General features: G+C 43.0%; 3 protein-coding genes and 2 pseudogenes across 8 annotated transcripts; 3 read left to right on the plus strand and 2 right to left on the minus strand.

The window, feature by feature from the left end:
• The first annotated feature begins 5250 nt into the window (after window positions 1-5250).
• DYNC2LI1 (dynein cytoplasmic 2 light intermediate chain 1) lies at window positions 5251-42993 on the plus strand. 6 transcript variants are annotated; one of them, XM_066624512.1, is made up of 13 exons: window positions 5251-5319; window positions 7272-7389; window positions 10452-10486; window positions 12943-13012; window positions 14477-14565; window positions 15983-16169; window positions 18231-18299; window positions 21629-21706; window positions 25934-26010; window positions 27824-27894; window positions 29146-29243; window positions 32387-32479; window positions 42110-42993. In XM_066624512.1, the coding sequence occupies exons 1-13, from the start codon at window positions 5306-5308 to the stop codon at window positions 42170-42172; spliced, it is 1062 nt and encodes a 353-aa protein (XP_066480609.1). In that variant the 5' UTR covers window positions 5251-5305; the 3' UTR covers window positions 42173-42993. The 6 variants fall into 6 exon arrangements, 5 of the variants coding, with proteins under 5 accessions (XP_066480609.1, XP_066480601.1, XP_066480626.1 ...); XR_010794333.1 differs by lacking the exons at window positions 5251-5319; window positions 42110-42993 and adding exons at window positions 9150-9277; window positions 31905-32026 and having other exon boundaries at window positions 7276-7389; window positions 32387-32474; XM_066624504.1 differs by lacking the exon at window positions 5251-5319 and adding an exon at window positions 9150-9277 and having other exon boundaries at window positions 7276-7389.
• Window positions 8230-8346, plus strand: LOC136638121 (5S ribosomal RNA; annotated as a pseudogene).
• Window positions 42994-47757: 4764 nt separating the features above from the next.
• ABCG5 (ATP binding cassette subfamily G member 5) lies at window positions 47758-67397 on the minus strand. The gene is made up of 13 exons (XM_066623491.1): window positions 67297-67397; window positions 65803-65924; window positions 63818-63954; window positions 63541-63639; window positions 60565-60697; window positions 57893-58032; window positions 57408-57537; window positions 56481-56697; window positions 53902-54107; window positions 49523-49661; window positions 48834-49019; window positions 48366-48478; window positions 47758-47954 (listed from the first exon to the last, which is right to left on the minus strand). The coding sequence occupies exons 1-13, from the start codon at window positions 67395-67397 to the stop codon at window positions 47758-47760; spliced, it is 1920 nt and encodes a 639-aa protein (XP_066479588.1).
• A 346-nt stretch (window positions 67398-67743) lies between these two features.
• On the plus strand, window positions 67744-92192 carry ABCG8 (ATP binding cassette subfamily G member 8). Its single transcript, XM_066623504.1, is given in 13 exon segments — window positions 67744-67809; window positions 69526-69630; window positions 71301-71457; window positions 73041-73279; window positions 75558-75690; window positions 78561-78830; window positions 80195-80406; window positions 80539-80576; window positions 86047-86246; window positions 87117-87193; window positions 87282-87549; window positions 88182-88309; window positions 92055-92192. Coding segments are annotated over 13 exon segments (2031 nt in total).
• Window positions 92193-96708: 4516 nt separating this feature from the next.
• Window positions 96709-96825, minus strand: LOC136637983 (5S ribosomal RNA; annotated as a pseudogene).
• Window positions 96826-117152: the final 20327 nt, after the last annotated feature.

The following is a 117152-nucleotide window of genomic DNA, read 5'->3' on the forward strand; positions in this document are numbered from 1 at the left end:
CAAGACACTCAGGGCTAAAAATAGTTCTAAAGACCCACTACTGGTCCTGTGGAGGTTCTTCCCAGCAGCGCTATACCACATTCAGCCCCTAGATGGGGCTGAATGTAGTTGAATACTGTAATTTCATTCCATTAGATCAGTGTTTCTCAAACTGTGGGTCAGGACCCACTAAATGGGTTGCAAACCAATTTCAGGTGGGTCCCCATTCATTTCAATATTTTATTTTTAATATATTAGACTTGATGCTACCATTATATGAGACTGTATTTGGGGAAATGTTACTGATCTGTACTTTTAACAGGGTTCTATGTATATGCTTTTAACAATGATAATCAATGGGACTTACTCCTGGGTATGTGTGGGTAGGATCGCAGCCTACAATTGTTAAAAATTTAAGTGCTTTATGATGTCAATTCTGGTCATGACATCACTTCCGGTGGGTCCTTACAGATTCTCATTCTAAAAAGTGGGTCCCAATGCTAAAAATGTGAGAACCACTGCATTATAGCAATGCTGGGAGAGAGGAACCTGTGTGTGGCCAGAAGTGGGTCTTTAGAGCTATTTTTAGCCCTGAGAGCCTTGGAAATGGCCTGGTTTCACTGCTCCAAGGTAGGAACACTGATTTTGGTAGTTTGTTTTTAAATACATTTACACTGGGATCCCAGTATCCACTGGTTTCCATGGTAAGTCAAATATGTGACTGCAGAATCCAAAGATGCTGAATCGGTGAATACCGGGGTCCCACTGTATGTCCCACCGGGTTCAATATGATTTATTTTATTATTACAGTATTTTTACCCTGAGTTTCTCCCTGAAGGGACCAAGATGTATTTACTCCCATACATTTGACGAAATGGAGTGTTCTATGAGTCTCTCTTGTGGAACAATATTTGTTAAAAAACCCATTGAAAAATGGATTTTATGATCAGCCTGCTATGTAAACTGTTGACTCTATGAGAAAGGCAAAATATAAATACTGTAATAAATAAATACATACATACATACATACAGCGCTTGTGTTGTGGCTAAGAAACTCAACTGCAAATCACAACTTCCCTGGTTTGGAATTTTGCCTCTTCCATGAATTGTCACTCGGTGGCCTTGGGCAAGACTCTGCTTTTCAGCCTCAGCTGCAAAATGAGGATAAAAATTGAATCTTTGCAGGGTGGTAAAAACAGGAGTGAAACATTTGAAGCACTTCACACACTCAAAAAATGCTATATAAGTGGTGGTGTTCTGTATTAGAATTTTAACCTTAAGAGTCCATAACGTGGAATTAATATTCATTTATGGTACCATTTTAACTTACAGTAGTAGGTTATTCTATCATACATGACCTCAACCATAAATACTCTTACCTTCATCCAGCAAAGGACATCCGTGCACACATCACTTACTGGATTAGGAACTGCAAGAGCCAATTGAATGTCAATTGAATACATATCCAAATATGCAGATACTGCCCTTGCTTTTAATGGAGGGCACCAGGATGCAGGTCTCTTGTTGTCTTGTGTGCTCCCTGAAGCATTTGATGGGCCAGGAAGCTGGACTAGATGGGCCTATGGCCTGATCCAGCTGTTCTTATGGATGCACACCCCATCTACATTCTGGTATGACTAGTCACATGTGAATATCTTTACATACAACTGGACCTGGATAGGGAGGTCTGTATTGACTAAGAATGTAGGATAATAATGATGACAGGAGAACTGTTAAGTTGTATGGGTCTGAATCTGTGTAATCTAAAAATGATAAATCTCTGAAAAATAATTGCAGCTTGTTTAATAAACTTAATTAATGGAATCTGTACTTCAAAAATATTAAGTATAGGACATTAATTTATGTATAGAGAATTTGTATTTATTTTGTGGATATTTAGCAAATTTTTGTATAAAGTATTTTTATTTACTGTAAAACATTCTAACAAATAAAGACATTATTTTAAAAGGCTGTAGATTGCGTCACAAAACATTCAGCTATATGAAGGCATCTAACATTTCACAGCATTATTGTAGTCAGCTTATACCTCTCTTTTTGTGTCCAATAAACACATGCTTCCAGTATACATATTAATGTAGAATATTTTAATAAAATAAGAGTCTTGACAAAACAGAACAGGCTTCACCACAACTTATTATATCTCACTCCCAACCTATCATATCTTACTACACTCCTGTCTGTGACCTTTTGCGCTTCCAGCTCCACCACCTTCCATCATCTCTCTCAACTCAGTTCTTTCTTCCTTGCTGCCACTCCCTTGGAACCACTTTCTGAAATCCTGCAGGATGTTTTCTCAACTCCTTCAAATCCTGTCTTAAAACTCATCTTTCCATGAATCCTTTGGCATCATGTTGCAGGGCCTAGTCCTATCCAGCTCTCCAGCACTGATGCAGGCCATAATCCTATCCACACTTATCTGGGAGTAAGCCCCATTGACTATAATAGGACTTACTTCTGAGTAGACATGCACAGAATTGGGTGGGCTGTCATGCCAATGGAGCATGCACTGCTTCCTGTGGGGTGGGGGGTCAGGCAGGCAAAGAGGCTTCCTCAAGGTAAGGGAACATTTGTTCCGTTTGGGGCTGTATCAGTGCTGGAAAGCTGGATAGGATTGAGAACATGTTCCTATGTTCTTATGACTTCAGTGCTTATCCCCACACTAAGCTCAAGTACATGTAACTGAAACAATCATTCATGCTTCTCTTAAAAACAAAAGAACAGCCCCACTGGATCAGACCATAGGCCCATCTAGTCCAGCTTCCTGTATCTCACAGTAGCCCCACCAAATGCCCCTGGGAGCACACCAGATAACAAGAGACTTGCATCCTGGTGTCCTCCCTTGCATTGGCATTCTGACATAGCCCATTTCTAAAATCAGAAGGTTGCACATACACATCATGGCTTGTAACCTGTAATGGATTTTTCCTCCAGAAACTTGTCCAATCCCCTTTTAAAGGCATCCAGGCCAGATGCCATCACCACATCCTGTTCCACAGACCACCCACACGCTGAGTAAAGAAACATTTTCTTTTGTCTGTCCTAACCCTCCCAACACTCAATTTTAGTGGATGTTCCCTGGTTCTGGTGTTATTTTTGTTAACAAATATTTCTTATTTGTCCCTGCAGCTGTTTCCTCTTCCCTTCTCTCCTTTGTGTTATCTAGAATGAGCATAATACATGAGGGCAGGGACCTGTCTTCTCACATAGTGTTAAAAGTGCCATGTCCACTGATGGTGCTATATAAATTAGGGCTCAATCCTAACCAACTTTCCAGCGCCAAGGTAAGAGGAATGCAGCTCCAAGGTAAGGGAGCAAACATTCTATTACCTTGAGGAGGCCTCCATGACTGCCACTCAACTGCAGGATGCAGCACATGCCCTATTGGCACAGCTGTGTTAGGGATGGAAAGTTGGTTAGGATTTGCGTCTTTATTTAAACAAACTGCAATTCCAGTTGAACCAATTAAGGGCCCAATCCTATCCAATTTTCCAGTGCCTGTGCAGGCATGCCAATGGGGCATGCGCTGTATCCTGTGGTGGGGAGGCAGTCACAGAGGCCTCCTCAAGATAAGGGAACGTTTGGTCCCTTTCCTTGGGGGCTGCATTGCAGCTACACTGGTGCTGGAAAGTTGGATAGGATTGGACCCTAAGGCAGCCACCTCCAATGCCCAACTTAAACAATCAGGTCTTGATTGTCTCCCTTGAAGCTGAAAAGACCAGGTCAGGGGTGTCAAACTCTTTCATAAATGCAGCTGAATGGCATTTATGAGGCCTGCTGAGGGCCAGAAGTCATGTCATTAAACAGGTCATAACCAGAAATAAGCACTTTTTCTCACTTAGGAACACATTAGCTGTAAATGACAAAAAAATCTTGATCATATTTCAAGATATGGGAGAGCCCAATTATCAGGTGGGCCACCCTTTCAGCAGTAATACTTCAACACTACTCAGCAGCTGAGAGCCTGAGGGCTGGAAAAAAGCTTCCACAGCCACATTTGGCCCCCAGGCCTTATGTTTGACACCCTGGACCAGGTCTAAGAAGTCTCAGGATGAGGAGAAAGGATTACCTGCTAAAGCACCAAAATGTTAAGGCTGCAATCTTATCCACACTTTCTCAAGAGAAGGGATGTGTGGTGGGTGGGGAGGCAGGCGAGGCAGAACCTCCCCAGTGGAGTCCTTGGGAAAGTGGCACCACTTCAGAGAGTGGCTCGCTCTGCATGTGGGTTGTAGGTGCTTGGGCACCTCACACAGTGGTGACACTTTCTGAAGGACTCCAGTGGGGAGGCTTTGCCTCACCTGCCTCCCCACCTGTTCTGCCAAATCCCAATCCACTGGGCCTTGTGTCCACTTAAGGCTGATTAGTTACCCTTGTGAAACTCACCAGTGCAGCAAGCAAAAGTCAGAGTCCATTTCCAATCCACAGATTCCAAGTAAACCAGTCCAATCAATGAGAGTTGCCAAATCAGTCCAGAGCCAATAAGCCGAGTTAGAGTCTGAGGTCAGGTTCCAGGTAAGTCAGTCAGGGTATCCAAGTCACAGTCCAATTCAAAGTTAATAAGCCCAGTCAGTCTCCTCTCCAACCTGCACTCCTTCTACAACCCACCCCACTAGTTTCTCCAGGTGCTGTTTATATGCTCCCAGGTTCACTTTAGCCTCTAATGGCTGCAGGTGTGCAGCACCCCTCCAGCTACCATCTGGGCTTTAACCCTGCATTTACTTAGAGCAAGGGGCACTGTGGACACCACACCCTATCTCCTCTTAATATCTGGGGCAATTCCAATACACCACCCACCGCACATCCCTGCCTGAGAAGCCGCAACAAACACAATGGGCCTACTCCTGAGTAAGGTAACATTCAAACACCTCTGTGCAAGGATGGCAGCCTCAGTCCAGTTGGGGGGGAAGTGCTTTTCCAGCCCCCCTTGAGGTAAAAAGGCACCTTAGCACCAGCACTCCCAGAGCCCAAGCCTAAGCATGTCTACTCAGAGGTAAACCCCATTGCAGTCAATGGGGCTTACTCCCAGGAAAGTGTGGGTAGGATTGTTCTGCCAGCCAGGAAGGTCTGCACGCGCAGCTGCAGCTGAGGAGGTCCCCCAGGTGGTGAAGCACAAGCGCCGCGCGCTCCCTTCGCTGGAACTTGAAGGCAAAGCCTGATGCCCTGCACAGTACTGTGCTCCATCGTTAAAGAACTACAGTTCCCAGGGTGCTCCTCTCCGCCCTGTGATGGCGTGGGCGTTGTTGCTATGGTAACCGGGAATCGCCCAAGGCCTAGAACCAGAGCGTCGGTTTGGAGCGGCAGAGGAGCCATGCCTGGAAGCAGGTACCGGGGGCTCCAAGTGCTCACCGCCACTACGTTGGCTGTGCCGTCCACGCCTTCAGTGGCCGTTTGCTGGGGGAGGGATAAAGAGGTCTGTCTCCCCCTGCATGGACGATCCCATATAAAGTATGGGCTGACTCAGAGCCCAAGTCTAGGCATGTCTACTCAGAAGTAAGTCCCACTGTAGCCAATGGGGATTACTCCCAGGTAAATGTGGACAGGATTGCAGCCTCATAGCCCAATCCTAGGCATGTCTACTCAAAAGTAAATCCCATTGCAGTCAATGGGCATTACTCCCAGGTAAGTGTGGCCAGGGTTGCAACCTCACAGCCTATGCATGTCTACTCAGAAGTAAATCCCATTGTAGCCAATGGGCAATACTCCCAGGTAAGTGTGGATAAGATCAGGCTGTTAGGCTGCCATCGTATCCACACTTACCTGGGAGTAAGTCCTATTGACTATAATGGGACTTACTTCTGAGTAGCCATGCATAGGATTGGGCTCTCAAGTAGTTGCCTCTGACCAGGGATTGCCCTGGTTTGTGCCCTGAAGTGCTAATGCCAGGGGACCATTTTAAGGCGTCCTCCCTGGTTCCAAACTGGCACATCTGTGGCTTTCTGGATGTCAAGCTGAAGGCTCACTATTCATGGCCCCCCCTCTCTATTTCTAACTGGAAAGTCCCAAAATTGAACTCCTTACTGTGCGATATGTAGTCTCACAACAGAGCTGTGGTGGGAAGGTTAAGAAGATCATTGTGTTCATTTGAACGTCTGCATAGAATCTATATGCATTGGGCCAGCTCCTCACAATCAGGAACGCTGGGAGCTTTTTCCAATCACACAAAGCAAGGTCAGTGTGCTTCTATTGTTTATAAGAACCTAAATTCCATGCACACAAAGTTCTGTTCAAACAATATGATTCTGGTTACTCACATAGGAAGAGAATGGGACTGCATCAGTTTGCCATGGCCACAGCAGTGGTTTTCAATCTTTTTTCATCTCAGGGCACACCATCAGTGTGCCATCAGAAGGTGCTAAAATGATCAAGGCACACCATCACTTTTTGACAATTGACAAGGCATACTGTACTGCCTGTTAGTGGCTCACATCCCCAATGACTCTTAATATATGACCCTCCCCCAAACTCCCATGGCACACCTGCAGACCATTAGTGGCACCCCAGTGTTCCAGGGTACAGTGGTTGAAAATTCATGGGCTAGAGAGCCCCAGAATATGCTGTGGGGCCATGCTTGTCTGCAGAGATAAACACTGAACCAGACTTTTTACCACGTTCTGGAACCCTGAGGGCTTCTGCAAATCAGCTCAGGACATAGCAGGAGCAGGAAGCCTGGACATGGAGCATGGCAGTATGGAGGGATGTAGTTACGCATATTTGGTGCATTCCTGTTTTCCCTCTACCTGGCAACTAAAAGATTTTATTTTAGCCAAAAAGATCTGGGTTCAGGTCCCTGCATGTCATGAAGTTCAAAGCTGAGCAAGTTGCTTTCTCTCTACTCGATCTACCCCCAAGCGTACTGTGAGGATAAGAGGAAAACAACCATACATGTCACCATGTTCCAATAAGGTGTGAACTAGTATCTCCTGTGGAAAAAAGAGAGAAGTGAGTGCTGCCCTAGATTTACTTCAAGTTTCCCAGATCCAAGCCTCTATCTGTTCCTGCCCACACAGTTATTTTCTTTGCACTTAATGAGCACATTTGCAAATGATGAGAAGTCAATCATTCAACCCAATATTTATCTCTAGTTGGTGTGAAAAGAATGCTTAGAAAAAATGTTGCAAGTGGAGTTCACTAGCTTTGTCTGCTATACAGTATCCTTCCGATTAGCCTGCTGTGACTTACCATCACCAAGCACAATTATTTTCAGTGAACACAGATGCACATACTCTTAACTGGTAATATTGTATGAGGACGTTTTTGTTTTGTTTCTCTGCTAGTGACACCTTATGGGATATTGCTAAGGCTGAAGTTGAAAAAAGAGAAAACCATGAAGGTGACAGAGACGGACTCGAATGTTGGGAAAGATCACTGTTTTTTATAGGAAACAAAAATGGGGTAAAAAATCACTGTTTTATTACGCAATGTTCTTGCTGATAAAATGAAATATTTATTTTTTTAAGTATTTAACTTAAAAGTATTTAACTGCTTTGTTTCCCTAGATCTTTCCTATCCTGCGCATGTGTAGAAGTGTGATATTTATTTCTAAGTGTAATATTCATAATATTGTCTAAAACAGCCAAACCTTAAATCAGGCTTTCTCTAACTTGAGTGGTGGTCAGGTGTGTAATTTCGTTTATCAAAACTCACCAGGCAAATATTTTGTTTTAATTACCAGGCAACCCACTTAAGTTTCAAGACTCATAGGAAACCAGTTAATTACCTGGAATTTTACTGGAATTTGAAAAGAGCCTACTTTCCAAGCATGTATGTGTGAACATACTGTACCTCATCAATTGGGAGAGAGCACAAAGATTGAACTGTTGGAGAGATTTAAATTGGAAAGTGACTGTTAAGTTGCTTAATTACCTACCACATTACTATGAATTGCTGTTATCATGTAATATGGCTTATTGATATACAAGATAGATTTTCTCCATTTAATTTTAAAATAATTATTCACTAGTGGTTTTTATAAGAACTGATTCTGTGTGCTCAGTGGATCTGAAATATACATGCTTTGGGTTTGGCAAATAGTAGCAGAAGGAAAATTAAGACTCCAGGCATCTGATACCCACCAGAAAGAAACAACTGGTAAGGGCTCCTTGAACAGTGCACCTATATAACAGAAACTGACATATTTATCTGTACCTAGAAGTGTTTGAAAGTATTTTTTTTACTCAAAAGTAAGTCCATTGTGTTCATTAAGGCTTAAACTGTAATCCTATCTTACTCACTCCCAGCAACTGTTACCTTGCACATGCCTGATCTCATCTGATCTCAGAAGCTAAGCAGGGTCAGACCTGGTTAGTACTTGGATGGGAGACCACTTGGGAATACCAGGTGCTGTAGGCTTATACCATAGTCTTTCGAGACTGAAGGTTGCCAATCATCTTACTCACTGGAAACAAACATCTCTATACCTCAGTATGGATAGAGAATGTCAGCCTGCAAAGCTCTGATTGGCATTCCAATTCTGCTTAATTAAGGAATTTTTTGCTTAAATAAGGCTGTTACCCTATAATCTGGGAGTAAGTCCTCTTGAACCCTCTTGGATTTATTTCTGAACAAAACATGCATCAGTGTTGGCATCCTTCAGTCTCGGAAGACTATGGTGTCACGCTCTGAATGGTGGTTCTGGAACAGAGTGTCCTCTCCAGTGCGCGAAGCCTGGGTAAAGTAGGTATGGAGGATAGGCTGTTACCCATGCAGCAAATCCCCCCTCTCCACGTCGCTGAAATGGTCCAATGGAAAGGCAGAGGCCAATACGGTTGGTTCCAGCGGCGTCGCAGGAGTTGCCAGAACGTGACTGTATTCAGCCATGAACTGCCTCAGGGACTCCGGCTCCAGATTTTGCCTCGAGGTTGACTCCTGAAGCCTTTTCCATAACTGGATGTAACCACAAGGCAGTGGAGGTTTGGGATCAGAGTTTTCCTTCTCTCAGATGAGCTGCCTTCCCAGGCTGACAGGTCCCATCTACCCAATGGCTGTTTAGTCACCTCTTACGACAAGTACAGCCAAACTGAGGGCCTATTCTTATCCCCAGCCCCCGGGGGGGGGGGGGAAACATGCATAGAATTGAAATTATTCATGTACCTAGGGTTGCTGTGTTAGAAATGTTGATAATTCATGTTCTAAAAAATTGTATCCACCTATAGGCCATAGTAAGATTAAGGAAATGTCTTACAGCCCAATCCTAACCAATATTCCAGCACCAATGGAGCTGTACCAACAGGGCGTGAGTTGCATCCTCTGGTGGTGGTGCAGTCATGCAGACCTCCTCAAGGTATGGGAATGTTTGTTTCCTTTCCTCGGGGTTGCATTGTGGCTGCGTCAGCACTGGAAAGTTGGTTAAGATTGAGCTGTTAGTTTTCTCTTGGTAACAACAGCGGCCATTAATTTTAATTTTTAAATACATTTTTTCTTAGTAAGCTGCCTTGCTTGGCACCTGAATCTTTATGCATACCAGTATTAATTTGTATATTGTATGGTCTGTATATTTCATGCAGTCTTTTTAGTTCCATTTCATTAAAGCAATTCCAGTAGAAGCAATTCATTAGATTAATCTGTTATTTACAATTACCAGTGAGTTCCTAGATGAATACAGCTAGCTTGCTTGTGTTGTCTGTATTTTTGGGTACACTGTTGCTATTTCTATGTTACCTCTAATAGTTTATTTTTATAACAATAATAGCAGTGTAGTTACACCCTGATAGAAAGTTGGCAGCTAACTTTCCAGTAATTAGATTACAAATAATTGCCTAAGAGCCCAGTCCTGAGCTTGGCACTCCGGCTTTCTGCTGAAGCACACTGTCGCAAACTGTGCCTAAAGGCACGTCTGTGAGGCTTACCACTGGGCCAGCGCCCATGCTAGCCCAGCACTGGGCTAGTGCTGGGTGGGCGCCCATTCTCCACTGCTTGGCGGTCTCGCGGACTGCTGAGCTGCAGCACAGTAAGCAGAGGCAGGGAGGAGCGTTCCAGGGAGGGGGGATGCAGGCGGAGGGCGGAGAGAGGGTGGGCGGGAGGCATGCCAGGTGTAGGGAGGGAGGCGGGTCCCATGGAGCTCTGCTCCACCAGATGCAAGACGTTTGTGTGGGGCTCGGCGCCTTACATGAATGCCTTTTCGGTGGTAAAGTGATTAGCCCCATTGCAGGGCTGCTTCCCTTACCTGGGAGAAAGGGACAAAAGTCCCCTTTTCCCAAGGTGCCACCTGCAGCAGACTGAGGTGTGCAGGATGTGGCAGGAGCTGTTCTCAGCGCTGCTGCAGCTGCACACCCCGGGCAGCTCAGGATTAGGCTGCCTGTTTGTAATTTTCAGATATTTTGGGAGAAATGATTAGAATTTATTACAATATTAAGAATAATATAATATTTATGCTTTAATGACATTACAATTACATTACATGTACATGACATGTACATTACATGACATTACAATGTGTTCTTTGTTTTAATTGCTAGGGAAAGACTACTATTATACTGAGGTGTCTTGACAGGTATGTGTTTAAGTTTTAAGAGGTATTTTATAGTTTCTGGGTACTCAAAATTCACAATTCTAATCAGTGTTTCTATAGCAATGTAGAAACTAACAGCCTGGTCCTGTTGGTGCCTAGCACCGCAAAAGGCTACATACTGGACCATGCAGCCTAGTGGCCGCCGCAAATGACGAGCAGCCAGCTCCATATGCCAGCGGACTCCGGATGCTCACCAGTTCCAGTGAATATATGTAGAGGCTGGGAGGCAGGGTAGTGGTGGAACAGGGCAGTGATGGGGGCAGGGAGGAGAGTGGATCCAGGGTGGGGGTGGGTTTGGCAGTGACAGCATCCACTAAATCCAAAGCCCAGTCTTGATCTCCAGAACCTGGTCCACCCAGACTTGTGCCAGCTTTAGACCTGGCACAAGTCTGAGTGGATCTGGTGGTCCAGCATGGGTTTACTTATCTTGGGGCAAAGGAACAAATGTTCCCTTATCCCAGAGGCCTCCAGAAGCTGACACCCCCCCCCCCCACATCATGGAATACAGTGGCACCGGGTTGATGCTGCTGCATTGCTGCATGGGGAGTTAGGATTAGCTGTGTCTTCAAATAGCAGAAATGTGTTATCTGAAAAACTTGTACCAAAACACTACTAACAATGACATGTTAATGCCAATGTTGTAATAGTACTGTCTTTGTGAGCTCTTTTGGGTGGCTTATCAGCTGCGATCACTGATGCAGAGTTTGATAACCTGTCCCCTAATTACAGTGGTATACTAGCAGCCCAATCCTGTGCATGTCTACTCAGAAATAAGTTATGTTGTGTTCCATGGGAATTACTCTGAGGAAAGTGTGTACAGGATTGCAGCCGAAACCTATGATCCAGGATCCTTGTTAGGACAACAGATTAAAAGCATCACGGTGTTGATTGTAGACATTTTCACATCTGAAATGAAAACCCAAAGTGATCTCTTTTTTCCCCCTCTGCTCTGGTCTGATCTGAGGCTTATTTTGATACACTGAGATTGAAAAATTGTACCCCTCTGAAAACTGCCTTCCAATTTTAGATTTATTTTTTTTTTCATTTTTATCACCACATGGTGATCAGAGTCACCATGTGCTTCCCCTCTGACCCTGGCATACAGATTGCTTTTCCCCCTCATAGGTCTCTTAATAATGTATATTAACAATTTAGGTAACTAGGGCTGAAATCTTATACATACTTACCTGGAAGTAAGTCCTATTGAATACAGTGGAAATTATTTCTGAATAAATGTGTAGGATTGCAGTGCACAGACATCTTCTGTATAAAGAGACATTTCTGGTAGCTAAATTATGAAATTTCTTTCTATAAAATCTCTTGACAACTTATAACACTTATGTGCCTTGGACTGTAACAATTGAAGGGTAGTTTAGCACAACACTTTATATTCGAGGAAGTTTGTGTATGGCTTTTATTTAAAGCATTGGTGCATGCAATGTATTCTGAGGCAAATTAAAAATTCAGGCAAATTAAGGGCAGCCCAATACTAAGCCTGGCAGCACCTAGGGCTCCAGGGGTGCTAGAATGGCTACCACTGAATCCTATGGGTGCTATATTAGCGCCGTGAGTCGTCTCAGGGTAAAGGAGCATTTGCTTACCCTGGGTAACACAGCCATGGCGCCAGTGGGTCTCCATGGACCTGTGCCTGCTTTTGAGGAGTCACAGACCTGAGGGAGCCCGAGTTGGGCTGCCCAGACCAGGAGGGAGTTAGGATTCTGCAGCAAAGGCTGCCACCATCTCTGCCCCCTCCTGGGCCCAATCCCACCCTCCCCACCTCCCCCGTGCCCCAAGAAGTCTCACTGCTGGCCAGTGCTGGAGAAGTGCCATCCATCCGTCCACATGGCATTGAGGCCCAGCACCAACAAGCCCTCCTCTCCAGGTGCTGCAAACATGCCTTACGGTATGTTTGTGACATCCAGCACCAGCACAGCGGCTCAGTGCTGGCCCTAGGGCTGGTTAGCATTGGGCCCTAAGTGTCTGTCAGTAAATATGCAGGTATTAAAAAGATTTCCAGTAATTGGTGGAATTTTCAATGTGTCTACATTACATGCAAGCAAATAATTTTCTACTCTTCTCTGCCTTTGGTACTCTAGGGTCACTTTGCTAGATTTGCCCCTCTTTGAAGGCCCAGATAAGAGACATCAGTATGCATGTTGAACCTTTTTTCTGGGCTTAGATCTCTGTTCTGCATTACCAGATTCTAATTACAGTTTGATTCTCAGAAATGGCCACTAAGATTCATGAAACTTGCTCCTTTTTCAGTTTTGCTCTCATGTCAGCACGTTTGAAAAAGGTCCAGTACAGAAACGTTTTTGGTCTAGTTTATCCCTCTTTTTAGATAATAAATAATTTGATATTGGGTCAAGAGTAATTTTACTCCAAATCATTACAATATAATTTGACACATTTCTTTTTTGTGGATCTTCATTTATTAGGGATGAAATTCCAAAACCAACATTGGCTTTGGAGTATACTTTTGGAAGAAGAGCAAAAGGGCACAATACTGTAAGTATGTTGACAGATAATTATAATATGTACCTTGTAGATCATTTGTGGTATTAGGATATTATCAGAGATATGAGGGGCACTATCAGTCCATGCCTATGAAACTTATTCAGTCACATTCCAAACAGCACTTCAATCTGCAGTAACTCACGACCAGCCCAATCCTGAGCTGCCTGGCACCCAGGGCTGCAATGGCGCCAAAATGGCTGCCACTGCACCCCGTGGATGCCGGGCAGCTGGCAGCAGCTCCCAACGTCTCCTCAGGGGAAGGAAACATTCATCTCCTTCTCCCAGGTAAGGTAAAAAGCCCCACTATTTAGCCAGCAAAGAGTAAAGCAGCCCTGTGTCAGGCCAGGAAACCTGACGTGGGGCTATAGACCTGGTGGAGCAGAGCACTGCTGGTTCCACCTTTCACCCACCCAACTCTCTCCCCCCACCACACCTTCTCCCTACTCCCTCATCCCAACTTACCCACCCGCCATCCGGTGGTCGTCGACTTACCCGTCCACTGCCCGGTGGTTGTCGCTTCTCTGCCTGGCACTTGCTCAGCATGGGCTCAAGCTGAGCCAGTGCCCATGCTGATCTAGTAGTAAGCATCATGACGTCCTTTACAGCACGTTTGTGATGCTCAGCGCTGGCACTGGGCCAGCGCTGATATTATCAGGCCCTTAGATTATTTAATATTGCATTATACTTTGAGTGCTGGGAACTGTTGTGGAATAAATCAATTTGTCTGTGAAGACTTGTAGAAGAAGGGTTATTTTCTTATTATATTATATAATTTTTTTTACTGGTCAGTATTGGAAATTGCAAGCACCACTCAGAGCTTCTAGTTTTCTTTGTAAGAACAAGTTTTTCCTGCCAGGAAAAACTGTGCCAGGCACAGTGGGTTCTAAATTTTGACAGTGCAATACTAGAAACCTCCAGCATCACCAGGAGCTTCACATTTTTGCTAGTCAGAACTAGTAATGATGGATTTTGCATTTTTCTACTAAACTGCTTCACCCTTTATTTGGCAGCTCAGGAACACAAGTGTGAAGAAGAGGGATGTTTCTCCACACACATAGTCAACATAAAATAGGGAAATTTCTTGGTTTTTGTCCAGCATAGGTGTACTGTGTTTGGATACATGAGTCTCCCATTTTTATTTTCCTTGTTTTTTTATTGCAACCAATGCTGGTGTGCCTGCACAGTGCCACATAAAGTATGAAATGACCTTCAGAAGACTTATGGGCAAACTTTTATACTTACTCAGGCTTCTCCTGAAAGTCCTAATTTCCATCTCCCACTAAGCAAAGTCTGTTGTTCACATCTTTATCAGCGACTACTAAAACTCCTGAGCTTCTCTAGTAGTCTGTTATCTCTCATCTAAAATGCATATTGACCTTGTCAATGAGAGGATGTGTTTTTGGTGCATCAGAGTACTGTACAAATTACTAATGTCAAAAAAACACTGTTTTACAGCCTAAAGACATTGCTCATTTTTGGGAACTGGGTGGTGGAACTTCATTACTGGACTTGATTCCTATACCAATAACTTCAGCTAACATAAGGTAATAAATGAAGAACTTGGCAGTTTAAAAATCAGTTTCTTTGTATAAAAACTAAGTCCTTTCCACTGTGGAGAATCTTTCTGAGTTTTGAAATGTCCACTAGTCTTTCCTTCCACTTGTCTTTTGAACATCTGCTTTGTGAAAGTTGTACTGTAAAGATTTTTCCTATACATTTGGCATCTGGAATTGAATAGTGGTGATTGATTTAGTCAGTGGAAGCGTCACTGGCAAATAGTCAATTCTGCTTGCAGCTGACACAGCTTTTCAGGTTCACTTTATTCAGAGGTTCAAAATTCAGAGGGAATTTTGACAGGTGCAACTCAACATGGAAGGGTTTAAAAAGCTATGCCTGTCAAAATTCTCTCATCTATACAATAGTTAAAGGTATAAGCACTCTGTCCTCCATTGTATCTGGTCACCCTATGTAAGCACTAAATCCACCTCTAACTTATCCAGCAGTAAGATTAAAAAAACAACAAAAACTCAGGTTCTCTCAGTTCTGTTAACCAAACAATAGGGCTATCACTCCTCACAGAGGAGGCAAATAGGGAGCTGCCTCTTCCAGCAGCGTTGTGGTTTATTTGCAATATCATCTTCCAATGTCCCTAAAGCTCCCTTTCCCCCTGTCTGTTAAAACACTAAGGAAAGGCTGCTTCAGACAACTTTGTTTATCACTCACTAAAAGTGCTATCTGAAGTAAAGGTTTGCATGTATGGAACAGCCATCCAAATAACACAGACCAAACTTCCACACCACTTCAAACACAATGTTTTTCCAACAGAAGCAGTTCACATCATTCTCTTGTTAGGATTGAACCATAAGGATCTTTCTTCCTTCTGCATAGCAGAAGTCTTCTTTCTGCGTTGTTGAGCAAACAATAGACTCTCAGCTGAATTGATGCTGTTTCCAGCCTGAAAATTTTTTAGCAGTTGTAGTCTAGAATCTAGAGAAATATCTCACCAGAGATACACAACATTCCTAGTGTTATCTCAGATCAATCACCCACTGCTATTCTGCTGGTACAGGCTAAGAATTCAGTCAGAAAAGAGAGTTTGATACATCTACAGCAAAGTCTTTGGTATCTGAAAGAGCAGTATCTATACAGGTGTCTGTCGCTTAGCAACATTCTGCCTAATGACCAACCACCTATATGACACTACAGATTGTGTATTACATGCGAGTAAATTTCATTCAGTTCATTCACTTACAGGCTATGTAAGCTACAGATGCTCTACCACATTCAGCCACTAGATGGGACTGAATGTCTATATAACTATGGAATCACTTAAAAGGGATGGAGAATACATCCTCGTCGTTAAGCAACACACACTTGAATTTCCTGTATATGTGACCTATATTATGTGCATAAAGCATCTTAGATATTAAAAAATTTAAGGGTCTTTTCATCTTTTTATAGGACATTTGCTGTTGTACTTGTTTTGGATCTTTCAAAACCAAATGAACTCTGGCCAACCATGGAGAGTCTTCTGCAAGTCACCAGGAAGCACGTAGACAAAGTTATAACAAAACTGGGACAAACCAACCCTAAAGTAGCGACTGAAATGAAACAGAAAATATGGAATAGTTTGCCAAAGGATCATCCGGTAAGAACTAGTATTTTCTCCAGATGCCACAGGCTCAGACACAGTTAAAGATAATCGTTGTAAAAATCATAAACAACTCCTTTGGATTTTTATGCATGACTGAAAATTTGATGTCGAAGAGCTTGTGCAGTGGAAAATTATAGCAATTTAATGAAAATTTAGTAGGAGCAGAAACAAGGAAAGAAGGTTTCTTATATATTCTTGTTAGACATCTAATGTGATTGTTATGGCATGTTACAACAATCAAAAGAAACAGAGTTTTAGAGAAGCGATTTGATATTGATTTTATAATCTTCTTTTGAAATGAAGGTGAAAACTAGAACGTACAGAAGTCATCTGGCAAAGCAACTCGATGAAGCTACAGATTTAAGGAAAGGGTGTAGTTATAACAGCCTCCAGCACAACTCTATACTTTGCATTTATTCAAGTGTCTATCACAAACTCAGTGCCTTTTGATAATGTGACAACTAATTAAATTATAAAATTTCAGGGATGTTAACATCAGCCCTTGAAATTCAATTGCTAATGTGCTCTCTGGAAAGAAGTAAAATAGATTGCAGAAGATGCAATTTGAAAAGGGGCCTGGCATCATGCATTCATCTTGTACAAATGTTGTGCATATGCAATGTCTAAACAACGTATATATATTCTATAGTGCACAATCCAAGGATGTAAAATCATACTATAAAGTACATGTTAAATTAGCAAAAAAATGAAAGTGAAGAAGCACTGTGCATGTTGTCTTGCTGTCTGTATTTCTGTAGGCCAATTCATTGTATACTAATTGAAGACTGTCAGTGTTTAACAGAGATCCTTCCCACCTTTCCCAAGATTGACTTGACTTTTCATATGAATGCCAGTCCACCTATTACTCTCTGGGCTGGGAGAAAGCACTGTTCTGGCTACGCATTATGAATGGGTGGCTTGGTGCCTTGGCTTGAATGAGATTGTTTACTTCTCCACACTGGGCAACTTGCTCAAGTTCTCATTATTGCAGCCTCTGCAGATGCAGAGCCTGCTGCTCTTCACATTCTTAGGGCCACCACTTCAGTTGGGCTTTTCTGGTTGATGGATAAATGGGAAACTCCCCCCCCCCCATGCTGCACCTAAACGTAGCTGCTTTTGTATACACACTGCCTGGTTTGTGAAAGCTGTTCACATACATGTGAAAGGAGTTCATACTGCAGGGTCCACTGACTCAGACTGCTTCTTTGCACAAGGCAAAATTAACATAGTAAACCATCAGTGTAGCCAATGTATCTTCTTATTCCTCTGACCCAGCGGTTTTCAAACTCTCTAGGAGAGTTTGCACCGCTGTAAGTCCTTGTGGGGCAGGGGGAGGCAGCGACATGATCCCCAGGATTGCACTGCTCAGGAGGGCTGCCGGGACTGGGATGCACTCACCAGTCCCTGAAGCAGCCTGTTGGGGGTGTGGGGAGCCCTGCACGAGCGCCTGAAGGGCTCCCCAGCCTGCAGAAAGTGGAGTGATCGCGCTCCACTTCCGCAAAACCGGAAGCAGAGTGCGATCGCTCCACTTTCACTTCTAACGAGCTAGGGTGCCTTGCAGGCGTTCGCACAGGGCTCCCCGCACTCCTGACATGCTGCTGCAGGAACTAGTGCATGCATCCCAGTCACTGCAGCCCTCCTGAGCGGCACAATCCTGGGGATCGCATCACTGCCTCCCCCCTGCCTCCCCCCTGCCCCTTCCCCTGCCCCTTAAGGGGAAAGAGGCCAGGGCCTTCAGGCTGGGGTGCCACGACACCCCAGTCTGAAATCCACTTCTCTGGCCCAGTTACATTTCAGCTGTGCCCACCCAGCTGTAGGTGGGACTTGGGTCGGAGAAATGTCAGTTCAACCTGTTTATGACATGGTGAGTTTCTTGTGCTTTCCACCTACTTGTAACAGTTTCACTGCTGTATAATTCTAAATACCAAATTCTTCTATGGTTTTGCTAATTCATATTGAATATTTTGTGCATTTAACCTGCTTAGCATGTTGTCTTTTAGCAGCATAATTTTGTGGCCTACAAAAATATTATAAGTATTGCCACTTAATTAACAGGATCGTGAGATGATTGACCCATTTCCTGTTCCACTGGTTATAATTGGAAGCAAATATGATACATTTCATGTAAGTAATATGTACTTTTGTTAAGCTCCTTTCTTCTCTCTGTTATCTGTGGTTTCAATTAACTGTGGGGGGGGGGGGGGGGTTCCAAAATGGAATCCCTGTGGATGCCGGGACATGCCTTTGCCATCTCAAACTGCATGTGAAGCTCATATTTCTGAATGTTCCCATTTGTGTAAAAAGAAAAAAAAAATCCTGTAAGTAGAAAAGTAGCACAGAAAAGACACAGATGCAGCAGAATCATTCTCCCTAATGTATTTGCATGGAGTTTTGTTTTTTGTTTTTTTTAAACATGAGGAATTTTAATACAAGAATTCTCCTTGACCTACAGTCTGAAGTGGCATAGTCCATTCTATCACTTCATTTTGTTGCATGCATTGATAAAGCCACAGACATACTGATTTCTTTCCGAGTTGGATGTAAATGTATTTCTATGATATGATTTAAAATGCCTGTCAAACGAGTCCTTTTTATTATTATTATTATTATTATTATTATTATTATTATTATTATTATTATTATTATTATTATAAAAACAAAATGTCATCTTAAGTTCCATACAGTGCTAGAGAACCCACAGGCAGAATAGAGTATCTTTTCAGGGAAGTTTTCATTCTTGATCCCCTAGGTGGCAGCAAAGTACATTACTGCCAAGTCAGCAGTCAGTAATGCATAATTTCTCCTAGTGCAAGCCTAGGATTACAATTTGTTTGCTTACATCAGGGGTGCCCAAACCCCGGCCCGGGGGCCACTTGCGGCCCTCAAGGCCTCTCAATGCGGCCCTCAGGGAGCCCCCAGTCTCCAATGAGCCTCTGGCCCTCCGGAGATTTGTTGAAGCCCACACTGGCCCAACGCAACTTCTCTCAGTGTGAGGGCGACTGTTTGACCTCTCGTGTGAGCTGTGGGATGAGAGCTCCCTCCACTGCTTGCTCTTTCACAACTGTGATGCAGCAGCGGCAGCTAAGGAAAGGTCAGCCTTGCTTTTTGCAAGGCCTCTTATAGGCATTGAGCTATTGCAAGACCTTGATTCATTTATATAAGTTCATCTTCAATATATTCATTTATGTAAACTTATGTAAATTTATTCAAATTTGAAATGTAAATTAATTATTTATTTCCCCGGCCCCCGACACAGTGTCAGAAACTTTGGACACTCCTGGCTTACATTATAAAGTAGACAAACTTTTTGTTGTTTTTAATTGACTTTTCCAAGAGAGTGCAGTCACATTAGTATAAAGTAGAATAAATGGTCATTTGTGAATCAGGAAATGTTTCTCTTTAGAAAACATGTGTATACATGCAGGTGTAGTATCAGGGATTGACTAAATTGGGCACTAGCCAAGGGCTCACTAGGCCAGGCCAGCCCCAGATCCTCAGTACAGCAAGCGGTAATAGTGCCCAGGGTGAGCAAGGGAGTCATTGTGTAGCCTAGTGCATGGCTTTGCCCAGAGCCCCCAGTAACCTGGTGCCAACACTGCATACATGGTAGAAAGGGTCAAACCATCATTTAATATTCTGGTTTGTAGCTTAAATCACAGCTTCTTAGTTGCACATCACAGAAACCTGTGGTTTAGCAAACAAAGAAACTTTTCTTTTAGTTGGGTACGTGAACAGAGGAGGCAAAGGGGGTACATATGAGTAGTTCAAATAGTACACTGCTCAAAACAATAAAGGGAACACTTAAACAACACAATGTCACTCCAAGTCAATCACACTTCTGTGAAATCAAACTGTCCACCTAGGAAGCCACACGGATTGACAATCAAGTTCACATGCTGTTGCACAAATGGAGTAGACAACAGGTGGAAATCATAGGCAAGTAACAAGACACCCCCAATAAAGGAGTGGTTCTGCAGGTGGTGACCACAGACCACTTTGCAGTCCCTATGCTTTCGGGCTGATGTTTGGGTGACCTTTGAATGCTGGCAGTGCTGTCACTCTAATGGCAGCATGAGGCGGAGTCTGCAACCCACACAAGTGGGTCAGGTAGTGCAGCTCATCCAGGATGGCACATCAATGCGAGCTGTGGCAAGAAGGTTTGCTGTGTCTGTCAGTGTAGTGTCCAGAGCATGGAGGCAGTACCAGGAGACAGGCCAGTACACCAGGAGACATGGAGGAGGCCGTAGGAGGGCAACAACCCAGCATCAGGACCGCTACCTCCGCCTTCGTGCTAGGAGGAACAGGAGGAGCACTGCCAGAGCCCTGCAAAATGACCTCCAGCAGGCCACAAATGTGCATGTGTCTGCTCAAACAGTCAGAAACAGACTCCATGAGGGTGGTATGAGGGCCCGACGTCCACAGGTGGGGGTTGTGCTGACAGCCCGACACCGTGCAGGACGTTTGGCATTTGCCAGAGAACACCAAGATTGGCAGCCTCACCACTGGCGCCTTGTGCTCTTCACAGATGAAAGCAGGTTCACACTGAGCACATGTGACAGACATGACAGAGTCTGGAGACGGCAGGGAGAACGTTCTGCTGCCTGCAACATCCTCCAGCATGACCGGTTTGGCAGTGGGTCAGTAATGGTGTGGGGTGGCATTTCTTTGGGGGGCTGCACAGCCCTCCATGTGCTCGCCAGAGGTAGCCTGACTGCCACTAGGTACCGAGATGAGATCCTCGGACCCCTTGTGAGACCGTATGCTGGCGCGGTTGGCCCTGGGTTCCTCCTAATGCAGGACAATGCTAGACCTCATGTGGCTGGAGTGTGTCAGCAGTTCCTGCAAGATGAAGGCATTGATGCTATGGACTGGCCCGCCCGTTCCCCAGACCTGAATCCAATTGAGCACATCTGGAACATCATGTCTCGCTCCATCCACCAGCGCCACGTTGCACCACAGACTGCCCAGGACTTGGCAGATGCTTTAGTCCAGGTCTGGGAGGCGATCCCTCAGGAGACTATCCGCCATCTCATCAGGAGCATGCCCAGGCATTGTAGGGAGGTCATACAGGCACGTGGAGGCCACACACACTACTGAGCCTCATTTTGACTTGCTTTATGGACATTACATCGAAGTTGGATCAGCCTGTAGTGTGTTTTTCCACTTCAATTTTGAGTATGACACCAAACCCAGACCTCCATGGGTTGATAAATGTGATTTCCATTGATGATTGTTGTGTGATTTTGTTGTCAGCACATTCAACTATGTCAGGAACAAAGTATTTAATAGGCATATTTCGTTCATTCAGATCTCGGATGTGTTGTTTGAGTGTTCCCTTTATTGTTTTGAGCAGTGTATATTAGATACGTTTGAGTTCTTGGGTATATATTATGTTACATTGTGGAAAAACTAGAAAATTATTAATTAAAAGAACTTTCCTTTCCTTTTTTTAGGAATTTGACTCTGAGATTAAAAAAGTAATATATAAGACACTTCGATTTGTTTCTCATTATTATGGAGCATCCTTAGTGGTATGTATATTATTATAACCCAATAGGCACATCAGAGTTCAGCATTTTGAAGCACAATTGATTTCACTGAAAATGTCAGCTCAATCTGCAGCAGGAGTGAAAGAAAAATTCCTCATTACGAAAGGGTTTGATAATAAAATACCTGCAAACCATTCCTAATCTGTGGCTCTTCAGAGTAAGGGGATATTTTTCCCCTTATTGTTAGTAACACCCTAGCCTATCCTTTGGTGCTACTTGGATCTCTGCCAGCTACTGTAGATACTATAAGGAGAGAAATTTCTACCAATAAATCAAGCGTAGATCATCTCCTTGTCTTTTAATACTTTATAGTGGTTATATGACAGCATCGCAACGTCTGCACCAGCGTTTCGCCAAGATAGGATTACACTGTCGATGTCATATTGGTATTGGCAACCTTCAGTCTCGAAAGACTATGGTATCGCGCTCTGAAAGGTGGTTCTGGCACAGCGTCTAGTGTGGCTGAAAAGGCCAATCCGGGAGTGACAATCCCTTCCACACCGGCAGGAAGTGCAGTCTGTCCCTGGTCTGTCTCCCTGGCTATGGGCCTTCCTTCTTTGCCTCTTAGCCTCAGACTGTTGGCAAAGTGTCTCTTCAAACTGGGAAAGGCCATGCTGCACAGCCTGCCTCCAAGCGGGCCGCTCAGAGGCCAGGGTTTCCCACTTGTTGAGGTCCATCCCTAAGGCCTTCAGATCCCTCTTGCAGATGTCCTTGTATCGCAGCTGTGGTCTACCTGTAGGGCGCTTTCCTTGCACGAGTTCTCCATAGAGGAGATCCTTTGGGATCCGACCATCATCCATTCTCACGACATGACCAAGCCAACGCAGGCGTCTCTGTTTCAGCAGTGAATACATGCTAGGGATTCCAGCACGTTCCAGGACTGGAACGCTGTCCAGGACGATGTCATAACGCTTTTGTATAAAACAGTGGTGTGGCTACGTTTGGAATACTGTTCTGGTTGCTCAGTCTCAAGAGATATTGTAGAAGAACATTAAGGAAAGGTCAAGCAAAATTATCAAGGGACTGGAGCAACTCTCCTACAAAAGCATGATGAAATATTTGGGTTGCTTTTGTTTATACAGTAAAAAAAAAGACACCAAAGGAGGGCATGAGAAAAGTTGTTTCTTTTTTTGTTCCTCATCCTGTTTCCCCCTTTTCTCTTTTACTTGCTTCTTCTCAGCTTCCTCTCCCCTCCTCAGTTCTTTAGCTTGTCTTTGCTTTGTTCCATATTCCTTCCATCATTTGCCTCCTTGTCTGTGTGCAGCCTTTCGCATTTCAGGTGCATATTTCTGCCCCTCCTTTCAGTCAGAACAGCTGAGTTGGCTTTGCTCTTTTCCATTGCACTGAGCAAACAGTCAGCCATAGGACAGATAAACCAGCCTGCAGACTGTAGTCTGGAGACCCCTTGCTTAGACTGAGAGGTAATCCAACGTCAGTGATCTTTATAGATCAGTGAGAACTGGAACCCAGTTCTCTTTGCTTCAGGTTCAGCACTTTTATCTACACCGCACTGGCTCTTTCTAGACAGAGCATTTTTAATGTATGCAGTACAGAAATGTGGGAATAGGAAAAAGTGCTTTTAGTATTGTGAGTTCTGCTTGGAGGCAGGCTGTGCAGCATGGCCTTTCCCAGTTTGAAGAGACACTTTGCCAACAGACTGAGGCAAAGAGGCAAAGAAGGAAGGCCCATAGCCAGGGAGACAGACCAGGGACACACTATACTTGCTCCCATTGTGGAAAGGATTGTCACTCCCGAATCGGCCTTTTCGGCCACACTAGACGCTGTTCCAGAACCACCATTCAGAGCGTGATACCATAGTCTTCCGAGACTGAAGGTTGCCAACAAGTATTGTGAGTGAATAAACAACCCTGTATGGTATGTAAACCTCAGATTTATCACCTGAAGAACTTCGTAAATTTTTTTTTTCAATTTATCTAGTTTTTGAACAAAGCATATAGATACTATTTATACTGTTATATCTGTTATGATTCGAATGGGTAATAGCTAGCTGTTGCAGGAGAATTGGTTCAATGCATCCAGCCACTTGGGCATGACAGAAATTGGGGATTTGTATTCAGAGCAATGTTGTCACCTTAATGATTCACTGTGAACAGACATCTCCAAGGTGACTCATTCAAAAGGGGCAATAAAGGATATGAGCAGAGTAATCCTGTTTCTGACATGCCAATATAATGTGCACTCTTGAAAAGTATCCTAGCTGTAGCCATTTCTCAGCACTCGCTTTTCATATGCAATGTATGCATAACCTGTATATAAAGGGCTGCTGTATGGTGGCTAAACAGGGAGAGGCTAAGAAAGGCATGAAAAACAATTTAGCCTGGATAATCATATAAAAGAACACTGTAAATGTGTAGATTATGTATAAGTCTCCATTCTGGAAGTACTGTGCATGAGGGAAAAAAATTTCAATAGATGTCACATAAATCAACATAGGAGCATTGTTTTGGGGAGGGGGGGTTCTGTTTTTTGATCTGTTTTGTATGGCTTATACTTTTGTGCAATTGTCACTACAATGTGACATTATTTTTTAAAAACTCAGTGATTGTATTTTTCATTTGTACCTTGTACCTTTAGACTTTTCTGCTCCTGACACGACAGCTGCATTTTAACATATTGCTTCAATTAAAATTTGAAGATAACACATTTATATATATATTTTTGCTACTTTATAGTTTCATCTTTTTGGATTATTTTTAATGTTGCTCTGAAGGCTTGTTTCTGGTTTGAAGGCAAATTAATTTGTGCAAGTCAGTTTGCCTTATATGGAGAAAATGCAAACCATGGTTCACTACAAGCAAGAAACAAAGCTTCTAATCTCTCCTTACACACAAAGGAAGAGGGATGTAGGAGCATGCAAGTTGAGGCTTGTTGACTTTTGTTCTTACAACATACCATAATTTGTTGTGCAGGAGGTCTGGTCTAGAGCAGGGGTGTCCAAACTTTTTGGCAGGAGGGCCACATCATCTCTCTGACACTATGTCAGGGGCCGGGGAAAAAATAATTAATTAACATTTCAAATTTGAATAAATTTACGTAAATGAATATATTAGAGATGGAACTTTTATGAATGAATGAATGGTCTTGCAATAGCTCAAGGCCTATAAAAGGCCTTGCACAAAGCAAGGCTGGTCTTTCCTTTGCTTCCACTGCTGCATCACAAATGAGAAACAGCAAGTAGTGGAAGGAACCCTCATCCCACAGCTCATGTGAGCAGTTGAACAGTCACCCTCATGCTGAGAGCACTTGCGTTGGGCAAGCATGGGCTCCAGCAAGTCTCTGGAGGGACAGAGTCTCATTGGAGACTGGGGGCTCCCCGCGGGCCGCATTAGGAGTCCCCGAGGGCCACAAGTGGCCCCAGGCTGGGGTTTGGGCGCCCCTGGTCTAGAGGGTAGAGCCTCCGTTAACCCAAAGATAACATCTGAAGGTTGCCAGTTTGAGACTACCAGCACCTCAAATGGCGAGACCTTGAAGCAGCTGACAAGCCAAGCTGAGTGATTCCACCTGCTTTTGGTGTGAGCAAGAAGCGTCTTGGCTGCCCTCCATGTGAGAGATGGAGCTGCTTGTCAGCCTGCGTGGGAGAACTGGAGGCCAGAAATGAGACCAAACCAGGAAGATCCATTCTGAAATGTTGTTGGTTCTTGAAAGAGAGAACCTCTATGATTGTAAAAATCCCCTTGAGGGATTTAGGAACGCCTGCCTGTGTAAACCGCCTTGAATAAAGTCAGAGGAGTAATCCGATGACCAGAAAGGCAGCATATAAATTCCTTGTTGTTGTTGTTGTTGTTAGATTCAACAATATGGTAGAATCTCCTACTTTTGACTTGGTTGTCATCTTCTAGTCAGCCTTTAGATACCTACCTCCAGTCCCTTTGAAGGAGTGGAGGAGAGCAGTTTAGGAAAATGGGAGTTGTAGAGAAAAATTGTCAACAGGGATAGTTTCTTCTCTGTCATGTCTGTACTGAAAATCTGCATACTTCTCAGCAAAGAGCTGAACCATTGGATTTTTTCTTACATGCGGTTGCAAATAACGTATAATTTCACCTTTAACTACAGAGAAGTACCTGATCACTTCAACTGGGAAAGTCAGAACCAGACATAATGCTTCAGAGTTTTGTGTTAGGAATTACTTGGTAATGGTTTACAATGGAAGAGCTAAAAGTAGTTTTTTTGTGTCGTTTTATTTCCTAGTTCACCAGCAAATCTGAAGCTCTACTGCTGAAGGCACGTGCTTTCATTAACCACTTAGCATTTGGTTTTGATAGAAGGTAAGCTCCCGCATTTCCCACTGACAGCTTCTCTTTGAGTCCTCTGAGTAGCAAGCATAGGTAATTCCAGAAAGTATGTCAGCTTACTTTTGGATACTACAGTAGTGAAACTCTTCACTTGGTTAAAGTTTTGAATGGCAAAAGACGCTTTGTTGGTCAGGGTATATGATTTTCACTTTGGATGCAAGGTGTTAAATCCTGGATAAGATTTTGCTATTGCTTTAGCCCCCATGAGAATTAACCTTCATCTGTATTTACTAATCTGGTATTAAATATACCCAAAGTAATTTATATATCTGTTTATTTCTTATTTCCATCCTACCTTTAAAGCTAAAATCACAAGGTGGTAAACATCACAAAAGTAACAATGATACAATAAAAGACAAATGAGAGCTAGCCTTGTCACCAGCTGCAAAGAGAAAAACCAGCTCTTCATTAAGAATTTTCCTTTGGCAGGACCAGGAAGGAATAGTGTGAGCTGCAGACTGGTACAGTGAGTTGGTGGGCAAGGAAGCAAGGCTGTGTGGCAAAGTGATGGCCACTGGTGTCATCAACTGTTGCCCGTTCTCAGCTGTCAGCAGGACTGACTGACAAGCTGCACCTTTCCAAAGAAGGCTGGGGCTGGTTTCAGCCTTTTAGAAGCTCCCTGCATCAGAGTAAATGGGTCTAGGAAGCAAGGGCTGAAAGAGGAAAGTGAGAGGAAGATAGATTTGGAGACATCAAAAAGTAAATGACAGAGATGGGGAAAAAAGAGAGACAGATTTGGGATAACAGATGCAAAAGGCCAATACTGGATGCTGGAGGAGGGTAAGAAGGAAAGGGAGGAGACAAGGGAATCCCCAAACATGGAGGAAGGAGGGTGGAAGGAGGAAAGGGGATGAGAAAAACCGATCCCAGCCTAGAAGAGAGGCAGAGGAGCCTGGGAGAAGAAAGAGAAAATTGCTGCCGAAACCTGGCAGCCAGCTGGGGAAGTAATGGGAGACAGACCCCATTCTGGCCAGACACCATTCTACCCAGGAGCAAGTGATGAGCAGAACTGAAGGGGTTCCAAAACCTATGCTCACCAAGACCTGGGGACAATAATAAGCCAAAAGGTGTTGTGGAGCTTCAGGTATCCCTGAAGGCCTTACCCAGGGCTTTCCTTCTGATGAAGAGCCTCCACTTAAAGCCACCAGTCATATTCCCTAAAAGGGCAGAGTGGGAAAAGGGTGGAATTAACTCCACGAGAAGAGGCACAACCCTTTCCTTTTCTGAACTGTATATTGTTCAGTGGGTCAATATAAAGACTGAAAGTGCCTTCCTACAACTCATTTGTTCACAACATTCAGAAATCCCCTGGTGCTACAACTTCCCCACCCATCCAGGAGGAAGAGGTGAAGATGACAAACAACAACAATCGGAATGAAAATAGTAATATTTGTGTATGTACCAATACTTCTGTATAACAGATAATAGCCAGTTTCAGTTTCCCAGTCAATTCAATCAGTGTATAAAATGACCCTGTCACAGTCAGAGCATACACTTCTATTTATAAAAATTAAAAGCGAAAGAATGGTGAAATACTACAGGGCTGTTGACATTGTCAAGACTGAAGAATACAGATGATATGAATTGAGAAGATTGAAATCAAAATTTATCTTTTTTAAAAAAAAATTTTCTGAGTTAATTTGTTCCCACTATTTAGCTAACAGATTTGAGCTCTTACTGTGCACTGATGTTGGTGGGGCATAATTGTGTTTTGCTATCTTGGATTGTGTCCTTGGTCAAAGTTGGTATTTCATTAATTTATTTTATTATGTCTGTATTTTTGAAGCAAATCCATGTCAGTGGATCAAAATAAACCACTCTTTATCCCAGCAGGATTGGACTCTCTTAGTCAAATAGGTCAGTGATTTACTTGTACAATATATAGTTATTGCTTAGATCACTTTTATAAATTTGAGAATGCAGTGTTTTTAAGTGAGGGGAAAAAATGGAACTCCAGGTTCTGACACATCTACAAAACTTCTCTGCATGTTATAATAGTCAGGCAAAACTGATCAGAAAATTTTGCATTCTAATTTGCATTCTAATTGCATTTAATTTTGCAAAATTCTAATTATGCAAATTTGTATAACAAGTTTTGTGCTTTAACTGATGCCTTGCTTCAGTTCAGGAATCTTTGCTTCCATGTTCTTAACTCAATGAAAACCATTTTTTTAATCACTATGAGGCCTCCCTGCGGGGGGGGGGAGGGGAGGGGACTGGCCCACCTGGCCTTTCTGAGGTGGACCCCCTTGTGGAGGCCTCAGAATAGTTCACCAGAAGAAAGGGGGGTTGTGTCACCCGGCTCCCCCTCTTTGGGTTGGCAGCATTTGCCAGAGTCAGGAGCAGGGGCTGCTGTCAGCAGATCCTACTGCCTCCTCTCGCAACTCCCAACTGCTTTGTCATCCCTGGCCTCTGGGTTTATGGAGGGCAGGCCCCTCCCCTTCGGCCCCTCCCCTTCCCTCACAGAGATGGTACAAAAAGGGTGTGTCTCTGGGACTGCCCTCCCCTTCTTCTCTCTGTCTCCCTCCCACCCCCTCTCACCTGGAGCTGCCAGGGTTGTTCCTGAGATGGCTGGGGAGGCTGCTGCCTCTGCTCTGGTCTCTACCTTTGGGGGGTGGGCTTGCCCTGCCCACCTGGGTCCTGTAGCTCTGCAGGCAACATCGGGAGGTCCAGCTGTGGGCTCCCGACGTCATAGCCAGGTGCCCTGCCTAGCAAGGCAGGTCCTGGCTGGCTAGGCGGGGGAGTGCTCCCCTTCTCCCCCAAGATGGGGGAGGGGTGGCTGCCCAGCAGCTGAACGGCCTGCGATCTGTCTCCCCCCTCCCTCCTCCAAGGCGGAGGGGGAAGCGGGGGGTTCGGCGTGCAGTGTTCCTCCGCTGTGCTTTGCTACCCACAGGAGTGCCCAGGCAGCGTATGGGGAGGTGGCCCCATGTTCCACAGGCTCCCTCCCTGATCCTCTGGCCCAGAAGTCTTCTCCCTGGGTAAGCTGGGGACGTATAGGAGGAGGGGAACCCCGACAATCACATTGGTTAAATTGTTGAACTATTTAACATTATTAAATTAACCTCTATATTGTGATGGAAATATGTTGACAATTTTGAAAATTACTAGGGCCTCCCCCTGCTGCTGAAAGTGACATTGGAAAATTGCATGCACAGACACCTATGGAACTGTGGAAAAAGGTATTTCAGAAAGCTTTTCCACCAAAGGTATGCATAGACTTCTGTTCCTTTGCAACTGCTCATTCTTGTTGTTCAGTGGTTAAGTTGTGTCCGACTCTTTGTGACTCCATGGACCACAGCACGCCAGGTCCCTTATCTACCACTAATAGAGCTTGTCCAAATTCATGTTTGTTGCCTCCGTGACACTATCTAACCATCTCATCCTCTGCTTTCCCCTTCTCCTTTTGCCTTCAATTTTTCCCAGCATCAGGGTCTTTTCTAAAGAGTCCTCCCTTTTCATGAGATGACAAAAAATTTTAAGCTTCAGCACCTGTCCTTCAGAGTTTGACTGATTTGATCTCCTTGCAGTCCAGGAGACTCTCAAAAGTCTTCTTCAACACCATAATTTGAAAGCATCTATTCTTCAGCGCTCAGTCCTCCTTATGGTCTAGCTTTCACAGCCATATATTACTACTGGGAAAACCATAGCTTTGACTATACGGGCCTTTGCCAACAAGGTGATGTCTCAGCTTTTCATTAAGTTGTCTAGGTTTACCATAGCTTTCCTCCCAAGAAGCAAGCACCTTTTAATTTCATGGTTGCAATATCTGTCTGCATTGATCTTGGAGCCCAAGAAGATAAACTCTGTCATGGTTTCCATTTCTTCCCCTTCTATTTGCCGTGAGAGGATGGGACCGGATGCCATGATCTTAGTTTTTTTAATGTTAAGTTTCAAGCCATATTTTGCACTTTCCTCTTTCACCGTCATCAAGAGGTTCTCCTCACTTTCTGCCATTACAGTGGTATCATCTGCATATCCAGATATGCTTTGATGCAGTCTTATGTTGCTATAGCCATAGCTATTCTTTTGTATACAATTGTTTACAATTACATCAGTGGTTTAAGTTTTCTTTTTTTCTGTGAGACTGAACTAACAGACCGATCTCATCTTTAACCTCCCACTGGCACAGCCATACCAAAAATGGATGCAGTATATCCAGCAGCAGTGAGGGCAGATTGGGAGGCTTCCAAAGAGATTTAAATCCCATTATCCTTCTGTAAGCTTCCCACTACACAATGGATCTCCTCGGATTTGCACCAGCTATTTCTCTGGCACAAGTCTGAGGAGAGAAAAGGGCAGGGAGGCTGCTGCTGGAGGGGACAGAATCTGACATGTGCCATTGCTGCTGAATGCATCCCTTCTTGCAGCCTCCCTGCCCCAATCTGCCCTCCTCCTCCTCCACTTTCTTACCTGTTCCAATGGATAGCCAGTTATTCCCCAACCACATGGGAAGGCTCTGGCCTTCATACCAATGCTCGGGTAGTGTGCTACCCTGTACACTGCCAGAGCATCCTTCACAGCTGCTTTATACATTCTGCTGCCAACATGGCCCAGTAGGACTGGGCCTAAAGTGTTTGTGCAACCTTATAAAAATATCATCTGCTGTTTTCTTTTGCCAGTATTTTCATGTTATCTTGCACAAAGTTACTGTGTTATAGGGCAGCGTTTCTCAAACTGTGGGTTATGACCCACTTGGTGGGTTGTGGCCTTATTGTTGGTGGCTCGCATAGCTGAAACTGACAAACTGATAGGAAACGAGCAAAATGTATTGAGCCCTATGGAAAGTGAAACCGAGTCACACCATGTGTTTACTCACGAGTAGGCTCTGGTTCATTGCAAAGGCCAGGCTGAGAGGAATCCAACACCACCAGAATGGTCTTGATCCGATGAACACAGCCCCCCAAAAACACCCAAGGAGGAAGTCCCTCCCTCCAAACTCTTGAATGTATTGAGCCCTATGGAAAGCATAACTAAGGGCACAATCCTATGCGTGCCTACTCAGAAGTAAGTCCTATTGTGTTCAATGGGACTTAATCCCAGGAAAGTGTGGATAGGATTGCAGCCTAAGCTACACAGTCGTGTTTACTCACAAGTAAGCAACTGTGCCAGCTCCTGATGAAGATTAGGCAAAAGCTGGTAACACTTTTTTTTTTTATAGCTAGGTCAGTCCTGGTGGTGTGTAATTTTAAAAAGAGGGTTCCAGTGCTAAAAGATTTAGGAACCTCTGCTTTATTTTCTTTTACAGACCCCCTCCCCCAGTGAAGCCTCATTTCCTCTCCTCATCATTCTGTGGTTTTAATGCTGTTTAGAGGGAAGCTTTGAATCTCAATCCAGCCCAAAACAAAATATATTGTATGTTGGATTTAAAATTGATTTTGTCTCAGATCACGCTAAACTGGCTTAAATATAAGAAAATTGAACTGAGCACTGTGTAGGGCTTAAAACTTACTGATTTCTTTTGGGGGGGGGGCTTGAGGTTTTTGCAGTCAGTCTACAGAGATAATTCACTTGGTGGCTAACTTCCTCATCTCATCCCCCTTTATTGTTTTACTTTATTTTTAATTATCCATTTTAATTTATATAATTATTTATAACTCACCGATCTAGGGAAAATGGTACAATTTTAGTGCTTGCCATGGGCAATTTCAATGCTTGCTGCATTCTCAGGAAAGCACTTTCTACTTGATGGTGTCTCTTATGGCCGTAACATCACTTCAAGGTAAATGGCCTCCCTTCCAGTCTCAGACAGATTGTCATTCTGAAAAGTGGGTCCTGGTGCTAAAAGTTTGAGAACCACCGTTAGAGGCAATTAAGGCAGACAAATAGGCAGTTCATACAATCTCTTAGACTAATTTTTGGTTTGGTAGGTCAAACCCAAACTGAGAGAACCTTTGTGAAATGAAGGGACCATGTGGTGATGCCATACTGTTGCCTCTAAAAAACATGAGGGCATGCTGGTGGACTTGTGATGTGACCAGGATTGTGTGAGGTGAGGATGTGCGTTAGTATCTTCACCCGTGGATGCAACTATTCCAATACCGAGCACCTTTGTGTAATCTCAGCTGAGTTGCAGGCTCACCAGTTGTTTCTAAGTAAATGGGGGAAGCAGTATGAACCAGCCTCTGTGACCAACACAGGTTGATGTCTTGAAAGTATTGTAAGGAAGAAGTGTAAATATAGTAAAACTAAAGAGATATTGTAAGACAGGTCTAACTCTACAATCCCAAGCACAGCTACAGGAGAGTAAGTTCAACTGAACATAATGGAACTTCGGAGTAAACATGTATAGGCTTTCACTGTTAAGAAAAATAAAAAATGACAATTTATATTGTATCTTCTCTAAATTCAGAATATTGGTGTCTTCAGAGAAGTCAAGGACCCAGCTCAGGATCCACAATATGCTGAATATGAAGTTGATGCAATGCGAACTCAGAAGAATCAGGTATGTCACTGTCTTCCTTTCATGTATATTGCTTGTCATAAAACTTGAGAACCTTATAAATATTTCTCAACTACTGCAGAGGTGTTCAAACAATGAACCTTTGAGCCTTTCTGTGACCAAGCGCCTTTCAGCCATAAAGTTCACTCAGTGGCCTTGGACAAATAATCATCTTTCAGTCTAACCATGATGTACAAGGTTATTCCAGACATAAATCAGATAAGTACAGCAAAGTCCTCTGTATGCTGCAAAATGCTCAATGAAAATGATCAATGTTCATTGTGGAGAAATAAATTATTTCCTTCTTTTAACACGGCTTGCAAGCCATTAAATCATGATAGCCACCCCTGGTTTTAGGAAACCTTCTGTGTTTGATGCATACTTGTAACTGAAAGTACAGGAATCCAGGACTTAGTAGACCACAATGGTAAATATTTGGCTTATAACTCACCAAATTGGAAGCAGACTACGAGTTGAGCAGGCATCCCTTGTATTACAGTCTATGTTCATCTCTACTGTTGCGTGGACTCCTCCTTCAGCTGTGTAGTTTTGCGACTATATCTCAACACCATCTCTGGACATTTGGCGATTATGGCATGCATTATTGCTGAAGTTCAAGTCACTGAGCTCTGTGCTGCTTGGAGCTGTGCGGCCACAAGGCCGCACTGCTTACAGGGACACTGATTACAGTGCTATTCTCTTCTTGCCATTTTAATGTGGGAAATCATCCCCAATCTCCAGTTATTTGGTTCTGTTCAAAGTAACTGTGTGTGTGTGTGTGCATGTCATGAACACACACTTGTGAGTACCTCCAATCCAGCAAGAGGCAACATATTTAGCAAGAAGCATAGCTCATGGTGTTGGTTGTGTGTGCCTCTCAGTGTGTAACCAATGTGAACCCAGCCGCTGCTTGGTGAGCTGGATGTCATGGTGAAATGCACCAATGTCATAGCAATGCACTGATGTTGCAGTGATGATGCGCCAACATCATGCTGATGATGCGCTGATGTCTGGATGCTGCATCATGGATAATGGGCTGTGTTATTGCCTCCATGGGCACTGGGGGTATTACTAGGAAGGACTGTGCCAGCATTGCTTTAGGACCGGCTTGGCATTTGGCCCGTCTTGCTCCAGCACAAGTGTGGCATTGCCAAGATATGCTGGAAGTTGTACTGGCAGCTGTGTGCCATTAGCACAGCATCCAAATCGAATTGGCCTGGAAGGGATTTACTTCGGAGTAGACATGCCTAGGACTTTGCAGTAATTTTCTTTTTGGGAGACTAGCTAGAAGTAGTCACAAATTCTGGTTATTGCCATGTGACCTGCTTATTTATTGTTGCCTTTAATCAGGTTTATAAGCCTGAAGAGTAATTTTTTAAAAAAGACAAAAATGCATATTTTATTGTAAGAATCCATTATGTTTCATAATTAATACCATACTTTAACTCTCAAAGCAATTAGAACTGCTGAGGCCTATTTTGTAAAGCAAACTGTTCCAGCCAGGCTGAGTCAACAATGGTTTAAAATTGTAGACATGAAGGACTTCTGATTAAACATGACCATGGCAAGCAAAGTCTAGGAAAATGTATTGGATTTGTTCTTCTTAAGAGCAAAGAGGGTAGCTTGGTAAAATGCCACAGTGCAGTTCTAAACTAAAGTAACCCCAAACATACTTCACCAGCTAGATGCTGTACACTGAGGGTTACTTCAGTTCTGTTGAAGCACAGTTCAGTAACCATGCCATGTAATACCAAGCCAAATTATTATCTTATTGATGTCATAGTTTTATAGTATTTATTTACGGGCATAAAATAATCTACAGTTAAACATATATACACACAAGACTACTTCCAATTGGAGGTCAATTTACTTAAGATGACAGGTTTATTCCAGGTCATCGATCTATAGTCATCTCACCAAGTATTTTCCTTTTAAATCATGAATGTAAAATTAATCTGAGTTTAAATTATTTCTTATGGACTACACAAACTTCCTCGTGGCATATAATTAATGACTAATGCAGTCCTCAGATTTTATTGGATTTATTTTAATGCATGTCTCAAAATAGAATGTTCTTTTTAATTGCCTGCTGCATACATTTTTGCTTTACTGTTCTGCTAAGCTTGTGATTGTGGATGGCATTTTTATTAACCGAACTAGGCTACTGGGAAGAGTTGATTAAATCATATTGAAAATTAATCTTTTCTCAGGTTTGTCTTGTTTCGGTGCTTTTTTTTTTATAATGATTTTTATCTCTATTGATGCCATTGGAAGTTGGTATAGCTTTTGTTGCTGGTAGTATTAGTGGGGGGAAAAACTTGATAATAGACGAGTTGCTGTTGAAGGAAAATTATCTGCAGCTATTTCCCTAAAATTTCCATCTTGAAGTTATTATGAGATTATTGTAACATTTGAACCTGCTTTTGTGAAAACATTTTGGGATTTTTGTATTTCATTTGATCTTAAGAACTGTAAGATAACCCTACATGCATCTATGAGAAAACAATTCCCTGGCTAGATTTGTTTTTTTAACTGCATTAGGATTTCCCATAATTATATGAAAATGGAGAGTGAAACATTCCCTATCTTAAGAATAAATATTACATGCTTATGAAGGCTAATCTTTCTTTTTTTGTAGTCCTTTGTTGCCTACATTCTTCTAAAGATAAAGCATTTATATAGAGAGGAACATTTATATTAAAAGGTACAGCATCAGACATAATGCTTTGTATTTCTGTTTCTCAGAGGTATTCATGCATGGCAGCTTTTTATTCCAGTTGAAAAGTAGACTTTGCACATTTTTTGCTGATAATTTTATGTTGCTCTTTGGACTCCGAATGACTATCTGTAGTCTTTCATACACTTCTCATGACTTTTGTGATATTGCTGCTGACATGAGGGACCCATACATCAGGAAACAGTAAGAAGATACTCAATTTTTAGCCAAGTGTAGCTCATAAAAGCTACACTTAAGTGTAGCTCATAAAAGAAATGCCTCCCTGGCATGAGTTTGTACATCAGTGTTTATTTTATACCATTTCTAGTAAACTGCAACAGATGAATAGCTCATTTCCTCAAGGTCTTTTACTCTTTTATCATCACTCCTAGAATATACCAAAGGCTATAATCTGTCTACTGTATGTATTTCTCTGGACCCAACAACTGACTCATACTGCAGTGATAATCCTCAGGCACTTGAAGCCACTATCATGCTGCTTTCTATGTTTTTACAGTATTCAAAACTTGATCATCCAGAGATTGGGGTGACGGAATGTAATTTATTCGTTAACTAACCCCACCTTTCAGCACTCACATAAATAACATAAAATATATAGTACAGGCATGCCACAGTATCTGCAGGGATAGGTTTCTCTCCCCCTATGAATAAAGGAAACCAGGGATACGGGGTATACCTGCCTCCACAGCCGCTCCTCCCACCCACTAACTTGTTTAGGGACTTACCTAAACAAAAATGCCTTGCTTCACCAGGTCAATATAAGCTTACAAGCTCATGGTGACCTTCAGGCTGCCTCCCAGCAGCTGATCACTTGAAACAAAACAATTAGATGGAGGTTCTAGATGGAGGTTAACAGGAAACTGTTAGCTTCAACTTCCTGTTAAACTTGCTTTAGTTCCCCCCCCCCCCAAACATCCAGGCTGTCGGAAAGCAACCTGAAGGTCTCTATGATCTTATAAGCTTATAGTGACCTTGCGAAGTAAGACTTTTTTACTTAGGTCCCAAAATAAGCTAATGGGTACGCAGGAGGCACATCCACAAATAAGTGAAACTGCAGATACAGGATCTGCAGGTACGCCCCCCCCCCCATATAATATATCAATCAATATTCCAGTAAGAGCAAAAAGATAGAAACTAAGGTAAATTACAGTGTATGTATCATAAGCAGTAACAATTCTTTAATACTATATTAAAAGCGTAATACAGTGTCATGTAGAATCATTCCATAAAACTAGCACCGCCATCTTCAACTTGGAGGCCAACTGTATATCTCTCTACTGTTTAAATAAAATTAGCTGGCCACATAATGGAATTTACTATTAGCTTTGTAGGAGAAATTTATTTGTGCACTATATCCACCATCCAATCTACTTTTTATAGTTTATTGCATGTGCAGGGCAATCCTATCTTGCGCTGTTACAGGCAAGCCAAGAGGCTTGTGATGTATCCAACACAAGATAGGGCTGCAAAGTGGCTCTGCTGAAGATAAGGGGAAACTCTTCCCTTTATCCCTGGGTAAGCCACCACAACCCCATGGGTCTCCTCAGACTTTCGCCCTTTCCTAAGGTGGCACAAGTCCGAGGAGAGTGGAGCAGCTTGAAGCTGCTCCGTGCGCCTTGCATATGGGAGCTAGGATCTGGCATAACAGCCAGATCCCAGCCCCACCTCCTGCTCCCCACCCACTCCTGGGACTGCTCTCCCTACCCCGGAATGCCTCCTTCCCGCCTCCTCCCCATCCACCCCAGAGCCTTGCGTCGGCCGAGCTCAGCTGATGCAAGCCTCGCTCCCTCCGTCGGCACAGAGGCTGAATTAGCCTCTGTGGCCTGGCGCAACTCTGCATGCTGGCCTAGCCAACTCTTGAGGAGGTGCAGACTTGCTTTAAGGCACATTTGCAACCCTCTTGCGCTGGCAGAAGGGACTTGTGCTGGCAGAAGGGCGTGTTAGGATTGTGCCCTTACTTAATTTATCTGAGTTCCATTGTCTGGTTGCCCACTGATATAATTTTCCTGCCCTGTGTGTGACTTGGGTTCAGTGTGAGAAAGGGAAAGGAATTTAATTTACTGCTTCATTTTAGTACAAAAGCTATGAAGACCTAAAGACACTGTAATTCCATTGTTGGGGTTAATAACTATACATTATGAAGTCGGATACCAGGCATAGTAAAGGCCAAAGTACACACTTTGAAGTCTGTGTGCTTAGCTACCTTCCATTGTAATCACTTGAAATTTAAAAGTCTTACCTAGGTGGATCGTGTCCTGTGTTTCGAGCAGCTCAATCCTAACTTGCACTGAAGCAGGCAGGCTGAAAACGGCTCAGCCTGGGGCAAGGAGAACTGCTTCCCCTTACCCTGAGTAAAGTGGCACCAGCCCCAATGGGGCTACTCGGATCTGTACCACCTGAAGACGTGACGCAGATCTGAGCAGTGCAGCTCTGAGCAGCCCAGAGCTGTCCCAGGTTGACCAGGACCAGGGTTAAGATCCTGGCCCCGCCCCCTCACCTGCTGCCCACCCACTGCCCACCCTCCTTGAAACACCTCCTACCTGCTCTCCCACGCGCCTCCCCAAACCCTTCTACTGGCCTGACTTGGCTGGCACAGGCTTATCTGATCCAACGCCCCAACAGGGCCTGGACTGGCCTCCCTCCTCAGAAGGTGGCGCAAAAGTGCATTGTGGTACTTTTGCGACTCTCTTCAGCTGGTGCAAGGGACTTGTGTTGGGCAAGGGCACACAATGGATTGTCTCCTAAATGTGCTGCTTGTCTTTCTTTTTCACCCAATCAGTATGGCATTATGAAAACTACTGAAATTGGTCATCTACATAGCACAGTGAATTGGATATTCTTTTGCTGAAATTAATACTTAACATTGAATATTAGGACATCCCATGTCCAATCCTGCCCATACTGAATTGAGTTTAAGTCCTTTTCAACTGAGTGGATCTCCAAGGAAATATCTGTAGGATTGGGCTGCCCGTTTTTAATTACAGCCCAATCCTAAAGGCCATTTATGCTGCTGGAATGAGTGTTCCAGCAATTTAAACAGCTTTATGGCTGTTGCACACACTACAGTGTCAACAAGCATGGTCTGGCTGCCACTCCAGGCAGTGAGTGGCTGGGTCTGCATGATGATGGACAGTGGACTCCCACTGCCACTGGTAAGTTTGCACAGGGGTAGGGAGGGAGGTAGGAAGGGGGTGGAATAGGGCGGGGGGAAGGCAGAAAGGGGAAGCAACGGGGATGGAGAGGAGAGTGGATCGGTCCAAAGAAGGGAGCTGCTTCAGCGGCAGCAGCACCTGTCAAATCCTAGTCCTGTTCCTGGGCTTGATCTATCTTCCCAAACCAACACAGACTTGGACCAGCTCTATAAGTCCAAGTTGACCCATGGCGGCTGTTTAGACTTACCCTGGGGTAAGGAAACAAATGTTTCCTTCCCCCAAGGAGGGGGTCTAGCATGGTTTCTTTGCACTGCAGCTTCAACCCGTTGGGTGAGTTGCTCAGTCTTTACCTGGTCACTTTTTACTTGTTCTTTTATCCTGTTCACCTCTTTCTGATTTCTATTGACCTTTTTACATGTCTCTTTTTCCGTCTCATCCATCTCTTTCAATTTAATTGATAATTGATCTTATCTAAATCAGAAATCTGGGTCTGCATCTGCCTTGTCTCTTCACGAAAATCTTTAAGAAAATCTATAATTCCTGCTTGGTCATCTTTCTTTCTTGAGTCTTCTCCCACCTGGGATTTTTCTTGTCTTTAAAATGTTCTCTCTGTCATCATTTATTTAAACATACATATATACCCCGCCTTTCCTCTGCCGGAGCAGATGCCCAAGGCGACTTACAATTTAAGACTTTAAACAAAAATACAACAATACATACCAGCAGTCTTCAGACTGGAAACCACTCTGTCCCGAAAAGCCCTCCCTGTCATGAGTGGCGCTTCTGCCATTCTGCCGCAGAGCTCTGTTTTGTTCAAGCTGATGTGGGCACGGGGCTGTAGAATGGTAAGCACAATTCACGGGGAGTGGGGGCTTTTTCCAAACACTGGATCCAACCTGCGGGCCAGGGTTTGGAGAGCCTTGATATAATCAACAATAGTAAGAAAATGAATAAAAACAAAATAAGGGCATACAGAGTCACAGGGGGCAGACAAAGGACACATAACACACACACACACACACACACGACTAAACAAATGTTTTGAGCCCTTGCCAAAAAGTCATGAGGGAAGGGGTAGTTCTTAATTGCCCTGAAAGGGAATTCTGTAGTTACGGTGCTACTGCAGAGAAGACTCACCCTCTTGCCACTATCCCTCTAACTTAGGATAAAAATGGCATTTAAAGGAGAGCCCCTGCCGGTTCCAATCCACATTTTTTCTTCCAGAGAACCTTTTCTAACCAGTGTCATAGACTTCCTGCTAATGAAGTAGTGAAAAATCTCAGCACACTGTTACATGCTATATTACAGGGGTGTAAAACTTGTTTCAAACCAAGGGCTAAATAGCATTCATGATGCCTGCTGAGGGCCGGAAGTGATGTCATTAAACAGGTCATAACCAAAAAATAAGCACTTTTTCTTACTTAGGAACTCATTAGCTGCAAATGACAGAAGAGAAAATATGCAAATCATATTTCAAAATATGGGAGAGCCCAATTTTCACATGGGCTGCCCTTTCAGAAGTAACACCTCAGCACTACTCAGCAGATGAGAGCCTGAGGGCCAGATAAAAAGCTTCCGCGGGCCGCATCCAGCCCCCGGGCCTTATGTTTGACACCCCTGCTCTATTACTTTCCATTCCTCATTTTAATGAAATGAAAGTACATTAACTGGGAGTATATGGTGCTGAGTTTAATACAGGAACTCTGACAGAATAAACCTTCCAGATTAATATCATATACCTTATAGACAACAATACACACTCATTGACTGGAGTGTTTATTGACTTATTTGTGCCATCATCAAACTCATGGCAACTGATGTTTACTTTTGCTAACTTAAAAGCTACACGTTTTAAAGTCCTTCAGCATTCTTTTTTCACTGAGTATTGATGTAGTACAGCCTCATTCCACACCAAGTTATTTCTTCACTGCAGAGAGAAATAACTTTTGGACCCTAAAACCTCTGTAGAATGCTGCCACCAGGAAGGAAATTTGCACCCCAAATCTAGGGTAAGCTTCCTCGCCCCAACTCTCATCTAAGGTAAATCCCAAGAGACAGAGTTCTCTTAGCGTGGAAGTTGGATTCTAAAGGAGCAAGCCAACTGACGAGGCTAATCCTTACCCCTCTGCGCCCACACTTGCCCTGGTCTTCAGGGACAGAGGGAGATGGGTCCTGAACAGACAAACTGGGCACACAGGATGTAAATATAACGAGTTTATTTAAAATAAGCTTTTATGGAAAGGGGGAGGTAAATCTATTAAAAATAGAAATGGTAAAATACATGCAAATGGATAAAAACAGGTCTTAGAGTTAAGACATATGAAAACAATCAAGTCAAGGTGTCACTATCTTGACATAACCTTTCCTAGAAGCATTTACATCATTGCAGGTTCTTCACTTTCATGTCTCTCCCAGCCTAGAAGTTGGGCTGGGTACTGCGATACACAGGTTGTCTCCTGTGAATGTTTCAAACAGCAGCAGCTCTGAGTAGCTTGGTGTTTACAGACATACTGCCCCTGTACAGTGAAGTTCCATTTAGCAGATTGTATTGGCTGATGACTTGGACTAGTTACAGTTCTGTACTATACTTGAAAGCATGTTAACCTGTTTTCTTCATACAATAGGATCTTGGTAATTGGTCTTTGAAACTACAGGTTGTAGATAACAGATATGAATATGGTTTGAATAACTCAGTAATTTTGAAATCTTGTTTCTTGAGCATATAAAGCCAAATATCTAAAGCAGTAAATCTTAGTATTAGAATGTCATACAGTACACTTACAGAATGAAATTAAAAACAACAACTACTGTTTGGTATTATAAAAGGCATATATGATAGCTAATGGTGTGTGTTGTTGCAGCCTGGACTTCTTTTACATCACATTGCTAATTTAGATTTGAAGATATTGCTGATACACTCCAGGCAATGGTTTTCCGCTAGGCTTTTGGATTTATCGTGCATATGCTATTTCTAAAATGCCGTGGTTTATGTTCTCCAGTTCATTCTTACGTTCACTGGTTGACAAACCATACTGTGATGTACATACTAGTTGTTGGCTACAATCAGTTGATTCCTGTGGACTTGAAAGCTCTATGTGGTAGATTCTGGTCATTGTATGTGCAACATACCATTCATATGGATAATGTACCACAGACTGAATAGGCAACAAAATAATAATAAAAGATGCATTATGTATCAAACCTATTTTCTGATTCTTTTTTGGCAAGTTTAATTTATTTTTAATATTTGTATACCTTAGTTTGCAAGGACTGTTGCTAGAGGACTAGAATCCTCAAGGCAAATCATGAGTCATGGTAGTTGGAATCAGAGGAGCCACTTCTAGTATCTGATCTCAGATACATTACTTTGGCTGAATGCAGAAAGGAAGTTTGTTCAATAGCTTTTTCCAAGAAAAATTTCATATACACAGTTCAGTTAGGAACATTATGAGCTCAAAGAGCACTGCCACAATATTCCAGTCCCCCTGCCACAGTTCTTCCCTCTTGCACACCCTGCACCCTAAGCAGGAGTCCCCTACAATCAAGCCCCATCCCCTGCTGGCATTTCTTCTACATTCAGAGAGAGCGTAGACGGAATTCAAGAAGGTTGCACATTCCTAATGGTGTGCATAGGGGAGAATTGGATCCAGTGTTTGTGGTGTCATACAGAATAGAACACAATCTTCTCAGATTAAAAAGCTGTGTTATAAGTGTTAATGTTCAATATATATGTTTACATTTTAGGAACTAGAACAGTACAAAAGGAACGCCTCTAAAACTTGGAAAGAAATAAAATTTGATTCTTGACAGAGAAGAATATCCTCCATCGGATTTCAGCTTTGAAATGCTGTATCTTGTACAAGTAAATTGATTCATGTAAGTTTTGTACAGTTGGAAAAGTGTATAATAAAGAGTTCATTATTACTGTGCTTGTTTAATGACAAATACGGTGGATTATGTTTGAATCACTTAACTTAGTTGGACTTACTGAGAAGAAACTAATATGTTGCCAAAACATCTGAGATAGAAAAACTGATACAAATCATGTCATTTGAACATTGGATAACTGGTAAGAAATTTTGGCGGAGTTCAGAGAATATTCTGAAAAATAATATGAATAAGAGTTTGATGAACTGAGCCATAACTTTACTTGTGCAGTGATGCACTTGCACAGCTGTTATACACATAGGCTGTCCCTTTAATTTCAGAGAAGTTAGTGTAAAGAAAAGTAAATATAGATATGTGCTCCCTACATTACAATGAATAGTAGAATGTGTGCTTTGGAACTTCTCTTCCTTTAAAGCAGGGGTGTCCAAACTTTTTGGCACTTCTCTTGGTAATTGGGTAAGAGGCACTTTTTCATGTGGGTGCTCCTTTTTTTTTTAGCAGGGGAAGAGTAACTGGCCCACCTAACCCCAGCAGTGTCTGTTCTAGTGGCTGTCTACTGGTGTTCTTTTTGCATCTTTTAGATTGTGAGCCCTTTTGGGACAGGGAGCCATTAGTTTGATTTTTTTCTGTAAACCGCTTTGTGAACTTTTAGTTGAAAAGCAGTATATAAATATTGTTGTTAATCATCATCATCATCATCTCTTTGACACTGTGTCCAGGGCCTGGAAAAAAAGAATCAATTTACATTTCAAATTTGAAGAACTTTACATAAATTTACATAAATAATAATAATAATAATAATAATAATAATAATAATAATAATAAAACTTTATTTTTATCCCGCCCTTCTCCCTAACGGGACCCAGGGCGGCTAACAACATATTAAAAACAATAGAATTTAAAAAACATTAATACAAACAGATAAAAACATTTAAAAACACACTACAGGGCCATAAAAACAGTAGTCAGATTAAAAGAGTAAAAGAGCAGATCACCGAGGAATCAAGCCTGTAAAACTAAAAGATGTATAAAAAGTTAAGAAGGCCAGAAATCAGAAGGCTTGTTTAAACAACAGTGTTTTCAGGCCTCGCCGAAAGCTCTCAAGAGAGGGAGCCATTCTCAAGTCAAGGGGAAGGGAGTTCCATAATGTTGGTGCCACTACCGAGAAGGCCCTATTTCTTGCAGCCACCCCCCAGACCTCCTTGGGTGGCGGCACTTGCAAAAAGGCCTTCTCTGATGACCTGAGATGGCGAGCCGGATTGTACGGGAGTAGGTGGTCTCTAAGATATCCTGGCCCAGAGCAGTATAGGGCTTTAAAGGTCAAAACCAGCACCTTGAATTGGGCCCGGAAACGAATGGGCAGCCAATGCAGCCCCCGGAGAAGCGGGCTGACAGAGTCAAACCGCCTGGCTCCGGTGACCACACGGGCCGCCGCATTCTGTACTAATTGTAGTTTCCGAACCGTCTTCAGGGGCAGCCCCACATAGAGCGCGTTACAGTAATCTAACCTCGATGTCACCGTGGCATGGATCACCGTGGCCAGGTCTGCACGATCCAAGTACGGTCGCAGCTGGCGCACCAGCCGAAGCTGAGCAAAGGCCCCCCTAGCCACAGCCGCCACCTGGGAATCCAGGAGCAGCTGCGAATCCAGGAGGACCCCCAAGCTGCGAACCTGCTCCTTCAGAGGGAGTGCAACCCCATTCAGAGCAAGTTGATAATCCAGCACCTGCATCGAGGATTTCCGAACCAGGAGAGCCTCTGTCTTATCCGGATTTAATTTCAGCTTGTTAGCCCCCATCCAGATCCTCACTGCTTCCAGACAGCGCTCCAGGCCCTCAACCGCCACCTTGGAGTCTGGAGGAAAGGAGAGATAGAGCTGGGTGTCATCAGCATATTGATGACACCTCACTCCAAACCCCCGGATGACCTCTCCCAGCGGTTTCATGTAGATATTAAATAGCATGGGGGACAGAATTGAACCCTGCGGCACCCCGCACCTCAAGGGCCAGGGTGTCGAACAGGCATCCCCCAGCACCACCATCTGGGACCGACCCTCCAAGTAGGAGCGGAACCACCGCAAAACAGTGCCTCCAACTCCCAACTCGGCCAATCGGCCCAGAAGGATACCATGGTCGATGGTATCGAAAGCCGCCGAGAGGTCCAGCAGGACCAACAGGGACGCACTCCCCCTGTCCAGTCCCCGGCGTAGGTCATCCACCAAGGCGACCAAGGCAGTTTCCGTCCCAAAGCCCGGTCTGAAACCAGATTGAAAAGGATCCAGATAATCCGCTTCATCCAAGACCCTCTGGAGTTGGGACGCCACTACCCGCTCAATTACCTTGCCCAGAAACGGGATGTTGGAGACTGGCCGATAGTTATTCAACACAGTGGAATCCAGGGAGGGCTTCTTCAGGAGGGGGCGAACCACTGCCTGCTTCAAGGCGAGCGGCAATGTCCCCTCCATCAAAGAAGAGTTGACCACCCTCCCCGTCCACTCAGCCAGACCCCCCCGGGCCGCTCTAATCAGCCAAGCTGGGCAAGGGTCAAGCAGGCAGGCAGACGGCCTCACACTCCAAAGGAGTCTGTCCAAATCCTCAGGCTGCACAAGCTGAAAAGAATCCCACAATACTGGACAAGCATGAATAGAGACAAATGAATACTGGACAAATGAATAGAGATGGAACTTATATGAATGAATGAAGGTCTTGCCATACCTCAAGGCCTATAAAAGGCCTTGCACAAAGCAAGGCTAGCCTTTCCTTTCACCCTCGGAGCCCTCAGCACACAACTCATGCAAGAGGTTGAACAGTTACCCTCACGCTGAGAGCAGTTGCGTCGGGTCAGCAAAGGTTCCAGAAAGTATTCGGAGGGCCAGAGGCTCATTGGAGACTAGGGGCTCCCCACAGGTCAGATTGGGAGTCTCTGAGGGCCACAAGTGGTCCCCGAGCTGGGTTTGGGCACCCCTGCTTTAGAGAATAGTGGTAGGATATTTTTCCAGTTGTTATATACACATCCATTTTTCCAGTTGGTGTACAGGCAGCACTCAGTATTCATGAGTTCAATAGCTGCAAACTTGAATGTCTACAGGTTCCAAAACTGTGAGGTGGGCCACCTATAACTCTCTGAACCTCACCGGCTCTGGAGGCTCTTCTGAGCACCAGGAAGCCGCATGCAGGCTCCCCAACTCTGAAGGCCTTCTGAAGTCTTCACCGGGCTGAAACCCATGACTTTTGGTTTTTGGCTAAAAACCAGAAATCAGCCTTCAGAAAGGCCTCCAGGTTCAGAGGCCTTGGAGCCCCCCAAATCCATGGATTAAAACATCCACAGATTTCGGTATCTGTGGCGGTTTTGGGAGCGGAACCCCTGCGTATAATGAGGGCCACCCTGTAAATATATCCATTGTATAGGCAGATATGAGCATATTATATAAAAGACATATTAGGCCAAACCGGACATTACTAAGAACACATCTTTAACCATCCGTTTTAAGGCAGAAATGGAGTAGTAGTAGGCCTTTGCTGGATAGCTGCAGTGGCTGGGAGGGGAGCAGTTCAGTGTAGAAGCCTAGCATGCCATGAGGAAAGCCTTAATCCTTTCCCCCATCACCATTTTTTGCAGCAAAAAATTTGTCCCTCTGAGCAACAATTTGCACTCAAAGCGTCACATTCTCAAAATTTGGAACAAATACCACTTTGGGGAGGAGGATTTCACTGAGAAGATGGTGAAGGGGAAAAGTATTAAGTCCCTCTCACAGGGTGACGTGCTTCTCTGCTTAATCTGGTCTCCTCATTGCCATTCCATGCAACAGCTTCAAAGGACCACTACTACCTTTAAGGCCATCTGTTAAAGACAGACTCAGCATAATGTCTCATTTGGACATTTAGCTATTAGAAAACAATGACTACTAATTTTGGTTTCTGGATGATACCTTTTCATTTCCACTAACCCTTTATAGAGAATGTTTTGTGTTTTATAGTCCTACATCTTTACTGATCTTGGCAAAATTATAATCACAGAAAAATTCAATCTTATGTACATTTATTTTGAACATATTAAACATGACTGGAAATTTATTTTTAAAAACACAAATAAACACTGAGCTTGATAGTTTTGAAACTAAGCTAATGTTAAAAAAAAAAATCACAGTTCATTTTCATTTGTGATGACTCAACTTTTCCTTCCAACACAATCTGGAAAGACAAGCAAAGTTATATGTACAAATACAAGCATACATGATAGTGAAAGGAAGAATCATCACAATCAGTGATCAACCAGTAGATTCTCAAATCAAATCTTACTTTCTGAGAACTGTACAGGTATGTTTCTTATTCCCCTAGTCTAGCAATTTTCAGCCACTGTGCAATGGCACATTGGTGTGCTGCAGATGGTCCACAGGTGTGCGGCAGGGGTTTGGGAGCATCATTTATTTTTAGTGCTATTGGGGGGATATGAGCCTCCTGCCAGTAGCATGGTCAGTTTTAAAAAAACTAATGGTGTGCATTGACAATTTTACTTTGTTAGTGTGCCATGAGATGAAAAAGGTTGAAAATTGCTACCCTAGTACATAGTCAAAAACAAACAGCCCAATCCACCACAGCTTCCAGCAAGGCAATGCAGTGGCACCAACATGGTGTCCGCTGATGGGGTGGTTACTCTCAGAAGCCTCCTCAGGGTATGGGAATATTTGCCCCCTTGCCTCAAGATAAGCCCCTGTGGGCCCAGTGGGTCCTGCATCAGTGATATCAGTGTTGACTCATGAAGGTGGATCAGGCCTGTGAAGGGGGCCAGGATTCAGTGGGCATCACTGCCGCTGAACCTGTCTCCTTGCCCCTGTTGCCACCCTGTCTAACCTCTCCAGCCCTGCCCATGACCTTACCTGAGGCCACAGGCATCCACAGTGTGTTGCTGCTCAGACCCAGCTTCTCACCATTTCCAGTAGTGGTCAAGATGAGCTTTCCAGTGGAGTTGCATTTGCAACAGCAAGAAAGCACACTGTGCTGGCAGAAAATGCAGGTCCTTAAGATTGGGCTCTATGGCAGGGAAATTGACTTAAGAAAAAAATAAATACTTCTGCCTTAGCTAACAATATAAAATGGTTCCCTGGCAGAGGAAAAAAGGAAATACACAAGTAAGGGAATTGGTTGTTTTTTTGCTTCGGTCTTGCCAAAGACCATTTTAAATGTTGCAATGCCTTTTAAAATACAGTTAACATATAATGTGTGTATGGGGCAGGAGGAAGAAAAGTAGTTTCCAGGTAAGAAGACTTCTTGCATGTAGCCTCAGCAGCTGGATCAGGATGAGATATTGGACATGCCAGCTAACAGCACTTTGTGGAAATCTGGATCCTAATTGTGTTAGAGTGAATGCATTTAGGGTGAATGCATTCAGTGAAAAAATAAGTGCTAAGCTTTTGTCATTCTATAAGAAAAAATAGGTTTTGTATTTCAAATTGGACTTTGTGACACCACAAGAGTAAAATAGCATACAATCCTTTAGTGGCACATTTATTGCCTGATGATGATGATATCTCTTATTTTAAAACTTAAAATTGTTAGAATTACAAATACAGGGAAGAAGGCATATAACACTAAAAAGTCTGTTGTGAACCGGGATGTTGCACCCGGGAATGTTGTCTCAATGAACTGAATCCCTTGAGAGAACTGACAGAGAGACTGAACGCCAGCAGAATCATTGGAGTGACCTGCCAAAAGAACATTTAGATTAGGATGCTGTATTACTAATTCTATATTAAATTCTGATTAAAGAACATGAATTATAATGTTTGTTAAGCTTAAATGAAGAACTGTGTAAGAACTTTGTAATTTTCAACTTTCCCTGCAGCTACTTCCCTCTCCAAACACAACAGATATGAATGTAAGAACCAGCTGGGGGTGGGGGGGAAGTGGCCGATGAGAGAAGGGTCCAGCATTTCTCCTCCATCCACTTTCTCGTTTCTGCAAAATCACACCATCTCCACCCCATGCTCTTCAGCTGTTATAAGTATTGAAGTATTGAATTGAAGTATTTGGTCCTGGATGTGTTATTTCAGAATGTAAACACACACACACAGATGTATGTTGAATATATTTATGCTTGTTTGTTTAGTACTTACCACATGTAAATTTTAATCTGGAAAATTCATTCACGACAAGTATCTCAGAGTTATACTTTTGGAATGTAAGGTAACTTAGCATTTTAATAGCTGTTGGCATTTCCTCCAAGCTCCTTCAAGACATAAGAACATAACATAAGAAAAGCTCTGCTAGATCATGCTATAGACCCTCACATACAATGTATTGCAAGATGGATGAACCAGAAGACAGATAATAATGTCCAGTTTATCTGTGTCTTACTGTGATCTCCAGCCAAGTGCTTCCAAGTTCCACTGATTCCAATTACAGGGCTAAGCATAACTCTTCAATCAATAGACTGATCTACTATTGAACTCTGTGCTCCAGAAACTGTGCTCTGGCACAGGCACTAGATTTCACCTGCCAGCTGCTATAAATGGCAGCCCAGTGTCTATTACCCTATTGTTTGTAACATAGAGATATTCATCATGTGACATGATTCATCTTACCTTACAAGTCCACTTCCAGCCAGGACTCCTGCTATATTAAGTAGTGCCACTGCTCCACTAACCACATTGGGATTTTGAACAACTCCAAGAAAAGCAAGTGTAAGCAGTTCACCTAATATGTGAGGTACTAAGACAGCAGCACAGAAATATCCAAAGTTCGAAATCTCTGGGTATAATCCAACAGTCCTGCACAAATAAAAGACAATTTTCTTTATAAAGAAGCCAGCTTGTTTAATATTCTATCTTTTCACTCTCAGTGCATAACAGAAAAGTAAAAGCATGAGTGGAAATAGATTTCTGCTTTCAGATCTTCTCTACAAAAAATTGCTTTGAAAGAAATGACACTAAGAATGCAGGCAAGGGCAGAACTTCTCTCCCTGATGTGCTACATTTCTACAATTGGGGAGCTTTTACATAAGGGTTTTAAAATGTTATTCTCTTGCCTGTCCAAATTGGTACACCACTCAAAAGAGATTACTATGTGATTTTGCTTAATGTAAAGCTCTGTTCTGTTAATAATGGCCTTTGGATTGAGAAGTTGCTGTGATTTGCAACATAAGAAAGTGTGATAGAATGAAACCCACAATATCTTTACTTTTGGCTTTTCTGGGAAATCTGAGAGTCATATGCCAACAGAATGTGTCTTAAACCTGACAGGTAGCAATTTATACGCAGAAAATTTCACTCACCAGTACATAAAAGTACTGAAAAGTGCTATACTGATGACACTGAAGGGTAGGAAATGCAGTATGTATGCGAGCAGCATTTGCCACTTCTGATATAAACCGTCTCTACTTTCTTGGTCTCCGACAACCCTCAGTGGAGGAACTGAAAATTGTGAAAGAGAAACACAATCATATTTCACTAAAGCATCAGAGCAGAAATCGTGAACAAAAGCTCCATATCTACAGTGCTTTTGTGTAGCCCCCCATGGGGTTTACACAAAAGAACTCCCCAGTGAATTGTTCACTTTGTCATTATGTATATTTTGCATGACATAACTGGTTCTTGTGCAAGGTTTTCATACATATTTTAAGAAATGCTTCAAAACCTTGTGGCCTTATCTCTTCCTTATCTCTCCATTCTTATACAGTATACCAAGATATCACTGCCCGGGACCTTTGCTCCCCTAGCTCCCCTATTAAATACTGTTTGTTTTTATTATTATTATTATTATTATTATTATTATTATTATTATTATTAATAATAATAATAATAATAATAATAATAATAATAATAATAATAGCTCTCGGCTACATGAAGGCCTCCTCCTTCTTCTCCACTGCTACCCCTTGTACATGAAACAGCCTCTCAAAATACCCCTATGACGCTACCTCTCTCATTTCACTCAAACCTCTCCGCAAAACACATCTTTTCCCTGATCTCTTTATCCTATTCTAAAGCCCAGACCAAATGTGCAAAAAAAGTGGTTTCATTCTGCTGCTTTTCTCTGGTCTAAATAGTTGTGTCCCCCAATGATTTTATTGTTTTTATTAATTTTTTTTAATGTATTGTTTTTATATATTGTGCATTTTATTGTTGGAATTTTGTAAGCCATCTTGGACACTTCACCCGACATGGGAAAGAGGGGATATAAAAATTTTAATTAATAAATAAATGCCCACATGGAAGTGAGCATTTGCCACAGAATACAGTCGACATATTTGGAAACAAAACCCACATCATTTCCTCGTTTGTGAGACATCCATGAGTTTTTTGCTTCAGAATATACATATACTCTTTTCATTTTTTTATTCTGCGAGTTCCTAATCTTTCACATGGGTTTTAAACGTATAATAGGAAAAATCATTTACTGCCCTTTGAGAAGGGCAAACCCTCAGGGAAAGCTCCTATCCCTTTCAGCTGGCAAGTGCTGCGGGGATACTTGCAGTTATAGGAAACAAGCCAAAGAAAGATCGACAGCACAAGACGAGCAATGGCTTTTGAGAATGGCTCCCTCTCTTGAGAGCTTTCGGCGAGGCCTGAAAACACTGTTGTTTAAACAAGCCTTCTGATTTCTGGCCTTCTTAACTTTTTATACATCTTTTAGTTTTACAGGCTTGATTCCTCGGTGATCTGCTCTTTTACTCTTTTAATCTGACTACTGTTTTTATGGCCCTGTAGTGTGTTTTTAAATGTTTTTATCTGTTTGTATTAATGTTTTTTAAATTCTATTGTTTTTTAATATGTTGTTAGCCGCCCTGGGTCCCGTTAGGGAGAAGGGCGGGATAAAAATAAAGTTTTATTATTATTATTATTATTATTTTGCCTTTTGCCACAAAGAAACCCCCATATTGCAGTGAATATATGGCTGCAAATCTTGCATGGCTTGACTCTCACACATATCATTCACAGATGCATTTTGCCACCAAAGAACTGCATGTTTGGTCTGGGCCTAAATCTAAAGTAACTACTTGTAGCTGCTATAATTGTAACATATTCTTCCCCCCATTCACCCTTGCCTCCATTTCCCTCCCTTTTTTCTGTCATCTCTGTTAGCGAGAGCGACTCCATTTTGATTCATAGCTTCCATGATGACTGAAGGGTGACCTTTGTGAGCACACTCTCAATTCTGTCTAAGAGCTGTACTGCTTAAGGGTAAACAAGCTGGTGTAGGCCAAACCGCAGAGCAAGATAATATAGGTCAAACGGCAGAACAAGCTGATAGCCAGCTTCATAGCAGCTTGCAGAGGAAGTGTAACCAGGTGGGTGAAATGTCGGGCAGAGGGGGCTGCTTGCAAGGTTGAAGACAATGTGTTTCAGAATGATATAAAAATTGGCTATTTGTATGCCCTTATGAGTTGCTCGGAGGCATTGCTTGCCACTGGACGAGCTTCCTTTGAGCTCAAAGAAATAAAACCGCTAATCCTTGCCATTCCACGTTTCAACTTAGCATTATTTCTGTGTGCCATCCTGGGAAAGTGGGCTCTGAAGAGGAGGTCTCCCTCCTCTCTGCAACAATCTCTATTGTTTCTCTTTTCTACATTGTAAGCTCCTTAAGGCAGGGACCTGCCCTCTCATTCTCTGTAAAGCCTGGCACTATATAAAGACAAAGAAGTACATGACTCCTGCTTAGGAAAATTGCACTCAAGTCATGAGAAGATATCTCAGAACTGAACTTGCCTCTACTTCTGTATGGATTCCCAAATTCTCCAGAGATAAGCAGGGGCACACTGGGAAGGAGAACAGCTGTAAAGTTTGCATAAATGTGCCCATCTTCTTTAAACAGAAAGCTGCAGTCCTGTGCCTTCACCAACTCCTCACTAGGCCTCAAAAACAGTAACTATGGCAACTTGATTACCGTAGCAAAAGTATTTTAACACAGACAATGTTTCCTATCAGAATCAATACATAGATAAGCAGTACCCAACCAGGTCAACTGGATGCCTTAGGAGAACCAATGGTCTGACTGCAGCATAATCCACCTAATTTATACGATTGCCACTGGCATAGATTATGGCCGTTTTATATTGAATCAGATCATTGGTCCATCTAGATTAGCATTAACTAATCTGAATTCACTGCACTCACTAGCATTAACTAATCTTCACTCATTAACTAATCTGCACTCACTGCACTGAGAAAGTTCTCAGGATTTCAGAAAAGGTCTTTCCCAGCCCTACCTGGAAATGCAAGAGTGAACTTGGGACCATCTGCATACAAAGCAGGTGCTCTGTTGCTGAGGCCCCTTCCCTCAATGCCCTGACCACGTGAAAGCAATTTTCATACAACAAGGCAGCAACAGTGCTAGTAGTCAGACATTAGATTCCATGTTCCCCATATCACCTACCCATAGCAGGCCAAAAGTGCCATTTTACAGCTTCTGGTGCTCATGGACTGTATCTGTGAGTCCGAAAATCTTTGATTTAAATCTCATGGTCAGGCTAATTAACTCACTAGGTAGTCTTAGTTTCATCATTATCTCTTTACTCAGCTTGGCTCCCTGATCCACAATATGGGATTAATAATCTTGATCAACCTTACAGAGTTGTAAGAATTGCTATTTGGGAGAGCACTGCTGCCCAATCACCATTATAGCTACACCCCTTGGCATTTATAAATCAGGCAGCAGCCTCTAGGGCCTCTAAAGCAATGTTTCTCAAACTGCAGGTCAGGACCCACTAGGTGGGTCGAGAGCCAAGTTCAGGTGGGTCCCCATTCATTTCCATTTGTATTTTTTTTTACTATATTAGACTTGATGCTACCATGGTATGTGACTACATTTGGGAAAATGTGAGAGATCTGTACTTTTAACAGGCTAATATGTATATGCTTTTATCAATGATAGTCAATGGGGTTTACTCCTTGGTAAGTGGAGATAGGATTGCAGTCTTTGGGATGTTTGGGGAACTTTTTTTAAACAGATCAGCAATGACTTGGGAGAGTTAGGAGGGTTCTTTATTTTAAATAAATTTTGAAGTTATAAACTTTTAATTTACTTACTTAATTTGATTTGATTTGTCATATAGGGTGTTAAAAATTTCCCAGCTTGATGATATCACTCCCAGTCATGACATCACTTCCAGGTTAATGACATCATTTCCAGTGGGTCCTGACAGATTGGCATTCTAAAAAGTGGGTCCTGATGCTAAAAAGATTGAGAACCACTGTTCTAAAGCAAAAGCAACCAGAAGGTATGTTGGAAGGTAGATTGTTGAATGATGCACAGTAAATGAGCAAGTACTTCTGACTCTTACTTGTTTAAAAAATCGGAATGACAAAAAGACCTCCCCCACCCCCCAAATTAGGTTGTCAAAAGTCACAGGATTTGTTATAACTCACATGGCGCTTTGTATTTCTATGTGCTGGTCATCCTGGTGTACACCTTACAGGGTGCAGTAGCTAAGTGGCTCTAACCGCAAAGCAACAATTTTGCATTTGGCTCCACACCTAACCCATTGTTGTGACTTAAGTCAGTGGATCTCAGAGTTCTGTTAAAAACAGAAAGTAAATTGCACAAGCCTGAAGTCTGCCTGCACCTGCTCTAAAAACTACATACTATTCTTGTTGTTATATTAATAACCATTCCTGATGCACTTGTGCAACTCACGGGAACATAGACACTTACACAAGGCCAGAGCATTGAGAAGTCCTGTATATGGCACAGCGCTCACACATTGGTAAAAGAGTCCTACACGATCTTGAATGGCTCCTTTAAGAAGATCATTATTCAACCTCAGAAGGAAGAATGCCACAAACAGGCCAAACAATAGGTTTTGGGAAAGTCGCATGATTACACCAGTCTTGTCTCTGGATAAATTTCTAGTTGTCCTCCTGAAAATAAAGGATAATTATTACAATCCGTTTCAATTTGCCAATGTATTTGCTATTAAAATTGCATGGGAGGGAAACATAAGAAACATAAGAAAAGCCATAAGAACATAAGAACAGCCCCACAGGATCAGGCCATAGGCCGATCTAGTCCAGCTTCCTGTATCTCACAGCGGCCCACCAAATGTCCCAGGGAGCACACCAGATAACAAGAGACCTCATCCTGATGCCCTCCCTTGCATCTGGCATTCTGACATAACCCATTTCTAAAATCAGGAGGTTGCGCATACACATCATGGCTTGTACCCCATAATGGATTTTTCCTCCAGAAACTTGTCCAATCCCCTTTTAAAGGCGTCCAGGCAAGACACCAGCACCACATCCCGTGGCAAGGAGTTCCACAGACCAAGCATACGCTGAATAAAGAAATATTTTCTTTTGTCTGTTCTAACTCTCCCAACACTCAACCATAGGCCCATCTAGTCCAGCTTCCTGTATCTCACAGCAGCCCACCAAATGCTCCAGGGAGCACACCAGATAACAAGAGACCTGCATCCTGGTGCCCTCCCTTGCATCTGGCATTCTGACATAGCCCATTTCTAAAATCAGGAGGTTGCACATACACATCATGGTTTGTAACCCATAATGGATTTTTCCTCCAGAAACTTGTCCAATCTCCTTTTAAAGGCATCCAGGCCAGATACCGTCACCACATCCTGTGGCAAGGAGTTCCACAGACTGACCACACACTGAGTAAAGAAATATTTTCTTTTGTCTGTCCTAACCCTCCCAACACTCAATTTTAGTGGATGACTGCTGGTTCTGGTATTATGTGAGAGTGTAAAGAGCATCTGTCTATTCACTTTATCCTTCCCATGCATAATTTTGTATGTCTCAATCATGTCCCCCCTCAGGCATATCTTTTCCAGGCTGAAGAAGCCCAAACGCCATAGCCTTTCCTCATAAGGAAGGTGCCCCAGCCCAGTAATCATCTTAGTCGCTCTCTTTTGCACCTTTTCCATTTCCACCATGTCCTTTTTGAGATGTGGCAACCAGAACTGGACACAACACTCCAGGTGTGGCCTTACCATCGATTTGTACAACGGCATTATAATATTAGCCATTTTGTTCTCAATACGTTTTCTAATGATCCCAAGCATAGAATTGGCCTTCTTTACTGCTGCCGCACATTGGGTCAACACTTTCATTGAGCTGTCCACCACCACCCCAAGATCTCTCTCCTGATCTGTCACAGACAGCTCAAAACCCATTAGCCTATATGTGAAGTTTTGATTTTTTGCCCCAATGTGCATGACTGTACACTTACTTACATTGAAACACATCTGCCATTTTGCTGTCCATTCTGCCAGTTTGGAGAGATCCTTCTGGAGCTCCTCACAATCACTTCTGGTCTTCACCACTCAGAAAAGTTTGGTGTCATTTGCAAACATAGCCACCTCACTGCTCATACCTGTCTCCAGGTCATTCATGAAGAGGTTGGAAAGCACCGGTCCCAGGACAGATCCTTGGGGCACACCGCTTTTCACCTCTCTCCATTGTGAAAATTGCCCATTGACACCCACTCTCTGTTTCCTGGTCTTCAACCAGGTCTCAATCCAGGAGAGGACCTGCCCTCTTATTCCCTTACTGTGGAGTTTTTTCAGTAGCCTTTGGTGAGGGACTGTGTCAAACACCTTCTGAAAGTCCAGATATATAATGTCCACAAGTTCTCCCACATCCACATGCCTGTTGACCTTTTCAAAGAATTCTAAAAGGTTTGTGAGGCAAGATTTACCCTTACAGAAGCCATGCTGATTCTCCCTCAGCAAGGCCTGTTCGTCTATGTGTTTTGAGATTCTATCTTTGATGAGGCATTCCACCATCTTACCCGGTATAGATGTTAGGCTGACTGGCCTATAGTTTCCCGGGTCCCCCCTCTTTCCCTTTTTAAAGATAGGCGTGACATTTGCTGTCCTCCAATCCTCTGGCACCTTGGGGTGGACAAGTTGCATATTTTAGTCAAGAGATCAGCAACTTCATTCTTTAATTCCTTAATAACTCTTGGGTGGATGCCATCAGGGCCCGGTGACTTATTGATCTTTAATTTATCAATGAGGTCTGAAGCATCTTCTCTTTCAACCTCTATCTGACTTAATTCCTTGGTCAAGAGGGACTGATGGTTACTTTTTTATAATGTTCCCTTGGCTGCTGATTTCAGGATTTGGCTAAGATTGATAAAAGTTGGGGTAGGGCTTGAAAATTTCATTGAGGCCACCTTACCTTGCCCCTATAATTCAAACATTTCTAAAAGGTAAATAAAAGGACAAATCTTAGGCCTTGCTTACATGAGCAGTCACTTTTTCAGTCAACACTGACCTTAAAAGAATCCATACTTTGGAATGGGCACTGGGGGACTCCTTGCATTTAAAGGGTATAGATGGCAGCCCTTTCACATTGCATTTTGTTTCTTCAATGGCTTCCAGAGTTCTGTGAAAGATTCCTGAATTTTTATAGGCAGAACAAATGGTTTGAACTCTGCTGTAGGTTTCCATTTCCCGCTCCTTGCTTCGAGTGTCTACTGATGTGAGATCCACTGCAAAATGCACCCAAAAGCATTGTATAAGTCCACATGTTGGCTTCTGGGTAGTATGTGTGCACTTTACACTCCAATTCATGTATCTCTCTATTGTACAAGCACACTTAAAAGCCCAACTGCTGATACACTGTTGCTTGTGAAAACATATAAACTAGGTAAACTAAATCTCGGCTGTTACAGCCCTCTTTTGTCTTCTTGCTACTCAGTATTATACAGAAGGTTATATAAATACTTTGTCAAGGCAATGTGTGTGCTGCCTGAATGGTTCATCTAGCTTACTATTGTCTGTACTGCCAGTAGCAGCTCTCCAGGGCTTCAGACACAGGTCTTTCCCAGCACAACCTGGGGATTGAATTTAGGACCTTCTGACTGCAAGGAAGGTGCTCTAGCTCTGAGCTGTGACCCCATCACCCAGGTGTCCACCATTGATGGTGTGCATGTGGGGGCGGTACATGTGTGTATGTGATATGGGGTGTACTGGAGGGAATGCACATGAACAATATGGTATGCACTGCAGTCGTAGGGTAGGGAGATGGGTGGCAGAACTGGGTTGGGAGTGCAGGTGTTGTCTTGCTTTGAGCCGCCCCTGACAGTACCCTGACATAATTGAAGTTGTTCAGAAATGATTTCTGTGCAGGCAACCAAACCCAGAGTTCCCTTCAAAATGTTGAGCAAAGATGTATTTGGATGCTATTAAAAAAGCTTACCATAAAAATCAAAGGGGCTAGAATGTTCAGGGCATGTGTATCCACAGTCACTAAAAAATGTAATCATGTCTGATGGGCCTCCACAGAAAATCAGCTCTCCAAAACTCATGATGCAGATTTTATCAAACACCTTGGTGGAAAACAACAAGAGCATTAATGCACAAATGCTGAGCGTAATAAGAACAAAATAATAAGAACAAAAAGGCAAGACTACATAATATCATCACCTTCTTTCCGAATAAGTGTGTTTTGGAGTTTGTCATAAAAAGTTTAGGAGTTTGTCATGTGCGGAGTAGTCCTTGCATCGCACTACTCGCAGCCTCTGTGCATGTAGCAGTCAATGTGTATATGAAGAGACCTTTGCATGCATATCAAGTTACTAGCTTAAAGTGAAGGTTTCAAAGAAATCTGGTATCATGTGCCTCAAATTCCAGAGCTGTGTTCCTGCAGTAATGCTAATGGGTGCAATTTAAAAAATAACTTGCCTGAAAGAGTTCTGAGCGTGGCTGATGGATTGTAATAATCACTATCCTGCCTTTCCGAGCAAGTTCCGAAAGCAGCGACACAATCTGATTGGCCGTCATGCAGTCCAGACCTGTGGTTGGTTCATCTAGCAACATGATCTCTGAGAAAACAGCAGAACAAGTCTTGAAAGCTTGCTAAGGGTGGAACTGTACATCACTTTGGCAAAAAATAAAAAAAAATAAAAAAGGAGGGGGGTCCTTTTATATTATGCTAATGTAAGGTTGGTGGAAGGGCGCATTTGCAAAGGGAGAGATCACTGGAAATGGTGCATAACTCCTCTCTCCTGCAACCTTTCCTGTTCAACTGTTTGTTTGTTTTTCCCCTCCCTGACAGCTCTGAGACTAGAAATTAGCCCAGCTGAAAGGGGAAAAAATGGCCTGGTGGGGGCCAGGTATGATCAGTGGCTAGGTATGCAAGGGGTGTGGGTGGTGCAAGCTGTACTAGATGACATACTCAGGGGGAGTGACACCACTATTGACCAAAACTGTGAAATCTTGTTATTTTCAAAAACTACCATCATGGCCTGGATGCCTTTAAAGGGGGATTGGACAAGTTTCTGGAGGAAAAATCCATTATGGGTTACAAACCATGATGTGTATGTGCAACCTCCTGATTTTAGAAATGGGCTATGTCAGAATGCCAGATGCAAGGGAGGGCACCAGGATGCAGGTCTCTTGTTATCTGGTGTGCTCCCTAGGGCACTTGGTGGGCCGCTGTGAGATACAGGAAGCTAGACTAGATGGGCCTATGGCCTGATCCAGTGGGGCTGTTCTTATGTTTCTTATGTTTCCCTCCCATGCAATTTTAATAGCAAATACATTGGCAAATTGAAAAGGATTGTGGTTTATTTCATTACATTCTGCATTACATTCCTCATTCGATGAGGAATGTAATGTAGAATGTAATGAAATAAACCACACAAATATCTGTATTCTATCAAAAGTTACACCAAATGACCAGAAAATGAAAACACAACTGTCTTATGTAGCAAAAAGTTAATTTTCTTAGCTGACAACTAACCAATGACACTGATTGTTCTGAGAGCCAATGAAGAGTTATGACACAACAGGAAACTAATAAGGTGTAGTATGAATCAGCTCTCATTTCCATATAACAGAGCTACGAGCTCGTAATACTGGAATTCTTATTCAGTTGTGTCATTGGTTCAAGTTGGTCACTGGTTTTTTCTTAGTTACTGATTTTTTGGGTAACCTATAGTGTTCTATATTTAAATAAATAAACTTAATGGGAGTTACACCTACCCTAGTAATGCCACTGCATTGAGGCTGTGCATGCTATATTGTAATTTATTCTGTATGTCCTGGTACTGGAGGAGGTCTGCCATGGGGGTGACTCAGGGCCCAATCCTATCCAACTTTCCAGCCCCGGTGCAGCCACAATGCAGCCCCAAGTTAAGGGAACAAATGTTCCCATACCTTGAGGAGGCCTGTGTGACTGCCTCCCCCACCACAAGTTTCAGTGCACACACAATTGGCACAGCTGCACCGGTACTGGAAAATTGGATAGGATTGGGCCTTCAGTGAGCTCTCACACTGGGTGACATGAAACCTAGTGATGCCTCTGGGAATTATCACTGAGAAGAAGACGCTAGCACCTGCATACACACTGATTCTCCCCTGCCCTCTGATGTCTTCTTGGATCTGCATTATCATTAACTGAAAAACATGCTTGGAAAATGTGTTCACTGAATGAATGGATAATTCTGCCAGTAGTAGCTTTCATTCATTCATTCATTCATTTGCTCATTCATTCTTTCAGCTGCAACTGTACGTCAGAACTAATGTGTTAAAATGTACTTCTTTCAGAATTTGGAATAGAACATTTTTAGTATGTACTTGATTATGTTAAAAAGCTGTAACAATACTGTTCACTTTTAGAATTAACATTCTAGAATTATTCTGGAGTATACTCCACAGAATAAGCTTTGTGTACTATACCTAACCTCACTGTATATTTCCATGCAAGTACCAGCTTACTCACTGGCAGGTGCTTTGGGCTGTCAGTATTTCCCAATTCCAGTTGTGTCACTTGGGTTGCATATATATCACATGGTACCCTGCTTAGCAGTCCCAACAAATGGGGAACACAAGTGTGGACAAAGCAAACTAAGTTATTCATATGATCAGAAAAATCCATAACCAGTGTAATATGATTGCTGATCATAGGGGCATAGTTTTGTGGTACTAACTACACCATAAAATGTGATATAAGAATTGGACACTGCTTGAGACTCTGGAAGCCCAGCGCCAATACGGGATGGACCACTGCAGAGTACAGCAGCTTCTTATATCCACTAGCACAAGCGGCCCATCCTACTCAGAAGATTGGGTTGTTGTAAGCAATTTGTCAAAACTTTGCAATTGCAAATCTTATCAGCTCTCAAGCAGAGATTGCAACTCAGCCTGTGCTAAATCTCTGCCAGGTAGGGGTGGGCACATTGGGCTTCTCTTCAAGTTAATGAGCATCTCTAAATTGAGCCTCTGTGACAGATGAAAAGTTCTATTGAAAAATGTTAGGTAGAGGTGGGTGGTAGGTGTGTGTACCAAGTGACAGTCTAATAAAAAAGGACAGAGTATTTGTTTTGTTCTGAAAAGCTAGTAACTGTACTCACTGGGATCTTGTAATAGCTGTGCTGCGATTGAAACACGGCGCCTTTCACCATCAGAAATTCCCTGAAAAATACGGCTTCCAATTACACTGTTAGCAACATGACTGAGACTCAGCTCAGCCATAACAGCATCAACCTGCAAAAATAGTGACAGTTCAGAAGGAAGCTGAGGTGGAGATTTTCTGCCCAAAGGCATAAGCATCCTTTGAGCTTTGAATCAGAAAACTAGACTAATAAAATAATAATAATACAGGTATTTATATACCACCTTTCTTGGTCGTCAGATTTCTCCTCAGACTTTATTCAAGGCGGTTTACATAGGCAGGCTGATTAAATCCCTGTAGGGATTTTTACAATTGAAAGAAGGTTCTATCTTTCAAGAACCACAACAGTCCAGATGTTTCACTCTGATCTGGTTTCACATTCTGGCCTCCATCCTCCCACGCTCAGAGCAGATGGAATAACTCGGCTCAGCTTGTCAGCTGCTTCAAGGTTGCACGGTGCCGGTGGCCTCAAACTGGCGACCTGTGGATGTTATCTTCAGGCAAATTGAGGCTCTACCCTCTAGACCAGACTTCCTGCCCAATATGACTACGTTCATATTGTTCATAATTCAGAATTAACTCAGGCTACCTAGAAAGTCTTTGAAACAGAAAAACACCTTTGATGTGGGTGGAACACTGAGCTATTACCCGAATATGGCCTGATTTTAGGGTGCAAAAGCTGGTGTAGTGTCTGTGAGGAAGGTCCACACTCAAATTTCACATCAGCTATGAATTCACTAGATTAAGGTAGTCTTGGTAAGTATTTATTATTATTGTGGTATCACAGCCCACTATATGCTTGGACTGGGTTTTTTTGGGTTCTCACTAGTTCAAACTCTACCTAAGAGTTTAAGAACTGGTCAGATACGGGGGTGTAGCATTTTGATAGATACAGTCTGGAGTTTCTGACATTAGCCAACAATGCATTTTTTTTTTTAACATTCAAGACTTCTGTTGTTCTGGGCCAAATACTTTGAAACTAACAGTCCTATCTTATTCGTTCATTAAGCCTCCAGAACACTGGTTCCGGCACCATAACATGCTTTAATGCATGTTTAATGCGCGTTAATGCTGCTGAAGAGAGCAGCCTGGCTGCTGCTGGAAGTGGCAAGTGGCTGGGTCTGTATGCCAACAAACTGTGGATGCCCACTGCCACAGGTAAGGCTACACAGGGGAGGGAGAGGGTGGGCAGAATGGAGTGGCAATGGAGCAGGGAGGAGGAAGTAGCAGGCCTGAGAAGGATGCAGGTTTGGCAGCAGTGGCACCCATCGACTCTTAACTCTCTTCCCAGGGCCAATCTCCTTTCACAGTCTGTGTGGACTTGCACCAGTGACATTGCTGGTGTAGGTTCAAGTTGATTCATGAGGGCAGTGGGGACTTACCCCTGGGGAAGATAACAAATCTCCTATTCCCCTGAGGAGGCCTTCAGGGGCCAAATCCCCCCCCCCCAATGCAGCAGACACCATGCTAGTGTCACCGCATTGCTGTGTAGGAAGATAGGTAATATTGGACTGTAATGCTGCCTGCTGTATGCTCGCTCGCTACCTGCTCAACTTGTCAATTTGTTAAAAAAGAAATTCCTACAAATTTACAAAATCACCATTAATCTCCAGTGTGTGCTCTCTCTCTCCTCTATAAGGAAACTGATGCCATAAAAAGTTGCCAGGAATTTTCCACCTCTTGGTTAGTGGGGTGTGTGTGTGGGGGGAAGGGGAGATTATAACAATGTTCAGTGCAAATTGGTATAAAGATGCCAAGTTAGGAAAACAGGTGGTTTTAATGTGACATCCAAGAATGACAAATCTATACATATTCTGAATGGGAGATGGCAGATTGTATACCTGTTATTCTGGCTTCTCTAAGGGCCTTCATGTACCTAGAATTTGTGCATTGCTTCATGTTTCACATTGGAGACATGCGTCTATCATCACTGTTATGGTGCAAAACAGCAATTTGCAAACTATTTCCAGGTGCCTGCTATAGAAAGCAAAGCATTTTCTCAGACTCCAGTGGGTATGTTTATACTTTTAGCATACCAGAAATTGGAAGGTTTATGTATTCTGTAGACATCTTTTTCAGTAGTGTGTTAAGTTTTTAAGTACAGGAGTGTTAGAATCACTGAAAGTGTACACTTCAGAAGAAATGAACATTCTCATGTAGAAAATATATGTTTGCAGCTACCCGTAACCTTACAGTAAGCCTTATTTCTCCAGCAGGTTTCCTTCAGCACCCATGATTTGCCCATCAAAATTGAAAGGAAAAACATCTTCATCCCTTTTAGGTTCATTTTACCATAATCCACAATTAGGACTCAGTGCATGACACAATTCAGTGACTGCGGGGGCAATCCTAACCCCTTATGTCAGTGCTTTCCAGCACTGGCATGGAGGTGCCAATGGGACATGTGCTGCATCCTGCAGTTGGGTGTCACTCACAGAGGCCTCCTCAAAGTAAGGGAATGTTTGTTCCCTTACCTCAGAGCTGCATTGCCCTTATGTCAGTGCTGGAAAGCACTGACATAAGGGGTTAGGATTGCGCCCTGCATTGCATAAACTGCATGCAGAATTCAGCATCATGAAGATCACTTCATTTTAAAAGCAAAATCCTTGATCCAGGTTCTCTACAATCCTGCAAATGGCTTCCATAGGATTTAAGCAACCTCTGTGAAGGGTTGCAGCCTTACAGTTCAATCCTAACTTTCCAGCACTGATACAGCCATGCCAATGGGTTCGCATGCCATGCTGCATCCTGAGGTGGGAGGGGCAGTGACAGAAGTTTCCTTCAAGTAAGGGAACATTTTTCTCTTACCTTGGGGCCATATTGTGGCTGCTTTGGTGCTGGAAAGTTGATCAAGATCAGGTTAATAGTTTGTGAACTTAACATCTCTATGCATATTATTTCATTGGGTGTCTATTACAACAGTCAATGTACAAACCTTCTTTTTTATAAAGTCACAGGAATGCTTCTGAAGTGCTAACAAGGCCGTGTAAGTTAAACATTCTTCTATGGTGAGGTAGTTTAACAAGGTACCATTCTGAAAGAGAAAAAAAAAAAGTGGCCATTTTAGTAATGTGTTGGCTGTCTAAGCACATGCATTGACTGACATTTATGGAAGAAATTCTGTGCAAAAGTTTGGGGAAGGGGGTAGATAAGATCTAGGGTTCTACACTAACAGTAAACACTTCTTATAGACATGTAACTGAAAAACAAACCTGGAGAACATAGGAAAAGCAATCCTGAAATTGCTCCTGCCTCAGCTCACGCCCATTGACATAAACCTGCCCAGTGAAGTTTTTTTTGTTGCTCAGTCTTCCAGCTATGGCATCCAGTAGCGTTGTTTTACCAGATCCTAATGTAAATTTAGAAATTGAATAACAGCATATATTAAATTGAAAAAAACACATTTGGTTTAAGTTATGAAAGTACTCAGGTAGAGCTGCCAACATTTCAAGAACCCTGTAACTGTCTCTAGAACAGCAGTTTGTAGCAATTAGTGGGTGACATAACAATTGATCTCCAAACCACAGAAGGTTTCACTTGCTGATCTCTGCATATCAAATCTCCATGAAAAGGACAACACAGATCAGTCTATACACAGATTGCCTTGCATCCCCATCCAGTCAAGTCTGAGTCATTTTTTTAAAAGCATCAAAACTGGAATGAAGACAAATGCAATATTCTTATGAAATGATTTTTTCTTGCACAAAACCATAGTCAAAATTAGTTTCAAAATGTAAAAGAATCCTGGTTCATACAATATAATATACACAAGGACATTTCAAGATAAAACATCTTCTCCCATGGCAGCTACAGTGTAGAGCAGCAGTTACAAAGGTGAGTTATGACACAGAAAGTCTTCGCTTTAAAAACCACCTTTCTGCTACAAATTCATTAGGAAGCTTTGGATGAAATAGACTTCTCCCCCGCACTTATGTCGCTGCTTCCTTCCAATTGTGTCTTTCTCCAATTGTCTTTCAGTTTTGCAGAGACCCGAATTCCCACACTTGAGTCTTCTGTTGAACTCCTGGTCTGGTTTTTAGGCAAGTGAGTATCTCTTCAGCCTCAGTCCTACATCTGCGGTATAAGGAAATACTACAAGCTCTCTTCTCATGAAAGACCAATGTGTTTGTTTTGCATGCAGAGGGTGGAGTTGAATTGTGCCAGCTGACTCTACCACTCAGTCTTTGCTTGTTGAAAGGAAGGTGATAATTAGGGTTGTACAACTGAATTTCCAATATTGTGGAGAGTCTATTTGTGTGTCTACTGTAGAGTCTGTGCATTTGTACATGTGAAGAAACCTGATTTTTACATTTCCCTCTCGGCATGAAGGTCAGCCAGCCCTTGAAAAGAGGACAGAGGCAAGAGCCAATTCCATTCCATACATGGAGCATGCATGAGAAGAGGGCTAGTGACAGGCTGTACAGGGCTATTATAAGGATGACTGAGTTCTGAACAGGCAAAAACACTCTACATAGGTTTTTATTTTCTAAAATGTTTGGACTCAACCTAGAAGGAGAGGAAGGAGGTGGCACTGTCAGTCAGTGGTTCTTCTTTGTTGATGGCTTGTACCACTTCCATCTTTCAGTGGCTAAAGCATTAAACATGCAGAAAGCATTAAACAAGCATTAAACATGCAGCAAGTCTAACTCTAAAGCATGCTTCACATTATAAAGCCAGTAAGTGATTATCTGTAAAAACATTGTTACACTCTAGTTAACACGGAAGAGCATATTTGTCAGCTGCTTCCGTAATGAATAAAGCATTTATTTATGTGGCAAAGAATTAAGTGTTGAATTAATGGCTGCTGGCGGCTGCTGCTGTACTGCTGGGTAGCAGATCAATGGTCTCAGCCTATGGGCTGAAATTGTGACATTAGTGTGCAATATTGTGTTTTCATCTGAAACTGACCCAAAACAGAGCCCAGCTAGGAAGTAGACTGACTGATTAATGGAGCATTTGTAACACTAGTTAGAGGTCCATGCAACAATTTTTTGGTTTGTACCATCCATGTTGACATTGCTACTCTCTGGTATGTTATTTGTAGTAACTGGACCTTGAAAGTATCTGGCATCCTGACATTAAAGAAAACAAAACAACCTATTTGGGAAATAAATTTGTTCAGTAGATTTGAAAGTAGATACAATATTTAATATAGAAATTCTAGCTTTCACTGCAGAAATGTAGCTATACTACTTACCAGAATTGCCTAAAATACCCATAATCTGGCCACTTTCTGTATGAAACGAAACATCTTTGAGAATCTGCCTCGTCCACTTTTTACGGTATGATGGAATATCCCACCATGGACCCACACGTTCCCTTTAGGGAAAAGCAGAAAACAAAAATGTATGAAGTGCTTTTGGAAGAATGAGTCCGCAATCCTATGCACACTTTCTTGCAAATATGTTCTACAGAGCATAGTAGGATTTTCTTACTAGAAAATGTGCACAGGACTGCAAATATTAAAGGCGTTTTTTAAAAGTGATCCAAGAATTTCTGTTTTCGTTCTGAAAAGAAAACCAGGGGGTTGAACTAATAAACATTTAAGTTCCATTCTAGTTCAGGTTTCATCAGTACTTTTAAATTCTCTAGGACAGTTTTGATTCTGATACAAAGTTTTAAAAATGGTCTGTTAAACAGTTCAGGCACTTTGAACTGGCTTTAGACACATTTCACGTAGAATAGTATCAAGGGTTCACTTGGGTGTGACTTAATAAAAATGAGTACAATAATAAGTATTTAACTTGTGGGAAAAATTAACTTTATTTGTGAATTTTTAAAAGGTCTATTGCCTCTAAAAATACAACTACCTTGTATTTACAAAAATATACATACAATAGGTAATCACTGAGTACATTACATCTTTGGCATTATCTGCAGAGTAACTGATTGTTTTGTTTTTTAAATAATACATGTTTGTATGTAAAATGTATTGTACGTTTGTATCTGTGTGTACACGTAGGTGTGCACATATACATATATTTGTGTTCTACTTAGGTTTATATTTTCTCTACGGTTTCCGTACAGAGCACCTACCAAATGTTTATGCCTAATAAAGGTTGACTTGACTTGACTACATACAATAGGATAAAAAAGATGATTTAAAAAAAAAATATACAGTGGAAATTTAAACATCTGATGTTTGAACACTTATTTTGAATTGGTTACCACTGTTATGTTTATGGGTTGGGTTCTGGTTCCAGATCAAAGCAACCATAAGATTTTAGGGTCAGATTCTATTTCAGTTCATTAAGGGGGGAAAAAATCCCTCTCTGAACCAGTTCTTAGGTTTGGATTAGGGTTTAGCTTGGCTCCCTGATAAAAAGTTGTACTGAGAATCTTTCATATGCCTTATTTTCTCCCTAAGAATAATGAGAAATGCTATGTCAGGATTTTCTCATTGCAATCAGCAGACTTTGAGTGAAGAGTTATATAGGAACATAATATGATTTACTGTATATAGGAACATAATCAGGCACTTAAATTACATAGCTAGTAATTTTTAAAAGAGAAAATTCTAAGCCATTTTGAAGGATTAAATAGGTCTAAATCTTTGTTTTAACTGATTGATGGAATCAAATCAATGAAATACTGTTTTGACTTTATTTGTAACATTACAGGATGGCTTTATGGAATGACTGGAATGGTCCATGAACCTGTTGCAGAGTTCAGCAGGCTGCCATTTACTTACCTGACCGAATAAGAGACATTCAGGACACTAACACTGTTGTTGTGAGGCATCAAAACCCTCTGCCTGTCTTCTGTTTGGGAGTCCAGGTTACTCTTTGCCATCCCTTTAATGTGAGGCCAAGCAACAGGAAAGCTTTCTCAGTGATATCTGTATAAAAAGCAGCTCCTGTGATCCTGGTCTGTTGCTTTTCATTTAAAAAAAAAATCCCGTGGCAGTCGATAGGTCAACCATAATCATTATCTGATGAAACTTTAGCCTGAATTTTTATTATCATGTTCTGTTATCATAGGAACAATTTTTCACCAGCTACAGAAGTAGGTGTGGTCCTGGCATAAAGGCACAGAGGAAAACCAGTCTGTTAAGAGAGATGATCAGTAGGTTTCAAAACAAAAGAGCAGAAAGACCAATAATCAGTTTGCAAGCAGGAAGATCATAACAATAACCACAATGGAGAAGGAAATGATTGATCACTTTTCACTGGGACGCACCTTGAAGAAGGAAGAGACCGAAAAGGTGAGTGAAATTTAAAAGAGAAATCCTAAAACCCAGCAAACAGAAGTCACTGTAATTGAGAATAAAATGTGAACATGAATAAAATGTGAACAAGTCAGGAAATCAAACATAATCAGTAATTTTCATATTTTCACTGACAAATTCATAATTGAATTAATGCTGATACAGAATCCATTATGGTGACCCAGCATAAAGGAGCCACTAATATTAATTATATCATCAAGCAGAGTACAGATTGTCTCCTTCTTGTGCAACATGTGCAACACTACTGACATTTAGACAGTAAGCTCAAGAGACCTGACTCAGTGGCTATGTTGCTCAGAAAAGTGTGCTTCACATTGGTTGTGCCATATAAATAAAAAACAAACACTCTGGTAATCATGATTTCTGCTGCTGGTACTTTAGCAAGTTTGTAAGTTAGCAGTTACATAAGGCAGGACGCAAGTGCCTGGTCAGGTCTAATGCTTGGGAAAAGTATACAGGTAAAGAGGCGGACAAAGTATTTTTTTGTATGGTTTGGTACATTCTTAAGTACTTCTCTGCACTAGATATTGGCATGAGCACAACGGCAATTTGACTGGTTTCTTTTGAATCTCCTGTATGCTGATGCCCAACTAGACCGGTGCAATGCACTGTGCTGAAGTTTGGGTGTCAATCAGAGAGTTCAGTTCAATTGTTCAGGGTCTCTTTATGTTTCTAATTTGTTTGATTTCTGGTTGAGTTTTCCTGTAATCAGTCAAGCTTTACCTGCTGTGGTGATTCCTACAATAAATGGATAACATGTGAAAGGCGAGACTCATTCCTAAAACAACAGTGAGTACACTTTAAGGAATCATTGTAGCCCAGTGGTATTCAAACTGGGGCGTCGCAACGCCCCAGCCTGTGGGTCCTGGCCTCTGCCCCCTTAAAGGGCAGGGGCAGCCAGGAGACAGGGGCAAGGCAGCGGATCGCGCCGCTCAGAGGGGCTGCAGGGGCTTGGGTGTACTTGCAACCTTTGGCAGGGCTCCCCAGGTCAGGGAAAGGGAAAGCAGATCGATTGCGCCCCACTCCACAAAACTGGAAGCGGAGCACGATCACTCCGCTTTCCCTTCTGACGGGGCTGCAGGGACTGGGGTGCACCCTCCAGTCCCTGCAGCAGCCGTCCCTATGTGCAGGGAGCCCTGTGCGAGCGCCTGCAGGGCACCCCAGGTCAGGGAAGGAGAGAGTGGGGCGATCGCGCTCTGCTTCCGCTTTTGCAGAGGCAGAGCAGATTGCTCCACTCTCCCTTTCCCTGACCTGGGGCACCCTGCAGGCACTCATGCAGGACTCCACGCACACAGGGACGGCTACTGCAGGGACTGGAGGGTGCACCCCAGTCCCTGCAGCCCCCTGAGCAACACAATCCTGGGGATTGCGTCGCTGCCTTCCCCCTGCCCCTGCTGCCTCCCCCCCCCCCGCAAAGACTTACTGCGGGTTTCAAACTCCCGGAGAGTTTGAAAACTGCAGTCGGAGCCAATCATGATTTTCTGGCTCATGTCCCCTCTTGACATCATGATTAAGGATGTGCACATGCACTTCATGATATATGTTAACTGTAGAAAACACTGGTTCATCTGCATAGCTATGCGAAATGTGAAGCAACTCTAATGTGTGTTTACATTTGTCACCTCTCCATTACTTGTTTTTAAAATTGGTACAAATCTTAAACACATGACATTGTAATGATGATTTCCACAGATGAAATTCGAAGAGAGTATTTTTTGCTCAGAGGAGGATAACAGCCTATATTTCACATACAGTGGCAACTCAAATGTCTTAGAGGTCAAAGACCTTAACTACCAGGTAAAAGACAGCTTTTGTTTCTATTCATTTTATTTTATTGTGCTTAGTAATTTTTCTAGCTGCTCAAAAAGACAAGCATATGGGCTAAAATAAAGAATAACTAGACCACTGGCGATGGGTCAGTCGTTCCAGTTTTAGATAATTTTATTTGTACAAGTATGCTGGGTGTAGAAGGAAGGAAGGAAGTGTATGGGGGTCAGAAGAAATAATACAGTATGTGCAAACTTTAGGCCAAACTAGACATTTGCTTAGGGTCCTACCTATAGGTTACAACTTGCGTTCTGTCACTGCAACATGCTTTCCAGTGGTTGCAAAAGGCGATCCGCCATTCCATGCAGCCAGGCTGCTGCTGCAAGTAGTGAGCAGCCACATCTGTGGCTATGGTCATGTGCCAGCAGCCTGTGAAGAAACCCTGGCACCAATAAATCGGTGCATGGAGCAGGTCATGGGTGAGTGGGTGGAAAGGGACGCGAAAGGGAGGAACGGGGAGGAGACCAGGGCAGTGTTTGTTGAGACTGGGAAGAGGGTGGTATCAGTTCCACCGATATCCTATCCCCCTTCCCGGCCTTGATCTGCCTTCGCTGGTCCACTCAGACTTGCACCAGCAACATTGCTGGCACAGGTCTGAGTGGACCCATCTCAACATCAAAGTCTTACCCTAGGGCAAGGGAACAAATACTCCCTTACCTGGAGAAGACCTCCAGGGCTGTTCTCCCCCTGCAGAATGCAGCACATGCTCTGGTGGTATTGCTGCATTGGCAGGGGGGAAGTTACATAGGATTGAGTTAGTGTTTTTATCCCTTCCTCCTTTCATTTGATGTTACTGTTGTGTGGGTTAGAATATCAGGGACTCCAAGGACAAGGATTAATACTTCCAACTGACATCTTTCTCAGCAGCTTGGGACATCAGTTAAGAAAAACTGCTTCTCCACAGTAAGAAAGTTATGTGCTATATGGCCTGTCGAGGGGCTCGCTCCATGCCTGCAGCCATAGTTCCAGGTTACAGAGAGCACAGACCCAAGCCAAGGTCTCTTGCCATGGCTGGAACATTTTGGGCTTTTAAGTTTCCCTCTTTTTCATATCATGCAAGTCCTCTGAGTTGCACTATGAGCCACTGTACTCCGTTACTGCACACATAGTTCATTCTCCCCATGTGTGCATGTTACACCTTAGAGCACACCCAGCAAGTGTGCTTAAACTGAAAACACCTCTTTTAATAGAAGCAGATGCTGGGGACCCAATTCAGATCAGGATCATAGTACATGGGGAGGAAGATATTAACTCTTTCTCTTCTATCATTTTCCCACTGAAAATCACCCCTGAAGCTGCTTGTATTTCCCAGGTAAATGGGTGAGATACTTTTTTTAGAATAAAAACTGAACTTTCAAAGAAGAGCCTAGATGGAGTATCCTTGAGGGTGGCCAAACTTGCACAGGCTGGCTATCATACTGTGGCTACATGGCCCTGGGCAATACATCTGAGCTCTCTCCTGAAAAACACAGAGGAAATTTGAAATTCCAGGTCCAGGGTCAAGATATTATTCAAATAGACTAATCCACAGCTCTTGTTCTGATAGAAATTACATTGACTTGTCCTTTTCCAGGCAAACTCAGGAAAGATGCGTTGTCTTGGTTTCTGCTTTATAAAAGCACTCTTTTGTGTTTCACTAGGTTAATGCAGTCTCACAGGTTCCCTGGTATGAGAAATTAGCACAGCTGAAAATGCCTTGGGCATGCGGCACAGACTCTGATTCCCATGTGGCAGCCATCCAAAACCTGAGCTTTACAGTCAGAAGTGGGCAAATGCTGGCTCTCATAGAGAGTTCTGGTAAGATTTAAACCCTCTAGGACATCAAATTAATGGTTGGTTTAGGATGCAAAAATCAACTATGATTTATGACAGCATTTGCCAAACTTTGGCCCACGGGTCAGATCCAGTGAAATGCTACAACCCTTCCCATTCACTGCACTGCTCACAATTTACCCACCCGATCTATACAGTGTGACCCTCTGCATAGTTTTGTCTGGGCACAAAGTCTGCTGGGATAGTGGGCTACAGATGCAACTGCCCAGAATGTACAGATCAAGTGGACAGATTGTGAGCAGCACAGAGGAATGATAAGAGCTGCTCTGCATGGGGACATCTTTCTCGTAACGCAGAGGTCACGAGTTTGGCGACTGCTGGTTTATGCTAACAGTTGTTAAGTATCCACATCATGGTTTGAGCTTTCAGATAGGAAAAGCATTGCTTAGAACTGCCAGACTACTTTCCTCAAAACTTAGGACTTGGTTTCCTAAATTTACTCCTTTCTCCATGGTGCAGCAGCCTCTTGAGGTGGAGCAGAGACCCACACTGCCATTTGTCGATGGTCAGTTAATTTAGCCATAATAGGAAACCACAGCTAGCACAAAGTGTGAGTTTCAAACTGTTTTAAATACTGGTTTGTCATCACCAAGCAAACCACTTGTTGTGGATACCACTCATTTGCTGGGTCCTATCCCCTCCATTTAGAGGCCCCCTGCCCCTTTCTCCTCCTCAGACTTGCACCAGATACAGAGCTGGCACAGATCCAAAGAGACCCATTGGTGAGCAGGAGGCTTCCAAGGCACCCAATCCCCCCCCCCCCGGCTGGATATAGCACACAACTTCCGGTGCAGCTTACAGGTGGGGGGGGGAAGGATAGGATTGGGCTCTTACTTTCCCTCACCTACACACTCCTTTTTGTGTAACTAACAAAAAACATTATACAGGTTGAGCCTCATTATTCGCCTGGGTTCCAAGCACTCAAGTGGGGTCCAAGCACTCATTGTGGGTTCCAAGCACTCATGGCAAAAAACTCACTATAGCAAATCAATTTAAAAGTTTCTTTGCTCCAGTGATTTAAAAACAGCCTTGCTGACCTTTGTGATGTAAGATAAGAGTCATTAAGAAGACAATCCATCAATCAGTCTCTGCTTCACTTAGTCCTCAGTTCACTCACTGCTCAGGGGGAAGGGAGGGGTCGCCTGGAGAGAGAAGAACTGATGGATTGTCAGCCAGCTGCCCCCCCCCTCTCATTTAGGAGGCTTTTGTTAAAGGACTGTTCAGTTTTTTAAACTAATTTTAAAGGGGTGCATTTTTCCCCTTCTCCAGGGATCAGCACATTCCTTCTCATTTACAGTGGCCATTCGAGTTGAGTCAAATCTGTGTATAAAAAATACGTGTATAAAAAGGCTGGACCTGTACCCATATCTAGCTTTATATGAGAACAGAAAAGACATAAGCATGTGCAAACATGGCTGTCCCTATCAAATCTACTTAGGCTCATAGATTAATGCTATTTCTTACAAAATTATTCTTTTGGGGGTTGAGGAACCTAATGGGGCTGTTTGCCTATAGACACTTAACTTCTTAATCTGTTATATTTCCAGCTTGTGGAAAGACAGCTTTGTTTGATGTGATAACATGCAGGGACCATGGAGCCAAAATTACCTCAGGTCAAATCATGATCAATGGAAAACCTAGCACTCGCCAGCTGGTGAAGAAATGCATTGCCCATGTTCGGCACGACGACAGACTGTTACCTAACCTGACAGTCAGAGAAACGTTATTGTTCATTGCGAAACTGCGTCTTCCAAAGATGTTTTCTGATTCACAGAGAGAAAAAAGGGTAATTAGAATGAAAATTAAGTTGTCAAGAAGGTATTTAATAACATTAACTAAGTGACTGTGTGAGGAGTTGTATAAAAGAAAAGCTCCTCTGAATGTAATTATTTGTCTTTTTTATCAATGATAAAGCATGCTTTCTCTAATACTTGTTTTAGCCTGGATTCCTATTGAGTTTTGCTTGGGGTTTTTTGCTCTCAGACAGAAAAATATGAATTGGCTGGTTGTCATTGCAAGTGCTTGTCTAACTTCTGAAAGGAAGGCAAAGAAAAAATGAATGATGGGCATTTTAAAAAGTGCTTTGACATAAAAGGGGATGTTGAAATTTTTAAATGACTGCAGTCTAGGCAGCTTAGAAGGACAGGTCCAAGACATTTTGGTGCCTGAGATAGAAAATACCAATGACTTTCCCCACCTCCCACTCAAAGCTTGAATTACAGCAGGGAAGGTAATAGGCCCTTAATGAAAATCAACCCCCCCAATTTTAGCTATGGCCTCTCCTATAGTCTTCTAAAAGCAATCGCTAAGGCAGCTACCACAAAAGGACAGGAGGCTGACCTGTTACCATCACTGCTCTGGGACACTTGTATTAAAGCATACACATATGCATCCCAGGGCAAGTGTGTTAAGGGACCTTAACACAATGTTGGCATTGATGCTCCCACCTCCTAACCTGGTACCAGAGAGGAGAAAAAGGGACTGACATTCTCTAACTGCTACTTCCTTGAAACTAGGAGAAGGTGAAGCACAGGGCATACAGGAAATTCAGTAAGACGATACTGTTTCAGTGACCCAGCACACATGCAACAAGTTAAATGTAATGGAAAGGCGAGCAAATCAGATGTTTCGGTTAGCTAGAACTCAGATAGCTTTCCAGGCAGGAGGGTTTCCTACTGACTTTTTAGACTTCTTGACAGAGATTCTAGTGTCCCAGAATGGGATGTAGATCTCACAAAGATCACATCTGAATTAAGAGGCGGGGGTGACTGAAAACCTAACTGGAGAACTTGTAAACTTGTTGTTTCAGTCAAGGAGATAGGACTGAGGGGAAGGGAAAGCTGCTGAAAAAGGGATCCCTAATGAGGGTCCCAACTAGGTAGGTAGGAAACATAGGGAGACAGACCTGTTGGTCTGCTGAGTAGACATTCAAGGACGTTGGGAGTGTACAGGAGATCTCCAGGTTAGGCAAGCCAAGCTCCATTAGATTTTGGCCGCCAAGCCAAAAGCAGAGGGTTCATTCCAAGAAGGAGGCACCTGAAGTGAGGCAACTGGGAATTAGGGGTTCCTGGCATGTAGCAGGATTTACATATGGTGCAAAATTCAAGTGTGTTGACTGCTGTAATTATACTTGTCAGACGAACATAAAATGAAAGATTTCCTGGAATGAATGGCTGGTACTCAGTTGAGGTCAGTCTTGATAACAGTTTGTTCAAGTAAGAAGTTTGTTCTGTCTGGGGCAGAGATGGGTCCCAGGACCTAACAAGAGAGCTACTCTTAGGTGCTAGGAAAGGACTAGGGTGTGTGTTTGGCAAGACTAGGGTGTGAGTTACAGAATAAAAGAGAAGTAGCTCTTCAGCAAAGGCAACTTGTTTGATTGAGTAAAGTCACCTTTGATGCGCTCACTTTGGGTTGGGGCAAATGGCACCTATTCTATCTTTCAGGCAAAGCAATCAAAGAATTATGTGTGCTTGGTTATGTTCTAGGCAGAAAGCAAATGAGTCTATTTGCATCAGAGATGAAAAAGCTGTGATCTCCTTTCCAGATTCCCTCTTAACCACTGTTTTTGACCAAGGTTTGACTCTGCTTGCTTCATAGCAATCCATGCCAGAGGAAAAGTAAAATGGTGCTGTTTGGCAATAAACCCCTCTTCCCCATTGTAATTCAACATTGATCCCTTCTATTTAAATGGAGTGCAATCCATTCAGACTCATGTGCAAGTCCCACTGAAGTGAAAGAGAGCTGCACAAAAGCAATGTATCTTTAATGGCACCTGCAGCCCCCATCTAAATCGGGTTCCTCATCTTAACAATATCTACAAGCCATAGGAAAGCCCTCATGCGCTAGCATTACTCAAATTAACAGAAGCTGCAGAAGAACATCATACCTATAATGACATCCAAAATCTGCCACCAAACCTGTAGCAACTGCTGCACCTTGCCTCATGATAGGGCTGCTTCTAAAAGAATTAACTCAATTATATTGCTGAATTACATGTCATCTCTGAATTACTGTTAAAAAAAAGAAAAAAGACCACCCTGAGTTGTCCTTTATTAATTCTGCAGGTAGAAGATGTTATAGCAGAATTGAGACTGCGACAGTGTGCAAATACAAGGGTAGGAAATGAATATATCCGTGGTGTTTCTGGAGGAGAGCGGAGAAGAGTAAGCATTGGGGTTCAGCTGTTGTGGAATCCTGGTAAGAACAAAGAGGCAGCCATACACAGATAAGAAAAGCCCTGCTGGCTCAGGCCACAGGCCCATCTAGTTTAGCCTCCTGTTTCCAAGCTGTCTCTGGGAAGATTACAAGTAGGAGATGAAGACAACTGGTTTTCAGAGGCACACTGTCTCTGATCCTGGAGGGAGTTCATAGCCACCATGACTAGTAGCCAGTGATACCATTTTCCCCCCATCCCCCAGCCCTAAATATGGCTAATCCAGAGTTTTTCAAACTTTCCTGGTTCATGGTACCCTTAGTGTTTTACAGTGCAATCCTATCTTGCACTGGAACAGGCAGTCCAGGAGGCCTGCGCTGTACCCAGCACAAGGTAGGGCCACAAAGTGACTTAGCCAGAGGTAAGGGGAAACTCTTCTCCTTACCCCCGGGTAAGCCACTGCAGCTCTAATGGGTCTCCTCAGACTTGCACTACCTCCAGAGGTAGCAGGGTTGGGATCCAGCGTAAGAGCCAGGTCCCAGCCCCTTCTCTCGCTCCACTTTATGGCATGTTTGTGCCTTCCTGGGCCAGCCCAAGGGCGACTCTGGATTGCGCCCTTAGTAATTTTGTCAGAGTGCCCTTAGGCCAAAAGAAATACCATATACATATGTTTCCTCAAAAATTTAAAATATATCCCACAGTGCCGCTGCGGGTTTGCTGTGTGGCACCCCAGGGTGCCACAGTGCATAGTTTGAGAACCACAAGGCTAATCCCTTTTTAAAGCCATCAAAGCAAGTAGCCATCACTGTATCTTGTGGTAGTGAATTCCATGCCTTATTTGTGTGGTGTGTGTGATATACTTCAATGAAACAATCAGTTTCATTGGATGACCCCAAAGTTCTATTGTTGTGAGATTTATAATATTATGAATTATAACATATAATTATTTATAATTGTTATAAATTATAAAATTATATCAAATATACAGGTGTGCACCGCTTTGCGACCTTCCAGCTTATGGTGGGATTGCATAACTGACAACCACATGTGGTCACGTGGTTGTTGGGGGGCGCACACCCCAATCCTCCGAAAGCGAGGGGAGCGCTGCTCCCCTTCCCTCTGGAGAGTTGTCTAGAGCCAGTGCACGCCTGCGTGGTGCCTCTGCAAGGCTCAGACTGAAGGAAACAATGTCTCTCACGCAATTTTCGGTTTCCTCTGTGAAACTGGAAGTCGCATGAGAGATGTGATTTCCCTCAGTCTGACCTCCACAGAGGCAGCATGCAAATGTGAGCTGCCTCTGGGAAGCTCAGATGACCCTCTGAAGGGGAGGGGAGGGGAGGGGAGCAGAGCATCCCTTTCCCTGCAGAGGGTCCGGACTGCATCAAGCCCTGCTTGACATCAGGGATCATGGTCCCAATCCCTGTCATTAAGCAGCACATGATTGTAATTATAAAATTTATAGTTTTACAAGCCTCGGCCATGTTCCTCTTTAGCCATCTGTTTCCTAAATGTTTGGAGCAATTCTTTTGGAGCCCTTCACAATCTGTTTTGTTTTTCACCTTCCTGAATAGTTTGGTGTCATCTGCAAACTTGGCTATCTTACTGCTTATCCCTAACTCCAAATCAGGAACGTTAAAAAGCACTGGCCCCAGTATTGTTCTTTGGGAAGCTTCCCTTTTCTTAGCTCCTTCCATTGTGAAAATTTTCAAATGACTTTTAAGTTCACTCAAGAGTTGTTGGTGAGGGGCTTTGTCAAGAGATTTTTGAAAGTACAAATGCAATGTAAAATGCTGGTGCTTATTCCAGGCCTATATCTCCACAAGTGACTTGCCTGGTTCTCCGATTTGATGTTTAGCACTGAATAATGTGTGCAGTAACAAGGGTGCTGCTCCCCAATTCATTTGGGAAGACATGAATTACCATCTAACACACAGGTCTCTTGCAGTATATAAATATTATTTACAACTACCACCACCACAGTGCATAGATCTACGGCATTTGGCTACAAGAAAGGAACTTTTCTCCATGCACTTTTAGTTGATTGCAGAGATATGTATACGCAACCAGATTTCAAGTGGGTACTTAAATTTGCAAACGGTTACCATATTGTAAATTGTCATTGTGGCTGGGATTATATTTTTGTAGTCAACTCAGATTTGGAAACTCTCACTGTGGCAGAGCAGTACTGGGAAGGAGAAATTTGCGGGGGGAGGGAAGAATGCACATTATGGGCTGCTGCTGGCTAGTTATGTCTTTTGTTAGATAATTGATTAAACAGCCTAGGGTGCCTCATTAATATTCTTTTATGGCCAGTAAACTCTCAATGAGAATTGGTTGGAAAATATCCAGAGATTACTGCAGTGTGAAAAGTCACCAAAACTTTGATTGCCCTCCCCCAGTGCTGATGGAAGGTGTCAGACAAAAGTTTGGAGGTTTGGGGAGACTGAAACAGAGAGAGAGCTGAAAGTTGGCCGAAGGCTGGGAGGCACATTGGGGTGCAGTGCCTTCTCTGGGAAGTGAAGTAGTGGATCTGCTGCCTTGTAGGATTGAACATACTACTTGCTTCCACCTGATTGTCAACCTACATACTTGTACAGTAAGTAAAGTAATTATTATTACAGAAACATCATAAGCCTCCAGTGATCCAAAACCCAGGCAGCACTGCTCTTGGAACTTCTCACTTCAGAAACGTGGGCGTAAAAGATGTTTTTCCCTTCACTCACCTGTCAAAAGGATGTTTTTCTCTTCACTCACATCCGCAGCTTCCCTCTGCAACCTTTCATTCCATTTAGTGTTCCAAATATATGTGCCAAATGTATAGTTCTCAACTGTATCTGCCATGCAGCTGCTCTGTGCATTAACAAAATGCTTAGCTTTATCAACATCATCACAACTATATTTTTCTGTTTGGCAGGGATTTTGATATTTGATGATCCTACATCTGGATTGGACAGTTTTACTGCCCACAACCTAGTAATAACACTGTCCAGGCTGGCAAGAGGAAACAGACTGGTCCTTCTTTCGGTTCACCAGCCACGATCAGATATCTTCCGGCTCTTTGATTTAGTTCTCTTCATGTCATCTGGCATCACCATCTATTCTGGAGCCGCACAGGACATGGTTGGATATTTCACGCAAATGGGATACCCTTGCCCAACATTCAGCAACCCTGCAGATTACTATGGTTGGTAATGCAGCTGGTAGCACTTGTAACGCTTAGTGGTTACCTGCTGATAGTCACAGACAGTTGGTTGATTTTTCCAGAATAGGACCCGTAGTGGCTGGAAAATTTCAGGGGGGGGGGGAATACTTTGAAGGTGACACTCAAGCTAGTGACAAGGGCACAGAGGCAATGTTGATGCAGTGTGTGCATGCATGTAAGATGGAGAGATATGAGTTAGCCTAAAGAAAGTTCAGTGGGGATAGTTGCCATCTTTAGCGAATCATTGCAGGCTTCGTTTTCTGCAGACGGAGCTGTAATATACAGTATATGCCTGTATCATTAAGAAGTATACTTCCCATTCCTCTTGAATTTCTCTCTCACTCTTTCAGGGCCAAAATAGCTACATAGATTGTGTGACTGAGGGCAAACTCCTAACTGTGCCCTGGGCCGGTGCAAGTCCCTTGCACCAGTCTGGGAGGGTCACAAACATGCCATAAAGCATGTTTGCCCCTCCGTACAAGTAAGCTGCACCAGTGCATAGAGGTGTGCTGGCCCACAGAGGCCAGATCCAACCTCCGCGGTGGCAGCAGCAGGTGAGTATACCTGCTCAGCTGAGCTCAGCTGATGCAAGGGTCTGGGGGGGCTGGGAGGAGGCAGGAGGGAGGCATTTTGGGGCAGGGAGAGGGCGGGTGGTAGGTGTTCCTGGGGGCAGGCAGGCAGAGAGCAGGTTGCGGGGCCAGAACCCAGCAATTATGCTAAATCCTAACCCTGTTCCCTGGACAGCATGGAATGGCTCCAGGCAGCTCTGTTCTGCTCAGCTCTGTGCCACCTTCTGAGGTGGCATAGATCCAAGTAGACCCATTGGGACTGCTGCAGCTCTCCCCACGGTAAGGGGAAAAGTTTCCCCTTGCCCCTGGCTGAGCCACAGACAGCTCCAAGCCTGCACTGGATATAGCTCAGACCCACTGGCCTGCCTGTTCCTGCACAGGTTAGGATTGCGCTGCCCGTCATACATGCTGGGTTTTTAAAAATGGAAATAGCAAACTGCAAAAGGGGTGACCAGACAATCTGTTTGCCCTGCAAGGGAAGTTCCTGTTGCTTAATAAAATAATAATAATAATAATAATAATAATAATAATAATAATAATAATAATAATAATAATAGGATAAAAGCCAGGTACTTGGGAAGGACTCAATGTCTGGAGAAAACAAACCAGTCAATAACACCTACCTGACTGCAAAAATCTCGTAATAATAATGAATTTCCTCCTCAGTTATCCTTGTTTTAGACCAGGTGTATCATACAGTGGGCCAAATTTCATTCTCTAGATTTGGAGAGGCTTAATATTTATTTATTGACTGAAATTTTGGCCACTGTTTTACAGTTGATCTGACCAGCATTGAGAGACAGAATGAAGAAAAGGAGATGGAAAGCAAACAACGAGTTAACTTGCTTGCCACTTTGTTCCGTGAAAACATCAAACATTTTGATGACTTCTTATGGAAAAGCAACTCAAGAGACAACATAGCATGTGTTTCCAGAGGACCCAGGTGAAACACAGAGAGCAGTATATGCTTATTTGAAACCAACTGCTTAGTTAGTCTCAAGATTTCTTATGCTATTCCAGAATTACTATGTGAACTTACAGATTTTCTCTTCCCTTTTTTTGATAGCTCCATGCTCCTTTTGGAGGAGACAACTCATATGAACTCCCAATCAATCGATCAGTTGCCAGGGTGGTTGCAGCAGTTTTCTATTTTATTAAGGTAATGCTCTCTTGAGTATCAATATGACACCTTGAAAAAATAAGATCTGAATAATAATTGGATTTGGTAGTGGTTGAGTTGCAAGTGTGATGCAGTCTCAATTCCAAGATGATATAATTATTGACCTAACACACATTTTTTTAAAAAAATTTTGATTTTTGATTTTTGGTGTGAATGGTCTTCATCAAACATCTTTGGGTAAACTGCATATGATGTGAAACAGTGTTTCTCAAACTGTGGGTTGGAACCCAATAGGTGGGTCACGAGTCAATTTCAGGTGGGTCCCCATTCATTTCCATGTGTATTTTATTTTTAATAGACTTGATGCTACCATGGTATATGACTGCATTTGGGGAAATGTTACAAACCTGTACTTTTAACAGGCTACTATGTATATTATTTTAACAATGATAGTAAATGAGACTTATTCTTGGGTGTGGGTAGGATTGCAGCCTAGGATTGTTAAAAATTTTCTTGCTTGATGATGTCACTTCTGGTCATGACATCACTTACGGTGGGTTCTGACAGATTCTCATTCTAAAAAGTAGGTCCTGGTGCTAAATGTGTGAGAACCACTGATGTGGAAGATCCATGACTATCTTTGTGTTTCAGGAGGATTAATAATAACAGCTTAGAAAAGGGATTTCAATCAAGAAACAGTATAGGACAGGGGTCGGCAACCTGCGGCTCTAGAGCCGCATGTTGCTCTTTCAGCTGTCTGCTGCGGCTCCTCCCGGTGAAAGTGGCAAAGGGGGTAACAGGAGGCACCTGTGTTGGGAGTGCAGGCTGCTTCCCTCCGCCCCCTGAGCTCACTGCCCTCCTCTCCCTTCACCCCCACCTGCCCCGCATTGGTTTCCCTTTTCAATTTTGCCGGCTCTGCAGGCTTAAGGTCCCTGTTTTTTCCTTCCCCAACTCTCCAGCAGGCTCAGCCAATCAACATCCAGCAGGCTCCTGGCTTTTTCTGTTGGAATGGCTCAGGGCCCTTCACTGGCTGACCACCAGCCAATCCTGAGCCACCTTCTTCCTCAGCCTTGCAGCCCGCCTTTCCCTGAGCAGGTCCCCACTCAGTGCAAGGAGAGGCTTTTCCTCCACAGCAGAGGAGACATCCTGTGTGTCTACTCAGTCGTAAGCCCCATTACAGTGGATGAAGCTTGCTCCCAGGAAAGGGAGTGTTTAAGGTTGCCGACCCCTGGTATAGGAGAAAAGGTTATATATCCCTTCCTCTAGCACTGATCTTGAGAGGACAATTCTGATCAAGGATCTACTGCAGCACATGCAGGTTGGCCCTAAAATCAGGGGTGGGCAAACTTTTTGGCAGGATAGCCACATCATCTCTCTGACACTGTGTTGGGGGCTGGGGAAAAAAATTAATTTACATTTCAAATTTACATAAATTTACATAAACAAAAATAATAATAATACAGGTACTTATATATCACCTTTCTTGGTCGTCAGATTTCTCCTTAGACTTTAATTCAAGGTGGTTTACATGGGCAGGCTGTTCTAAACCCCCATAGAGATTTTTACAATTAAAGAAAGGTTCTATCTTTCAAGAACCGCACAACATTTCAGATGGATCTTTTCTGGTCTGGTATCACTTCTGGCCTCCAGTTGCCTCCCACGCAGACTGACAGCAGCTCCTTCATCTCTCACTTGAAGGGCGGCCAAGACACTTCTTCGCTCACACCAAAGAGCAGGTGGAATAACTCGGCTTGGCTTGTCAGCTGCTTCAAGGTCTTGCCGTTCATGGAGCTGCTGGTGGCTTCAAACTGGCAACCTTTGAATGTTATCTTCAGACAAATGGAGGCTCTAACCTCTAGACCAGACCTCCTGCCCCTCTAATTAGACAATCTCTAATACATTAGACAAAACTTATATGAATGAATGAATTTAACACCACTAACTTGTGCTGGAAGTTTGGAACTGTCTGAGGCTTGGCCTGAGGCAAGGCGAAACTTTTCCTCTTACTCCAGGGAGAGTTGCAGCAGCCCCAATGCATCTACTCAGATCTGCCCCACCTGAAGAGGTGGGGCAGATCCAAGCAGAACAGAGCAGTCAGGAACTGCTCCACCTTGCCTGGGAACGGGGGGCTAGGATCTGGCATAACGGCTGGGTTCTGGCCCCACCTCCTGCTCCCTGTGCACTCGCCTATGAGCCTGCCCACCACCTGCCCTCCCCCACCCCAAAATGCCTCTTCCCTGCCCTCTTCCTGCCCCCCCTCCCCGCAGATACCTGCGCTGGCCAAGCTCTGCTGGCACAAACTCACCTGCTGCTGCCACTGCAGTAGCTGGATCTGGCCTCCGTGGGCCAGCGCACCTGTCTGTGCTGGCACAGCTTACTCAGAGAGAGATGTGCATGTTTGTGACCCTCCTGGGCCATCGCAAGGGGCTTATGCTGGCCCAATGAGTACTTAGGATTGCGCTCTTATGGAGCTTATTTATAAAATACATGAGAACGATAATACAGGCATGTAGAACCACATGAGAACTATGAACTGTTTGACACAAACCTTTTGCACAGTGAAAACATACAGTCCAAGCCAGAAACACATAAGTTGTTCAGACGCAATTGGGGAGGGATTAAAATTATGCCCAGGGAAAGCAGAAAACACATGGAGACTAGACTTTGCTCTAACTTGGCCTGCAGCTCACATCTGGCGGTCGCAACCAGCAGTCGCAGGCCAGCGCGGGCTACAACAGGCCAGAGGTTCATTGGAGACTGGGAGCTCCCTGCGGGTCAGACTGGGAGTTCTGGAGGGCTGCGAATGACCCGCGGGCTGGGGTTTGCCCACCCCTACCTTAAATTGTTACAGACAGTTTTGTTTTCTGTCATTGAATTTTAGTGATTTCTGTCCTATAGCCTGAGTCTTACCTGGCAGAAAGTTCCACTGAGGTAAATGGAACTTCTAAGCAAGTACGTTGCTTAGATTTCAGCCTTAGACCTCACGTATGTGAGCAGGAATAGTAACCACTGAAATCTTGTTGGTGTTACAAATGTTATTTGCATGAGTCTGTGGTGGCCGTAAACTGAGAATGTGGTGTTGGACATTAGTGAAGAAGGCCACTGAAGAAGAGACTTCTGTGCATCGCCCCGTGAAGACATGCCAGTTACATTATGAAATTGGGACTCGTGGGTTGTGCTGCAGGCTTAATGGAAAAGGTTGCTTTGAGGAAGTATCCGAATGAAATCAGACAGGTAGCATTTAAGAGGCAGTTCCAAACATAAGGGAGAGCAAGTGAAAAAGGGCAGAGAGAGTCCTTCCAGCAATAGTGATGGGCATCACTCATAAATCATGTACTGTCCATTCCTTGGTGAGGAGAACATTTAGGCTGACATGTCTCACTGCTGCAACTTAGAGAGGCTGTGAAGGGCAAGGAAGCTTCCTTCCGTAAATGGAAGTCTTGCCCTAATGAAGAGAATAAAAAGGAACATAAACTGTGGCAAAAGAAATGTAAGAAGGTGATAGGGGAGGCCAAGCGAGACTATGAGGAACGCATGGCCAGCAACATTAAGGGGAATAATAAAAGCTTCTTCAAATATGTTAGAAGCAGGAAACCCGCCAGAGAAGCGGTTGGCCCTCTGGATGGTGAGGGAGGGAAAGGGGAGATAAAAGGAGACTTAGAGATGGCAGAGAAATTAAATGAGTTCTTTGCATCTGTCTTCACGGCAGAAGACCTCGGGCAGATACCGCTGCCCGAACGGCCCCTCCTAACCGAGGAGTTAAGTCAGATAGAGGTTAAAAGAGAAGATGTTTCAGACCTCATTGATAAATTAAAGATCAATAAGTCACCGGGCCCTGATGGCATACACCCAAGGGTTATTAAGGAATTGAAGAATGAAGTTGCAGATCTCTTGACTAAGGTATGCAACTTGTCCCTCAAAACGACCACAGTGCCAGAAGATTGGAGGATAGCAAATGTCACGCCTATTTTTAAAAAGGGAAAGAGGGGGGACCCGGGAAACTATAGGCCGGTCAGCCTAACATCCATACCGGGTAAGATGGTGGAATGCCTCATCAAAGATAGGATCTCAAAACACATAGACGAACAGGCCTTGCTGAGGGAGAGTCAGCATGGCTTCTGTAAGGGTAAGTCTTGCCTCACGAACCTTATAGAATTCTTTGAAAAGGTCAACAGGCATGTGGATGCGGGAGAACCCGTGGACATTATATATCTGGACTTTCAGAAGGCGTTTGACATGGTCCCTCACCAAAGGCTACTGAAAAAACTCCACAGTCAGGGAATTAGAGGACAGGTCCTCTCGTGGATTGAGAACTGGTTGGAGGCCAGGAAGCAGAGAGTGGGTGTCAATGGGCAATTTTCACAATGGAGAGAGGTGAAAAGCGGTGTGCCCCAAGGATCTGTCCTGGGACCGGTGCTTTTCAACCTCTTCATAAATGACCTGGAGACAGGGTTGAGCAGTGAAGTGGCTAAGTTTGCAGACGACACCAAACTTTTCCGAGTGGTAAAGACCAGAAGTGATTGTGAGGAGCTCCAGAAGGATCTCTCCAGACTGGCAGAATGGGCAGCAAAATGGCAGATGCGCTTCAATGTCAGTAAGTGTAAAGTCATGCACATTGGGGCAAAAAATCAAAACTTTAGATATAGGCTGATGGGTTCTGAGCTGTCTGTGACAGATCAGGAGAGAGATCTTGGGGTGGTGGTGGACAGGTCGATGAAAGTGTCGACCCAATGTGCGGCGGCAGTGAAGAAGGCCAATTCTATGCTTGGGATCATTAGGAAGGGTATTGAGAACAAAACGGTTAGTATTATAATGCCGTTGTACAAATCGATGGTAAGGCCACACCTGGAGTAATTGTGTCCAGTTCTGGTCGCCGCATCTCAAAAAAGACATAGTGGAAATGGAAAAGGTGCAAAAGAGAGCGACTAAGATGATTACGGGGCTGGGGCACCTTCCTTATGAGGAAAGGCTACGGCGTTTGGGCCTCTTCAGCCTAGAAAAGAGACGCTTGAGGGGGGACATGATTGAGACATACAAAATTATGCAGGGGATGGACAGAGTGGATAGGGAGATGCTCTTTACACTCTCACATAATACCAGAACCAGGGGACATCCACTCAAATTGAGTGTTGGGCGGGTTAGGACAGACAAAAGAAAATATTTCTTTACTCAGCGCGTGGTCGGTCTGTGGAACTCCTTGCCACAGGATGTGGTGCTGGCGTCTAGCCTAGACGCCTTTAAAAGGGGATTGGACGAGTTTCTGGAGGAAAAATCCATTATGGGGTACAAGCCATGATGTGTATGCGCAACCTCCTGATTTTAGGAATGGGTTAAGTCAGAATGCCAGATGTAGGGGAGAGCACCAGGATGAGGTCTCTTGTTATCTGGTGTGCTCCCTGGGGCATTTGGTGGGCCGCTGTGAGATACAGGAAGCTGGACTAGATGGGCCTATGGCCTGATCCAGTGGGGCTGTTCTTATGTTCTTATGTTCTTATAACTTCTTTTGTAGGCGCCAGCTCTCCAATGATTTCCGAGATCTCTCAGCAATGTTAATCCATGGATTTGAGGCCCTCCTAATGTCGTTGTTAATTGGATTCCTTTATTATGGTCACGGGAAAACCAAGTTGTCTATTCAGGACACGTCAGCCCTCCTGTATATGATAGGAGCCCTGATCCCTTTCACTGTCGTTTTTGAAACTGCTCTGAAATGTAAGTTTCCAGTGTTATAACTACAAACGCTTTCAAGAGTTAGAGACATTCTGAACCAGACCATCAAATGCAGCTTCCTGTTTCTCACAGTGGTCAACTAGATGTTTCTTGCAAAACATACAAGCAAGGCAAGAAAGCACTAGCCCTATTCCACTGTCACTACCTAGCAAATGACATTCAGAGGCCTAGAACTTGATTGTCTTTGTAGCCATCATAACAGCCATTAAAATACCGATTCTCTATGAACTTATCTAATAGCTCAATCCTAATGAAACGCTGCACCAGAGGAATGTGTGTTCTGGCGCATGCTGTCGCAAAAGCACTTTGCATCAGTGTTACTATCTAGCATGCTAGTGCAAAGGCCAGAGCCTTCCTGCATGCACTGGTGGTCACAGGGACACCTGCCGGACCAGGTAAGTCCAGCGTTGGGGCAGGGGGAGGGCACAAAGAGGGCAGAATGGAGAGGTGATAGGACAGAGGTGGAAGAATCGGGTCTGGGAGAGGGACCGGATCAGTGGAGCCACCATGCACCATATCCTAACCTCTTCCTTGGATCTGATCTCTGTGCATGGATCAACGCGGACCTGTGCCAGCTATAGAGCTGGCGCAGTCAGAGTTGACCCACTGCAGCTGCTGGGGTGTACCCAGAGGAGACCTCCAGCAGCCAAAATTCCTCTGTGGGATGCAGCAGAGCTGCATTGCCATGCGGGAAGTTAGTTAGGATTGGGCTGTAATTCTTCTTTAAAGACATTTAAAAGCTTAGAAATTTTTTTTTTAAAAATAGCAAAATTAATGAAAAATTATCAGTGGGCTATTCTAACATATTCTAACAAAAAAAGCACAGTGCTTTATTGCTGTTTTATGCTATAGGTCATTCTGAAAGAGCAGTATTGCATCAGGATTTTGAAGATGGGCTGTACCCTGTTAGCCCCTATTTCTGTGCCAAGGTAATTGGTTTCCTTTCTCGCCAGAGCAGATGCCTTCCTTTGTGTTTTATTGCTAAGAGAATGCTAATTATGCTTCCTTTCTCAACAGGTTTTAGGGGAATTTCCAGACCAGTGCTTCCTGGTCATTGTTTATGGGATTCCCATCTACTGGCTGACAAATCTCAGACCTGAAGTGGAACATTTCTTCCTTAACTTGCTGTTCCTTATGCTTGTGATTTACTGTGCCCGAACCATGTCACTGTGGATGTCTGCCCTGCTGCCAACCTTGCAGATCTCAGCCTTCTTCAACAATATGCTGTATACAACATTTTTCTTGAGTGGTGGTTTCTTGATAAGCTTGGAAAATCTGTGGACAGGTGAGTTGGAAATATCATGCATGCAAAAAGCAAACGTGCCTGCAAGCAGAAGATGATCTGTCCAACTAGTCTTCTGGTTTGTAAGCAGTTGAAGACTGTCAGTCCAGGATACAATATTTGGTTTAGGTTATGTATCTGTCAGGTGTCTTTTAAGGACAAATTAGCCATTACTTTACACATGTGACTGGAGTTAGCATGCTTGTTTTTCATTCAGTGTATAGCAGCTAGATTGGCTCCACCATGGTTCATGGTGTGTGGGGAGTATGGGCTTAACCTAGAAGATGGTTTGGAAATTGCAGTTGGTTCAGAATGTAGCACCTCATGCGATTACTGGGGCTTAGTGATTTGATTCTGTTGGGCCACTGCTTTGTATATGCTGGCCACTCCATCCCACCCCTTTACCTAAACGGACAGGCCTAGCTCTGACATTCTATGATTCTACTGTTTCAAAGCTCTGAACTCCCAAAATTAAGTCCTACCTGATGACTATATCAGATACGGAAAGGCTAATAATTCCTGACCTGAAAAAATGATATTGATTGTTTGCTATTAAATACAGCTTTGTGTGTTTGATGTTTCTAGGTTATGTCATTTGTTTATAATGAATCCTTCTGCCTCCTTTTTCTTTTCAGTTCCCTCCTGGATTTCTAAACTCTCTTTTATCAGATGGGGCTTTGATGGTTTCATGCAAGTTCAGTTTAAAGGACTCACTTATCCTATGACTTCTGGGAATATTACCTTTCCAATTCCTGGAAATTTTGTAAGTCACATTTTTCTAGATAGATACTGTAATTAGATATATTTAATCAATATGAATCCTGAATCCTATCCAGGCCTTCTGCTGACAGAAATATTCCGTCAGCACATGCATCACTGGAGCGCCCATCTATCACTGATGCTCATAAGTTGGTGGCAGGGATGAGCCATGGGCAGAGGGAGAATCAGGGCAGGGAGGATTGGAGCAGAAATCAGGGGTATGTCGGGGGTGGGGAGAGAGTTAATATTGGGGCAGCAGCTACAATGATTTTCTGTGCCCCCTTTTTGGTCTCAACATGAGGGCCCACTTGGGCTGGCACAGTTCCAAGAAGACCCATTGGAGACCATGATGCAATGGAGTATGTAAGTAAACATTTTTTATGTGGCATAGTCTCCTGTTAGGCCAAAGTATTCAGCAGAGGCCTTGCCAGGGCTGCTACATGCTGTGGGCCAGCTAAGATTAGGATTGGGTTGATAGTTGGTTTAATATGCCTAAATTTAAAAAAAAATGAAATCAGACTTATAGAAACCTATTGGACATTAATCTATTTGCAAGCTAAGAACATAATTAGTTACTGAACAGGGACCATATTGATGTTTCATTGTAATATACAGCACGTTTGCTAGCATTACTGTGCTGTTCCAATCAGAACTCAGTATTAGCAAAATAAAGATAACAATTATCAAGAGTGGTAAGTTTTTTTTTAGAGGAAGCGTATACTGTATTCAGTGACTGAACAATAGCAAAGAATCTAGAGCAGTGTTTCTCAAACTGTGGGTCGGGAGCCACTAGGTGGGTCACGAGCCAATTTAAGGTAGGTCCCCATTCATTTCAATATTTTATTTTTAATATATTAGCCTTGATGCTACCATGGGATGTGACTGCATTTGGGGAAATGTTACAGACCCATACTTGTAACAGGCTACTGTGTATATTCTTTAAACAATGATAGTGAATGGGACTTACATCTGCGTAAGTGTGGGTAGGATTGCAGCCTAGGATTGTTAAAAATTGTCCTGCTTGATGATGTCACCTCCAGAAGGCATCAGGTCCAGTGGGTCCTGACAGATTCTCATTCTAAAAAGTGGGTGCCGGTGCTAAATGTGTGAGAACCACTGATCTAGAGGTATTCCAAGAATGTCATCTATGGCCTGAAAGATGACTGGAAAAGAGTACTAAAATTTCCCCTCAAATCTTCTTTGTTCCTACTCTAATCTCTCTCAACCATGAGGTGTAATTTCCAAATGATGGAAGAATCTGTAATTGGAGGCTGGAGTACTGCCCTAAAAACTGTTGTTAGGCCGCTGAACTGGCAGGTCAGCTCTGGGGAACATCAACTGACAGATTGCCAAATCCACTTCATAATGTTGATGCTCATGCCTCCAAATCTCTATTTTTGGGATTCTCCCCCTTTGCCTCTTAAGCTCCATCCCACGCCCTTCTAGAGAGTTAGAAGATCACTCAAGGCCATCTAGTCCAACATCCTCATTCTCACAGTGGTCGCTAGGTGCCCCTGGGAAACCCACAAGCAGGAGTCACTCACATGCACCTCCAATACTGTTGCTTCCCCTTGCAATTGGTATTTATACCCCTACAACTTCACACAAACTCCCAGATTCTCAGGAAAGGCTTTTCAGAGGGCATAGGAGGTTTCAGTGGAGGAATCATCACCATATGTGGCATTAATTACCATTCTTGCCCAAGAAATAATATTGTGGAGATATTCTGCATCTGAACCCGGATACTACATTTTTGGCATTCAGCACTGACAGACATACTGGCATGAATTCATCTAAAATCTTTTCACACAGTCCGCAGATATGGAAGCATTTTATTGGGGGTGGGGGTGGGGTGGGCACAAGTCTTTGGCTCATAAGTACACTTTCCATGTGTTCCTCCCCATCCCAATTCATAGGAAAATTTTTAGAAAGACGAATAGTTTTACAAACAGAGGGAGAATTGCAGCCACCCACTTTCTTCTTGGTGTTATTCCTTATTCCAGTTTTCTTTGTTTGCCTGTTGGTGAGGCAGAATTCTCCACTGGCAGAGTTCTTCTCACACAGGGAGCTGCTTTGAAGTGGTAAATGTAATGTCTAAGACTTGCTCCTGAGCCCCACTGTATCTACTACTGGGGCTCATCACACACGCCCTAGTCTAGTGTGAACCAGGCCTTTGTGCTCATGAGCAGTCATTGAAATGACTTATCTCTGCAACAATTCAGGGCTGAACTCTCCCCTGGGTCACTGATGAATCTACAGTCTTAGGGCCAAATCCTATCTAAATTTCCAGTGCCTGTGCAGCTGTGTCAACGGGGCGTGTGCTCCATCCTGCAGTAGGAAGGTAGTCACAGAGGCTTCCTCAAGGTATGGGAACATTTGTTCCCTTACCTCGGGATTACATTGCGGCTACACCAGTGCTGGAAAGTTGGATAGGATTGGACCCTCAGTCAGTAAATAGTTTTACAGGAAAGCCACTAAGAGGAGGGGAATGAAAGGCAATGGAGTCCCAACACTTCTTCAAAGAGGAGTGCTAACAAGCCCTGTTTCCACAGCCAACATTTCTCTGCACATTCTCTACTGGCAACTGTGTCTGAGGAGGAATTCCAGCCTTCACCCAGAGGCTTCTGGTTGCTGATTCCTAACCTACACCTATTCCTGTTAGCTGATCCTGATTCTGCTTCACTGTTACCATCCCTGTCAAAAGTAGAAGCACAGCATCTTTTGTTTTGTTAAAGAAACAATAATTCCCTTCACCACACCTCAGCTGTGAATTTACTGGAAAACAGTGTTTAGAAATTGTGCTGTGCACCTCCCAAATGATGCATTCGTCAAGAGAAATGTCACAGTTCTTGCTATGACTGTCAGTCATAACTGAAGAGTCTCTTATCTGGAAGTTATAGATAGCTTCCATAAATCTTGGACAAGAAAAAGGAAGACAGTATAACCAAAAGGCAAATCAGTGGGCTTCTTTCTAGAACAGGGGTGTCAAACATAAGGTCCGGGGGCCGGATGCGGCCCACGAAAGCTTTTTATCTGGCCCTCAGGCTCTCAGCTGCTGAGCAGTGCTGAGGTGTTACTGCTGCAATGGCAGCCCACGTGAAAATTGGGCTCTCATATCTTGAAATATGATCAAGGTTTGTGTATTTTCTGTTCTGCAATTTGCAGCTAATGAGTGCCTAAGTGAGAAAAAATGCTTATTTTTGATTATGAACTGTTTAATGACATCACTTCCTGGCTAATGACATCACTTCTGGCCCTCGGCAGGCATCATGAATACTGTTCGGCCCTCAGTATGAAACGAGTTTGACACCCCTGTTCTAGAACAACAGGTTGGAGAAAATTAAAATTTTTTTTAAGTAGCTGTAATGATGTCTATTAATAGGTTAGGTAAATAAATTTACAAAAGAGTCACAAATGAATCAGGAAGTAGATGTTTAAAAAACGCATCTTAATACCAATAAAAGTACATCAGTGGCAGGTGCTATCTTAGAAGAGGCATTCTTTCACACAGGAGGGAATGCCTCTTCTAAGATGCTTCCTGCTGTGACCCATGTGTGCATCGTCTGAAAACAAAGACAGAATGCCTTTGTCTGTAGAAATGTCTACACACATGCCTTTGTTTTGTTGTATAAATCTTTATGCAGATTTAATAAAAAATAAACAGAAATACATATATGAGCAATTGATGCACAGTTCTCTAATAAATGTCAGCAGTACTTTAAATTAAGATGTGATATCTGTGCTTACAGATTCTCCAGTCAATGGGTCTAGGTTCTCATCCTCTCTACGAAATTTACCTCATCATGTTCGGCATCAGCTGTGGTTTCTTGATTTTATACTATTTATCTCTCCGATTCATCAAACAGAAATCAAGTCAAGACTGGTAATAGCTTGACATAATTAAAAATGGTGAGAAGTGGGAGAGAGAGCTTGAATGTGTCCAGACCCAACCCTCACTATAAAAGATATTTAATGTTTCATAAACCTGATTACATTTTATGAAAATACTGTACAAGCACAGGAACATTTGTACATCTTCTGAAACATAGTGATTTGGATCAACCACCAGATGGCAGCAAAATACAGCTGGTTGAAGGCTCAAGGTATGTATTTGGATTATTCTTGTAGTTAATGAAAGAAACTAGGTATCAAGCCAAGACTTCAGGATTATATTACATAGTTATATCAGTGATTAGATCCTTGCAACCTGCATATAGAAAGCTACTTCAGAGAACGGGGTATAATTCTAAGATCTTTCCAATAAGCTGCCAGCAAATGCTGCATAGATCAACTGTAACACCGAATACTAGCAGAGTATCTAAGTAATATTCTTATTATTTGTATGCCTTTCAAATAATATGGTGGTTAAACAGAGCTACTGGCCTTATGGGGAGTTACACTGTAAGCAAAGATCCTTGGATTTCCTGCAAGTTATAGTGAACCTGAAACTTTAAATGCATAGGTTGAATTTATATAGCTTTGTACCAATCATTTTTTGAATAATGTATTTACTGCCCTCTTATTTTTAATAATGTAGGGAGGAGAAGACTGAAGTTCAATATAAAATAGAACTTTGATAAATGCAGGATGAAGTAAATTCAATACAATGGGTGTTCTGTAGAAGTATTTGGTAAAAGGTGCTATAAAAATATTAAAGTGCTGCTGGCAAACCAGCAAAAAAAAGCAGAGTGTTTATCAGCCACAGGGTAAAACAGTAACATGGTAAAATGTTGAGTAACAGGGTAAAATTATGTTGTGACTCATAACTTTACTGCTGGAACTAAATGAATCTATAAAAAAAACTGGGGATAAATGTCCTTTAATTGCCATTAACTACTTTCTAAAAAAATATATACCTTCAGAAGTGATTCATCTTTTAAATCATATGAATGTATTTTTTATTTATTTCCGATGCACACAAAATACATGGTGTACAATCATTGTTAAATGAAATATCCATTGTTAAAGATAATCGTGGTCTCTTTTTTGAAACATTCATAAAATGAGATTTGGAACTACAACAAAGAATACTTTTTGTTGTTTATAATTAATTAGTCTGTCAGCAGTTTGTTATGGTGTAGTCATTGTGAATAGGACAGTACCAGAAAAAACACAGGATACAGAAAAACCCTTATACAGCAATATAAAACATGTGGAAAAAGACTTCCTTGCATACAGCTGGCATCTGGTTCCAACATCTGTATCGTGGTACTCATCTGGGGTTCCCTGAACTGGCTGGATAATTTTTTTGATGCAATGTACTTATCTACCTGTGACCATTAGTTATTGGATGCACCTAAACTATTATTGTTTTAATTGTAAGCTGCTTTGCATTTCACCACAGGCTTAAAAAAAAAAAGAACAGGAGACATATTATTAAAATAAAAACAGTAAAGTAAAATATAAATGGACAGAACTAGAGGAGAAGTGGAACCATGATGGTTAATCATTTTTATTGCAGCAATGCATATATTACAGGAAAAACCCAAATTACAAGTTCCAGCTAGTAAAAAATAAAAGCTCCATGGAGTCTAGAGATTCTAGTTCTGACAAGTACTCTTTAGAAGCTCCTAACCATCACAGGAGATCCTACTGTATGAAAACACTACTATTTCTAGTTTTGACTGATTGGAACTAACATCTCTGCAGACAGTTCAGAGTTTCTTGTTTTTACTAGTTGGAACTAGTAATAACTAATTCTGAGTTTTTAATGCAACACGTATACCATCATGTGGTGAGGAGTCATAGTCTTATTCCTAGTAGAATATGAGCACTGAGAATATGCTATGTGAAGATTTGCACAGCACAGATCAGTTGCTGGATGGAAAGAAGCAGCAGGAAAAGATTTTGGCTTGGAGCCCAAGCATCCCCTTCCTAACACTGTAAGGGCACTCAGGAGAATTTCAAAATGCAGACCTACTGTTTGGAATGAAGTAACAGTAGGAAACTGGCCCTAGCTCAGCCGTAAGTTCCCTTTGCCCTGGCTGTGCCACACACAAGAGTAGGTCAGGGTTGTCAGAAATGTCTTATGTTTTGCATATGTGGTTCTTAAATTTGGAAGAACCACATGCACAGGACCAATAATGTTCTGCTCAGCTTTCAGTTCTTAAAATGGGGTCTGTGAAGCAAAACAATGGTATTTGCATTGCAGCTGCTATCAAACATGCCTTAAATAAATGGTCTTCACTTGGATAGAAAAGCTTCTCCAATTAAAAAAAGAAAGGAAACAAAGGATTCCAGATACCAATCAAATGCCTGAATGACACCAGCAAATGCAAAATTAATGAAGCACAAACCTGGAATAACCAGCATTCATCAAGTGCACAGGACACTCTGTGGTTCCATCAGATAACCAGTTCTCAAGCCATGTACAGTTTTAAAAGTGAACACCAGTGCACAGGGCCTAGGAGAAGGAGGTAATTTGTACCCAGGCCCAGGGTCCGAAAAGGGGTCCAGGAGCCAAAGGAGGGGGCCTAGAAAGTTCCTGGGATCTGACATTTTCCTATCTCACCTGAACACAACTGCGGGCATGCAGAGGCAACTGCTACTTACTGCAAGCCATGCACACTGGGCCCAGGAATGCATCCATGACCCTCCTTAACACCGTATCACATCTGGGAGGAAACTGGCCTGCTACAGTAGCTCTTTGCCTTGCGAATCCAAAAACTGTGAAGGACTGTATAGGAGCTCAGGGACACAGCTGTGGGGCTACAACTGCTGCAGAAGTTTATTTTGGTGCACACTGGTCACTGTCCATTCTAGTGTGACTCTAACTACAAAGATGCTAATTTTCTGCAATGATTTGCTATACCTCAAAGATTTGAGAGACTGACAGCCCAATCCTATCCACACTTTCCTGGAAGTAAGCCCCATTGACTCTAATGGGATTTACTTCTGAGTAGACAGGCATAGGATTGGGCTGACAGGAGTGTGTTTGGTTTTCCTTATTACTTTATCTAGCTGCCAATGCCACATGGCTGGGTAGACCTGGGCTCTGCATCAAGAAGCCTGGTAGACCTGGGCTTCAAGGCTATTCTGGCTGTCAGCAACCTCCCCCTGCCTTATTTTGTCTCCCATTCTGCCTGTTCCCATTGCCTCTCTCCCCCTTTGGTTAGTGGCCCAAAAGAAACTTTGTACCCCCTGATAAAATTCCTCTCAGAGGCCCTGCCAAAGCATTGAAATCAGAGCAATTGTATGCACATACGCCAACGTAAAGAAATAGCCAGATTTTCAAACAGTGGACTTGGAAGGAGGGAGATCTGAATACATAAATGAGGAGATAAATCCTATTCTTGGGTGTACTGATTTATTTCTCCCAGTCACATTTCTTTCAGGCAGTGGTTTGCTGAGATATTCAGGGGGATTGAGCTACCTGGAAATCATAGCCTCTTACTCAGAAGCCCTTATTCCAGTGTGTGTACAGTTTGGAACTAAGAAAGTAAAGGCCCAATCCTATCATCTGGTTGCACCAGGATACTGCCAGGTATTCTTGTGCAACAAGGTCCCACTCTCACAGCCAGCAGCTGCTGCATGACCACCACTGAAGCAGCCGGAAAGCCATGCACCTTTGGCAATGAAGTGCAGTGCAGGCTGGTCACTGGTGGGCTTCTGCGGGCAAAAGGATGGATAGGTGCCGCTACTGGGGAAGATTGGGATGGAACTCAGGGTAAGTCGGGCTGGGGCAGACCAGGGCAGGTTGCATCTGACACATTTCAAACTCTTTTCTTGGGCCAGACATGCCCCTGGCAGGCCCGCAAGCAGTGTTTCTCAACATTTGTCCTCCACCATACCACTTCACATGGTCCACCTATTCAAAGTACCACCAGACATAACTGGTGATGATTTCATGGCCAGTTACTTCAGGGTTGGAAGGCCAGATGTGATGCAACCAATACCAGTAAGAGGTTCAGGGTGGATGGGGGGGGGGGTTTCCAAGTGTGGAAAAGCATGCTTTGGAGCTCTGCCGGCCAAGCCTCCTTCTACTGTTTGTGTCACTTTCCTGGTCTTGCTACCAGGCGGCAGGTATCCAGGGGTTCCCCTGAGTACCATCAAACGTCACCTCAAGTACCACTGGTGGTACCCATACCATTGGTTAAGAAACACTGTCCTTGAGCTATGTCAGTAAAAGATCTAATCTGAGGAGTTTCATTGGGGACCACGTGGTGGCCGCAAAGGTAAGTAAAGTTTTCATTTGTTACTTTTCCTGACCAACCTGGTGCCTGACCGGTGCACTGCATTGGTGGCCCTGCACACGATACACTTGCCCAGGATAGGACTGGGCCATCAGAGAAGGAGATGATATTGTGTCACAGATAGCAGTTTGGCAAACATGTTTCCTGCTTTTTTCAGCAATGCAGGCACTAGGATGGTTGGCAACCTTCAGTCTCGAAAGACTATGGTATAAGCCTACAGCACCCGGTATTCCCACGCGGTCTCCCATCCAAGTACTAACCAGGCCTGACCCTGCTTAGCTTCCGAGGTCAGATGAGATCGGGCATGTGCAGGGAAACAGTTGTAGTCTTTCAAGACTGAAGGTTGCCAACCAACCAACCAGGCACTAGGACCAATGCTTTTAAAGCTCCAGTGACAACTATCCACCTGGCTATATTTGACAGCACCTTCAATGTGTAGTTGAAGCCTTTGGTGGGCTCTAGATAGGGTAGTGATGCAGGAAAACCACAAACTCAGGTGATATAAAACCTGGTTAATGAAAGACAGAATTGAGTCCAGGTTTTTGGCTTGTCAATGAATGAGCGTAATTGATCCCCCAAAAGTAAGTCTCCTGTAGATGCATCCTTGCTGTCAAATTTTGTACTCTTTCCAACATTTTTCAATCATATACATGTTAAAAAAAAACATGAACAGAACTAATCGTTCAATAGTTTTGAAATTGCCTGACTTCATTTTCTTTCTCAAAGCCACACTTTTTTGCTCCTATGTAGCATCATTAAACTGTCAAGATGGTGGGCTCCTGTTTGATTCTTAATTATTCCTTTTTATTATATTTAAGACACTTAATTTTTTAAAAATGATTTATTCTTCTGCATAATGATCTGTTGTGATTAGGATCTCTTTTCGACTGTGCTGTAGTTTCCAGACTATGTATTGGCAACTCAGTTTTTTTTTTAACCCACCACCTATTTTTAAGAATTAAATTCTAGGCTGACTCTCTGTTGTGAATGCAACTTGATGGTTTTTCTACTTTTTAAAAAAGGGGAGCCACATAGGGAAGAGGCGAGACAATAGGGGAAATTTAAAGCCATATGGACCACTCTGAATTTGAGGGGCAAAAGATAAGGAATATATATATATGCTTAGCCTTTACTTCGTTCTTGAGAGCTTCCTTCCTTTTGTGAAATGAGTCAGGCAGTTGACATTGCTTAAACAGTCTTTTTAGCATTTTAAAATTCCACCCTCTAAACGTTCTGCAAAAGGGACTAAGGCAGTGTGAGTGTTTCAGAGGTGGTGTTATGACAAGAAGAGATGTACGTACAATAGGACTCGGGGAGAGCAAAGCTACAACAGCTTTATGGCGCTTTAGAACAGAGGAGTTTCACAGGAGGCAACCACGCACACACAGTTCCATTAAAAACGTGCCCGGTTTCCTATTATCTTCCTCTCTGTCCTTGTGTGCAGAAAAAGACATGATCTTTGTTAGCACATAGATCAGGAGTCAGGTACGTGCAACAATACCCCAATCCACACACATTTTGCAGAAGTAGTACTTGACCAGCCTGCCATTACAAAGTACATATTTATTCCGACACAGGTGGAAAATTACCCTGGATGTAGCAGCCCAAGGATTTTCAAGGCCAAGGTATCAGGGGGGAAAAAAAAAAAGAGTCCAATGAATATTAGGGGGAAATCAACAAAGAAGCACAGTTGAAACTACATGGGTGTGGACCAGATAAATGTTTGGGTTGGAGACCAGAAGGTGGCTCATTTCAGGAGTTCTGAGCATTCTAAGAAACAGACGAGCAGGGCATATGTACTATTTTATCTCCTAAACCCCGCTTCATTTTAAGAGACAACTAGTCATTCATTGGGAAAGCATCCTGTAGAGGTGTGGTTTGAACCAGAAGTGCCAGTATTTCTCAAAAAGCAGCTGCAGCTGAAAAAACCTGCAAGAAACAGGTGATCCCAGGTGGGTCTGTCACTCATAAGGAAAGGGAGGTCAATTCTTTCCATTTGTGCCATTTTTCCTCTGAAAAAAATCACACCCAAAGCTATCACAGAGAATCTCAGGGAGGGATTTGTGACGTGTGTAGGCTGCATGGCGACTTGCCTGCTGGGTGCAAATGTTGTGGCCATAATGAGTTGCCTAGATAGGATGGTAGATAACGCTGGGAAGGAACCCAAAGCTGTGGTGCATAGTAATACTAATGATGAAAAATATGTTGCGTGGTCCTGAAAGCCAAAATTTAGTTTGCTACATAGGATGCTGAAGGCCAGAATCTGCAGGTCAGCATTTCAGAAATGCTACCTGTTCAATGTGCAGGGTCAGCTAGACAGACAATGCTGAGGAGTCTCAATGTGTAGATAAGATGGTGGTGTCAGGAGGAGTGGTTTGGATTTGTTAAGTGCTAAGAATGTTTTGGGTTAAACTGAGTCTGTACAAAAAGGCTCTATAAACTGCAGGTGTTTAACATTAAGAAGGCAACAGCTTTTAAACTGGCTTCTTTGGGAAGAGCTGCACAGCATTTGTTCTAATGGCCCAATAATCCTACCTGTGCCTTATGGTGCTGGAACTTGTGTTCCAGCAGTGCAGGGCCCTTCATGGCAGCACAAAAAGCTGGGATGCTGTTGCGTCCTTCTAGGCTGCTTCCGCAAATGGCCAGAGTTGCAGCATGTATTCCAGTAGCTCTGGGAGGCCCTGTTGAGTTGGTGTTGCTAAGTTGGCAGCAAGGGCGTGGAGGGGTGTGTGGGGCATTTCAAGGGAGGGAGGGAAGGTGGTGGCAGTGGGCTGGAGGGGGTGGATCTCAGTGGCAAAGGCAGACACTATCGTCCATTTTCTAGCCTGTCCCCTCCCCTTCCTCTCCTTAGACATACGCCAGCTATGTAGAGTCCAAGGAGACACATAAGCAGCTAGGAGGCCTACCCAGAGATGAGTAAAAACATTTTCTACTTACCTCTGGGTGGCCTTATGGTTGTCCCATTCCACCATTAGATGCAGTACATGATACATCAGCACAGCTGCACTTGTCATACATGGTGGGAGATAAGAGTGGGTTGTAGATCATCCAGAAGTAAAAGGGCACAGTTTCAAAATTAGTGTATGATGGTGAAGGACAGCAGGTCAAATAGAATGAAAGGCTACAAGGGAAAAGGAAGGAGACACAATGTAAAGGTGTTTATATGCAAATGCCAGACTCCTCCAAACCAAGACGGGGGAGTTGGAGTGCTTAGATCAAAGGAAAACATATATACAATGGGCATAAGGGAAACCTGGTAGAATGTAGAAAACTACCGGGATATGGTTATTTCAAGGTATAGAAAGCAGGTGGTGTAGCTTTGTATGTCAGAGGATGTAGATCAATAAGCTAGATAACAGGAGGAATGGACTCCTCAGAATCATTGTGGATGGAAATCCACAAATAATAACCTGGTACTGGGGAAATGCTATCGTCCTCTCAATCAAAAAAGTGAGTGTGATCTTCTCTTGGAAAATTAAATCACATAGGCATCTAATGAGAACTCTCTCTCTCTCTCTCTCTCTCTCTAGCTGGATTCCAATATTTTATTTATTTATTTATTTATTTATTTAAGAGATTTATATCCTGCCTTTCTATCCGGTGAGGACACTCAAGGCAGCTCACAATTAAAAACATGATATACATATAAAAACGTTAAAAACAATAAAACACAATAAAAGCCTGGATCCCAAATTAAAATCCATTCAAAAAGTGCCATGCCCCCTAAGTGTCAGCATAAAACACCTCCCTAAATATTATTAATTATTATTAAATTATTATTATTATTATTATTAACAGTATTTATATACCGCTTTTCAACTAAAAGTTCACAAAGCGGTTTACAGAGAAAAATCAAATAACTAAATGGCTCCCTGTCCCAAAAGGGCTCACAATCTAAAAAGATGCAAATGAATACCAGCAGACAGCCACTAGAACAGACAGTGCTGGGGTGAGGTGGGCCAGTTACTCTCCCCCTGCTAAAAAAGGAGCACCCACTTGAAAAAGTGCCTCTTACCCAATTAGCAGGGGTTATTATTATTATTAATACAGGCATTTATATACCGCCTTTCTTGGTCGTCAGATTTCTCCTCAGACTTTAATTGAAGGCGGTTTACATGGGCAGGCTGTTCTAAATCCCCGTAGGGATTTTTACACTTGAAGAAAGGTTCTATCTTTCAAGAACCACAACATTTCAGATGGATCTCTTATGGTCTGTTATCACTTTCTGGCCTCCAGATTCCTCCCAAGAAGGCTGACAAGCAGCTCCTTCATCTCTCCAAGAGCAGGTGGAATAACTCGGCTGGGTTTGTCAGCTGCTTCAAGGTCTCGCCATTCACTGTGCCGATGGCCTTGAACTGGCGACCTTTGGATGTTATCTTCAGGCAAACGGAGGCTCAACCCTCTAGACCAGACCTAAAAAGGTCCAATAGTGGGCTTCACTGGGAGTAAAGCACAAGGGGAAAAGGATCTGCAGAAAAGATGATGAATGGGGCAAAAGTTCAGCTTTAGATTGCACTTCCCTCACTTTAGGTATGAATAGGACAGATCCGTATTTGAGAATGCAGATCTTGCATAGGCTGCCACTTCGTGTAGTCAAACCAGTTTCAACTCACTGAAAAGTTTTTACTCCTGTGCCATATGGAATCCCAGTCATGCTCTGCTGAAAAATGAGCGAGCACTAATAACAGAACTGTCACATTTCTAGGCAGTACAGTTTTCATACTTTGAATATGCAAAAGAAAACTGATGTTTGCAAAAGCAAGCAAATCCAAAAACTACTCAATATGCCAGTCTTAAACATACACTAACTTACCAGAAGGTTAAAAGAACTTTCTGTACTAGGATAGCAAAACTCAAAATATCATTGAAAATATTTGGCTAGAATGCATATGTATTCCGTTTTCTGTATTTCTGTGTATGAAATAAAAATACTGCAGCAAATGTATACAGCCAAACAAAGGAGAATGCTATTGGATGCTTTACACTTGCTTTTAGAACAAGGTTTATTTCGCCAATGTCCTGTGCATCAACATCCTGTTTCTATTTCAAGGTACATGAACTTCACTATATTTTTATCTGAGCAAGTAAAAACACAATCTTTTCCAAAGGCAAGATCACTTGTGGATTATAGAACACTGACAGTTTGTTCATTCTGTGTGTCTAGAATACTTTTCCCATTTTCTCAGACTTCATACTTAATATACATCAGGGTTTGAACTTAATAATAAAAAAAAAATCCATTCATAAGTTACAGTCAGAGGTATTTGATCCTGTTGCGCTCCTAGTCATATTTTCAGGTCAATTGATTTCTGAAAAGACGCATAATGTTGAACGGTATGCAGGTTGATTTACAGCAATCTCCATTTGTAGCGTGTTGTGCATAAAGCACCAAAGCATGGATTTACCAACCCTTAACAGCCCAATCCATTGTAACTCTCTATGTGGTGATGTAGTGGCGCCAACAGGGTACCCACTGTATCCCCCAAGTTTTGGCACATTGGGGTCTTCTCAGGTGAAGGGAATATTTGTTCCCTTCCCTGGGGTGCCACCAGGGATCAACCTGGACCTGTGCCAGCGATATTGCTGGCCCAAGTCCATGTTGACTTGTGAAGGTAGGTTGGGCCCAGGAAAGGGGTTACAATTTGGCAGGCAACACAGTCACCAAACCCGTCCTCTCCCAGTCCTGATTCGCCCTTCCCCACTGATCTCTCTGTTCCACCCACCCCCACCTCACTCCACCCCTTCCCTGCATCCCAACCCCTGCACAGGCTTGGGCACCCTTGGTCTATCTTTGTGTGGACCTGACTGCTTGCCGCTTGGCGGTGTTGCGATTGCAATAGCTACAGAGCGTATTATGATGGCAGAACATGCTTTCGGCACCCATAGAATTGGGCCATAAGTTAAATGGAGGTATGTGTTTGGAGATATACAATGGTAATGTTGTAACTCAATCCAGTTCCTTAAGTTTTCCTGTAGCAAGAAGAGAGACACTGGACATGATCAATGCAAAGTGACTTGGACATGTGCAAAACTCAACAATGACAACTTTTGAAAATTAGCAGCAATTTCTTGCTAGTGAGGATCAGGAATTTAGTAACAGGAGCTGAATTATTTTCCATTTGGTTTTACCGAGAATTACGGAACAGCATTTGACAAATAGACCAATATGGTGGGCCATGTTGAGGAATCTTAGTTTAAAGGTTGCTTCATAAGTTGCCACCCCAAACTACACTATTTATAAGGAGCTCTGTTGCATGAAAATTCTCCATTCATGCACTAGCAGCTCTACGGAGGGTGGAACTTCAGTATGGAAAGTTGCTGCATGATTGGCCTGATGCTTGGTGTCCTAGTGCTAAAACCAGTGCAATAAAAATACACACAGTATATCTGTTGCAGAGCACATACTTTGCATATGTTACAGGTTCAATCCCAAACAGCAAATAGCACCAATGGAAAAAGATCTGCCAGATACCTGGAGAGCTGCTGACTGTCACAGTAGTAGACAATACTGGGCTGTGTGGTGGTGGTCTGGCTCAATATAAGAGAGGTTCATAAAAAATGAGTAATCTGATTTTTCAGGAAATCTCTTTTAACTAATCAAGTTCTCCAGAATTCTTCATTCATTATTTTGAATGGTACAATGGAACCAAAAACCATATTCCTTTGTCCTGGAGGCTACAAATGTCAGAATCTTCAGCTAAACTGGCTCTCTTTGAGTCTGTGGTATCCAAGGCACAATAATGTTAATGCGTTTCTTTGATGCGTGGCTTTTAAAAACATACCTGGGAACCAAAGATGAACAACAACTGTTCATGCTGCGTTAGCAACTATTAATTAAGGAGACAATGTTTAAGCAGTGGGTTGAGATATTCTTCAAAAGCTGTTTAACCCTTTCAAGGGTTATAACTCACTGTAAGGCAGTAACCTAAGTAAGTTGTCTCTTTATGATAGAGCAGAGGTGGCCAACCTTTCAACTTTAGGGTTCCTGGACCTTTAAAAATTATATAGAGGAGGATGCTGCACCTACTGCAATCCTCCTTCTTCACAAAATTGTTAAAGATTCAGGAGTCCTAAAGTTGAAAGGTTGGCCACCTCTGCTCTATCATAAAGAGACAACTTACTTAGGCCTCCCCTGGGCTTTTTTGAGAGGTGGTGGTGGGGTCTCTTGGAATAATGATGCGGAGGAGGCACTCGAAAGCTATTTATCTTTGTTGATTCGTTGCTACATCCAGATCTTACATATTTTCTAGAACTGACATTTCAGCTTGAAATGATTTGACTTGCACGTCCTTGGAGCACAATTTCAGTTCCTCCTCTTAACAAGCAATTGAGGTTTAATAAGATTCACAAAGCAAAAGTTCTATATATATAGATGTACCATAGATACTCGCCTATAGGGCTAGAAATTTCTGCCAATAAATCAAACTTAGATCATCACCTTGTCTTATCTGCTCACTTAGGCTGCTTGCGGGGGGCGGGTTCAGGGCTTTTCCAGCAAGGTGGGGCAACAGAGAAGCAATGTAGTGATAAGGCTATTAATCTCCGATGTAGAGATAAGGCTATTAATCCATAATCTCCAGGGAGGCTATGTAACCTCCCTGACAAGCTATAGCCAAAGTTAGCCTTTTGTTCTCCTCCTGAGAAAAGGGCTAAAGTCTTCCATTTAAATCAAGCACGCCTCATTCTCTTTAGCAAACTGTAGCCTCCTTCCATTTTGCAAATACTTGGCAGAGGTCTTTTTTTTTTTTTTTAAACACCAGGATGCAATCCTCATTTCCATTTGAAACAAAGTCCCAGGCTATAATTCAGTACACTTAAGGCACAGTGTTACTTAAGAACAACACCCATGGAAAGGAATGGGTCTACTTCTGTGTAAATAGGGCTGCAACTATGTGCAGCTCCTTGTTGCTTGTCTCTGTGTTGTAAATTGAATTACAAACTCCCAGTTATGTGCTTTAAGTTATGTGTAATATGTAGAGCCTCTGGCTTAACACACCAGGAACCTTAAAGAAGGGTTTGGTTATAATGGTTTTCCTGCAGTGGTTCCCAACCTTTTTTTCACTTGCATACCCCTTGGCAGCCCATTCCATAAATTGTACCCCTCATATTAGCAAAATGTTTGTAATTAATATGAATAATATACCGGTAAGCCCTCATCTCCTCTATGTGAAAACCCATACTACATGTATTCATCACAGTATTTTCTCTTTTTATCTGTTTGAAGAACTGAAGAGTATGCCTTTGCACTGTTTTGCACCAGAAGTGTCCTGAGAAATTCTTGGTGATTGATCACTTTCCATATTATTTTTACTGTGCTGGTTTTCAGTCACTGATTCATCCATGAATTGATGACCAAAAACTAGCTACTGGTGAGGCTTTCACAGCCAACTAACTATCTCCCTTCCTGCCTTGCTGGCCCTGCAAGGCATTCTGGAACACTACCTACTTTTTCTACCATTATTCAATTCTTTTTCAAGTACCCCTAAAGGTCTTGTCGAGTGCCCTGCGGGTACATGTACCCCAGGTTGGGAACCACTTTTCTATTGGTATGTTGTTTACAGTGCACTTACTCTGATTGTGTTCACAAAAAGGTTGTGACGACCAGAATTTAAAAAGTTAAAGCATAAAAACGTATCTTATGATCTCTTACTATATTTTTAATAAGTTAGAGACTGTACAGTTCTTAGGTAACAATTAATGGTAGGTTATTTTTCAGGATCTGGCCTCAGATAAAATTAGACAAAACTATAGTCAGACACCCCCCTACTCATCCAAGAGTCATAGAACATTCCATGATTTTTCCCCAAAACCTGCCCTCGACTTATCTGGGAGATCAACTTATAGGCAAGTATCTATGGTACAATCCTGGAAGACTGACTCAGTGACAAAGGCATATTTGTTGTATTGGTTTTCCCCCATCTAACTTGCAGTAATTTCTTACCTTTCCTAATTGATACTGCACATCTACCTCAACAATTTTGGCCATATTTTGCATCAGATTTTTAAATTCCTGCAAAGACACGGCCAGAACTTAGTTTTTCCTGGAACTTGGTCTGCAACAGCATTTGCGAGGTCCTTTTGCAACAATAAAGAAGCCTGTACCGGCACACCATTCATTTTATTCTGACTGAAGCAGCCGTGGCTTTTTAAGTCTAACCATATAACGGTTTTGCTGTTTTCTCTGAATGAACAAAGCCTTCACTGCCAGTAATCATTTACAGTGATAATTTGGCTAAGTATTATCTTTATTCAGAAAGGCTTTTCCCCCCCTGGTTACAATAGGTCCTAATACAGTCAACTGTTTGGGATGTGCATATCTCTGATTTGCTCCTTTTAACAAAGAAGAAAGAAGAGTGTATGAATATTTAGCTTTGTGTGTTTCATGGAGAACTCATCAGTGCTTCCATATAATAAAAAGTACATTATAGCTGCTTTGTAATGTGTTCAATGCCAGAAGCCTGATAAATTTCCACCGAACACACTCATGTGCATGAGTAACAATAGCATAGCTACAAATTATCATAATTTTTCTGCCCCCTGCAGTTAGTGGTACAACATACACTTTTTCAGGGTTGTTTTCACATCCTGCATTTAGTCAAATTCATAATGTTATTGGTGCAGCTTTAAAAAGACATTCACACAAATGGAAAAATAGAGGAGAAAAAAAATTCACCTTGCATTCCCAGATACATAAGATTCAGTGTTTTTGGAACTATTCATTCTGTAGATACTTGAAGTTTACGTTAGCTGAAAAGAAGATAAAGGAAAGGAGAAGTGTAGTTATGATTTTTGTTTGCACACAAGCACCTTTATTAATGCAAAACAATTGTAATGCAACCCTATAAACAGCTAGCCTCCACCACTTATACTGAGATTCTGGAAGAAAACTGTGTGCGTAACCCCAAAGTTCTGGCTTGGTTTCCTTAATCTATGTAGAGAGTAAAAGGTTAGAGCAGCCATTTTCAACCACTGTGCCATGGCACACTGGTGTGCCAATGGTCTGCAGGTGTGTCGCAGGAATTTGGGGGAGGGTCATTTATTAGTAGGGCCATTGGGGAATGTGAGCCCCCCCCCCACCAACAGTATGGTGTGCCTTGTCTTTTGTCAGAAACTGGTGGTGTGCCTAGTACCTTGCCAGTGTGCTGTGAGACAAAAAAGGTTGAAAATCACTGGGTTAGAGTCACACACCATCAAGGCCCTTATTGGCACTTCTGGTCTAAAATTGAATTTGTTTTTCCGCTACACTGAATTTCTAATGCAAAGTACATTTTCACCTTGGTGTTAACTGATAGGCCGTTTTATTTTCAGCATGCAAAGGGAGACACATGCATTCACATGTACATGGTGCTGGGTACCTGCGAAGAGAGCATGACCCAGGTGAGTAGTATAGTGTCCGAAGCAGGACTGGGAGCAAAGGGCCTTGGATTCACAGTCCAGGAGAACGGCCACACTTTTAATTGTAAGTGCAATCATCTGGAATAACAGGAAGGGAAATAAATCTTACTGAGTTGCTATTTAGACAGGCCCTAGGTTGGTGTTTCTCAAACTGTGGGTCAGTAGTAGTAGCAGTAACTTTATTGTCATTGTGCTACAGCACAACGAAATTTATGCACCTTAGATTAGGGTCAGAATCCACTAGGTGGGTCATGAGCCAATTTCAGGTGGGTCATATAACACCTACCTTAGCTGCCATTGAAAATACAGAGTACTAAGCCTAAATTGGTGATGTCAACTCTGGCCATGACATTACTTCCAGGTTAAGACATCACTTCTGGTAGCTACTGACAGATGTTATTCTAAAAAGTGGGACCCAGTGCTAAAAAGTTTGAGAATTACAGCCCTAGCTTATGCTTCCAACATAGCAAGAAATTCCCAGTCCTCTTAACTTGCAGTTGAGCAAGGGGGTGCTCCTCTTTGAACTTCCAACAGATGGGCCGCTCAGACAACTAATAGAGAACAACCCCCCTTCCTGAAGGCCTGGAAGTTTTATAACTTTGCTGTAATGATGTCATCACATTACCTGATTGAAGGAGTGGAAACTACCAGGTCATTCTATCCCATCCCTTTGATCAAGATAGACAGGGATGCTACCCAACTGGTAGGCACATTCCAGTCTCAGCTCAGACAGGAAGAGGAGCCAAATATACATCTACCATGTTGTCCATAGGAAATAGGAAGAAGGGCAAGGAGCTCTGGGTAGGTCCTAGAAAAAGCTTTTGAGTACAGTCAACCTGTGTCTTAGGCCCATTTTAGTCATGCAAATTCAATTACACATGCTTGGCGAGCACAAACACACACATGAAAGAGAGAAAGAAAAACAACAGCTTAAACAGTGCAGGTGATTCCACCCTCCACTCAGTAAATATATGCCTCAGTAATGCAAGATTGGAGAATGAAGCTGCTGTGCCCTTAGTCAGTCTCAGTTCCTGCCTGCCTCCTGTAATTTTTAAAGAGGCAGTATGTATTTTTTGGGTGTAAGGGATGTTCAGGATAATTTTGAATATACACAATTTTAGCTTAACGCACTGGAACATAATCCTCACGTAAGATGTGGGCCGACTGTAACTGCTGTGCAGTTTCTCAGTCTTAAAAAAAATAAGCACAGTTTAGATAAGTCAGTTGTAGCTCAGTTGCTTGATGCAAATAAGAAATATTTTTTTAAATGATGGCAGGCTGTGAGATTAATGTGGAGAGCAAAGGAAGCTCAGTTTCACAAAGTGTTTCTGTGTTTGGCCCTTCTAACAGGTCTGATAAACATTTTGTTGCCGTGCCTGGTTGGCCTAAAACCTTTTCCCCGATCGCTAGCCGAGGAGACTTTTCTCCCATAATAGAATCATTGCATATCATTTGCTTGATAATTAGGTTTGCCACTTCATAACACAGAAGCTATTTTCTTTGCCTAATGTTATGCCCACATCAGTAATGTCAGTAAAGGCCTAAACAAGACTCGTAGTTCCTCAACTTCAGTTTTTTTTCAGCAGAACTACCATAATGATACACTGTGGTAAAATGAGTATAGATTGGGCTAGTTCCAGATTTGAGAGGACCTTAGGGAGAGTGCCCTTCTGGGTCAGCACCAGCTTGGCTGGAAGTTGCCGGAGGGTGCTGCTGTAGAGATACTGAGAGGGTTTGTGAGCCTCTCCCCCTCACAGAGGAGAGGGACTGCAATTCAGTGGTAGAGCACATGCTTCGCCTACAGAAGATCTCATGTATTTACTGGCATCTCCCTTTGAAGGATATTCTTAAAATATGCTATTTATTTATATCCCACCTTTCTTCCCAAAGGGCACTCAAGGCCTCTCATAACACATTAAAAATACATGAAACTATATAAAACCTTAAAAGTACCACAATAAAAGCCAACTAGTGGCAAATAGCAGCAATAAAACCTTCAGTTGTAAAAACATTAAATAATTAATAAAAATCAACAAGCACCAGTCTGCAATCAGTAAGCGTACTCTTAAAAAACCCTACTGGTTTCCAAAGGTTTTTTGGAATAAGAAGGTTTTCAGGTCTCGCCGGAAAGCTTCTAATGAAGGAGCAGATCTCGGCTCAGAGGGGAGGGAATCCATAAACAGGTGCCACTACTAAGGCGGCCCTGTTTTTGGTTGCCATCCCCCTAACCTTTCTAAATGGCAGCCAGAAGGCCCTCTCATATGACCAAGGACTGATTATACAGAAAGAGGCAGTCTCTCAAATATGCTGGTCCCAAACTGTACTTCTGCCTGAGACATACTTTCTGTCTTCATTTTTGGAACTGGTGGTCTGTGATGAACACAAACCTCACATCCATCCTACATACTTGTGTACATCTGAGTCTGTGACTGGACTAGTGGTTTTCAACTAGTGTGCTTTGGGAGTTTGCAGCACAGCTGTTGAAAATTGCTGAAAAACACTTCCTAGTTCTGCAACTGTTTCAAGGGCAATTGTCTATAGCAGGGGCACCCAAACTCTGGGACTCTCAAACTCTGGGACTCTCAATCAGTGGCGTAGCTAAGGGGTAGCAGTCGCACCGGGCAACAAGCTTTAGAGGGGCAACAAGCTGAGCTTGACTCTAGTAACCAAAATTGTGAAAAAAATTGGTATGTACAAATAATACCTTCATGTTATATATCATTGGAAAGGTAATTTAATGTGGAATGCAAGGAAACAAACCCCATTAGAATATCTGTATTCTATCAAAAGTTATGGCCAATTAACCAGAAAACAAAAACACAACTGCCTTATGGAACAAAAGGTGGATTTTCTTAACTCAAAACTGACCCATGAGACTGATTGTTATTTGAGTCAATGAGATGTTGTTATGATACAGCATGGAACCAATAAGGTGTTAATATGAGTCAGCTTTCATTTCCATGTATCATAATATAGTTACTCCTGCTAACTGGAAAAGAGGCACCTTTTCAAGTGGTGCTCCTCTTATATTTAGCAGGGTGAAGCATCTCTCTTCACCCCAGCACAGTGTCTCTAACCAATAAGGGGCACACTTTTTATTTATTTACTTAATTAAATTTGATTTTGTCGTGGGGGGGCTACAAAATCAGAGCCTCTGGAGATTTGCTAGAGCCCACACTGGCCTGACGCAACTGCTTTCAGCATGAGGGTGACTATTCGATCTCTCATGTGAACTTGGGCCAAATTTATTCAAATTTGAAATATAAATTTTTTCCTTTTTTTCCCCAGCCCCTGACACAGTGTCAGAGAGATGATATGGCCCTCCTGCCAAAGAGTTGACACCCCTTATTTATAGTAAAGAATTGTCTGCTCCTCTTCCTGAGAGGGCTGAGCTAGTGGAGGAAGAGGGACAAACAATTTGTTACTACAGGTAGTTGCTCGAGAACAGCAGTGCTCAAACTTGCACCCACTGCACACCTGGAATGTGGTCCTCATCCAGACCTTATCTGAACATTCTACTGGGGCGTCACGCGATGTCCTCCTCTTTCAGAGGACAGGGACACTGTGCAGTCATGTTGTCTGCCCAGCATCCCAGAAGACTGCGTGACAAGACATCTGGGCAGATGTGACTGCCCAGAGCGTCCCTGTCCTCTGAAGGAGGAGGATGTCATGTGGCGCCCCAGTGGAACCAAAAAGTATGCTCACTAGGCAGACGGATCCGCACGAATGCCAGATTTGACCCCTGCCCTAGAATCAGAGCCACAGAACCTGGAAGAGTCTCCTGGAAGCCAGAAGTGAGATCACAAGAGGCAAAGACCATAGAGTTCAATACACTGCAAGAAGAAAAATGTTGAAAATCGCTGCTCTACATGTTTGCTCCTCATAGCCTCTAGTGGAGGCATCTATACTTTCACCATTTTTCCATTGGGTTTTCCATTTGCACAATAGAGTACACATAGAATTATTCTTTTAAGCTGTGATGTAGTCTCCACATATAATACTCCATCCACATACAAAATACACACATCAGTCTTTACATGACATGCTAGTTATCTTGGCATTTGAGTGCTAGGTGTATGTGCCAGGCTAACAACCTGTCATAGCGTGTTTGCAAGGTTGTCATACACCACACATATTTGGGGTGAGAACGAATGTATAGTATAATCAACTAAAATGCTAGCTGATTAAGCAAGAAACTTTTAAAATTTGTTTCACTGTCTTTGTGCTTAAGAAGCGGTATTCCAAGGCAGACTCCATTTCAAAGCTGTCATTTACAGTGTACCAAAGGAGAAGTGGCACAAGTGCTGATGGTAGGAAATCCTTCCCTCATGCAATGTTGATTTAGAGTGAACAGATTACATTTCATAACGGTATAGAATTGCCTGCAGTGACATTTCAGATGAAGTAGCTACCCATTACCCCTCTCTGTAAACACTTGCCTTTGAGCCAAACGGGTTGAAGATCCAGAAATACAACCACACTAGCATGTGTTGAAGTGTTTCTCTGTATTGTTTTTTGTAGTAGATGTCAGCTTTCTTTGATGTAATGGAGCTTTCAGACTGTCAGTCTTCTGCTCATGGTCTGCAGTGCTACATCCCTTGTGACTGATGTACGTGAAATATGGGGGTATTCGCAGGTTCTTCCCTCTCCCATCGAACTATTTTTTTCAGAAATAGTCCATTTTCCTTTCTGGAAAAAGAATGGCAGGGTGGGACATATGCAAGCATGACTCAAGTTGATCTACCACCTGAACCCCAAATTTTGTAACCCACTATGAATAAGGATCAGGCCCTCAACTCAAGCACCCAGCCTTCATCACTTCACACAACCCCTGGCCCTGCTGTCCCAATTCCCAGCAGTCCAGGGGTGTGGTGGCGGTTACTGTGCCCACTTTAAGCCCATGGGTAGGTCAGGCACTTTAGGGGTCCAAATCTCAGTTTAAATGTCAGGCCTACAGTTCTTGGTTATGGTACCTCAAGGGGGCACAACATACTTTAAGACAGCAAGGCACAGTTCTTAGCCAATTAAACTAATTCCCAGAGTATCAAATCTTAGTAGCACTGCCACCACCCTGAACACAACACTGCCTCAGTTCAGGGACTCTGAGGCCCTATGAACTTACACCACTCCTTGCAGGCCCTGGGCTCTCTCTCACTCAGAGACCCAGACCTCAGGGTTCAGGACTGTAACTTACAACTTAGATCAACAAACCAACTAGGCTGGACAGGTGACTCCCATTCCTAGTGTGCGAGACTAAACTCAGGCCTGTAAAATATATTTGGGTTTATTATAGAAAGTTAAGGTTACACAAAAATATCAAGGCAGCAATTGCAAGAGTACAGACTTCTAGGAATACATCGGTTCTAAAATAACGAAACTAGCTTCCTAAACTAAGTACCTCTCACCTGGCTCCTTCAGTCATCAGAGAACAAAACTGTCCAGCCAGAAACCCATGATTGAACCAGCACTGACCCAGATGAGCAGCCAGCAAGGTGCCACTTAAGAAGCACTGCCCAAGAGGAGCACACCCCACCCTCTGAAAGTCCCTTTTAAACCCTTTTATGGTGATTAGACTTGTAGCAACCAACCAAGATGCAGAATAGTCAGAAACTTCTAGAAAGGCTGTCTAGCAGGCTACTGTTGGACACTGTTCCTACCAACCAGAAACTGCACAGCTGTAAGAAATCTCTCTTGATAAGCTCATCCTTGAGCTTGCAAGAGGCGCTCCGCTCAGTGATTGGCAATCTGGTTCTCCTAGCCACTGAGGAGCAGAAAACACATTCCTTTCTCACACCAATTACCTCCTCACCATTTTCATTCATCTTCCTGCTCCACCACTACATTTTGCAAAGTGGCCAAGTCAGAAGAATTCTGGAACCCTCTCCAGTCCCATTATTCTGTTAACCACTTAACAAGAAGCTATGGCAGATTTAGAGCAACAGGGAGGAATTCCACCTCCCCCCCCCCCCCCATGCATGAGGAGATGAGACAGCTGGGTGGATCAGCCACACAGGAGGCAGGCTGGGAAACGGTGGTTGAATCTACCTGCCTCCCCCCCCCCCACCCTGCTGCCTGTGGCAAGGGGAATTAGGGCCCAATTGAGAGTCCTGTGCACCAGCTTGTTGCAGGGTCACAGCAAAGTTCAAAAGCAAACTCAGTAGGCAAGAGTGGTGATCGTCTGCAAGCTTTTATTCGTTGCCAGCAATGGGCCTCTCAGGGACTCCTTGTCCAAAGTGGAGAGCAATGAGACCTATGTGGGAACTCTCAGTGCCTCCAGAGAATAGTAATGTTCTAGTGCAGGGGTGCCCAAACCCCGGCCCGGGGGCCACTTGCGGCCCTCGGGGTCTCTTAATGCAGCCCTCAGGGAACCCCCAGTCTCCAATGAGCCTCTGGCCCTCCAGAGATTTGTTGAAGCCCGCACTGGCCCAACCGCAACTTCTCTCAGCGTGACAGCGACTGTTTGACCTCTCATGTGAGCTGTGGGATGAGGGCTTCCTCCACTGCTTGCTCTTTCACATCTGTGATGCAGCAGCGGTAGCAAAGGAAAGGCCAGCCTTGCTTTCTGCAAGGCCTTTTATAGGCATTGAGCTATTGCAAGACCTTCATTCGTTCATATAAGTTCATCTTTAATATATTCATTTATGTAAACTTATGTAAATTTATTCAAATTTTAAATGTAAATTAATTCTTTTTTTTTCCCGGCCCCCGACACAGTATCAGAGAGCTGATGTGGCCCTCCTGCCAAAAACTTTGGACACCCCTGTTCTAGTGTGAACCCTTGAGTTACATAGGATTCTGGCTTCTTTGTCTGAAAATCTCACACTGTCATTGGTTGGGGATCATGACATCAGAGATGGAGGCTCTCTTAGGATTGGTTACAGGTTTACAAGCATCTGATTGGTCAGTTTCAAGTTTCAGATTCCTTATAAGGCTAGGTGTACATAGAAAACATGGTTTCCAACAACCACTAGATGGCACTGTTTACCCATTTATTACAGAACTAGTCTAAATTCCTTTCTATCAAACAATGTGGACTTTCTATAAACTAAACTTTTGGTCCTCTGTAATTCTCAATGTGTATATAAACTTAATTTAATACAAAACAAACTGAATTCTTACTGCAAACAAGGATTTCAAGAGACTTTTCTCTTTGTTAAATCCTGCTTTCTTTGTTAACTTAGAGCCTCTAATTATGTTTTCCAAATCAGGGGACCCTCTTAGGAATGTTCTTTGCTTATCTGTTCTTGTCTAGCTGATTTGCAGGTGTTTGTATCTGCCAAACTCTGTCTGTCAAACAAGATAAACTGTCTTTTCATTAAACTGCTTCTGACCTATGTATAACCCTCAATTATCTGCTCTTGGTGCCAAGAGAGATATAAATTTCCTGATTACTCCCTAGTTCTCCGTATGTTGTATCTTATCTGGTTCCAATTAAGGTCACAGGCATGATATAGAGCTGTAATGCCTTTGCTTAAGATAAGAATTCCAACCTGAGGAGTAACCTTATACCACATTCCAGGTCTGAGCTGTCTGATTCTCTTAATTAACTGTGCTACATCTGCTTTTCAAGGTTACTTTGAGACACATCTGAGACTTAAGTCTTTTCAGTTTAGCTTCCACTATTCTGTATATTCCATGCTTTGATCAAACTATTTTTAACAGCTAAAATTCACTTCTGATACTACTAACATTGCTACTAACATTTTAAGCAATAACTATTAAGCATTAAATTATTTGGCTTGCATGCTAACTGTGTGATCCTTTGACACTCCCATGATGCTCTGGAGTGTTGCCTTTGTATAATTAGCCTTAAACAGCTCTCCCAGTGCATATTTTGGTTCTAAAGAAAGCCTGTTTAAATCTAAATTGTTCTCTGTTCAGAAGCAGACATTCAAGTTTGGAAGTGTCTTTTAAAACGAACCTACTCTGTTCAGCCTAGCTTCATCCATCATTCTACCAATTAGCCTGACAGCTGGTAAATTCCAGTCTCATCCTTATCTGATGCTTTTGCTAAGAGTCTTGTTAATTTACACCCTTAGAGACACTACTCATTAAACATTAAAAGCACATACACAGTAGCCTGTCAACAGTACAGATCTGCAACACCTTCTCAAATGCAGTCACACACCATGGTGTTGCTTTGGTAAAATGCATATACAAGACATTTTCTGATTTAAAGAGAAGCCTAAATAAACATTACTTAGAATTCAAAAGCCTTCTCTTGCCATGGTATTCATCTGTTCATTGTTCTCTGTCTTACAAGCAGTCTGAGCTCAGAGGTCTTGGGTGTTATAAAAACCAGCAGAAGGGAGCATTCACTCCCAAACTTTCTTATCAGAGAGTGGCTTCAAAAGAACTTCTTTCTAGCAGGCTGTCAAAGGCACATTCCTTTGTTGATTTATACTGCCTGTCTGGTTGCAGTTTGCACTTTTTACATCAGACTGAAAACCAGTGAAAGGCTTTTGTTCTGAATTTAAACAAAACATTTTCCCTATTTCTTAAGCATTATTTGTTTTAAACTAAATGGCTATAAACACTCATAACATAGCTTTAACATTATTAACATTTGAACATTTCTCTATTAAGCTGCTAAACATTTGCTCTGTTTTAATGACTTGTTTTAACATGAATGGCTGGCTTCCATTAGCCTGTATCATTCTCACTGCTGGTGCACACTGTTGCAAATGTGCCATAAGGCACGTTTGTGAGCCCTTACCACAGGCCCAATTGGGCCCATGTTCCACCGCCTGGTGGTCTTCTGGACTGCTTGGTGGTGGAGAGGTGATTGGGGGAGGTGGGAGAAAGGCAGGCAGAGGGTGGGGAGGAGGTGTGGTGGGGGAGAGAGCAGGGCGTGAGGGGGGCGGGGCTGAGCCCCACATGGGTCCACACGGTCTGACATAGGTCTCTCCAGTTTTGCAGCAGCTTCAGAGCTGCTGCAGAATCGAGTAGCCCCACTGCGGGGCTGCTTCCCTTACCCAGAGGAAGGGGACAAAAGTCCCCTTCCCCCAGGAGCTGCCGGTGGCTACCTGGCTGTGTCCAGGTTGCCATGGCAGCCATTTGGCATCACCGCAGCCCCGTGCACTGAGCAGCTCAGGATTGAGCTGTTAACCAGTCTCATGGTTGACTAACCCTGAATATATTTCTTCAGCGGAGGACTATTGCTCAAAGTCCTCCACACCAGAACATAATGATGGAATGCCTCACTGCTGGGTGTTGTACAGGAAGGAACAATGAATAAATGGAAATGATCTGTGCAGTAGCAGTAGTGGTTCTGAGGATGCTGACTGTGCACATTGTATTTTCAGCACCACATGCTCTCACAAGACTCACAAAACTACATTATTGCATTCCATGTCTGGACAAACTCACTTTTTTGCCAAATCAAAAACGCAGTGGAGCTGGCATACCCTCTGCCCTTCCACCCTGCAGATGCTATAATGTATAAGTGCCAGGTAATTCATGATGCAGCCCATTTGTACAGAGGGGAGTGCAGTGATTTGTCATCCCTTCCCCTATCTTGGGGAGAGAAATCAAACAGCCAGCTGAAGCACCCAACTCAGACATGGCTGCATTGTGAAGGAGGGTGCCACTACTTTTCATTCCATCATGTGAAAAAAGCACAACTCTAATGGATGTGTGAGCTGGGCAAAGACAGTGTGCATCCACAGTGGCAGTGGTGACTGTTACACACACATGTATGATGCAGGTACATTTTTCAGGGACTGGGGATTAGGCAGTTCAATGACAGATCAGGATCTGCCTGCATAATATGCCTAACAGCCTTCAGTGAGTCCTCGGAGTCAAGTTCTTCAGATTTAGAGTGAGTAATCATTGCACTGCATACACTTTGGCACAGGCCTCAGTCTCCTTTACAAAAACCAAAGTCTCCTTTACAGTCTCTTCAGTGTGCAGTTTTTTTCCTTGCGTTGGACCCATTTAAAAATTGCTACAGCAAAACACTTAAGACATCTTTTCACTCACGGCAAGAATAAAATTCATGTGCCCTCAGCTCAGGGAGAAAGTAACAGGCAAACTGGGTGTCACTGTTTACTGGAATCGGGCATCTCAACAATGGTTAGATATTCAGTTAGATAGGAAAACCCATGGTGTACCCATGGTACATCTAGGTCTTGTAATTTTGGGGGGTGAACTTTCAAGCCATACAAGTGAATAGGTCAGTGGTTTCCATACTTTTTAACACTGGCACTCAAATTTTAAAACGACATTAACAGAACTCACCTAGCTTTCTAAAACTCAAAA

The sequence above is a fragment of the Tiliqua scincoides genome, chromosome 1 (assembly GCF_035046505.1).
Source record: "Tiliqua scincoides isolate rTilSci1 chromosome 1, rTilSci1.hap2, whole genome shotgun sequence".
NCBI classification, from domain to species: domain Eukaryota; kingdom Metazoa; phylum Chordata; class Lepidosauria; order Squamata; family Scincidae; genus Tiliqua; species Tiliqua scincoides.

Excerpts from the sequence above, each read along its gene's own strand:
- DYNC2LI1 (XM_066624504.1), top strand. The coding sequence starts at position 7,347 with ATGTTGGGAAAGATCACTGTTTTTTATAGGAAACAAAAATGGG. Across the intron at positions 7,390-9,149 it reads TTATAGGAAACAAAAATGGG|GCCATAGTAAGATTAAGGAA; the intron begins GTAAAAAATCAC and ends ATCCACCTATAG. Across the intron at positions 14,566-15,982 it reads ATAACTTCAGCTAACATAAG|GACATTTGCTGTTGTACTTG; the intron begins GTAATAAATGAA and ends ATCTTTTTATAG.
- ABCG5 (XM_066623491.1), bottom strand. The coding sequence starts at position 67,397 with ATGGCAAAGAGTAACCTGGACTCCCAAACAGAAGACAGGCAGAGGGTT. Across the intron at positions 63,640-63,817 it reads GCTTTTCCTATGTTCTCCAG|AATGGTACCTTGTTAAACTA; the intron begins GTTTGTTTTTCA and ends TTTCTCTTTCAG. Across the intron at positions 49,020-49,522 it reads TTCAGTACTTTTATGTACTG|GACTGTTGGATTATACCCAG; the intron begins GTGAGTGAAATT and ends TTATTTGTGCAG.